This window comes from Vulpes lagopus, chromosome 5 (genome assembly GCF_018345385.1).
Source record: "Vulpes lagopus strain Blue_001 chromosome 5, ASM1834538v1, whole genome shotgun sequence".
NCBI lineage: Eukaryota > Metazoa > Chordata > Mammalia > Carnivora > Canidae > Vulpes > Vulpes lagopus.
In genome coordinates, this window is record NC_054828.1 from 74998079 (window position 1) to 75121790 (window position 123712).

The following is a 123712-nucleotide window of genomic DNA, read 5'->3' on the forward strand; positions in this document are numbered from 1 at the left end:
AGAAATTAACGTTCCAGGACGTATATTCCTTTATTTAGAAGCGTTTGGTCTACAGGTCCTAATTGGCCATTGATGGATTGAGAGAAGGGAACCGCATTCCAAGGCGAAAAAGCTCAAGAAAAGCGGAAGGCTGTACTTTGCAAGTTGGTGCTAATCAGTTCCTTCAACTACATATTTTGTTGAATCACCGTCATACTGTAATGCAACTAACGCGCTTAGCAGTGTCAGGCGCCGAAGAAATGTTAGCTACGGGCTTGGAGTTACAGTAACTATTAACTGGAAATACAGGCTGAAACCTAGTTCATGGGTAGGCTTTTATTTCGAAGGAATCTGTTATATTTTAAATCCCAAGCTTGCAAAAACACTTAAAAATTGCGCTTACCAAAATGACACCAACTGAAAGGAAAAGTCTAAAAAGAAAAACAGCTGGGATCGCTAAGATTACAGAAAAGTACGGAAAGGTGACTATAGGGAAAAGATTAGCATAACAATCTACCCGAATAAATAGGATTGAATCCTGGCCAATGAGATCGCAACCTGGAGGTTCCTAACCCTCCCGGCCCAATCAAGACAGGGCTATATCTATAAATAAGACTGCCGAGCGCCCCTTGAATAACGCGAGTAAGGCGCCATGGCTCGCACGAAACAGACCGCCCGCAAGTCGACCGGCGGCAAGGCCCCGCGCAAGCAGCTGGCCACCAAGGCGGCCCGCAAGAGCGCGCCGGCCACGGGCGGCGTCAAGAAGCCGCACCGCTACCGGCCGGGCACGGTGGCCCTGCGCGAGATCCGGCGCTACCAGAAGTCCACCGAGCTGCTGATCCGGAAGCTGCCTTTCCAGCGGCTGGTGCGCGAGATCGCGCAGGACTTCAAGACGGATCTGCGCTTCCAGAGCTCTGCCGTCATGGCGCTGCAGGAGGCGAGCGAGGCCTACCTGGTGGGGCTCTTCGAGGACACCAACCTCTGCGCCATCCACGCCAAGCGCGTCACCATCATGCCTAAGGACATCCAGCTGGCGCGCCGCATCCGCGGGGAGCGGGCCTAGAGCCTCGTTTTGTCGGGAGGCCAACTAAAGGCTCTTTTCAGAGCCACCCATGGTTTCACGAGGAGTAGCTGTACCGGCTTCCCGCCTGGCGCGGGTCGTGCCCTGGTGTAGGGGATCGAGGGATCTGGGGAAACTCGCACGTGTTAGGGAGTGGGATCCTGGAATCCGGCCTGACTTTCGGACTGGCGCGTTAAGGGAACAGCTGAACGGCTTATGTTCTACGTCGTTCTTGCCAAACCTGCCCTTGACATGCCGCGTTGAAGTCTAAAGCAACAGCCTTATTTCTGTGAGGAAACTTGCCGGAGGGAGGACCGTCCTCTACCGGTCGTTTGTAACGTTACAAGCTGCTGCCACGGAATACATAGTACGAATCCAGATGCAGAAATGAAGTGAGGCCCTCAACGTGTTTTAGCGTTAATTAAAACACTGAGATGGGAATCTGGGTTTATCTGCTAGTTCTAAGAACTAGGTCCCTGTCTACATGTTTAAGTCTTGTCCTGGAATGACCTAGTACCGAATACCTTCCTCATTGCCTAATGTAAGTGGCGCAAACAGGAATAGGAATTTGAGGGAGCTACCTGATTTTCTTAGGAGTCTAGGTATTCTAAAAACCAAAAGCAAAACGAGCTTCCACAATGCGTAGGGGAGTCAAACGGTGCAAAAAAAGAAAAAGTTGTCTTTGGCTGTCTCTTCAGATCTCTTACGTACGCAAGTCTACGACTAAAAGGTGAAAACCATCCCCAAAGATCTCAAACAGGTGATACTGTACTTTTGCATAATTTATTGGCTGAGTCTGGGATGGCACACTTTGATTGGCTAGGACGGCATTTACTCTGCTAGCCACTAGGGAAGTGCGAGCCGAAGCTATTATTTACGTGGACTCCACCCCTCTGTGACGATAATGTTGGAAATTAACCAATAAAAGTGCAGTCCTGTGCGAGCCTTCATTTGCATACAGGCTCTATAAGTAGCACGTAAGCAAGCCCTTTGGAAGTAGTCCGGATCGTCTTTGGTGTGTAACCGCTGCTATTTGCGAAAATGCCTGATCCAGCAAAATCGGCTCCCGCTCCCAAGAAGGGTTCCAAAAAGGCTGTCACGAAAGTGCAAAAGAAGGACGGCAAGAAGCGCAAGCGCAGCCGCAAGGAGAGCTACTCCGTCTACGTGTACAAGGTGCTGAAGCAGGTGCACCCCGACACCGGCATCTCGTCCAAGGCCATGGGCATCATGAACTCGTTCGTCAACGACATCTTCGAGCGCATCGCCGGCGAGGCCTCCCGCCTGGCGCATTACAACAAGCGCTCCACCATCACCTCCCGGGAGATCCAGACGGCCGTGCGCCTGCTGCTGCCCGGCGAGCTGGCCAAGCACGCCGTGTCCGAGGGCACCAAGGCCGTCACCAAGTACACCAGCTCCAAGTAAGGGCGCGCAAAGGACGCAGTAGAGAGGCTACTTCACCCCAACGGCTCTTTTCAGAGCCACTTAATTTGTCACAGAAAGGGGCTGTAAGCACTCGCTGAAAGACTTGAGCTTTTGGGTAGGTGGGGTGGGCCTGTGATCTCGGAAGCGTTTGGGTATGGCGCTAGGTTAGGACCATGGTTGTCAGAATCTGGAATCTCCGGGAGTGCGATGGTGCCACCTAGTGGCACGGCTCTTGCTAATAAACTAGTTCTCGAAGTGACTTTTTAAAAGATTTTTATTCATGAGGGACATAAAGGCAGAGACCAGGAAAAGCAGGACCCCTGTGGGAAGCCGGATATAGGATTTGATCCCAGGACTCTGGGATCATGATCTGAGCCAAAGGTAGACGCTTAATCAACTGGGTCACCCACCCAGGCGCCCCTCGAAGTGACCTTTTACTTAGATCTACTTAGATCTACAGAGTCCGCAATGGGAGGTTAGGTACCAGTAACCGAGCAAACAGGTTTAATGAAGTTTAGTAAAGTTTTTATTTGGGGGAGGGGCTACTGTTCGACTTGGTTTCTTTACCCATAAACTGTGAGCAGGTTTCCTTAAGTGAGCTGAACTTGTTTTCAGCTTGCGGATGGAAATCTCCCTTCCCCACTCTCCACCGCCTTAATATCCTGCTTATTAAAAATTTCTGGGTATCTCAAAACCCAATGATGGCCCTATGCTTTAGTCCTTTGGTCTACCCGTAAGTCCTGACCCTAGCAATCCTTGCCTAACTTTCTCAGCCTAATGTCTTAGCCAGATAGAGATTTTTTTTTTTTTTTTTCTTCCCATCCCTTGGGACACTTTAATTGGACGCTAACTGGTATTTAGTGGTTAAAGGCCAGGGATGCTGCTTAACATACCCTAATGCATAGGGCAGCCCCGCAGCCAAGAATTCCTCTAACATCAGTCCTCCAGCAGCGGTTGGCCGACCCAGCACCCTGGCTTCCTTTCTGTCAGGATTTAATTTTCATTTGAGACAAACATCACCACCTAGCCAACATTACTGCTCTTGGTGAGAGCTGAGCAGAACCCATTTACTGTGATTGCTTACACTCCACAGGAGATGCTCTCTCTTCTCCAGGGCAAAGAACTTGTTTCCTCTATTTCCTGGTTCTAAGAGCCACCTTGGTGCTTGGTAAACATTCCCAGGTGCTTCTGAAGTTTCCTGATAGGTTGGAAATGGGGGTTGGGAGGTGGTTTTTAGTGTTCCCAGGCGTATTTTAAAAATGTTTGGGGTGCATGATGTGCAAATGGCCACAGTTAAAAGGAGATGAATTTCTAAAGACCCCTTAGTTCAAAACTTGCATAACTCAAGACCTTTTGGCAGGCTGGTGAATGTTTTACCAAGTAAAACACCCTTAAAGTAAAAGGACTTAGTTTCCAGTTCATTTGTCAAGCTTTGAAACTAGGCTATTCTTGATAAATTTTAAGGAATTTGCTTGACAAGTTTGCTTTAAATGAATTTTATTTATAATGGAAGAATTCAAACAGATCCAATTAAAGCTACAAAAAAAAGGCTGAAGATGATTTTTTTTTTCCATTGGAAAAAAGATTTTCCGAGTCATTTTCCCTGGCGAGGGGAATGATTCACTGAGAATTTTAACTTCACAGTGAAAGAAATCTTGTACAGCACACTTTATAGTAGGGAAAACTAATAAGGGAAAAGGCGAGGGTGGTCTATTTTCTCAAACCATTGGAGACACCGTCTGGTCTCCTAGGATCCTGAAGGATCTCTTTTCCCTGAGGACTAGTGACCATGTTTCTCTTTCTCTTGGCCTTTGGAAGTTGTTAAAGCATCGTCAATTGGCTCACCTAATCAAAAGCTATCAATTACTCATGACGAAAGGATAAGAAAGGATAAACTCCAACACCTCATCCTGAAACCACAGCCTTTTGCCATCTGGCCAAAATTTCCCTTCAGTTGTTTGTCCTCCTCAGATCTATGGCATAGCCAAAATGCAGTACACACTGTCCTATAATGCCTCTGAAGTTCCTCTTCCTTTGTGCTTTTGTTGGGTGGTCCTCCTTTAAACCGTAGTACTGTCTTGCTCTCAACTACTCGAAGCCTGTCGACCTACCAGTTCTTCAAAGTGTTGCTCAAATCTCCTTCAAGTCTTCCCACCCCATTCTAGGTCACAGGAAGTCTTTCTCCTTTGAACTCTTAAGGCTTTATTTCTTATGCAATGAATTTGCAATTAACTGTAGCTTTGCGAACAATATAGCCTTCCTCAATTCCTTTTTTGTTCTTATATTTTCTTGTGTTGTCTTCCGTTAGACAGGGTTTACTTAAGAAAGAAAACAAAAAACAAAACTTCTTGGGAACTTTCACAAAGTTCCAGTGTCCATTATAAAATAGCATCTCGGGGCCCCTGGGTGCAAGGGACTCTTGGCTTTGGCTCAGGCCATGGGCTCAGTGTCCTGAGCCCCCAGTGGGGCTCTGCACTCAAGCAGCTGAGTCTGCTTGATATTCACTCTCCTCCTTTCCCTTCTGCTCCTCCCCCCAACTTGAGCTCTCTGTCAAATAAAATCTTTCAAAAACAGAATCTTGGTGAATGTTTGTTGACTGATTGCCCAGACCACAGAATGCTTGGAAACTGGTCTGAAGCTGGTAAGTTCACATACTCCAATAAGCTTTTTTTTCTCCACTTTTTCCTAAATTTTCTTGGTCCTTTAATCTGAAACACTTATAATAATTACTGACCCACTTAAAAGAACTATTGGAGATTAAAAACTCCTAAAAGGGACAGATAGAGTACTGTACTTGAGAGTTTCCCTTCATCCAATGTATCTAGGTGGCCAAAACAATGAGATTCCACTGGAGCTTTTTCGACCTAATTAAGATGCTGCTTTTTTTGGTGTTGCAAACAAGGGTGAGGAGGGAGAGGCATTCCAGAAGACAAAAAAAAAAGGTAGTATGAAGATAAGGAGCTTTAAACATCAGATCGAGTGAGCATTGCAAATGGGCTTGGTCTGGGTCAGGTCAAATGTTATTAAAATTGGGTAGTCATTATTTCAAGGACTGGTGAAAGGATTGTGGTATCTATGTAAACTTACAAACAGGACCGTTTAATCTCATAATTTTTAGATACCTCATTTTAAAACGGTTCATTTCCTACAAGTGATCTAAGAGTCAAAGCATTTACAAAGCATTTAATTCAAGCACAGGACAACAGGTGGGAAATACATTATATGATCTCTTTGGGGGCATAAAGGAGGAGGTACGGAAGAATGTCAATCTTTAATAAGAAAGGAACAAGACGGTTTTAGAGAATTACTAAGTAGTGAAGATTTTTTTTCTACATTTTGTAACGAGCTGAACCATCATAGGACTTGGCAAAAATTGAAAACAATGAAAAGTTTTTAGATCCCATACTGTCAACATGAACAAACTTTTGAAATATAAACGCAGGGCATGTTTTCTTTTAATGTGTGATCAAATTAATATATCAAACATATAATATTAGCAAAGCAATGAGATGGATACAAAGATGTAAATACATCTAATAGATGAGATTACACCAGTACAAAAATAAATACAATTCAAGGCAAAATGTGTTATTCCCAAAAGAGAGTTAAGGAAATGTTAGGAGTTAAGGAGAATGATAGGTTGCATCTGGCCAGAGGGTTCAGGAACACTCCATGAGAACTTACATGTGCCAAGCCCTATAAGGGTGATAGGGATATATAGGTGTCTTCCTCCCCAAGTCTATGAGGTTCACCTGGAATATTATTTGTAACCAATATATCAAGCGTCCCCTGGGAATTTTTTTAAATTAGTTTTAGCCAATTTTCTGGATAACCTCTTTCAATTTTTTAATCATCTGATTTGGGTAGATGAAATTCTCCATCATTCTATATTCTTTGACTAGAGGCCATTAATTCTATACACCTACACAGGTTGTAGCATTTTCCTTTGTAATATATCTCTTCTAAAAAAAAATTTTTTTTTAAGATTTTATTTATTTATGAGAAACCCAGAGAGGCAGAGACATAGACAGAGGGAGAAGCAAGCTCCCTGTGGGGAGCCAATCGGGACTCGATCCCAGGACCCCGGGATCACGCCCTGAGCCAAAGGCAGATGCTCAACCACTGAGCCACCCAGGTGCCCCTAAAAATTCACAGACGATTCTATGTCCTTAAATTGAAAAGCTCTGGCTTCCCTTCCTGTCTACAAAACAATTCAAGTCATGTTGTTCTTGGCTCACAGCATCTCAAACCTGCTGGAGCTTCATTTACCATCATTCTAGCTTGAGAGGAATTTGATTTTTCTCGTTCCCTGTGAGATTCGTTTTCTTTTTGGGGAGGTGACTATAATAGGATGAGTGAATAATAAGCCTTTTCTTAGTTACTCATGATTTATCAGAAAATATTGTTGACTCAAAATATGTCAAGTCTCCAACCATACCTTGACACCTCCACTGCTGCCCCCGCTGCCTTAAACCATCACCACATCCCAGGATATTTGCAACAGCCTCCTGACTGGTCTTACTTCTGCCATTTACCCTCTCTGTTTTCCAGAAAATAGCTGGAGTAAACTTCAAACATGAGTCAGATCCTGTTACTCCCACAGTCTTCTCCCCAACTGAACACCACCCTGCACCCCCACCACCTGCACCAACCGTGGCTACAGAGTAAAGGCTGCATCCTTATGATGGCCCATGTATACCTCCTGTCTTCTCATTCTCCTTTTTGTGTGGTCCACTTCATCACACTTGTTTCCCTGTTCTTCCTGAATATGCCAAGGCCTTTCTACTTGCCATTTCCTCTTCTGGAAAGGCTGTTCCCCAGACACTTGCATGACTGGCTTCCTCGTGTCTTTTAGGTTTCTGCTCAAAGGATGCCTTTACCATCTTATTGGTGAGGGCTTCCCTAAGCTGCTTCTATGACAGAACAAATCCATCTTCTCCTCCCCAGACTTCATGATACTTTTTAATCCCCTACTTTTCTTCCCCTCCATGTACCATCTGAAATGAATGTATTTATTACTGAATCAGAGCCTGCTACTCATAAAAAAACTATTTTTAAAAAATATTCTATTTATTTATTCATGAGAGACACAGAGAGGCAGAGATACAGGCAGAGGGAGGAGAAGCAGGCTCCATGCGGGGAAGCCTGACATGGGACTCAATCCCAGGAATCCAGGATCACACCCTGAACCAAAGGCAGACGCTCAACTGCTGAGCCACCCAGGCATCCCCATGAAAAACTATTCTTACCTGGTTATTGCAACCCCATGTGGTTTCTCTACCAAAGGCTAATTTACCAACTTCTCTTGTATCTAGGTTTGTCCATAACACAAAGTTCTGGGCCAACAAGATGTGAATGGAAGTGATATATATTATTTCAGGTTTGTGCCCTAAGAAGGAAAAGGTATATGCTCCCCTTGCCTTCCCCCCTACTCCCCACCTTTCCTCTGGCTAGGTTGTAGAGACAATGGCAGGAACTGTGGCAACCACCTGGGATCCAGAAACAGAAATCTTGTGATAAGGATGGCTGAGCTGCTCTCCTGGCCCTGGACCATGACATGAGAGAGAAACAGACTTCTAGCTCCTTTAAGCCACTATTTTTTAAAGATTTGTTCAAATAAATTAGGCTGTACTCTGACCCATTGTCTGATTCTCTTCTTACCTTCTCAGAGTAAGTTCTATAAAAGCAGATACTTTTTGTTTATTTTTCTATCCCCATCAACTAGAACTATACCTGGAATATAGTGGGTGCTCACTAGATATTTACAGCCTGAATGGGTTGATGAAGGACAACTAGTTGAAAGGGATGGTGGAGCTTGAAGACTTGGATTTAACAAAAAATGATTGAGTTTGAAATCTTTTGCTCTCTGAATAGGGAACAGCACAATATAGAGTTGAAGGTCTAGGTGAGGTGGCAACAACCACAGCCCACAAATCAGTTTAGAAGCTTCATGGGGTAAATCGTTGGGTGTTTATACTAACCTACACTAATTCAGAAGCAATCAGAGGGTAAAAGAAAACTTTTGTCTCCTCTACTACTTTCAATACTCTGGATGAAACCACCAAATCTGTGGGTTTTCCACACCAAGCAATTCTGACACTAACTACCTGGATTTGGCACATATACCCATAAGGTATTAAGGCTCAGCCCCGTAAGACCTGCCCTTCTTCAGACACTGATACAATAGTGGGTCTCCAGGTTACCCACTCTTCTGACAGTCTTGGCTGCAGATCAGGGGCTCCCATCATCCCCTCTTCAGGTTTGATAATTTGTTATAATGGCTCACAGATTCTGGGAAACATGTTTACCAGTTTATGATAAAGAATAAAGGCAAGGATACAGATGATCAGCCAGGTGAAGAGGTAGGACAAGGTCCAGAAGGGTCCCAAGTGCAGGAGCTTCTGTCCCTGTGGAGTTGTGGTGTCCACCCTCCTGAAATGTGTATGTGTTCACCAACGCAGCAGCTTTCTGAACCCCATAGTTTAGGAATTTTTTATGGAGGCCTTATTAAGTAGACATGATGGATTATTGTCTCAATCTCCACTCCTTCTCCTCTCTGGAGGATGGAGGTGGAGGAAGAGGCTAAAAGTTCCAACCTTCTAATGATAGTTTGGCCTTTCTGGTGACCAACCTCCATCCTGAAGTTACCTAGGAGCCCACCATTAGAACAAAAGACACTTCCCATTACCCAGGAAATTCCAAGAGATTTAGAAGCTCTGTTTCAGGAACCGGGGGCAGAGACCAAATATATATTTCTTACTATGTCACAGCTCAGGTCTTGATCTTGGGGTTACAGGTTCAGGCCCCTGCTGCATTTGGCTCCGTGCTGGGTGTGGAACTTACTTTAAAAAAAAAAAAAAGAAAGAAAGAAAAAGATACTGGCTGAAAAGGCAGGGTACTGTACTGGTGATGAACATTAGTGTTGAGTCCCAGTCTCCCCCACCTAAGAGCAATATGACCTTGGGAAAGTTTCTTTACTCCTCTGAGTCTCAGTTTCTTCCTCTGGAAAATGAGAAAAATAACAGAACATACCTTATGGGTTTGTTATGAAGATCAAATGAGATCATGTATTTTATGCACTTAGTAGAGTAGCTGGAACATGGTAAATATTTGATCAGTGTTTCATTATTATTATTATTATTATTATTATGGTTAGGAAGGCATTTCCTGCAGAATAGCATCTCCAGAGTGCATTCCATTCCCAACAAGTATTGCTTTAAGACATCTCTAGTGATTTAAGAGTCACCTCCCTAGGTATCTTGCATTGGAGCAATAAGACCTTCTTTTTCTAAAACATCACCTAAGAAGGAAATTCCACAATTTACTTGCCAGGCGTTTGATTATGTAAAACCTTCAAGTATCTGCTATGTATCCTGATAGGAACAAAATGAATTAGAAAACAAAAGGCCTTATTTATAGTGTTTGTTACTAGTGCTCTGTAAAGACCTATATTTTATGGAAAATACCTTTTAAAAAAAAATCCGATGATGTTTGCAATACTTCCCATCAATCTTCTCAGGAAAAATGAAATACTCATTAAATACTTCTTTCCTATTTCTGATTTCTGAGTTGAAATATCCGAATTTTTAGGATTTAACACAGAAGCAAGCCACATGAATAAAAATGAGGGCACACTTCAGTAGCACAGAGAGGTAAGTACACACCTTATAACCAAAGAGGTATAAGTACACACCTTATAACCAAAAGGAGAATATGCAAATATTTGGGAAATGTTTAAGTTAAAATTTTAAAATGGCAGACACCTTTGACTCAGGTTGTGATCTCAGGGTTCTAGGATCAAGTCCTGCATCAGGCTCCCCACAGGGAGCCCCCCTCTGCCTATGTCTCTGCCTTTCTCTCTCTCTATCTCTCATGAATAAATAAAATCTTTACAAAAAAAAAAAGAAATTTTAAAATGGGCTTGATGGAGCCAAGTTGATGATTTATGGGTCAATCATTTCTTCTTGTTTAAAGTATTTCATGTGTTTCCTCTCAGCATTTTCAAGATGAAGCTCTTGTTTTTGCCACTATTCAGGAAGCAAAGTTTCCCCAACAATATAAAGAAGACTTTCTTATTTAAACTACAGTCCAAGGAGTAGCAAACAAGGCAGATGATAGTTCTGAGACCTCAAGATTTCTTTTATTTGGCCAAGAACACATTCTGTACTACGCCAGAAAGAGTAAAGCAGGGAACTAATAAAGCTTAAGCAGTTCTCCAGTATTTGACCTTTGAAGACCAAACATGGATGCTGGCCTACTGTCTCAAGGTAGTAAAGAAGTAATGGCTTGGGAATGGTTAAGTATTTTGAGAGAGAGATTGAGATTTTCATTGATCTTGGGACTTGAACAGCACCAGGCACGCAGAAGAAGGAATCTTGTGGCAAAAAATGGAAAACACAGGGATCCCTGGGTGGCGCAGCGGTTTGGCGCCTGCCTTTGGCCCAGGGCACGATCCTGGAGACCCAGGATTGAATCCCACATCGGGCTCCCGGTGCATGGAGCCTGCTTCTCCCTCTGACTGTGTCTCTGCCTCTCTCTCTCTCTCTGTGTGACTATCATAAATAAATAAATAAAAATAAAAATAAAATAAAAAAAAAAAGCTTCTTAAAAAATGGAAAACACAGATTAGTGAAATGAAATAAGGACTAAATTATCTCAGTTGCTTCACATGATCAAGAGCAGTGATTATAGGGATCCCTGGGTGGCGCAGCAGTTTGGCACCTGCCTTTGGCCCAGGGCGTGATCCTGCAGACCCGGGATCGAATCCGACGTCAGGCTCCCGGTGCATGGAGCCTGCTTCTCCCTCTGCCTATGTCTCTGACTCTCTCTCTCTCTCTCTCTCTCTCTGTGACTATCATAAATAAATAAAAATTAAAAAAAAAAAAAGAGCAGTGATTATAAATTTACCAGAAAGTAGGAGGAAATTCATATCACTCTTTTAATATCATACCTTTTTAAGATTCAAGAGAATAGAATATTCCTAAAGACATCAGCTTTATTTTGTTTGAGCCTTGTGTAAGTTTTAGTTTCTACTTGGTAGGATTCTAATTTTCTTTATTTTCTTTATTTTTTTTAAAGATTTTATTTATTTATTCACAAAAGACACAGAGAGAGGGGGTGGGGGGCAGAGACACAGGCAGAGGGAGAAGCGGGCTCCATGCAAGGAGCCTGATGTGGGACTCGATTCCGGGACTCCAGGATCACACCCTGGGCAGAAGGCAGGCGCTAAACCACTGAGCCACCCAGGGATTCCCGGATTCTAATTTTCTTTGTTTTTTGTTTTAAGATTTTATTTGTTTATTCATGAGAGACACAGAGAGAGAGAGAGACAGAGACATAGGCAGAGGGAGAAGCAGGCTCCTCAAGGGGAGCCTGATGTGGGACTCAAAGCCAGGACCCCAGGATCACCACCTGAGCCAAAGGCAGACGGTCAACCACCGAGCCACCCAAGCGTCCCATGATTCTAATTTTCAAATGCATTGGAGGAAAACTCTTTAGGCCAAGAGGGAGTGTGAAACCGAGTTCAGATATAACCCTGGGTAAAAGTTACTCAGTGTTCTTTTTTTTTTTTTTTTTTTTTTTTCTCAGTGTTCTTAATATAATTCCCAATCCTAGGGTTGGGACTTAAACTACTTGAATTTCTTTTTTTTTAAATTTATTTATTTTTTAATTTTTATTTATTTATGATAGTCACACAGAGAGAGAACGAGAGAGAGGCAGAGACACAGGCAGAGGGAGGCAGGCTCCATGCAGCGGGAGCCCGACGTGGGATTCGATCCTGGGTCTCCAGGATCGCGCCCTGGGCCAAAGGCAGGTGCCAAACCGCTGCGCCACCCAGGGATCCCACTACTTGAATTTCTTTCTGGAGATGTGTTTCATCTGGTTTGACATGTCTAGACTCAAGATCCATATTATAATGCATAGAATAATGAGCAGGAGAAAGGCACATTGGTCAACCTGTATATATACCAACCAGAGGGATACTTTCAGCAAATGAATATACCCTTGTTTCCTCAGGCTCCTTTATTCCTCTGCCTGCTGCACTATGAAAAGTGAAGAAAAATTATTTTGCTTATTGAGGTGTCTTTGTAGGGGATTTTTCCCCTGATGTCTTTTTAAGTGTTTGAATTGTTGAATTTTTCACAGTTTCTTTCACATTACTGTTAAGGGACTGGGCAATAGAAATTATTCTTAAGTGAGTATTTTGTTTCTTTCAGAAACAGCAAGTATGTGTAGAGAACACAATTTTAGGATTAGCAGGAGAGTTAACCAAGGTAAAATTTGAATTTCAATCCTTGGCCTAGAGAAAAAAGGTAAGAAACTTTTTCATTTTCTAAAGGTGTATTTCATGGTATTATGATTGTGGGATGTGTTTAGATGGGAAAGGGCATAATCAATCTTTCTGGATTCGAATATGCATATCATTTATAGTGGAAGAAAGCAGAGTCTCAGGAATTGGCAGACAAGTCAACTAAAACTTGTTAAGGATTTAGAGGATTTGAAGAACATGCTTAACAAAATTAGTCATAACTACTCTTTTTTTTTTTTTTTTTTTTTTTTTTTTTTTTAGTCATAACTACTCTTATACCCACACCACCTTGTATCCAAAATAGAAAACGTATATTTCGAATTTACATAAATACTGATGAAAATCAGCCATGTGTAAGATGACAAACGAAAGCTCAACAAGTATTGAAAAAGTTGAAACCATAGAAGCACATTCACTAATCATAGTGCAAGGACATAACTAAAAATATTTCTCCTTGATCTATATACTGTTAGAAAAAAGCACATGGACTAAAGAGGACATATAAATAAAAGCTATATACTTTTCAGTAAACAATAATAATAACAAAGAGAGCATTATAAAAACTTATATGAAGAGGTCAGAGGAAAATTCATAGCTCTATAATACATTTATGAGAAAATGAGAACTATTCAAAATAATGAAGTAAGCTTTTAACTTAAAAGTTAATAAAGGGACAGCAAAACAGGAGGGAAGTAGAGGAATAGATTAGGATAAAAGCAGAAATGAATAGATCATACTTCCCCACTTCCCCCAAATAGAATTAATCAATAAACCCAAAATCTCGTTCTTTGAAAGAAAATTAAAGGATTATTCCTTTGGTAATTTCATATTGAAAGAGAAAAAGTACAGCACTATACCAGCAATGTTAAATGTAGAAGATATTTTAAGTGTCATGTGTATTTTGATACATATATTTGCAAATGTAGACAAAATATTTAATTTTTAATACAAGTGATCAAAGTTGCCCTAAGAAAGGTAGAATAACTGAATAAAAATAGCTGAGGGAGAAACTGAAAAGATAGGCAAAGACCTACCCTTAAAAACAGCACCAGGTCCAGAGAGTTTCACCAGACATTAAGGGAAGAGACAATATTTATATGAAAAAATGATCAAGATAATGAAGAAAGGATTAAAAGCCACATACTAACAAGGAAAATACAGCATCAGATACTATTAAGATTAAGTGAAATAAGGGCACCTGGGTGCCGTGGTTGGTTAAGCATTCAAATCTTGGTTTTGGTTCAGGTCATGATGTCAGGGTGGTGAGATCGAGCTCCCCATTGGGTTCTGTCTTCTGCATGGAATCTGCTTATGACTTTCCCTCTGGCCCTACTTCCTGCTCTCTCTCTCTCTAAAATAAATAATCTCAAAAAAAAAAAAAGATTAAGTGAAATAACCCCTCCAAAGCAAATAAAAGAGTGTTCAGTAAATAAAACTAATCCATAGAAGTTAGATATTATGGGCCACAATATAGATTTCAAAATGGAATAAAAGGTAATTGGGATAAGAAACTGCAAATCAAAGAGCCATTAAGTGCAGGGTTAAGATTTGAACTCTAGTTAGTTGTACCCAAAGCCTGTGAAATTTTGAGATGTGATTGAATTCAAGTTAGGAAATGACGATTTTTTAAAACAAATATGGCACTTACAATCCCATTGCAAATGCCTATTTCTTCTTTTCTTAGGCCTTTTTCTGTCTTTTCAGAAGAAATGGTCTTCAAAGTCACAGCCAGACTCCAGAGCTGATTCACTGGAAATCAAGCCACTCTTCCTCAAAATTATCTTCTCAGAGAGGACCATGTTTGGGGAATTTATTTCTCCAGAATGTGTAAACCAATTATTTCTAGTCTTTCTTAGAGATTTTCTACCTTATCAAACTTATCATCTTTAGGAAACTTTCCCTTGAACACATGCTCCCTCTTCACAATTTATTCTTAAGAGGAGGAGGTAAGGAGTATTATGTGCTTAGTGTGAGATGGAGATGAAATGGGGAAGGCAGAAAGTTGAGCTTCTAACCCTTTAGGGGTTTGGACTCCACAATCAGAAACAAACCAAGAAATAAGAAATAAAGTAAGGACAACAAACAATTTTATTGGCTCCCATTTTACTGGCAGTGCATTAACAAGGAAGTCTATACCCAAAAGACCTTATGGAGGCCCAGATTTTTAACTTAATATAATTTTTTTTTCATCCTGCTTTCCATTGCCTAGCCTAATATACAGTTCTCTTAGGGTCTTTCGGTTTTTACACTATCATAGCTATGAGATTGGTCACTTTCAACATCTACATATTTAATGCAATCCTACTCCAATTCCAATAATCTTCTCAAAAGAATTTGACCTAGTTTACCACTGTTTCTTTCTTGAGACACTTTCTTCTCTGCTTTTCTATTTCATTGGCTATTTCTTGTCAACATCCTTTGCTACCAACTCTTCTACACATAAGATTTGGTACATCCCAGAGTTCAGCCTTAGACCCTTTTCTGTTTTCTATCTGTGCTTTCTGCTTACATTGTCTTTTCTAATCCCATGGCTCTAAATGCCACATATATATGATGACTCTCAAATTTTTATCTCTACTCCAGCATTGTTCTCTGAGCACCACCCATATTCCATTGCTTTTTCAACAATTACACTTAACTATCAAATAGTAATCTTAATATGTCCAATATCAAACTTTTGCTTCTCATTTATTACTCCTCTCTCCCATTACATGAACTTGTTCTTTCCCAGTTCCTGGTCCCAATCAATGGAATCAATTTATTGCTCAGGCTCAAGTCCAGAAGTTGTTCTGATTCCTCTTTTCCCCACATTCCCTACATCTAATCAATCAGCAAGCTTTTTTGGCACTCCGTACAAAACATATTCCAGATGTGACACTTCTTAACACCTTCACTGCTCCCTAAGTCCAAACTACCATTATTTCTCAAGTGGATTCCTAATTGCTTTTCTTGCTTCCAACTGGCCTGGTGGCAGTGAGGACCGTAGAGCCCCTTCCTGCCAATTCCCAGCTACGCCTCCATCCTATCTGGTTTTCGGGCAGGTTTGGCTATCTTTGGCTTCTGGGGTGGCTGTTGGGGGGCAATTCCTAAATCCAGAAGGCTCTAGGGTTTCTCCCAACTGTGTGGTAGCCAGGAAACATCTGGAATGGACCCAACTCTTCCCGTTTTACCCCAAACCAGTCGATCGGCTCTGGGGCTTCCTTCTCAGGCTAAGAACAGTCTATTCTGAAATGAGCCTGAACTCCTGTATGAGCTTAGGGCTTTCCCTATGAAGCCTGGAAGATGAGAAACTGACCCACTCTTCTCACAACCAGTTGCTTGTTGCGCTGTCTCCTCTGGGATGTTGTACTCAGTTCTGTAAGCCCTGGATTTTATAGAATGTGCCCAAGAGCCCCTCCGGTAAGGCGGCAGGCTTTGAGGGTACTTTCCTGCTGAGCTTCAAAGCGATGAGGGAACTCCCGCCCTCCCTCGCCCAATACCCACCAGCCCCCAACCCCCACCCCCCGCCACTTGCAATAATCCCCCGGGGCCTTGTTCTCAGTCCCGGAAGCTCTCTCCATCCAGGATAGGGCAGGCCCTTGGCTGAAGCTGCGACTCCGAGTGCATTTATGCGCGGCCCTGGAAGAGCCTGGGGGCCCCTGCCTACCGCCCAGCTGCGGGCCCGGGTCCCTCCCGGCTCTGACGGTGGTGGAACCTGCAGGAAGGCCATCTGTGCTTGACTGAACGGCCGTCCTTCCTTCGCCCACCCGCCCCTGCCCCGCTGCCGCCGCCTCCAGCCGCCTTTTCGGGCGTCTCCCGGCCCTGGTCCTCCTCTCCGCGGGGTGGCGCCACCGTCGGGTCTGCGAGCAGGCGGCTGGGCCCCGGCCCCCGCCCGGAGAGGAGTGGTTCAGCTGCGCGCTTCCGGAAGTCGCCCGCGAAGCCGCGCTGTTTAGTTTCCCGTCGTCCTTCCCGCCGCGAACCGGGCCCAGTAGGAAACAAGGTACTCACACTTGCAGCCCCGAGCAAACAAGGACTTCGGGGTTTGGGAGACAGCCCACGAGTTGGGTGCTCTTCTGGATACCAGGACAAGTCGGACATGCACGACCCCTTGCTCTTCTCTGCCTGGCCGCCGCCCCCGCCTAAAGCCCTTTACTTGCCGCTCGGGCTCTGGGGAAGCAAAGATCTCTCACCGGGTTTTGGGGAAGGTTGCGGAGAGCGGGGAGGCGAGCTGAAGTAACAGTGTGCACGGGTGGCCGCGCGGTGGCGCCCGCGCCCGCTACGGGACGCATTCGGAGCACCAAGCCTCCGCGGTGCCGCAACCACTGCCTTGGTCTGTTCATCCAGAAACCGGCTTTAGCCGCGAATTCAATGTAGAGTTTCAAAAAGTGTATTCGTGACCGTTACGTCGCGCTTTACAGTATAATCTACTAACATGTGCCAGTTAGGAACAGAGAAAGGATCGATGAATGACAGCAAGCAGATTTGCAACCAAGTAAAAATGTGAACACGGATTTACACTATCCACTATTTTTTTTGGTAAAAATTAGCGAAAAATATTTCTAATTGTTCAAGAGAGTATAAGACACCAACTTACTTTCTATCCGTTCCTTTTACTTGGAGATGTAGTGTTCATCTGTTAAAGGTAAAAAGTTTCATCACTTTTTTGAAATCAGAGTACGCAACTGAGAAACAGTGAATCCTAGGTGAATGCGGTATCAACACTTTCCCTTTACTTAGAATACTGCAAATGTAGGGAGATTGCTCTTTGAAGCCGGTTGGTAATTCCTTTTTTTTTTTTCAGTTGATAATTCCTAGCATGCTTTTAATATATCTTAAATACTCTGCAGTAGCCTTTGAGATGCTTTCACAATATTTCCAGCTTCTTGCTTTATGCTTCCTGTAGAATTTTACATCATCTTTGTGGTTGAATGGAGCTAGATAACTAGTTCTGACAAAGTGAGGTGGAAGTGTTGTGTGTCACTTCTCGGCAGGAGGATTTACTTCCTGTTTTGGGTTGCTCCATACCCTCTTCAACTCTGGCACAACTGCTGGCAATGTTCCGGAAGTACCACCTTTATCAGCCTTCACATTTGATTCTGGTGTAACATGAATGAAGGATAAACCTCCGTTGGCTTAAGGTGCTGAGATTCAGGAGTTGTTACCTTAACATACCCTAGCCTATTCTTAACACAGCCTACTTCACAGATGAATAGATCAGACGTAGAGCTGTGCATAAGAACTTTGTTGCCTAGATAAGATGCAGTTATTTAATCAGTATTTCTTACACTCTTTGCCTTGTTCTCAGGACTCTTCCTCAAGAGGCAAGCTGGTTTTTTGTTGTGTTGTTGTTTTAATAATAATAAAGAAGAGGCAAGGTCTTTACCTGAAAATTGTGTTAAATTCTGCGTTGCCTCTTTTATAATATACCAGGATTCAGAATATCTCAACATGGGCCAGCATATTTATTTCTAATACCTAGTTTGGCCCTTAATACCCATAAATATAAGACACAAAAATTTACCTGTGGTGTGTAGTGCCTTTGTCTCTGGTACACAGAGAGTTTTTTTTTTTATCCTCAGGGCAATGAATCATGATTTGGAATGAGAGACAGCCTTTCTTTTGCAAACTGGGTGAAGGGTGATTGGGAAAGAATGGATAGAAAAGCAGGACTAGCTACGGACATTTATAGTGGACATATTCTTAGGCATGGAAGCCTGTGCATGGAAGTTGACAAATGGGGGCCTGATTTATTGCCAGTGTACCTGCAAGAACATCGTCATGAATCCCTGTGGGTTCACACACTCAAGGAAGACACAGGTCAGTGAGTAAAGCAATCCATATGTATGACACTAGGTAGGGGGTAGTGGTGACTCTAGAGTTTTAAAGTGCTGTATGTTTCTTGTTTCAATTCACCATTATTGAGTAAAATTCTGTTGATCCACTTCTTGATTTCTGCAAGTAAAATTAGCAGGCTTGTGTTTTGCTTCTAATGCTAACTAGTGAAATTCCAAACTCTGACCTTAAAATGCAAGTCTTCATTATTCATAAAAGTACAATCTGAATATATGCAGATGTTCAGATAGGAGAGAGACCATTTTGCAATCATAAACCAGCTCAATTTGATAAGGTGTTGAATGAAGGACAGTCACAGGAATATCAAGCTTATTCTATGCAAAATGGAGCTATGGTGCATACTTTTTACTTACCAACTTGTTTTGTTGTCTGTTAAAAATATGTATGTCCCTAAAAGTATTATTGGAACAGATGGGTCTTATAAGACTCCAAAGACTTTATAAATGTTGCAGTGGCATACAAAACACTCAGAGTGGACTCTAGGAGCAGATGCTGGACAGAGTTGGGGGTGCAAGATGTTTATTAAAGATGAACCCCTGTGAAAGGAAGAGTGAAGAGGAAGGACTGAGCAGTGGAAGAAATCAGACTGCAACAAAAGCTCGATAAAGCCTTGGCCAACCCTGCTGAGGAGCTCAAGCAAATATTTCTCATAAGCATGTCCTGCTTTGGATTGAAATGTCCTGTTCTGTTCAGGGAACAGATGCTTGATGCTCCAGGAATGATGTGACTTTGGGAGAGCTGTGGTGGGGTCTCAGCAGGATACAGTTTGCCTTCTGCTGGGTTTTGCATTTCTTTCCCTTCTCTCCCTTTGGGCCTCTCCCCCCACTTGGATCCAGTCATTTCTGTGTGTGTTTCCAGTACTAGATGAAATAAAAATAAAGAGTTGAGCCCTTAGATAGATAGGGACAAATGTCAGGGACAGGGCATCCAAATGCCATAGGGAAATTGGAGGGCTGACCACCCACCTGGAGAAAGTGTGAGGTGGTACCAGGCCTTGACCTGACCCAGCACTAAGGCTTGGGGAATCGTCAGGTAGGCATCAGTGTGGAGGACCCCAAGAACCTATTCCTGTCACAGTGATAGGCCAGAAATAAGGGTAGACTGAAGTGTAAATTGTTCAAATGTTAGGGTAGGCAGTCAAGTTCTAACAGAATGGCCAGCAATTGGGAGTGTCAGAGGCTGTCCCCACAGCACTCCTGAAGAAGCTGGACTGAACCAGAGAGGCCCTAGATGGCAGGGGCCATGACAGGAAACCCCTGGCCAAATAAGGAAGAAAAAAAAAAAAAAAAAACTAAGAAAACATACATGCTTCCAGTCCTGCCCCAAGTAATGAGTATTACACCCTTGTTAACAACTGTGGATAAAAACAGAAACCTGAACCCTGGGGCACAGTTTCTCTCTCTCTCTCTCTCTCTCTCTCTCTCTCTCTCTCTCTCTCTCTCCCACTCATGTATCAAAAGTGTACTTTCACCTTAATAAACTTTCCTGTTGGGATCCCTGGGTGGCACAGTGGTTTGGCACCTGCCTTTGGCCCAGGGCGCAATCCTGGAGACCCGGGATCGAATCCCACGTCGGGCTCCCTGCATGGAGCCTGCTTCTCCCTCTGCCTGTGTCTCTGCCTCTCTCTCTCTCTCTCTGTGTGTGTGACTATCATGAATAAATAAATAAAATCTTTAAAAAAAAAACTTTCCTGTTAGTGTCCCTCTGCTCATTTCCGTGTTCTATCTGTCCCTGAATTATTTCTCATGACAGACAACCTTTGGTGGTATCTTTGGGAGACAATGGGTCAAAGCCTCAGGATCGGGGGTCCACCCAGCAATACAATTAAGAAATTGCTTTAATCACAAAAGAGGGGGAAAATTGAGTTAATCAAATCAGTAATTTAAGCGATAAAGTACATGTGAGAAAAAACTGTGACAAAGATAGAAGCATGGAAAAATCTGGAGAGGAAGCACAAAAGAGGAGAGTGGGGAAGGAGGAAGCACTTCATGTTGCTTTAGTAATGACTTCTCCATTCTAGCTCCAGCCCAGGCGTCATCTTCTCTTAGCCCTTTCCCTGAAATTCTATCCACCCTGTGGAATCAGCAGAGAGCTCTCTCTTCTGAGTGTCCATGTCACTTCCTCCTTCAGTTCCCAATTCCTCAGGTTCCACAGAGGATCTTTGGGCCTCTTTCCTATGGGATTCATTCCCTGCAATTCTCATGTCCATTTTCTCAGTCAATAAGATAAAAAATTATGTGTAATCAAAGAAACTCCTACTATTCTATATGACCATTTCTTTTAATACAAATGTTGAAGTTGTAACTGGAGCACCTGGGTGGCTCAGTTAGTTAAGCATCCAACTGTTGGTTTTGTGCTCAGGTCTTGTGAGTCTTAAGCTACACCTTGCATCTGGCTCTGTGCTCTTGCCTGGAAGTCTGCTAGAAGAGTCTCTCCCTTTGCCTCTCCCCCATCTCAGGCTCATGTGCTCTCTTCTTTCAAGTAGATCTTTTAAAAAAAAAATGTTGGAGTTGTACTTCTAGTGAGATGATAATTGCTGTACTTTATTCTCAAAGAGAGAATGTTGTCATTGTCCACAGACTAGGGAAGCAGTGGACTAGAGTGCTCTTCCATCTACTTCACAGTGCTGAGTTGCTTAAGAGTGCTTCTAGGTGGTGGATGTTAAAGGTGATCCCTCCCACATGGAGCCAGGAATAGGCTAGTCAGGAATGCATAATGCATCCTTCTATGGCAGTTAAGCTACGTTTGTTTTTTTTTTTTAAAGCCAAATCTAAAATATGTTGCTAGGTTTTTTATACTCCTTTTGGTTTTTTTCTATGCTTTAATAAAGTCTTTTCACATGTTTCAGTTTTATTTCAGCTGTGTTAAAGAGGAGCAGAAAAATATTTTGCCTCCAAGTTGAGAGCCTATGTGGGAGAGTATAGCATTATCTTGAAACTAGTTAGTAATCATCCAGATAATCAGAAGGGGAGAGTACATCTCTAGAGGTAAGAGCTGGGGCTTTATGTCACTGCATCTCCCCAGTTGAAGCTCCTTCCTGCAGTACCCTGCTGGGAGTTCTAGGTTTAATTTATTAAGGAAAGCCACAGTTACATTCTGTCTTCCTGTGGAGTGAGGGAGTGGGGTAGGCAAACAGGATTCCTGGTGTCTCTGGACACAGAGAAGTTATGAGAAAGCCTCCAATGAAAGGGCAAAAATCATGCCCCCATTTGTCCTGGTGAGGAACTGCCATGTATCTCTATAAGCTGTGTGGATGCATTCCCTGCTAGTGTGCTGAAGAGAGAAGCCATCAGATAACCTTGCTAACTCCAGGGAGGTGTAAGCACTCCACCCATAGTCTCTCAGGAGCCATTTGTTAATTACATTTCCTTATTTGGGTCTCTGCTCTTTTGTCTCCCTGATATCCTTTCTCTTTTTCTGCCTCCTCCTCATTCTCTTTCTCATCTTAATCTCTTGTACATATGCACCCACTTACCTTTTCACCCTGTCCCTAGAAATACATTATTGCTCAAACTACATAGTAAGATAATAGACTGGACTTACAAGTTTTTAAGGATCTCTTTCAAGTAGGTCTCACTTCAAATCATCCCTGATTACCCAGTTTCCAAGTTTATCTCCACTTGAAGTCAACTCATTTGTTTGCTTTATTTCAGAGTTAATCAGATGACATGGGACTCAGAGTTCTAACGTCTTCAAACTTTTGGGTGTTTGCACCCCAATGCACGCACCAAAAAGAAGTGGGAGGCACCATCTCAATCCATGGGCACCCCCTGGGCTCTACTGCTGCTCTCCCTCTGGGGGCATCTGGGGTGTCTTTTCTTGCAGCTGTTCGAGTTCCTGATATTTTGGCTCTTCTAAATCTCTCTCTTTTTGAAGGTAGGAATTTACTCTTTTCTCAAGACCAGAGTACAACGAGATTTCTAAATTCCACTTTTTCTTTCTTTGCAGTTCCTTATGTATAATCATACAGAAAATGGTATCCACCAAAAATATCATTCCCATTGCCACATAGAAAAGGACGTGAAACCAAACAGGAGTTAGTGTCTGGGGGCCTGAAAAAGAAAATGACAAGAAGAAATGCTAGTTAGAACGCAGAGGGATCTGGATGAGTTATGTTTGGGAGGGAATACTGGCTGACACCTGGTATGCCTGTCCCCAGTGGAGACAATGATAATTTCAGGGGGCAGATAGGTGCTCCACCTGAGTTATATGGTGTACAGACCAGGGGCAGGCTCCTCATAAGAGCTTAACTGCCAGGGCCTACTAAGTGGACTTCCTAGTTTCAGACAAAAATGCTACGTCTATGCCATTTAATGCCTGAAATGGATTTGGGTTGAAGATAAACTTTTTTCCCAAAGAGTCTTTGTCTTGGAGCTCACAGTCTCTCTACCTCAGCCAGATATAGACACTTGGGCAGGTATGTATGTGCAATCCACAAAATCCCTACCTTACTAATCTACCATGTGAGCTCCTTAAAGTAAGAGCTGTACCCCACTGTCTTCGTATCCCCACATTTATGACAATAGATGGAAGGAACTCAATATATTGATTAGATTTTTAGGGTGGGGGGAGGAACAAGAGGAAAAAAGAAAATGAAGAAGAAAGGAAGGACAAAAGGAAGGCAATAAATGGAGTTAAGAAAGGAAACTTAATGGAGCTCATGAGAATAGTGAAGTTACGAATCAAGAGTGGAAATGCCCCTTCATGGGTTTTTCCTGGGTGGGCCATGAAATCCCCTTAAACAAACCTCAGCCCCAAAGGAGAAAAGGGAGCATCTTCTTGTGCCTGTCAGTTCCCCTCATGCTCACCAAGCACTTGAAGCTCCAACTCAGGGCTGCGCTTGACAACATTGCCATCTTCTGTGGTAGCCTCGCACCAGTATAACCCTGAATCTTCTTTCTTAGCAGTTAGTATCTGGTATTCAGAGGATGTATTCCTGCTCAGCAGGGTCTTACTGCCCATGTAGAAGGAGAAGTAAAGTTGCAAACCAGGTCTCTGTAGGAGGAGCTTTGTTTCACAGCTCAGATTGACCACATGCCCCTCCAGGATGGGTGATGACAAGGATGCTTTTAGCACTGGGGCTGGAAATAGCTCTAAAGAAAAGTTGATGGGGACAGGGTTGCCTGCTTCAGTGTCAAGGTTCTTTTTACAGAAAATATACCTGGTTCCTCCTTGGGAAACCTGCCCCTAGAGAATGCATCTGTAAGACAAATTTTCCCACTTTCAGCAGAGAGGCATTCTTGGGGTTTCCTCATAGATACTCTTATAGTTGCCAACTTCCTCATTTCCTACTGGGGAGAATACCTCCAGGGATCCCTGGGTGGCTCAGTGGTTTAGCGCCTGCCTTCGGCCCAGGGTATAATCGGGATTGAGTCCCACGCCACACTGGACTCCCTTGCATGGAGCCTGCTTCTCCCTCTGCCTGTGTCTCTGCCCGCCCCCCTCTGTATCTCTCATGAATAAAAAAATAAAATCTTTAAAAAAAAATACCTCCACACAGTCCATGCTTCCCTGAATAGTCATATTACTGATTATGTGACCATGCCTTTTGGTAATGGTCCACCAGGAGTGGACACTGACACACACTACTCGCCAGGTCAGTGACTTATTACTTGTGTTACTTCCCCCAAAGATAATCTGGGACAATCCTCTTTTTTCCCATAGGAATGAATTCTTTTTCAGACAGAAACTATAACTATATGAGTACTAAGATGAAAGAACCACAATGAGGCCCTCATGTAAGCTGGAACAGAGAAAGCTGCTTAGTTAGCACATGTTCAGAGAGAAGTAGAATCAGAGTCCATATTGCCCCTGAGAGATAGATAAAATGTAAAACCGAGTCCTAATGTCTTCATGGCTTCTGATTCTATGGAGCTTTTTATGAGACTCCATTGAGTTATTTTTTAATAACCCTCCTACATACCTCAAGTAAATCTCTATTCCTTGCAACTAAAATGATGAAATAGATCCTCACTATGCCCTGCCCTTCATGTTAGCTCCTGGGATTACTGATGGGCATTGCGATTTACTGGAAAGAGCAATAGACCGGAGGCCCAGAAGATTTCAGTTCCAGTCCTGGCCCAGCCACTGGTCACTGCATGGCCTTCAGTGAGACAGCTACTTCTCTGGAACTTAAGTCTCTTCTCTTGCAAACTGAAGTGATGATTTATAATGGTCCTTAAAACTAGAGCTCTGTGACTATTCAGATACATACCTTTTATAGTGATAGATACTCCTGCTGATTCGTAGCGATGCTTTCCCATGCCTGAGCAGTGATAGATGCCATTGTGATGTAGGCTGGTTTTCAGAATGGTAAATTCAGGATTCTGAGGAGAAAACTTCAAGACTGTGCCATTTTGGTAGAAAAGCACATTGTACACCAGCTTATTATTCCATCCATGACACCTCAAAGTCAGAGGTTCCCCTTCCGTGAAGACTCTGCCAGAGACCTGGAGTATTAGCCAATCTGGAAAATATATACCCAAAATGTATGTATACAGTAGCAGAGGCACAAGGAGGCTGAAGCTGGGCCCTGGTGGATTTCTTATCTTTTTTTCTTTCAACATTTCAACCTCAGAGCTCTGCCAAATTTGAGGCCTATTGCCCATCCCCCAATTATCTTTAGCTTTTTTGGGAAGAAAAGTAGTCTTTACAAGCAGCCATGCACACAGGCCCTTCTTACTTCCCTTGCCAGATTTCAGAAGTTGGTTGGGATAAAAACATTTTACTGTATGTGGTAGGCAATATTCTAAGATGACTCCAGTGTGTCACACCCTTGTGTAATCCCCTTGGGTGTGTGTGTAACCTGAGACTTGCTTAATGAACAGGATATGAAAAAGGTTACAGGATGTCTCTGTCACGATGAGGTTACGTTATATGACTCTGTCTTAGCTGACTGGACTGAGAGTCTCCCACCGGCCCTGAAGAAGTAAGCCACTATGTTGGGAGAGGGCCATCTGGCAGAGGCCTGCCTCTAGGAGCTGAGATTACTTCCAACTGACAGCCAGCAAAAAGGTGGGGACCTCAGGCCTATAACATAAGGAACTGAATTCTAAATTCTGGCAACGACCATGTGAGCTTGGAAGATCTGCAGGAAGGAACACAACTCAGTCAATACCCTAACTGCAGCCCCTGCAGAGCACCCAGCTAAGCTGTGCTGAGACTCCTGACCCATGGAAAGATAATAAATATACATTGTTTTAAACTGCTGTGTTTGTAGTAATTTGTTACACACCAATAAAAAAAACTAAAACACTCCAACTCCTGACTACTATGTTAATGGTATCCCACATACTTGTTTGTCCCAAGACAAGCACACAGAATAGCAAACATTTCCAGATGTATATGTGCCCCTAAATTGACAGAATATACACACATGCGCAGATCAGTGATCTAGCTGGTAAAAACAAGCTCCATGTCCAAGGGGCCCGCCCTCTTTTGATGTACACCTCTACACATAACCAAAAAAAATGCTTCCTTTTTCTTTCCCTGGAGCAGTTGATTTGGCTAAATGGGGAGGAGGTTCTTAAAGGACAAAAGACGAAAAGGGACAGTAGTGTTTTTCCCCCTCCAGAACTTACCTAAGAACAGAAGGCAGAGGTATTCCAGTGGTATATGTAGCATGACTTTTATAGTTTTGGATGCTGTCACAGTGTTTCTAAATATAATGCTCTTCTCTCCCTTATTCCCATTCCCAACCAAGAGGTGCTCAAAGATTACAGTACCCCAACACACAAACACCTTAGCTTTATACATCCACAAACATGATGGGATCAGACACTGTCAAAAATACTAGTGATGATATAACATATCTGAATGACACAATGAATAGAGTTGATTTTTGTGGATTTATATAGAAGCTATAGCTTAAAGAAAATTCACATACTTTCCAAACACACATGCAACAGTTAAAAATACCGAGTATGGACTAAGCCACAAGCAATTTTCAACAAATACTAAAGAACTGATACCATATTTAACATAAAATTAGAAATCAGTAACAAAAAGCCACCTTCCTAAATCACTTCTAAATAATTCACGAGGAAAGAAAAAGAAAGAAGAATTATATACATACTAATGAAAATTAAAAAGATTTAGTCTTAAATGATTGTTGGGAGTATTATCAAAAATTGCAGGATACAGCTTTTTAGCAGACATTATTAATTTCCTCCTCAAAAGCCATTCTTTCCATCTTCATCACCTTAAAGCAGGATTGGGATGCTCATAGATCCTCAAACCAGCTGTATTTTGGTGGTCTCAGCACATACAGATTTAACTGAAGTGACAGAGTTAGTGTACCTACAGGTGAACTCTCCTCTGCTGGTTAGCTGTGGCAAAACATTTTTAAATAAGGGCATAGAGAGCACCAACTCAAAAACCTGATGTATTTATACTGTACTACAGTAAATGTAAGCACTTTTTTTCACTGAAAAAACAGCATAGATAGTGAAAAGACAAGCCACAGTGTGAAAGATATTTGCAACACTTGAAAAAGGACTTATGTCCAAACTACAGAGATCCTACAAGTCGATAAGGAAAGACAACAATAAAGAAAAATTGACAAAAAAACCTAGACAGGTATTTTACAAAAGAGGATATCCAAATAAGTAATAAATGTAGAAAATGCTTGATGTCATGAGTCTTCAGGAAAATGCAAATTAAAGCTATGTGATGACTACCGCACATGCACCAGAATGACTAAACTGAAAGATATAAAAACCTCTGTGTGTTAAAAAGAAAAAGAAGAACGAAAGAAAGAAAAGAAAGAGAGAGAGAGAAAAAAGAAAGAGAGAATGAAAGAAAGAATAAAGAAAGAAAAAGAAAGAAAGAAAGAAAGAAAGAAAGAAAGAAAGAAAGAAAGAGAAAGAAAGAAGAAAAGAAAGAAAGCACCGAGTGTTGATGAGGATGAAAAGGAACCAGAACTCTTACATTCCACTGTAGAAGTGTAATATGGTATAACCACTTTGGAAAACTAAAGCTGAACAAATGATGTACATTTTGTGACCGAGCAATTCCACTCCTAGGCATATCAACAGATATGTATACATAAGTGCACCAAAAAACAGGTATCAAAATGTCCACAGTGGGGGCACCTGGCTGGCTCAGCTGATACAGTGTGCAACTCTTGATCTGGGGATTATGAGTTCCAGCCCCATGTTAGATGTAGAGATTCCTTAAAAAAATAACATCTTAAAAGAAAAATGTTCATAGCAGTACTACCGGTAAGAGGCCCGAAATAGTGGGGCCCCTGAGTGGCTCAGTTGGTTAAACATCCAATCCTTGATTTTGGTTCAGGTCATGATCTCACTGTCCTGAGACAGACTCTGAACTCAGCGTGGAGTCTGCTTGAGATTCTCTCTCCCTCTCTCTCTGCCACTCACACTCATCATGCTCGCTCGCTCGCTCTCTCTTGCTCGCTCTCTCAAATAAATAAATAAAGCTTTTTAAAAAAACGGAAAATATATTGTTCTCAGTAAGTCATTAATGCTGGGGCTTCTACAGTCTGTACAGAGGCAAAGAAAGTGGACTCTTCCTAGCCCTGTTTCACTTTTTTTGTCACTTGAACTATAAAACACTTCTTCTACTTCAACTATATAAAATATCTTGTAAAAACAGTTCTGTCCAAGGGACAGTCAGTTAAGCCTCTGACTTCAGCTCAGGTCATAATCCCCAAGTCCTGTGCCCCCTGGCTCCCTGCTTGGTAGGGAGACTCCTCCTAACTCTCTTTCTGCCCCTCCCCTTACTTCTCCCCCAACACATTTGAATGATTTATCCTGAATAATGAAACATTCAGTTTCCATTTCTTGACAAATGGAAATCTTTTACAAATTTAAGTGGATATGTGGGGGGGGGGGGTCCCTTCCATTCATCAACATTTAAAATGCTTAGTCTCAAAGTAATTTCATGTCCAGAATATTATCTTACAGATATATTATGAAATGTGCTCCAGTCTATAAGTATAGAGATGTCTATTGCAGGACTGTAAAAACAAAAAACTGGAAATATACTACAAGTTTACTAATAGGTAAATGATTAAATCAGTTACAGCACAGCCATATGGCAGACATTTGAAAGTTCGTGGTAGATCTCTATTGATTTAAATAGACCTCCAAGGTATTTTAAGTGATAAAAGCAAGGTGTAGAACAGTATATAGAGTATTCAACCAACCATTTAAAAAAAATTTCATTTCTTTGAGAGAGAAAGCAAGAGAGCACAAGCAGAGGGAACAGCAGAGGGGGAAGGAGAAGCAGACTCCCCGTTCTCCCGTTGAGTAGGAGGCACAATATGGGGCTCAACCCCAGGGCCCTGGGATCATTACCTGAGCTGAAGGTAGACACTTAACTGACTGAGCCCCCAGGTGCCTCATCAACCACTGTTTTTTACGGTTCATAAATATTAACAGTTTTATTTCTATAGAAGGTGACCATGGGACTAGGAGTTTGAGGTGGAAGAGAGATTTCATTGTTCATCATTGTACATTTTTCTGAATTCTAATTTACTGTGTGCAGATTTTCAACAAAATTAGTTCATTTTAAATAATAAAATCTTAGGGTCTGAGTTTTACACTAGATACCCTGCTCACAGCTGTCCCAGAGGGGTGCTAATGGGGCACAGTTTAAGGACCCTCGCGTGATATTCTAAGTATTTGGACTTAATTTCACCTAGTAGGCACACAGAGCTGAAATTTACACTCCAATAAATGAAAACACACATATCTGGCATTGATAAAGGGGAAAACATAAAGGGAGACCTTGTGATTTCCAGCTCTCCTGTTCCATGCCCTACTTACCTCTGTGGATTTCCAGCTGTATCGGGTCACTTAGGACTGAGAGACCTGTCTGGCACCTGTATTCACCATTGTCATTGACACTGGCAGCAGCGATTCTGTATCTGGGGGTCAAGGTCTGAGTGGCTGTGCCATTGAGAAACCACTGTGTAGAGCTGTCCCCAGGCAAATGGGGTCCCTCGCACCATAAGGTTACACTTTCCTCTTGGAATACACTGACCCATGGAGGCTGCAAGGTGATCACTGCCTTTACGGGGTCTGCTTGGGGATTAAAAAAAGAAAAAAGAAAGAAAGAAAACGAAAAAGAAAAAGAAGGGGAAAAAAAGACCAAGTGGAATAAAAGGAAGATCTGAGTAATTAGTAAGGTTTTGTGGAAGGCACAAGGTAAAAAATATATAGTTAGATGAGACTGAAAAATAAGCAAGTGGGAACCTGTAAAAGCTAGCTACTGAGAGCATCCACACCCCATGCACAGAGCTCCGTTCATGTTATTAAATCTACATCTAGATGTTGGAGATTTGGGGTTCCTAAGAAACAAATGACTAAAAAAAAAAATGAAGAAGAAACAAATGACTAATTTAGTTTTCATTGTTGGTAAAGCAGAAGAGTTTTAAACCCAGGCAAGTTGACTGGAGCTGCTTCTCTTATCCTCTGTGTTATACTGTCCCTGAGGGTTAAACTCAGGACTTAATTAGCATCTGCATTGGAAATAGAGGCTCAAACTCCTCACTTAGAAAGAAGCCTACAGTACTTGCTTGGTTCTCTCTAAAAAGAAAGTACTCAGCTTTCTTCTAAAGGGGACAGGTTTGAGGAATGTTGGAAGAGCTACGTCTATGGTTTTGCAATTCTGGAATTGGCAATTTGCAATTCTGGAATGTTGGCAGAGCTACATCTATAGTTTTGCAATTCTGGCCTTTTATACACATAGGCATTTAGTCCAAAGCTCAGGGCTTTTTCAGGAAATCTTAGAAACTTTAAAAACCAGGATTTTATTGAAATCATACTCCGAATATAGGAGATTTTACATAATTTATAAATCTTTCTTGTTTCTATCCTCTCCCTATACTCTCTTCTTTAGGAAAACAAAACTCACCCTTCAGAAGCAGGAATGTGGCAGAGGAAGAGAAATAAAGTTAAAGATTACTCACCCGTTTGTGCACCAGCTGGGACTGTAAGAGACCAAAGAAGAGAGACATAAGTTGGTCAGTGGGAGATGACAAGGAAAGGAGAATCAAGGAGACAAAACTAATATAGACTCTAAGGGGCCAGCTTAGGTGTCTTGAGTCTCTCTCTACCCCCTTTCTCAAAATCAGGGGCTAGTGGTACTGAACAACTTATGGATGGTTATTGATGAGGCTTTATTTTGATATGATGCTTCCAGGCTAAATGTTATCACTAAGTCTCTCTTCCCAGGCTTTTGGTATAATGAGCATAAATAAATCATGGAAGCACAGATATAGTTGTCCCCACATTCATGAGTTCTAGTCTAGGATACCAAAGGAAGACAGAGCCACTACCCTTCTAGCTATCCCTCTATACCCAACTTACCCCAAAGGAGTAGAACTGTCAAGAGCCACATGTTATCTCCAAGCTGATGGCAACAGTGAAGTCTGTAACATGCAAGACATTGAAGAGTTTCTGCTGGAGGCTCTGGAGCTGAAATTAGAAAAGAGGAAGGAAACTGCCTCTTCTGACCACTACCATCATGCTCCTTTTTGGGGAAATATGTCCTTAATTCTTGCAGCATTCTCTTCCCATTCTCAAACTACTTAGCCTGTCTTCTCCAGTTTGAAACTCTGGATTTGGGGTTATGAAACTCTCAAATTCAAGGGAAAGACTAAAGTTTTTATTAGTATTCTATTGTTTTTTTCTTTTAAGATTTTATTTATTCATGAGAGACAGAGAGAGAGAGAGAGAGAGAGAGAGAGAGAGAGGCAGAGACACAGGCAGAGGGAGAAGCAGGCTCCATGCAGGGAGCCCGACGTGGAACTCCATCCTGGGCTGAAGGCGGCGCTAAACCACTGAGCCACCGGGGCTGCCCATTGATATTCTATTCTAATTGTATTCTCTCTTTACTAATTCTGTTTTGGGGGGCTAAAATGTAGCAAATCCTCATTTCTAAAGCTGGTTCAAAGCCTGGCCATTGTCTCTACAACTTTATCATCTGAATCCAGATTATTCTGTATCAACCTCTACATGACATGTGAGGAATAACTCATTTTAAGAGCTCCCTACTACAATGAAGTCTCTATTCCTCTGAGAATACATACAGGATCAATATCCCATTTTGGTTTGTTTTTTTAAAAGCCACCTCCCTGAAAAACATTATGAATTTGGAGTGTTTATCTTGGCTATAGCTAAGGAAATTAACTGTTTAATGTAAATGCTATAGAGAAGAAAAATGACTCGTATATATGAGTAGAAATATCTCTAAGAAGGGATGTCTCTTCATGGACATGCAAGATATTTCTAATGTTTTACTGTTACTACCAGCACTGCAATGAATAGTTTTACACCTATCTTTAAGAACTCAACTTACTATCTCCATAGGATACTTTCTTAGAACCAACATCACTCAGTCCAGGAAAATATACATTTTTTTCTTTAGATACATGTTGTCAGATTGTCTGTTATCATTATCATCATCATTGCATATATTTGTAGAGTGCTTATGATATACCAGGCAAATATGCTTGATATGTCTTTTTTCATTTAACCCTCAAAATAAAGTATGAGTAGACTCTCTGGTTGTCTCTGTTTTGTAAATGAGAAAACTAGACAAAGAGGAATTTGGTAACTTGCCCAAGGTTATAAAAAGTAGAAACCAGGTTTAGAGCCAGGCACTTTGATTTCCTCCACAGTCTCTCCAAGAGAGTATAAGGGGGGCAGCCCGGGTGGCTTAGCGGTTTAGCGCCGCCTTCAGCCTGGGGCATGATCCTGGGGCCTGGATCCAGTCCCACATCAGGCTCCCTGCATGGAGCCCGCTTCTCCCTCCGCCTGTGTCTCTGCCTCTCTGTGTCTCTCATAAATAAAGTCTTAATAAAAAAAAAAAAAGAGAGAGAGAGAGAGTATAATGGTACCCACTCTACCCCTCACAATTCCTTTGTAGTACAATAGTTGCTTCTTTGAAAAATGAGTGAATGACCAGAAAAACATGGGGAAATGAGTATTGTGGAAGAGAACTGAAAGAGAACTGTGAAGGATGAAATACTTTTTTTCTAATGAGCATCTGCAGTTTCCAAATGTAAAAACAACTAGGATAACAGAGCAAACACTAATCAAGGCAGGTAGACGAATCTCCAGTATGTAATGACCAGTGAAAATTATGATACTCAGACGAGCCACTAGAAGTTACATCTATCTTTGACATTTATATTTCCATAGACTGATGATAGTTTACAAGACCATCATAGGCTTCATACAATACGCTTTTCTCAAAGGGACATGCAAAGTCTTATTCACCTATTTTAATTAAAAATTTTCTCTTATTTACTACAGAAAATAATTTGTGAACAATTATTTGATATAGTTTTTAAGGTAATATCATGTAAATTTTATACAGAATTGACCAAGAATTTATCTTATTTTTACACTCTGCCAGTAAAAAGCAGTCAGTAATACTTTATTTTCTACTCAATTCCTTCTTTAACAACCATATATTTTAGGAACTATTCAAACCTATCCAGAAAGTTTTAAGTAAATAATTGCATATAATGTCTACACCACAATTTTGCTTAATATGTTTTGTATGTATGTTGTATATCTTTTGAATAGCTGTAATATACTACCTTGATATATTTGCTAATGCTGGAAGTGTTTTTCAAGAGATTTGATAAACTTTACCTGATGTTTTTCTCCAACGGCTGTTCATTATAAAAAGTTCCTGATTGGTTCAATTTCAAGTTTCCATTAGAAATTCAATGATTTTTTCATCCTTAGTTATTCCTACTACTTGATCTATTAAATCTTTCTCTGCTTCATGTATCCTCAAAGTTCATCAACTTAGAAAATCAATCTTTATCCATGATTTTATATTTGTATCATCTAGCCTTTATGGTTAATTTCTAGTGGTATTTTTTAAAAGATTTTATTTATTTATTCATGAGACACAGAGAGAGAGATTGGCAGAGACACAAGGCAGAGGGAGAAGCAGGCTCCATGCAGAGAGCCTGATGCGGAACTCAATTCCGGGATCCGGCAGAAGGCAGACGCTCAACCGCTGAGCCACCCAGGCGTCCCAATTTCTAGTGGTATTATAGTTTGTCTTTTATAGGTTGTCTCAGTCTGGGATTACTTTATCCATTTCCTCTTTCTCTAAACCCACTTTTTTTTTTTTTTGTCATCATGAATATATCCATTAAGCCTTTTGTCTAATTTTCCTGTGTGCTCTTGAGATGCTTTCCCAAGCTTTTCAGTGATCAAATCAGTGGCTTTACCAAAAGCTCATTGTTGTGGAATTCTAATGTATAGAATGTTCTCTATAGAAGCACTATTTTATCGCTATTTCCTTAAAACTATTTCAACTTACAGCAAATCTAATATGCTATCTGCATACTATCAATCCTTTTAACATTCCTTTTTTTTTTTTTTAATTTTATTTATTCATGAGAGACAGAGAGAGGCAGAGACACAGGCAGAGAAAGAAGCAGGCTTCATGCAGGGAGCCTGACATGGGACTCGATCCCAGGTCTCCATGATCAGGCCCTGGGCTGAAGGCGGCGCTAAACCGCTGAGCCAGCCGGGCTGCCCTCCTTTTAACATTCCATGCAAAAGTAATGAGCCCCTTTATGACAATATAATCCAGAATTTCTAAGAACTCTACTATTGGCGACATAGTTCTGACCCTCAATATTCTGAGGAATTAATGATGAAAATAGTAGTAATATTTTCTTTGTAATAACCTATGAGGAGGGCAGACCGGAGTAGTGGTAAGGAACTTCACTACAAGTGAAATTGGCAATTTGAAGAGCATTTTATAATGCAATATTACTTCAGCTAGAAGCTTCTACTCTAATGACTTAGCTAATGCTCCTGCCTATAGTTCCTCCAGCACAGAGTCCAGATAATAAGTAACGTTCACTTTGCAATCAAGGTTCGTGGGATTCAGACCAGTTTTTTTGAACTTTGAAAAGCTCTCAGCTCACAGAACTACTAGGAGTGGGTAAGTGTGAATTGAAGCACTCTGCAAGATTTTGTGATATGAGAGTTATTTGAATGAAAATCTTGTATATTTAGAGCTCAGAAGAAGCATATACAGTGGTCTTAATCCTTGAAAATTTCTGTACGATAACTTGTTTCTTAGGGTTTTATCCTATTTGGGTGAGATTGACCTTAATCACAGTCTAAACTTGTTTCTTGCCACCACAACTTAGTTTCTCTTCCTCTAATAGCTTCTAGGCTGATTCTTAGCAGAAAGTAAAAATAACACTTACTGGAAAGACAGAGTAATAAAATAGATTCATCCATTTAAACAAGGCTGAACAGTCCAGCATTTTACTTGGATGAAAATATCTTGCTATTATCTATCTCAATTTTGTGCATGAGAAAAAAAGCTAAAAAAGGTCAAGCAACTTGCTTATGGTCAGAAAGTTAATAAATGGTTCAGTGAGACACAAACTAGCTCCAAGTCTGGTTTTGTGCAGTAGTGATATAATCATAAAATTCAGTAGAAACAGAATTATTCTTCACTGACCCCAAGTATGCTTACCTCTATACTGTAACTCAGAAATCTTTTGAGGTAATTAGCAGCTTTATTACGTGGAAAGAAGTCAAAGCCAGATGCCCTTGGGGGAAAATTAATCCTTTGCAGTAAAAGTGTGGTGACAATCTACAGATAAAGCATTTACATCTCATGACACCTCAGCACTCCGTAGGGGTAGTAAATGTATAACCTTTTCAAACCTTAAAAAGGCTTGAAAACCTATAACCCTGATCACCATCTTTCCAAATCGTTCCAACTTTTCAAAGGGTGACCACAGGCCTCTTCTAGTCAAAAGGGACAAAAGGAAACATTTCTTTTTACAACTATAATCTGAGCTGGTTAGTGTAAATAATGGTTTGGTCTCCAGCACTGGTTGCTGCAGATTGTGGGTCGGAATTCTATTTTTATATATGATCTGGCCATTGTCCCATTTGTATATTCAGTCTCTCATCTAGAATCCACTACAATCAAACCTTTATTCTCATCACTCTCCTGAAACTTCTCTTGTCAAGGCTGCCAAAAACTTTGCTAAACTCAATACAGTTCTTATTTACCCTCATTTAATCTAATCTATCAATGTTTTACAGTTAATCCTTTCATCTTCCTGGAAACATTTTCTTCCCTTAGTGAGGGAAAAAATAAATTCTGAAATGAAATAAAAATAGCTAAAAGTAAGAACTCAACGAAAGAGTTTAACAGAAGTCACAGCTGAAGAGAAAACAGTAAAGTAAAATATGGGAAAAAGAAAAAAATCAAAATATAGGACAAGGAGAAAAAAATGTAATATTAAAACACACAAACAAAAAATAGTAAATGGAGTGAGAAGGTGTATCTTATATTTTGGTTAGAGTCTTGGAAGTAGAAGAGAGAGAGAAAACAAGGCAAAGGCGATATTTGAAGAAGAAATGTTTGAGAGTTTTCCAGGCAATGTGAAAGACCCAAATCAACAGATTCCAGAAGGCCAACCAGTCTTATACAAGGTAAATAAAGGGGTATCAGTACTAGAGAGATCAGAGTAAAACTGCAGAAAATAAAAGACAGACAAAAAAAAATATTCAGAGAAAAAAGAGATTACATTCAAATCAGCAGCAGACCACTGACCGACTTTTGAAAAGCAAAAATTGAATGCAGATATTTTCAATGTTCTGAGAGTAACTGCCTCCTAGACTTACATACTTAATAAAAGTCTTCAATAATTAAAGTAAAATAAAGGCACTTTCAGAGAAAAAAAGCTGAAACAGTTCTTCCCAAACAGACTAACACAAAAGAAACTTCTAAATGATGTTTCTCAGGCAGAAGAAAAATGATTCCATATGGAAAGACAGACAAAGAAAAAAATAAAAATAAAGATAGCCATAAATACATCTAACATTGATCATATAAAAATGTATAAATGGTCTTTTGGGGCCTAATACTCAGAATGAGTATAATATGTGATACTGACTATATAATAGAATAATAATAAACTGATAACTGCATATGTATAGATGACATTAGATATTAAATGATAACTGCAGGGGCAGCCCCGGTGGCTCAGCAGTTTAAGCGCTGCCTTTAGTCCAGGGCTTGATCCTGCGAACCCAGGATTGAGTCCCACATCGGGCTCTCAGCATGGAGCCTGCTTCTCCCTGTGCCTGTGTCTCTGCCTCTCTGTGTCTCTCATGAATAAATAAATGAAATCTTAAAATAAATAAATAAAAGTAAATGATAACTGCATATATATATATAGATGACATTAGATGGAATAAAAGTATTCCAAGGTCTCTATACTGTCCAGGATGAGGGCAAGTGTAATAATTAATTACTATGCTTGATAAATCAAAGGTTAAAATTAACTAAAAAAAGAAAATAAAGACTAATCTTTAATCACTGACAGAAAAGAAGCAAAGTGAAATTCAATGAAAAACATAGAAGGAAAAATGGATGTAAAGTATATAAAACAATAAAAAAGCTATAATAGTTCAAAAGATAACAATCCAAAAAGAGAGAAAGAAGTAAAAAACAGGGCCTTGCTCCTGAAGCCGCTATCTCTGCCGGAGGCCGGAGGCCGCAGTGAGACTGCGCCAGAAGCAAGTTTCGCAACCAGTATGACAATGACATCACTGTTTGGAGCCCTCAGGGCAGGATTCATCAAATTGAATATGCAATGGAAGCTGTCAAACAAGGTTCAGCCTCAGTTGGTCTGAAATCAAAAACCCACGCAGTGTTGGTTGCATTGAAGAGAGCACAGTCAGAGCTTGCAGCTCATCAGAAGAAAATTCATGTTGATAACCATTTGGTATCTCAATTGCGGGACTTACTGCTGATGCTAGACTGTTATGTAATTTTATGCGCCAGGAGTGTTTGGATTCCAGATTTGTATTTGACAGACCTCTTCCTGTGTCTCGTCTTGTATCTCTAATTGGAAGCTAGACCCAGATACCAACACAACGGTATGGCCGGAGACCATATGGTGTTGGACTGCTTATTGCTGGTTATGATGATATGGGCCCTCACATTTTCCAAACCTGTCCATCTGCCAACTATTTTGATTGTAGAGCCATGTCCATTGGAGCCCGTTCTCAATCAGCTCGTACTTACTTGGAGAGACATATGTCTGGGTTTATGGAGTGCAATTTGAATGAACTGGTTAAACATGGTCTGCGTGCCTTACGAGAGACACTTCCTGCAGAACAGGACCTAACTACAAAGAATGTTTCCATTGGAATTGTTGGTAAAGACTTGGAGTTTACGATTTATGATGATGATGATGTATCTCTGTTCCTGGAAGGTCTTGAAGAAAGACCACAGAGAAAGGCACAGCCTGCTCAACCTGCTGATGAACCTGCAGAAAAGGCTGATGAACCAATGGAGCATTAAGTCACAAACCAGTCTATATGTGTATTATCAAATATGTAAGAATGCAGGAGCCCTTACTGATGATAGTAATCTATACTTTGAACCAAAAGATGCAGCGTGGTCTTCTGGTATGTTTTAGGAATCGGCCCAGATGTGTTTTTCCCAAGTAACTTGTCTGAACTATATAATGGTGTGCATTTTTCTTTGAGAAGGTCTATATAATCATTTTCTAGAAAGTATAGTTATCTGTACTAATGTTTTTATATGAAGAACATAGTGTCTTTGTGGTTTTAAAGACAACTGTGAAATAAAAATGTTTCACCTGAAAAAAAAAAAGTAAAAAAAAAGAGATCAAGGAAGACAAATAGAAAAGAATAGGGATCCCTGGGTGGCGTGGCGGTTTAGCGCCTGCCTTTGGCCCAGGGCACGATCCTGGAGACCCTGGATCGAATCCCACATCGGGCTCCCGGTGCATGGAGCCTGCTTCTCTCTCTGCCTCTCTCTCTGTGTGACTATCATAAATAAATAAAAATTAAAGAAAGATAGTAGATTTAAAATTAATTATATCAACAATTATATTAAAGGTAAGTAGGCTCAATTATTCAGTAAAAAATAAATATTGCTAGACTGAATTTAAAAATCAATTATATGCTGTATCCAAGAGACCTACCAAAACCATGAAGTGATAAAATGGTTGAAAACAAAAAGAGAGAAAAGGAGCATTATTGAAAACATTAACCAAGGGAGGCCTGGGTGGCTCAGCGGTTGAGCAGCTATCTTTGGCTCAGGGCATGATCCTGGGCTCGGGATTGAGTCCCCATAGGGCTCCCCGCATGGAGTCTGTGTCTCTGCCTCTCTCTGTGTGTCTATCATGAATAAATAAATAAAATCTTAAAAAAAAGAAAACATTAACCAAAAGATAGCTACATTAATAGACTTTAAGACATGACTTCAGTATATGTCTCTACTGGAATATAACCATCCATTTTTATTTTTTATTTTTTTTAAGATTTTATTCATGAGAGAGAGAGACAGAGACAGAGACAGAGACATAGGCAGAGGGAGAAGCAGGCTTCATGCAGGAAGCCTGATGTGGGACTTGATCCCAGAGTCCTGCGATTATGCCTTGAGCCAAAGGCAGACGCTCAACCACTGAGCCACCCAAGCGTCCCAACCATCCATTTTTAACTGTCCTCTATGCTAGTTGGTTATCATGGGTAATGATATGTAAATTAATCTTCAAGAGCCATTTTGTTAGACAAAGAGCTTTGATATTTTCTTCTTCACCTTCAACTGTAAAGGTATAATAGACTAATCTTTAAAGATACCTTATTTTTAAATGTGTGTATGATTACTGTCATATCATAGTTTAGGATGATTTCCCAGCCACAGCCTGCAACTGAAGTCAGAACTTCTTCCCTAGATGAATCCTAGGTTATTAATTGGCAGGTATCAAGGGAGACTGCAAAAAAAGAATCCAGGATGACTCTGCCCATGGCATGGGGATGGATAGATGGTAGTGCCAAATCCCTTGCCTTCCTTGCCCAGTTTTCTGCTGCATTTTTGTCTCTGTCTCCCATGGTGTATTGAATGCTCATTGATGTGGCTCCTCTCATGACAATTGCTTCCCTTATAACAGGACCAACAGCAAGAAGTATTTGGTCCAGAATAATTTTCCACCACTCCACAGAACTTCCAACATTGTCTCCCAATTCCCACCCTCTTAATTTTGTCTCTTTAGAACACCAAAACTACTAATGGCCCTTTCTCTGTCCTACTTGTTTGAGTATCCCCTAAATTACTGTGTTTCCTATGTATGTAACAAAAAAGCAGCCTTCTAGAGTTGGCATTTTGGACAGAGTAGAGATAAGGTGGATATGCTTCTGCTTTGGCAGTTATCACATTACCCACATTATCACTTGATGTAGTATCATTTGTGAAGAGTGGCCACATGATGTCAGGAAGTTAAACTGTTAATTAAGTGGTTGGCAATTAAAGTTGATTGGCTTTTGATTGGCTTTAGAACTTCCTAGCACTTCTCCCATACTTCAGTTTCTCTCTCATTCTGAATAGGTTTTATTTGCATTTGCTGTGCCCATCTAGGTCAGAAAGTCTGAATACTTCTCTATTTGTAAAGTATTTGTGGCTGTCTGATAGGCCTTTTCTGATAGAAAAGGTAAATAATTAGCATTCAAAAGGAACAACTGACTTCTCCTTTACTAGGTTCCTAAAGTTAACTTAATATATGACCTTGACCATTCATTTTATAGTGACCTGTACAGTGACCTAGAGAGAAATTCTCTATTGGCCACATTTCTCAACTTTCTGGTCCAATGTAATACACAGGAGATTCAAGAAAAGTTAATGAAATGGCAACCTAAAGAAGAGGATGAGAGATTCTTTGTTCCTCAAGTCTACTTCTAGGGATATATTTACATGTATCATGACAACAGAAAACCAAAAGAATATAGGCATGCATGACAAAGAAGGAAAATCTTTGGCCTTTTTCCAAAAGCAATTTCCAAAGAAAGAAACACACACTGAAGTTATTCTTCATATTCTAGGACATTTATTTTCATAATATCAGGAGTTATGCACATGAGTGTGGCAAGAATATTAGTTCCAAATGTTACATGTCCCCAGCAACATACGAGAACTTGCTTTGCCCCCCAGAGGAACAGCTGTGCACATCACGCCAAGCATTAATCCTTCCATGATCATAGTCCTGTCCCAGTATTCCCAGTATTCCCCAAATACTGCCCATTTTATTCTTTCTCTTCCTTTCCTCACCTGACTGCAGTGCTGCCCATGCCTGTTGGATCTTTGCATCAACTAGACTTACCCTTATAATAAAGACTCAAGAGGTAGTAAATGAAGTTTCTGTGATGGAGAAAAAAGAATAACAGTCATATGCACTGGCCCGCAACCAAACCTGGGACACTCAGGTAGGAGGTGAAATGCTTGCTATTAAAGCACCAATATTCTTAGGTTAAGGTGTCCTTTAGCTTGTTGTCCTTTAGCTTGTAACATATCCAAATACTTCGTGAGGTTGCTTCTCTCACAACCCACAGCAGTCCCTAAGACTTCATCTACTGGGCTTCACAGAAATGGAGCTACCTGTCCATACATGGACTCAAAGACCACACAGGTCCCAACTACACTAAATAGCCTACTCTGAAGCCTGATTTGGGATGAAAGTGAACCTTAGGTGGGACCTGCTCCTTCCAAAGGGTACAAGTTCTCAGCTGAAGAATGTGCTCCTAGGACACTTCTTAAGATCGACTACTAAGAATTCCCATAAGACCAAACTTCAGAATGTTTTCTCCAGGGAACTTCATACAGAGGCCTTTTGGTGGCCTTTATCCCAGCTGTCAGGAAACTGACTTGGTGAAATTGAAAAGGTAAAAAGTCAGATTTACCTACCACAGTGACTCATTTTGTTCTTCCTTATTACCAATCCCTGTCAAAGACTTGTGCTTCTCCAATATGTACATGTGCTTCAAAGCCAATACAAGTCTACAACCCATTAGCTCCGGGGATTATCCACTAAGGTTCTTTCCCAACACTTCCTATGGTCTCCAGGGCTCCAATGACCAAGGAAGGGAGGATTGCTGTTGGTTAGCTACTGTGGCGGTTGACGTAGACTTAGGCTATAGGTATGTATGTCCAGCTTTATACCATGGAATAATCAGTCAAAATGCAATGTGGCAAATGGGTTGAAGTAGACTAGCCTGGCTGTGGGAGGGTCCATTTTTTTGTCTATTTTATATTAATGGAGGTAATAGGTGATAGATAGAAGAGTTTAGTAATGAAGTGGCAATGAGTCTGTAGAAAGTCCAATAAATTTAAGCACTATTTATTAATTATACTGGAAATAAGTTTCTGTGTTGAGAGAATGAGAAAATTTATCCAAAAAGAATAGGAAGATCTGGTTTGGGCAACAGGATGGTTGGTAGTGAGGGTAAACCAGGCAGGGCTAGGGACAGATTTGGGTGTTGTTTTAGTGATCAGTTGAAACCAAGACAGTGCAGTATGATTTTTTGGGAGATGCTATGTCCAGGTCTGATCTGAGAGTGTTGAGGTACAGAGCGTGGCAGTGTGTGATGCTGACTGGGAACTCACTGTTATATTGAGCGTTAGCACTTGTGAATTCAAGACACAAATGAGGCATTCACTTGTGAATTTGGAGTTGTGAGTTGGAAGTGCAGGTTTGTAGTTTCAAAAGAGATGTGGGAATAAATGTACATATGGTTGATGTAGGTGGTAATCGGAAGCATGTTGGCCAGAGCCGGTGTGTACCTTGGATGTTGGACAGAGGGCAGACGAGCTAACGCTCTTCAAGGTCAAGGTGAAGGTCATTTTCCTTGTTGAGCTCAAGTTTATGACTCAGCCTCCACCTAGCTTGCCTTCTAGCAAGACAGGCATCCTTGCACCTCTGTGGCTTCTATCCTTCAAAAAGTTATAATGATTCCTAGTCCCAACATGTGAGGAAGTTCTCCAGGCTCCTTTCTTCAGTTTAATTTCCCAGGGAAAACTGAAGAAAGAAATCTCTCAGTTATTTGAACTTCAACAACAGACTTCTTTGTTAATATTTCAACTTTAAGGTATTTCTTTAAAATATCTATTTGCCATACAGCTAGTAAATCAAAACCTATTAATTTGTGAAATTGAATTCTTCTAAACATTGACTGCAAACTTAATATTTTCATATCACATACCCATTCAAATGTTTTATATACCTTAAAAAAGACACATTATAATAAAAAGGAAAAAACTTTAAACGCTACAAAAAACTAACTCCATGGACCAGAGTATTAATATACTGGTCATATATCTGGTCATGATAATGATATATTATCATTCTATAATTATAGAATATCATTATATTTTATCTTGTTTCTATCTTTTCCCCTCTTTTACGTCTGATACTAATTCTGGTTCTGATTCTTATTTCTTTCCTGGATTAGAATTTTACTTACCTAACCTACAAGTTAAGTTACCTTTCCGGAACCACTAAAACAACAAGTTGAGGTCAACAACTGAAGATTTAGGAACAGAAACAAGGAACCTAGATGAATTTCTTATGTTTTTCTATATGCAGTTAGAAAGAGCCTTTTTCTGGGTTGAGTTTGATCAAATCATATTTTGATATTTATAGTTTTGTCTAGTATAGGTTTCCAAAAAAAAAAAACTTTGGTTTGGGTGCCTTTATTAGCTATCAGCCAGCACTGTAAAAAGCCTGTTTTGGAACTGTTAAGTCTTTCCGGATAACCCCCTTAAATTCTACCTATAAGAGGGCATAAGTAAAGGCATTGGTGGTTCAGTGGTAGAATTCTTGCCTCCCACACAGGAGACCCAGGTTCGATTCCTGGCCAATGCATGAGGGTTTTGCTTTCATTTCCCTGGGGATTTTTGTCCTATAAAATTATACTTCATGGGTGAAAACCATCATTTAGGAGTTTGGGTTGCTACTGCTGCAGTACCTGCATTTAACAACCACTTAGTCTTTGAAAAGGGGAGAATTTCCGGGGTAGTTTGCGGTTTAGACCATAAGGACCTAAGATCACAGTTACTTCCAGCCTTTCCCCTGGAGGACCCACGGAACCTAAAGAGCCACCGGGTCACTAATGCACGTGCTGGGCCTGGGGTCGCCTGTTGGTCAACGGCTCACCACCACCGAGCGAGGATGGAGACAGGAAGGTCCCCGGAGGAGAGCTGCCGCGGGGTCCCGCAGACACCCCCCGGGGGGAAGGGGGGAGGTCGGCAGCGCCGGCCGCCCGAGGAAGGCGGAGGCAGGCGGAGAGGGACCCGCGTGGACGCGAGGGGAGCTGCGCCCGGAGACCCCGGGTCGCGCCGCCACCCCCACACCTGCCGCCCAGCTGGTAGCCGTCCGCGGCCGCCGCGGCCTGAGCTACTCCTGCGGGCGCGTCGCGGTTTCCCGGGAGGAGGCCGCCGGCCCGGCGATGCGCCCCAACAGGTGTCAGCCCGGAAAGTCTATTTTTAAAAAGGGAGAAGGAACTAAAGATTCTGGGGACTGTTGACCGGATTTGTTTTCTGGCTCTCGGACGCTCCTCGGAAAGGACTGCGATTCGAGGGCACCACTGCATTAGACTCCTCGGGTGATTAATTTTCATCTAAGAATAGTTTAAATTTAAGTTTTTTAAACCTATTTTCAAGCCAATGACATTTCACTTTTTAATAATTTTTTCATGTTTAAGGGTTTTCTTATTCTGACATTATGTCTTTCTGTAAACTAAATGTTTACATTCTGTTGTAAACATGGTGATTTTTTTAAGTCCTTACTTGGCAAGACTGTTGAAATCATCAGGTTAGTTTTACTATTTTAACTTATTTGGGAATCTCTGTATTGAACACTGTAATGTGATACATAATTTCTTGTTTTTTAAGATTTTTCTCTAAATAGGTATCCGGCTTTAGAGAGAACAATCTAGCAGTCTTGATTTTATTATAAAAAGGAAAATGATACATTACTTAGGTGATGAAGCACACTGAAAGGACTCATATAAGTATCAGAGATTGACCCTGGATGATCAACTTCAAAACAATATCATAGTAAACCTGTTAGACTTTAAAGGTAAAGAAAACATTCAGGTTCTCCAGATAAAACTGTGAAATGTTACAAAAGCAACAGAATTAGATGACTAACACAGAAAGCAAGGCAACAGTGAAGCAGCATTTTCAAGAAACTTATGTAAATAAAGTGCAAATCACAGATATATCCAGCCGATCTCCTTTTAAATGTCCAAGGTATTTGAATGGCTCTGCTATGACACTCTGATGACCTTGTACTTTTCCACATGAGCCACATAGGCAAGGTTTAACTGTTCTTTGATCCAATTCTTGGCTGAATAGCCTCTTGGAATATGGAAAGATAGGCAGTCTTATGAGGTGCTATTATATGGAAATTCTTGCAGTAGATTGCCTGTCCTGGGGAAGGCTACAAGTAAGCAGTTTCTCACTTGTCTCCCTGGTTCTGGTGAGACCTGCAAATTTCCACCTTGCCTCTACCCCCCTATGATGCCACTACAAGCTATAAAACTCCTTGGCAGCAATATGGAATAGGCTCCTTCACGATAGCAAGACACCACTTGTGTTTTCTTGTCATCTGATCCCTCCAGTGTGGTGTCATACTGTGGGATTATGGATGTGGAGAGCTGACAACATGCTACATTTGCTTATGCTGTGTGTCTAAGTAACAACTACCTCAGTTCATTTGAGATTGTTGTCTCCTTACTGGTCAATTCTACAAAAGTGTGACAAGCACACCTAGCAGCTGCCACTATACTATTGCCTAGGGACTGCTTGATAAATTTGGTATTTAATGTGTGGGGCCAGTAAGGTTATAGTGCTTTCTCAGAGAAAAGACAGAAGGGAGTGCATGGGCCAGGTTAGGGGATATGAGAAGGCTTCCCAGGATGATGTCCCCAAGTGGTGGTTATGAGCCAGAGGGGTAAAGGCCTTTTGACTGTCTATATGTTCATGGACAACTGGAGGCTGAGCAGTGAAAAGGAAGGATTGAAAGCAGCCACCTAAATGGTGCTTTAGCTGTTCCTTTTAGCTGTTCCTAAAATGGTGCTTTAGCTGTTTGTTCAGACTGAGTGGATGACTTCTTAAAACCAAAAGGAAGAACATGGCTATGCTTATTGTAGTGGTACTACTTCCTCCATGGCCCCCACTGCATCCCTTTCTTCCCCTTATCCTGACCTCAGGTAATAAGAAGACCCCCCACTGCTCCAATGGGCTTCAGAGACTAGTTACACCTCCTTGCTCTCCCCGAGCTCTTTGTCAAGGAGATAAAAATGGTCTCCTGGATGCTGTGTAACCTGTCACGTGCAAGTGTTCAACTCCTTGGTCTGTGTTCCCGTAAGAGAGTGTAAATTCAGCTGACAGAGTTTGGGTAACTCTTGTGGTAAAGAGAAAAAGAAGTTAAAGTTACAGGAAAGCCCTCTGCCCCAAATCAATGTATAGTTGTGAAAATGTATAATTGCAATCAGTGAGTTGCATGCTTATGCTATGAATGCTCTTAAAGTGTAAGAGGAGATTCTTCTGTTTAAGGCACTGTCATGTGTAAAGTGCTAAAAGGACAAACTCCCCTGACATTTACAACCAATGGATGGCTCAGAATTTAGCATGAGTGCGTAAACCCTCTGATGTCCAAAGTCTGACTGTATAAATAATGTCCTACTGATTGGCAAGTCAAAAATTTTAATTTCAACAGCTCTGACCTCTGTGGTAATGGATTTCTGGCAGCAAGAATGACTGATAAACCCCACCAATTTTCAGTAGCTTGCTTGCCAAGTAAAGTTTCTTGGGACTATGTAGATAAATCCTTCTGGCAATGCTCAATCCCTCTGGCAGCCAAAAAGAAAAAAGAAAACAAAACAAACCTGTTTTTTCTCACAAAGAACTCTGTATTTCTGATACAGAAGCAACCACTGCATGCTAAACTCACACGTCCTGCCAAAATCTGACCTGTTTGTTTTACAGTAAAAATTGTCCTTCCACTGTCTTCTGGCCTCCATACTTTTTGATTAGAAATCCACATTACGGTTAAAATTTGAAAAGTACAGAAATAACATCAAAGTAATAGTCTCCACTGCCTCCAAACTGACTCTCCAAACAGTATTTAAAATATGGTGAGTACAATTTTCAAAAATAGTGGAATAAGAGCACTAAATTGGTGGTGTTCAGCCAGAGAACCAAAGAATTCCCAAATCTCATTCTGCCAATAACCTAGGTTCCCAAGTGGCTATAAGGGTTCCTGAAGGAGAAATATACACAAAGTGGCAACATGTATATAATCATAATTTGTTATTGGTAGGTCTTGTGCCACAGTAGAGGAAATCCTAATAAATTGTTGGTCAATTCAAGGTCTTTGAGAATTTTCCTTCTGTCTAAGCACAAAACAATCTTAACCAAACTTCCCCAAGAGGAGAGTGCCAGGAAAAAAAAAAAAAAAAAAATCAGGGATGCCTGGGTGGTTCAGTGGTTGAGCCTCTGCCTTCCGCTCAGGTCATTATCTTGTGGTCCCCGATCCTGGAGTGCTGGGATCCAGTCCCCACGGGGAGCCTGCTTCTCCCTCTGCCTATGTCTCTGCCCCTTTCTCTCTCTGTACCTCTCATGAAAAAATAAATAAAATCCTTAAAAAAAAAAAATGCAGACAGTTGCAGGGTTGGAAGCTCCCCTTGTCACCAGCCAGGCTGACAGTTTTGATTCTCAGGTAGAAAAGGGGTAGTATTAGCTACACCCCTTTGTATGTTTTATTACACAGTGTCCTCAACCATTAGAAAAGGAACCTCAATATCTGTCCAGGTATGTGAAGAATGAGAAGAGTGTTTGCTCCTCCATTAAGTATTTTGGGAAAGAGCGAAAGCAAAGAATTTCCTCTTTCTACATGAATATTTCCCTTTGCTTTTCTGATGTTATTCCAAGGAACAATAAGAGATATTTTTAAAATATTTTAAAAAGAGAGAGAGATTAAGTAAGTCCTTCAAATGGCCATCTTCCCCCCCCCGCCCCCATGGTCACTCCTGTACATCATGCTGGACCAGGAAATGGACAACAGCTGGCCAAGGTAGGCCATTTTACTATTATTGTGTAGTCCTCTTAAGCATGTGAGAACATGGCATAAATTCAGTTAACGTCAGGACTACACTAAGAGATTACAACACCTTCCCATTATACTTCATTTTTTAAAATTATAAATAGCTGCATAATGTATGTATGACTACATAATTTAACATAATTCATCAGGTAGTGTTATACAGTGTGCAACACATGACAACATAAGCCAACTATATCAATGTGAATAAGATATGAAACTTTATTACTAAATCTTATTATTTTTATTATAATTTATTATGTTATTAACCTTTTATTACCACTAAATTTCCTTTAGAAAAATAAAAATATAACTACAGATCCAATAAAGCAAATTTCCTTCACTAATGTTCTCATCAAAATAAAGTGTGGCCCCTGGTTGGCTTAGCCAGAAGAGTAAGCAACTCCTGATCTCAGGGTCCTCAGTTTGAGCCTCATATTGTGTGTCAAAATTACTATTAAAAAAAAAAAAAAAGCAGAAATAATGAATACTTAACATTTTCATCAACATGGATGGAACTGCAGGGTATTATGCTAAGTGAAGTAAGTCAGAGAAAGATGGTTTCACTCATGTAAATATAAGAAACAGCACACAGGATCATAGGGGAAGGGAGGGAAAACTGAATGCGAAGTAATCAGAGAGGGAGACTAAACATGAGAGACTCTTAACTATAGGACACAAACAGGTGTGCTGGAGGGAGGTGAGTGGGGGTGGGGTAACTGGGAGATGGGCATTAAAGAGGAGATGTGATGAGTACTGGTTGTTACAAGCAATTGATGAACTTATTGAACACTACATCTGAAACTAATGACGTACTATAGGTTGGCTAATTGAATTTAAATTAAAAATAAACTTAAAAAATAATAAAATATCTCTCCTCCTCTTCCTTCCCCCAGCCCCTCTCCCTCTTTCTTCTTCCTCCTTTTCTTCCTCCTCCTCCTCTTCCTTCTTTTTAGAGGGAAAGCTCAAGCAGGGAGTTGGAAGTGGAGGGGCAGAGGGAGTTGGAGAGAGAATCTTAAGCAGGCTCCAGGCCCAGCCTGGAGCTCTAAGCAGGGCTGGATCCCATCACCCTGATATCATGACTTGAGTAGAAATCAAGAGTGGGACTCAACCAATTAAGTCACCCAGCTGCCCCTAACCCTTATCTTCCTTAAAAAAATAAATAAATAAAAAGATAAAGTGCCCATCAAAATGAAAATTAAATTACTGCAACAATTTCTCTCTGGTTTTTAAGAATTTGCTCTGCTTCCAACCACTGTTAGGTCTTCAGAAGCGGTCACCTTCATTCCTGGTGCCCATTTATTTCTGCCAACACTTCGAAAGATGGATTTAGGGATCCTCCTGTGCACCACCTTCCTGAAGTTCCTAAAGGTGAAGTATGCCCATGAAAATTTTCAAGCAACTGCACCATATCCACAAAGTTTAGAATTGCCAAGACCCCTGCAAGCAAAAATGCCAGGTGTATATTTTTAGTGCAACTAATCTGACCTGGAAGAAAAAGGTAAACCCCAGAACAGAACCAGAGTCTTCAGTTCAAGATCGCTGAGGTACCAGGCAATTCTTCCAGTTTGTCTCTTGTGGACTTAATGTCTATGGAAAATTGACTATGAAGAGGTTGGCTGGTGGTAAATAAAGTTTGAGATTATATTTAAAAGAATTCTAATTTCTAGTGTTAGATTTAAAATGTGGGGAGAAAACAAAGTCTCATACAGGTTGGGGCATAAAATTGGTGCTTATACGTTGATGGGAGAATTTGAAATTCACACTCCATTTCACCTTAGCAGTTCTACTTTTGGAAGGTATCCTTAAGAAATAGTTAACTCAGTGTCCCTTCAGTCTTGGGGAAAACAAACCACAGCAAAGTATGCTGACCACAGCGACCTTATTCCCTGACCGGGAATCGAACCCGGGCCGCGGCGGTGAAAGCGCTGAATCCTAGCCACTAGACCACCAGGGAGCTTACAGGTAAGTACCTATTTAAATACTTTCTGACAAAAGCTAGCCGGCGGCTGATCCCTAGAAGATCTCCCTGGGCCTGCCTTTCCCGCGCCGCCAGCCCTTTGAAACTATGTGCTCTAAAGCCATTCCCTCCTTTTATAAAAATATAAAAATTAAAAATTTTAAAAAATAAAAAGAAACAAAACAAAACAAAACAAAAAAAGGAAAAAATCCCACAGGAAAGGTCCAGAGCGCGGCGGGACCGCAGCCGTGCCCGCAGCCCCGCCGGGTCCACACGTCCAGCCGCACCTCGGGGCTGCCCCGGAGACGCGCCTTTGCGGACACGAGGAGCCGCCAGGGCGCGGGAGGGAGGCGCCGGCGTGAGACCCCGGGGCCCCGCATCGCCCGGAGGACCCCGAGCGACGCGGCCACCGAGCCCCGCGGACGGAGACCGCCTCAAGGAAGGCTGGGCGGCCGGAGCTGGACCCCGGGTCTCCGCCACAACCTGCGGCCCCGCACTGTCAACCCACCTCCGCTGATGCTCCGCACGCTCGGGCCACCCCGCGCGCTCTCTGACGCCGGCCTTCCTCCCCGCCACACACCCGTTGTGTCGGAAAACCGCGCGGCTTCTCTCGTCAGCCCCGGCCCCGGAGCCACGCTGTCTTCCTGCGGTCGGTCTCTGGCAAACGGCTGTCCCGACACGGGCGGAGAGAAGGACTCCACTCGCGACCGCCGCTCCGCAAAGACTGCAGGGTTTGCGACCTTTAACCTGGGGACCGCCGGCTGGGCCGCCGCGGAGCCGAGTCCTGGGCGCTGCGCGTCACACGAGCCTCTCCCGGGCCCGCCTCGAGGGGCAGGACAGGGCCGGGCCCCCTCAGCGCCGCCGCTCCCGCCAGGTCGAGCCCCGCACCCCTGCGTGCGGCCGGCGGTCCCGCTCCGGGCGGCGTCGATTCAAGGTGTCGCAGCCGGCGACGCGCAAATGCGCGGGGCGCGCGGACGCACCTCACCGCCCTCGCGACCCGCGCCGGCCCCCCGCCCCCTGCCGCCCTCGCGGCCCCGCGTCCTCCCCCGCGGGCGGTAACGTCCCCGCCGGCCGGAGCCGCCCAGACGCCCAGGCCGGAGGGCCCGGGAGGAGAGGGGCCGCCTCCCCGAGGTGCCGTCCAATATTAGGCTCCCGAAACGCTCTGGGAGAAACGGAAAGGGAGAGGTGGAGAGAGAGCCGAGGGGAAGGAACAACTGCAGGCGGTTTTCCTTCTCTAAACGCGGCGGAAGATGAAACCGGGGTCCCGTGGCTGCTGAAGGTGAGTGTCGTTCCCGTCTTGGGGGGAGCCTCGGCCTGGCGGTCAGTGAGGAACCCGCCCCTGTTCCATCTCTCCCTGGGCTTTCTGTGGATTCCAGGAATGCAACTGGGAAGTGTATCTTTAATGCCCTTACTTGACGGAAGAGTACTTTAAAATATTCTAGCAAAGGAAATGGCTCCTGATGGGCTTTGAATGCAGACTTCCAGGTGTGGGGGAAACCCGAGAAGCAGCTGCTATAGTTGAGAATCGCACACACCCAGGAACTGCACTTCAGTCAGGTCGATTTGTCTCTTAGGCTGGGCCCATTTTATTTTAAGTGCACTGTTGGCTGAGTTTAAGATGAATTTAGGACATTCGTGATAATATTTTAATAGCTTTTAAATACACATTTTAAAAGTCACATAGCAAGCACATGAAGCCTGCCATTTTTACAAAAATGGGAAAGATGATGTATAAATAAGAAAGCATCATAAAATGGCCTTTAAATATTGGTTGTTTCCACTTTTTTTTCCTTCAATAGATAACATCTAACTCCTCTTTCTACAAAATCTGACAATCACTGAGAGACCCAGAATTCGACTGTTTCCAAGCTACTCTTTACTAAACTTTTTCTTGGCATCTCCTCCTCATTTTTTCTAATACAGGAAAAGTCAATTCTTACTCAGCCTTCAACTTCAACCACACAATCAACTATCAATCCAGTAAGTTAGAGGCCCTCCCCGGGGCTTTTTCTCCCTACAAAGAACAGAAAATTCCAAGCCAAACGTTGTAATCCTAGTCATAAGTAACAGAAAATTTTGCTCTAGCCAAAGACATGACAAATGAACTTTTTTTCCAAGAAAAATCTAGATTCATGGTTGAGTGTTGCAGACACTTTGTCTCTCCATCAGATGAAATAAGAGAAGTTAAGTGACAGAAGATCTTGACTTGTGTGGTAGCTACTTTGGTATGTACACATTTCAAAATTTATTAGGCTGGAAGACTTGAAGACTTACTATTAAGCTGTTTATTACTATAAACAAGACAGTGTGGCAGGAGGAGATATGTATATATAAATAGAACTGAAATGAGACACCTACACCTAAAATAGACCCACCTTCTCTGGTCAGATTATTTTCTAAAAAGAGACACTAAAGCAGTTCAACGGAGAAAGGAATATCATTTCAATAAATAGTATTGGAGCAACTAAATATCAACATTGTGACAATCCCTACTTCACAATATACATGAAAGCTAATCTGAGTTGGATCATAGACCAAATCATACACCCCTCAACTATAAAGTTTTAAAGAAAATACATGAGAATATCTTTATGAACTGTGGTAAGCAAAGTAAATATTACACAAATAAGTAAAAAGAAAAATGATGTTAGACTTTAAAAATATTAAAGTAACATTGGTCTGTTAGACTTTGACATATTTATACTTAAAATGATAAATATTAAAATTATAAAATAATTAAAATATTGAAAATGTCTTATCATTAAAAGATACCATTCAGTAAAAAGGCAAATCACAAACTGGGGAAAATTTTTCACAAAACATAGCTGACAAAGACCTTATCTCCAAAATTTTTATCTCCTATCAATATTAAAAACTGAAATGCCCATTTTTAAAAATAAGCAAAAGCTTAAACAGACACTTCAGAGAGAAAGATATACCAATGGCCAGTAAGCACATAAAAAAGTGCTCAATGTCATTAGTTGTTAGGGAAATATATATTAAAACTGCATTTAGATACCACTGTACCCAATAGCATGGCTGAAATTGTAGTCTGAAAACACCAAATCTTGGTGAAGATGTAGAACAACCAGAATTCTCACACATTTTCAGTGGGATTGTGTTGTAACCTTTTTGGGTTATACTTGGTTTTACAGTTTCTTACACTGTTAAACATAAATTTATATAAACATCCCTTTATTCCCATCAATTCTTCACCTAGATATTCTTCCAAGATAACTGAAAACATATGTCTATACCAAAAATATTGTAACAATAATGTCAGTGTTTTTATTCATCATGGCCCAAACTAGAAACAACTCAAGTGTCCATGATCAGGACACTGCTAAACAAATTGTGGTATATCCATATAATGGAATTACTATTCAGCAATAGAAAGGCATGAACTTTTTATATACTCCACAATATGAATAAAACTCAGAGATATTATGCAAAATATAACCCTACACGTACTCCATTTACAAGAATTTCTAGGAGAAGCAAAACTAAGGCACAAAATACCGACATAATTTTAAAAAATAATGCAGAGGGTAATGACAATGAGGATGATGATTCTATTGACTGTGATATTATTGAGTAGCTACTAAATTCAGGCACAGCCAACAATGACAGAATGAAGTAGTTACTCTTATTAGCCCCTTTTTACAGAAGAAAGAATTGAGGCACATAAAGTTTAAGCTACTTCTCCAAGGCCACACAAGGGCAGAATCAGACTTACAAACCAGAACCTGTGCTCTTGAGCACAGACTGATCAGATCTTTCTTCTCAGTTTTAGGTATTTCTGGTGTTCTCAGATGTAGGGGTGAGAAGAGGAGAGAGAAGGAAAGAGAGCAAAAGAAGGAGTGAGGGGGGGCGGATCGTGAGGGGGGGATCCCTGGGTGGCACAGTGGTTTGGTGCCTGCCCTTGGCCCAGGGCGCGATCCTGGAGACCTGGGATCGAGTCCCACATCGGGCTCCCGGTGCATGGAGCCTGTTTCTCCCTCTGCCTGTGTGTCTCTGCCTCTCTCTCTCTCTCTCTCTCTCTCTCTCTCTCTCTGTGACTATCATAAATAAATTAGTTAAAAAAAAAGGAGTGACGGATAGAAACACCACAAAAATCCTTAGTCAACAAAGAGCAGAGCAGGAAACTATTATGAATGTTTTTGCATCAAAGATTATAAAAATTTCTAGGAAGTTGGTGATCTGCAAGCAAGTCAAAGATTCTTAAGCCAAAGTGGTTAAGTATTGTGATGAGGTCAGGAAATGCATTATAAATTTTAAAGCTGACAACTAAAACATTGAAGCTTCTAGAAGAAAATGTAGAAAAGTATATTCACAATCTTGAGTAGGAGAGATATCTTAGAGTAAGATACCTGAACAAGAACAGAAAAAATAAAGAAATTAGATTTCATCAAAATTCAAAACTTCTGTTCATCAAAAATCACCATAAGTAAGAAGGCAATTCATAAAGTAGGAAAAGATATTTGCAATATTCTTATCTGAACATGACTCAAGAATTGAATGTATAGAGAACTTTTAGAAATCAATAATAAAAGCCAAAAATATTAAAAATTAGCAAATACCAGAATAGGCTTTCTTCACAAAAGATAATTTCTAAATGGGCAAAAGACATAAGAAAAGATGCTTATATCATTATTTATTAGGGAAGCACATATTAAAACTACAGTGAGATGCCTTTATCACTCACAAGAATCAAACTTTTAAAGAGGAAGAACACCAACTGCTGACAAGAATATAGAGGATATCTTGTTGCTGTTGACAAGGTAAAATTACACAGTCATTCTGGAAAAGTAGCAGTTTCTAATAAAGTTAAATATACACCTATCCCATGACCCAGCACAAAGTATATACTCAAAAAATGAATGCACATATATAAGGGCTTTATTCACAATAGCCAAAACTAGAAATTATCCAAGTATCCATCAACAGCAGTATGGTCACACACAGAAATAACACTCATCAAGAACACCATAATAATACATTCAATAGCATGGATGCATCTCAAAAACATTGTTACATGAAAAAGAAAAGCCCGACACACAAAAAAAGTATATTTACTTCTGTGAATTTCAAAATAGTCACCACTAACCTATGGAGATAGAAATCAGAACTGTTTATATTTAGTTATGTTTTTGTTGAACCATTTTAAAGTAAGTTATGATCATTGAACCTCGGCATGCAAATGACTTCATTGACTCCAATATTCCTTAATTCAGTTCAGTCTTTCAACCTACTATAGACTGGAGTCAGCAAACCTTTTTTGTAAAGTGCCTGATTGTAAATATTTTAGGCTTTGTAGGCCATTTGGTCTGTTGAAACTGCTCAATTCTACCGTTGTAACACAAAAGCATGTGCCAAATGTCAAGAAAGATGCCAAGTGCTGCAGTGACTCGGATTCGAACCGAGGTTGTTGCTGCCACAACGCAGAGTATTAACCACTATACGATCACGGCGCACCATAAACCTGCTGGCATTTGGTGTGCCTCCTTTAATATTTTTGATGTGAAAATATCCACATTTAGATAAAGCTATACAAGATTTCCATCAGCCCAGAAACGTTAGTACAGCCTTTTGTACTTTTGTACCCTCACCACCATTTGTGGCCCAACATCAGGGTCTGCGGTGGCTCCCTAGTACTCTGCAATCAAGAGAAAAGGAGGAAACCCGACCGTGCACCAAACTGGGGTCAGATATTGGGTCTTCCAGAACCCTGGCCCGTGTTGAGCATGCGCAGAACTACCCCAGAAGTTAAAGTACCGTCTGTGCTTCCATTTATGTAATGGTGTAGACATAACCGTTTTTCTTGTTGAGATATTTCAAATGTTAATGGGATCTTCTTAGACACTATGACAGCGAGCATTTTATAAGTTTGCATTCAACTGTTGTGGCCAAGATTGTGAATCCAAGGGATCCCTGGGTGGCGCAGCGGTTTGGCGCCTGCCTTTGGCCCAGGGAGCAATCCTGGAGACCCTGGATCAAATCCCACGTCGGGCTCCCGGTGCATGGAGCCTGCTTCTCCCTCTGCCTATGTCTCTGCCTCTCTGTGTGTGTGTGTGTGTGTGTGTGTGTGTGTGTGACTATCATAAAAAAAAAAAAAATTGCGAATCCGACACTGATGCAAGTACATGAGGGTTTGTTAACCAACTCAAGCTTGGGTCCAAGTATACCCGACATAGTGGAGCAGGGACTTGGACCCTGAGGTGGGTTACAGCTGGGTTTTTATGGGCTGGTCTAGGGGTAAGGTGGGGTTTTGCAGTAAGGGGGGGGGTGTGAGAATCTCCAGTAAAGAGGTCTCACAAGCTCTTGCTTCCTTATTCTGATAAGGGCGTGCTTTGTGATTTTGCCTGTAGCCGGGGTAAGGTAGAGTTCAGTACCTGGTCACAGTGGCCTGAGATGGCTACCGAAGCTACAATGGCTGTACTTGTGCCAATGTTAAACTTGAATGGCCCTAATTTTCTCGGCCTCCACACAACAGGGTATTTTACAGTAAAATCTAACAAAACTTAAATTAGATGCCATTTTCTGGCTCTCCCACGCAATCTTTATACTAAGAGCACATATTGAAATCTAATTCACACTGAATACAACGCACAATCTTAAGCTTACAGCCCAATGAGTTTTTGGCCAATGCCAAATAACTGCTGTGATTTAAACCGCGGTCGTTTCTTCCACAAGACAGAATACTAACCACTGTACCACTAAAGCACATGGTGACTTCACTGATAATTGGTGTGTGTCCTTTGATATTTTTGATGGAAAAACAATCACAATATTTTCTTGCTCTCTTGAACAACTGCAGGTTCTTGCACTTTTCCGTTTTTCAGGTCCTATCTGTCCCTACGCATTCTAATACAAAATTAAAAAAAAAAATCTCATTTCTCAGGATCTGGCCAGTGCCTCTCCATAAACCTCTTGGGAGGTCTCCTTGTCCTCAGCCTGCGTCCTGAAGGTTCCCTTTTGGCCCCGACTCTTTTTCTGCTCCCTCATACTGGCCCCATCCACCCTACTGAAGATGGATGGCAGTTGAATTCCGTGCTTAGAGCTTAAACCACACAGATGGTATACCATAAGCCCCTCTGTTGCCCAGCCCATGGAATAGTGCAGGCTTTGAAATCAATTGACCAAAATAAGACCTTTTGAAAAGAATGTCCCCTTTAAAAATATATATATATATATATATATATATATATATATATATATATATATATTCTAGCTGTTGTCTGTATGTTCAGACTCTCAAACGCATTAATTCAGCAAGTCACTCATTGAGTGCCCTGGGCATTCAGCTTTTCTTGGGCCCCCTCCACTCAGGCTAGGGATTAGAGGAGTGGTGGGGTAGCAGCCCAGAGTGTCTGCGGAGGTTCTGGCTTCAGAGGTTGGTGAGGGGCAAGGCCAGCCGAGGCCATTTGGCTGCCCCAATTTCGGAATGACCCAATGTACTGGTTTCAAACGTGAGAAACAGCTTGATTTGTCACTCTAAGCTCTCAGGTTTTCCAAGGCTTTGGAGCCTGCCCAGACACACAGCAGCGATTGGTAGCCGGTTGCGTTTAGTGAGGGAGCACTCTCTATTACCACGAAGAGAAAACACGCATTGTCTTGTCTCTGTGGTGCAATCGGTTAGCGCGTTTGGCTGTTAACTGGAAGGTTGGTGGTTCATACCCACGCAGAGACGGAAGAAAGTGGGCCTTTTTACCTCGATTTGGTTATCGCGAATTTTCGCTGGCAGAGATCGCGAATTCACGCTGGCAGAGAGCAAGATACCTTGCTTGCCTCCCTTCAAGTGATTCAATAGCCCGGCCCTTCTCAGGTTCCTATGACCTCCCAGACCTGCCAGGACACGGAAGTTCCTAGAAACAAGGGACAAAAGAGGCTTGAGGTAACCTGTTTCCAAGAGCGTTTGTCCTGGGAGGAAGGCTTGTTTCTTTGGGTTAGTAATAAACTTTATGTACCTCAATTTTTCAACTGTTGTAATAGCATCTTGCAGGGTGTGTCTGGATTTAGTAATCGCTCAATCAATAATGCTATCAGAATCATGAGCATTATCATCTTCTGCATTATTTTTGAAGAAGGCATTTCCTTGTACCATTACTTAACCTTTTACATGTTATTTTTAAAAATAAGTTGATCTTAATGATAATCAGATAATCCTACAGTCATCATCCTTGTACCCATATTTTTTGCCCCTTATATAAGAATTTCTATAGGGTAGAGTCCTGTTAATGCAATTGCTCTGTCATTGGTTACGATATGTTTTTTAATGTTAATAATAAATCCTGATCCTGGAGATCCAGATCAAGTCCCACATTGGGCTCCCACCTCTATGCCAATTATATTACAATTTAACTTGTATTTAAAATTTTTTCATGTTATTTTACTAGAACAACACTGTTCTGTTTCCTTTCTCTTTATTTTCCTTTCTCTGTTTCCTTTCTCTTTTATTTTTTCAATTACATCCTGCTTAAGACAGTTTATTCATTCCATTCATTTCAGTTATGGTAGTGACAAAATTAAAAAAATCTTTCATAAATAAAAAGTGAATCAAGGTAAGAAAACATTAAGTTATCAATGGTAAAGGAACATAGATATGGCCAAATATGAAAGTGCTATTTCATGATGTTTGAAAAACATGATTTGGGCTTATTTTTACAGGACATCCTTCCTCCCCTTAGTCACTCTAGGAGCACACCCTCTTGCCCTAAGTCAAAAAGGGAGGTGCTCAGCTGTCCCTTCTACACTTTGAACACAAAAGGCACTGTCACTTTTCCTGTGTGCCCCTCTAGGGAATTCCCTTGTTCAGACCAATAGGAAAAATCAAGGTGCCTAAACACTTCTGGTTGGCAGATATGATCACATCATCCCCAGAGCCATAGAGCCTGTTTCTGGGGAAGATTAAATTGTTTTTGTTTGCTCTTTCTCCTCTTCTTTTTTATTGCATTAATTCAGTGTTTTGTAGGCCTTACTTTTAATCTTCTTTTTCTCTTCAAAATCATGGAACTTGAGCAAGGAGGGAATGCAAATCTTGGTGAAATAATAATCAGTACAAACAAACTAAAACAGAAATAAATATCCAAATTTCAACACTGGCATGATGGACAAGCCCGAGGGCTCTGCAGGCAAACTGCCTGGCTCTGAGTGTTGACTCTCACCATCCCAGGGCTGGGGCCCTTGCAAAGTCAGCTCAGCCTTTCAGTGTGCAGGTGTTCTCATTTATTTCAGGGTTGTTATGTGGACTAGATAAATTATATACTATACAGCACTGGGGGACTTTGTGCTAGTCACACAGTGAGGCACTGAGAAAGCTGTTAGTAGCATTATAATTAAGACTTTTGTTTCCATTTCTAACTGCACTACTGCTGGCTTTGAGCATTCCCCAGAATAAATGAGGAGTGTTAAATGGTTTGGTTGGCCTCTTCTCTTCCATATTAGTGACAAGCACCAGGAAAACTGGTTACTTGATAATTTTAATGATGATTTAACTTACAGTGCAGATAGTATAGCAGGGAACTGGATCCAACTTCATGAAATCCTTGGATCTAGGACAGGCATGACAATTGTTCAGCTCATGGTAGACACTCTTTTACACATATTTCTAGGAAGAGCCTTTAATATCTAGTCAGACTTAACCCAAATACTGTAAGAAAAGTCCAAGTATGTACCAGTAATCTATTTTGTTGTTTTTAAGACATCAAAGTAGAAATATTTAATTTACCTAGAATTTGTAGATTTCCTCTTTCAGTGATGATAGAGTATCTGTAGCAAACCAACACATACACTGAAAAAAAGTAGATAAAAATCTGGTTTAAAGGAATTGTTTGAAGACTTTGGAAGGCTACCAGTGTAGCTAGGACAGAGCCAGAGAGAGGTTCATTGGAATGAAACTAATTTTCTGCCTTTTCCCCTCAGGGCATCAGCCTGGACAGGAACCAGAGACTGAGAAGTTGAGGAGAAGGCAGCTAGCTACTAAGAATCAGAAAAAATAGCAACACTTTAAATAATTCAAGGGGGGAAGTGTAGATGGGGGGCTGGGAAGACTTGAGGAGCCAAGGTCCTATAGTGCACTGTGATATGAGCTGGATGATTGTGGTAAAGGTTTTGCCTTCATTAACTCTAAAAATAAAACTGCCAGTTATTTCACCAACAAATGATGAAGATTGAGAATAGCAGAAAATTGCACTCTACAAGCAAGCTATAACAAAACCATTGACACCACCACTACCACCCACTCCCTCCACCCCACCCCACCCCCACCCCCCACAACAAAGGAGCAGAAGAGTCTTTTATGAAGTAAAAGGGGAAAGAAATTGGGTGGCAGAAGGAAGCCTATCTTCCTCCAGTTGGGATAGTAAAGTAATATATACTCTTGTGAGATCTTTCCCTTCCTGTTGGGTCTGCAGTGTAGTTGGGTGTGACATCTCCCCCTGAAGAATCTCTCCACTCTGGGAGGTTGAAACTTGAAACTTCCAGTTTCTAATTTTCACACCCTTGGAGCATTTGCAAATTCAGCTGTATGCAGGGAAGAAGCTAGGAAGACAAGCAGAGTACGGCTGAAAGAGCAGTTTCAGTGGTACCCTGGTGCAGAGGAGATAGAAATAGAGATAGAAGTTCAGGACCCTCCAAAGAGAGGGTACCTCTCAGACAGCAGCCCTAAAGATCTACCGCCTAGGAATGTAGGCAAAACCAGATATAGACTGACACTTACAATCAATACAAACAAACCAAAACAGCTTAATCGTGAGATGGATTGAGGTGATCTGCTCCTATATAATCTCTCCCAAGAGATAACATTATCAAAACCCTCCATAGTTTTTCACACATCAGGCCTGTCATTCAGTCACATTTTCCAGGAGTATAAAGAAATAAGAGCAAGAGAAGGAAACAAACAAACAAAAAAAGGCAAACAATATAAACTGACTTATAACATGATTGAAGTATTGGACTTATCACATAGGAACACTAAAATATTTGTTTTAGGTGTTCAAGGACATAGACGACAAGATGAAAACTTACACTGGAGATTAGGAATCTATTGAAAACTCAAATGGAAATCCTAGAACAGAAATAAGTGATAACTAACTTTAAAAAGTAACATAGAGTTTTTTAACAGCAGTTTAGACCTAGTTGAAAAGGAATTAGTAATTTAAATATAAGAAGTATAAAAAAATATAAGAAGTATAAAATATCTAGTTAAAGTTGTATGAAGAGCTTTATAAAAGGAAGGGAACTTCAGGGAGAAGAGTTTTTAAAAAGTATATATCATGTGTTTTGGTTTTTAGTTTTAGTTTTCTTTTACATTTTTTAAAATTTAAATTCAATTTGCCAACATATAGTATAACATCTAGGGCTTATCCCATCAATATGTCATGTTTTAAAATTTTTTTTAATTAATTATTTATTTATGATAGTCACAGAGAGAGAGGCAGAGACCCAGGCAGAGGGAGAAGCAGTCCCATGTCTCCGATGTGGGACTCGATCCTGGACTCGAGCCGGGTCTCCAGGATGGCACCCTGGGCCAAAGGCAGGCGCCAAACCGCTGCGCCACCCAGGGATCCCCAATATATCATGTTTTTAAAGGGCCAATGTACCTGTATTTCCATTAGGAGATGGAAATTGGGTTAAAATCAATCCTGAGCCTCGATGGCTCAGTTAAGTGTCTGCCTTCAGCTTAGATCATGGTCCCAGGGTACTGGGAGCGAGCCCCATGGCCCCCCTTCTGCTTCTCCCTCTCCTCCTCGCTTGTGCCCTCTCTCGCTATCTCTCTCAAATAAATACATAAAATCTTTAAAAAAATAAAATAAGTTTTGTAAAATGTGATGGTCAATTAAAAAATAACTGATAAGCTATCAAGCCAAATGTACAAGAAATGCTATCAATTTCAAACAAGATTAAAAACAACAGAGCTGCATCCAAGCACATTTAAAACTGCTGAAAATCAAAGGCAAACAGAAAAGTCCTAGGCACATCTGGAAAACAGCAACTCATGTTATATTCATTATTAAAGGGCTAAAATATATAACTTTCAATCTACATTTTTAAAAAATTTTTACTTATTTACTCATGAGAAACAGAGGCAGAGACAGAGGCAGAGGGAGAAGCAGGCTCCATGCAGGGAGCCCAATGTGGGACACTATCCCAGGATCAAGGGATCACACCCTGAGCCAAAGGCAAGACACTCAACCACTGAGCCACCCAGGCGTCCCTCAATCTACATTTAATTCCTGATAAAATATCTTTCAAAGTGAAGATGAAATAAAGGCTCTTCATAGATAAGCAGAATATATTTAGAAAAGGAAATACAAAAGGTAGTTCTTCAGGCAGAAGTGATCCCAAGGGAAACATGGAAATAGAAGGAGGAATGAAGAGCAATGGATATGTTAACTACGTGAGCAAATCAAATAAACATTACTGTCGGAAGCAAAAACAATGATGTCTGTGTGATTTAAAAATATTTTGAAGTAAAACGAATGACAAAAAAACTCAAAAGGCAGGACGGTAAATGGAACGATTATCAGTAAAGTCCTAGTGTTGCCAAGTGAACTGGGGAGACCCCGGGGCCCATCCCAAAGGTGTCGCTGAAGGTTCTTGGTCTTGGCTCAGAAAGCATTCAAGGATAGACGTGCAACACAGCAGATGAGTAACACAAGCAGGAAAGTTTATTAAAGTGAAAAATACACTCTCCAGATAAAGCAGGTAAGCTGGAGAGACAGGAAGGAGAAAGAGGGAGAGGGTACCGCCTATGCCCCCTGGGGGTTGGGTTTCTATCTTTTATTGACAGTAGTTTACTAATGGATGGAATATGCATTACTTGAGGCGGGGATTTGATTTCTTAGAAGCAGGATTTCTCACCTTTTTGTCCTTATTTGGTCAGGGATTTCCTGTCATGGCACCCACCATCTTGGACCTGTCTGGTTTGATCCAGCTTCTGTGGCTTGCTACCAGGACTGGCCTCTGACTTTCCTGATAGCTGCCCATCACTTATTCTTTGCTAGCTTCCCAGTATCCTGTTAGAACCAAACTAACTAGCTACTCTAACACTAACATAGTCTAGAAAGTATGAAAGTTCTAGTTTATACTGGAGTCTTTTGTTTGGATTTTACAGAATACATTAAAGTAAAAAAAAAATGTATCAGGAGGAAACTAAAAGCTGAACAATTATTTTTGTGTAATTTCAACAGTTTAAAAAATATAGTCTTGTTTTTATGCTAACATTATGTTATTGTGATATAATTTACAAACAATGCACCTATATAAAGTGTACAATTTGATTAATCTCAACAAATGTATACACCCTTGTGACCATTAGCCAGACCAAAGTTCATAGAATATCAACTCAGGAAGTTCCCTGAGTTGTAAGTTACTCATGTAAGTTCCCAAAATACCTCAAAGACGCTACCACTTTTCCGATTTCTGTGGCTACAACTTAGTTCTGCCTGCTCTGACTTTATGTAACTGGAATCATTAGGCAGCAATAAAAACTTTCAAAATTAGATTTTCCAGACTACCGTTCTTCATCTTCTTCCAAATCTTTTGAAGGATGTGTGGAGATGGCCATGGTCACACCAACACGTTTTACTACTGGTCTATCCAAGCCTGACAGCAGAGCCACGGAAACAGTTAACCAGGGCATTCCACCCAAGTCTTAGGCTCTTAAACCCTAGATGAAAATCTGTCAGTAAGTAGTATGCTGCAGCCAACTAGCACTAGCTCTCAAAGTTGGCAGTTCAAATTCACAGGAATTGGTCATTATTACAAATTAAAGTATTTCAACTTATAATTAAATAAATTATATCAAAAGCAAAATAACAAATACCCAAAATACATCACTTCCTAGTTATTTTACATTTTACTGCTATCTATGCTCCTGAAATTACTTATGTGTACTATATTTTTTAAAATTGTGTTTAAATATGCCACAGTTAGTTGGTTACAAAAATAATGTTGCTATGAACATGGGTATACAAATATCTCTGAGCTCCTCCTTTCAATTATTTCGAGTATATACCCAGAAATAGAATTGCTGGATTATACAGTAATTCTATTTTTAATTTTTTGAGGAACTACTATACAGTTTTCCATATGGGCCGCACCATTTTACATTCCCAACAGTGCACATTTATTCCAGTTTCTCCACACTCCTAATAACACTTGTTATTTTGTCATTTTGGTTTTTTAAATAGTTACCATCCTAATGGACATAAGGTGATACCTCTATTATATTTATATGGTGGAAATACTATATCATATATGTATAAATACTTTATCATATCCCAACTCGATTCAGTGATGTCTCATTGGTGACAGTATTTACTTCACAGAGATAAGCAAATGCTACAAATCAGAATTTTATCCCCGAGAGTACTTGTTGTTAAACACTTACCAGCACACCAGTGAAATAGAGGCTTAGGAAGTGGGAAACAAGGGTTTTATGTTTGTGATTCTCTTCACACTCTCAGCTGCTGTAACCAAATTGCTGCTTGTACTTGCCATCCATCCCTTCCATCAGCTGGATTTTACTGGACTCTGTCACAGGCCATTTTCAATAGCTTTTTGGCAACTGTTGAGACCTGAGTGAAAGAATAAAGAAATCTATTAGATTTATAAATCAGCACCACATTGAGTATCCATATTCAAAGAAATAAAGTATTTTAAGGACTTTGATAAAGTGGAAGGTAATTTGGAGAGCCAGAATGTAACGCAAAACAGACCTTAGAGTATAATGTTGATAGAATTTTTTTTTTTTTTTTGAGGAATACAAAAACATCTACAAGTTGGGTGAAGTAGGGTGTCAAGAATCACTAGAGGCTTTGAGGTACCCGGGTGGCTAAATTGGTTAAGTGACCGACTCTTGATTCCGGCAATAGTGATCTCAGGGTCACAATCTCAGGGTCATGATTTTGCATCCCACATCAGGCTCTATAGAGCCTGCTTAAGATTCTCTCTCTCTCTCTCTCTCTCTCTCTCTCTCTCTCTCTCTCTCTCTCTCCCCCTGCCTCTCCCCTACCCCCCTAAAAAAAGAATCACTAAAGCCTTTAAAAATTCATGAAGGAAAAGTCAGAAAAATTGTTTTTATTGCAACTACCTTCAAGAAAATGAAAGTGTTGAGAAAATATTATTTTGATATTTTCTGTACAAAAGCAAGATTGAACAAGGAGAATATGTTTAGATTTTTCTTTAGAAATTGACAGGCTTACTCAGTTGGTAGAGTGTGTGACTCTTGATCTCATGGTTATGTTTGAGTCCCACACTCAGTGTAGAGACTGCTTTAAAAAAATTGATTGGTAGTTATCAATAAAAGAGTACTCAGGTATTAAAACTGACTGGTAAGAGAGGTGGTCTCCATTGATAGAGACAACCAGGCAGAAACAGGCAGCCTTGCATTGCATGAGGCAGGCCCTCAGAAGGCAGGACTTTCTCAGATGCTGTAGCTACCAACATTCTAATCCTGTGATCACAACTTGATACATGGAACCCTGAGTCCTTCCCGTAGCACTATTGTTGATGTCCCAGTGACTTCGGATTTGAGCTCTGGCATCTCAAACTTTGTTTATGCCTTCATGACTACTTGTGGATGCTAAAAAGGCTTTCTTATTTCTGAGGGGACACTCCCAGGAAACTTTATCTCAACTATAATAATCAAACAGACTCAACCCTCGGGGCACCTGGGTGGCTCAGTCAATTAAGCAACTGACTTGAATTCAGCTCAGGTCATGAGCTCAAGGTCATTAGACTGAGGCCCATGTTGGGCTCTGTGCTCTGCATGGAGTCTGTTTGAGATTCTCTCTTGCCCCCACCCCATCCCTCTGCCCTCTCTCCCTCTCCCTCTGTCTGTCCCCCTGCTCATGCTCTCTCTTAAAAAAAAGTACTCAACTCTTACTCCACTTTAAAGCCTATTTGAGGGATCCCTGGGTGGCGCAGTGGTTTGGCGCCTGCCTTTGGCCCAGGGCGCGATCCTGGAGACCCGGCATCGAATCCCACATCGGGCTCCCGGTGCATGGAGCCTGCTTCTCCCTCTGCCTGTGTCTCTGCCTCTCTCTCTCTGTGACTATCATAAATAAATAAAAATTAAAAAAAAATGTTTAAGAAAAAAAAAGCCTATTTGATTTCATTTGTTTATTTCATTGTTTGCTTGTTTGTTTTTCCTAAAATACCTCTGGATTCTCCTCAAAGCACCATCTCCCCCTATTTGCTATATCCTTCCTCCAACCCTATGGGTCATCAGAGTCCTCATGGCTCAGGAGGAACTCTTCAAGGGGCACATTATAGGTTTCATCCTTTACCTCCTGGTAGGTCCTCCCTCCCCCTTCCTTTTTGCTCCTATGAGATCCTCTTTAGTAATCCAACTCTATAAACATAATTTTGTTTTGATTCCTGTAGGTAGCTTTGGAAGAAAACTTGGCCATTGTGGAGACCCAGACACATTTCTCTTCCACCTTTCCTTTTAAAGGAGGCAGTAAGAGGGTTCTTCATGAGAAAATGCTCCAACTAAAAGCTGGGATGCAGCAGCCGCTAGAGAAGGGACCTGCTGAGAGGAGAGTGGATGAGCAGCAGACTCAGCCTGAAGAGGCAGGATCCTCCTCTGTGTCCCACAGTGGGTAAGAGACTCTCTGTTTAGACTTCCATTGTCAGAATTAAATCATTGCTCACACAGCAGCTTTCAGAGTTTTCATCCAGGCTCTGTAGTTAAATTACAGAGCTTTCTCATAAGACCTTCCTGGAAATTCTTTAGAGGAAAGCCTATAGTGTTTTTGTTATCTGTTACTTTATATTATTCAGAGAAATTTTGTTTTATTCTGAATAACAATGCATATATCATCAAATATATCATTTTGTTGCATGTTTGGGATTTCATGGAAATCTTCCAGTCATGACCATAATGTCTCTTTTCTGTATTGATGGAAGCACCTAAGAATCTCCTGTTACCCCAGGAGATTTCAGGCAGTCAGATTGTCCCTGGTTTCTGGAATGGCAATTTTGATAAGCTCAGTTCTTAAAATAAGCTTACAAAATTGCCACATAATAACCTGTTGGTTAGATTTGTCAGTGTTTTTAATGGCTATTTGTTTACAACTTTTTGAAGGTATTACAATAATATGGAGTTAATCCAGTGTATATTTGCCTGTGAATGCCAGTTACTGACATACTAAATCATAACTAACATGCTTAGGGGTTGAAACACAGCTCTGAAGGTGATAAAAGTTCTGCTCATGCTCCATTGGGTTCACTGTCAAGAAGTACCACTTAAATTTCACTGACCCAGAGAAGAATGTTAGAGCTAAAATAATCTTAGAGTCAGTTCATCTTATTTCCTCATTTCAGACCAGAGAACATTCAGTCCCAAAGATATGGTCCCTTGATCAAAGGCAGCCTTTGGCAAAAGTGATATTAGAATCTTGAACTCTTAATTCACAAAGCCTATACCCACTTTGTCAAATACATGTTAAAAATCTATAATCACATGATTACTCTCAAAAAACAAAAGACTTTATTTTTAGAGCAGTTTTAAAATCAGAGCAAAATTGAGTGGAAACTACAAAGAGTTTCCATAAATCCCCTGTCCCAGCACATTCATAGCCTCTGCCTCCACTGTCAACATGCTGTACCAGAGTGATATATTTGTTACAATCAATTGAATGGACATCAACATCATTATCGCTCAAAGCTCATAGTTTACATTAGGATTCATTCTTAGTGGTGTACATTCTTTTGTACTTCTGACAAAAATATATGATATATATGACATATGATATATAATAGGTATTCACCATTATAGTAACATATGGAATGGCTCTTCATTGCCCTAAAAAATGCTCTGGGGCACCTGGGTGACTCAGCTGGTTGAGCGACTGCCTTCAGCTCAAGTCATGATCTCAGAATCCTGGGATCGAGTCCCGAGTTGGGAATCCCTGTTCAGTGGGGAGTCTGCTTCTCCCTCTCCCTCTGCTCCTCCACTTGCTCTCTTTCTCTCTCAAATAAATAAATAAAATCTTAAAAAAATTGCTCTGTGCTCTTCCTACTCATGTCTCCTTTCCTTCTAATCCCTGGCAATCACTGATCTTTTTACTATCTGCATAACTTTGCCTTATATAGTTGCAATAGTCAGGGTACACTATGTAGCTTTTTCAGATTAGTTTCTCTCATTTAGTAATATACATTTAAGGTTCCTTCATGTCTTCTCAGTTTGATTGCTCCTTTCTCTTTAGTATTCAATAATACTACATTTTCTGGATGTACCAGTTTATTTATAAATTCACCTACTGAAGGACATCTTCGTTGCTGCCAAGTTTTGGCAATTTTGAATAAAGCTGCTATAAGCATTGTATGCAGATTTTTATGCAGACATAAATTTTCAGCTCATTTGAGTAAATAGTGAGGAGCACAATTGCTGGATCGTATGGTAAGAGTATATTTAGTATGGTAGGAAATGGCAAAATTATGTTCCAAAGTGGCTGTAACATTCTGCATTCCCACCAATGAATGAGAGGATCTGTTGCTCCACATCCTCAGTAGTATTTGGTGTTATCAATGTTCTAGATTTTTATCATTCTAATATGTAGTGGTATCTCATTGTTGTTTTAATTTGCAATTCCATAATGAACTATGATTCTGAGCATCTTTTCATACACTTATTTGCCATTTGTGTATCTTATTTGATATCTGCTTAAGTCTTTTGCCCATTATTTGATTGATTGTTCATTTTCTTTTTTTTAAGATTTTATTTATTTACTTGAGAGAGAGAGAGAGAACAGGTTGGGGGAGGAGCCGAAGGAGGAGAAGCAGACTCCCTGCTGCGCCGGGAGCCTAAGACAGGGCTCGATCCCAGGGCCCTGAGATGATGACCTAGCTGAAGGCAGAATCTTAACCTACTGAGCCACCCAGGCACCCCGTTAATTTTCTAATTGTTGAGTTTGTGGAGTTCTTTGTATATTTTTTATAATGGTCCTTTATCAGATATGTGTTTTGCAAATATTTTCTCCATGTCTGTGATTTGTCTTTTGTTCTCTTGACTATGTCTTTTGCAGAGTAAAAGTTTTTAATTATAATCAAGTCCAGATTATTATTTCTTTTATTGGTTGTGCTTTTGGTATTTGTATCTAAAGAGTTGTCACCAAACTCAGGATCATTTAGACTTTCGGCTTTGTTGTCTTCTAGGAGGTTTATATTACATATTTTACATTTAGGTCTATGATGTATTTTGAGCTAAGTTTTGTCTAGGTTTTTTGTTTTTTGGTGGGTTTTTTTTTTTTTTTTTTTTTGCATGTGGATGTTCGGTTGCCAGCATCATTTGTTGAAAGACGGTTTTTTCCTCCATTGTGTTGCCTTTGCTCCTTTGTCAAAGATCAGTCAACTATATTTTTATGAGTCTGTTTCATGTTTTAATGGGCTGTCTATTCTGTTCCATTGGTTTTGTTCAATTCTTTCACCAATATCACACTTTCTGGATTACTGATAGCTTTGTAGTAAGTCTTGAAGTCAGTAGTGTCAGTCCTTCGACTTTGTTCTTCTTTTGGGTTATTCTGCTTCTTTTGCCTCTCCATATAAACCTTAGAATTGGTTTGTCAGTATCCATAAAAATAACTTGCTGGGATTTTGATTGGAATTGTTTTGAATCTTTGGATGAAGTTGGGAAGACCTGCCATCTTGATAATATTGAATCTTCCCATCCATCAACATGAAATATTTATTTATTTAATTCCGTTTGATTTCCTTTCATCATAGTTTTGTTTTCTTTATATAGATCTTGTACATATTTTGCTAGATTTTTACATAAGTATGCCATTTGGGAGATATTAATGTAAATGATATTGTTTTCAATTTTAAATTCCATTGCTGGTATGTAGAAAAGCAACTGATTTTTGTACATTAACCATGTATTCTGCAACCTGACTTTAATCACTTTCTAGTTGCAAGAGTTTTTTGTCAATCCTTTCAGATTTTCTATGTAGACAGTTGTGTCATTTGCAAACGAAGATGGTTTTATTTTTTCCTTTCCAATCTATAAACCTTATATAGTTCCTTTGTGTGTGTGTGTGTGTGTGTCTTATTGCATTATCTGGGACTTCCAATACAAGGTTTAAAAGGAGTAGTGAGAGGGGACACTCTTACCTTGTTTCTGATTTGGGTGGAAAACTTCTAGTTCCTTACCACTAATTATGATACTAGCTGTATGTTTTTTGTAAATATTCTTTATCAAGTTGAGGAAATTTTCCCCTGTATTTCTAGTTTGCCAAAGGTTTTTTTTTTTTGTTTGTTTGTTTGTTTTTGTTTTGTTTTGTTTTAGTGATCATGTGATCATGTGATTTTTTTTCTTCAGTAGCCTGTTGATGTGCTCAATTACATTAGTTAATTTTCAAATACTGAAATCAGCTCTGTATATCTGGAAAAAAATCTCACTTGGTGTGTTGTATAATTCATCTTATACATTGTTGGATTCAATTTACTAATGTTTTACTGAAGATTTTTGTATCTGTGCTCATGAGAGATATTGTTCTGTAAGGTTTTCTTTTTCTTTGTCTGGTTTTGATATTAGGATAATGTTAACCTCAGAATAAGTTGGAAAGTATCTCCTCTGCTTCTATCTTCTGTAGAAAGACTGTAGAGAATTATTTTCTTAAAGGTTTGGTAGAATTTACTGTGAGCTCATTTGGGCCTGGTGCTGTTTTGGAAGGTTCTTAATTATTTTCTTAAATATTTATTTATTTATTTATTTATTTATTTATTTATTTATTTAAATAGGCTCCATACCCAGCATGGAGCCCAATGCAAGGCTTGAACTCACAACACTGAGATCAAGACCTGAGCTGAAATCAAGAGTTGGATGCCTGAGCCCTGGAGGCACCCAGGGAAGGTTATTAATTATTGATTCAGTGTTTCTAATAGGCGTAGGTCTATTCAGATTGTTTATTTCTTCTTGCGTGTACCTTGGCAGATTGTGTTTTTCAAGTAACTGGACCATTTTATCTAGGCTATCAAATTTGTGGGTATAGAGTTGTTCATAGCATTTCTTTATCATCCTTTTATTGTCCATCAGCTCTATGTGATCCCCACTTTTATTTCTGGTATTAGTAATCTGTGTCTTCTCTCTCTTTTTCTTAGTCTGGCTAGAAGCTTATTGATTTTATTGATCTTTTCAAATAACCACATTTTAAAAATATAATTACCTTAAAAAAATTTTTAGAGAGAAAAGAGAGCATGTATGAGTAGGGGATGAGGAGAAGGGCAGACGGAAAGAGAGAGAAAATCTGAAGCAGATTCCACACTCAGCATGGAGTCCAATGCAGGGCTCAATATCATGACTCTGAGATCATGATCTGAGCCAAAATCAAGAGTCAGATACTTAATTGACTGAGCCACCCGGGCACCCCTACCTAAATACATTTTAACTGTCATTGTGATAAATATTATCTATTATTGGGAAACTGGCTGAGGATAAATAATAGACCTTATAGAATCCAGAATGATAAATGTATTCCAGTAAAAGGCCTTGTTTTAAAAGTAAAATAGCCTTGTTTATCTCAGAGACCCCTGAAACTCAGAGCAAGAGGATACTAATGGTACTGATAAAGAATATTAGAATGAGAGCTTGGAGCCAACATTTTTTTTTTAAGATTTTATTTATTTATTCACGATAGTCACACGCAGAGAGAGAGGCAGAGACATAGGCAGAAGCAGGCTCCATGCAGGGAGCCCGATGTGGGATTCGATCCCAGGTCTCCAGGATCGTACCCTGGGCCAAAGACAGGCACTAAACTGCTGCGCCACCCAAGGATCCCTAGAGCCAACATTTTTAATAATGGTTCTTCCACCAACTAATGATGGGAGCTCAGGTGTATTTCTCCCTATTCCAGGTTTATTGAGATATTATTGATGTATCTCAGATGTATTTCTTGCTCTCTGTGGGTCTCAATGTCTTCATCTATAAAATAGGATGAGGCCTCTTCCTGCACTAGTATTTTCTACATCTTCTTGGACTGGGACATTAAAAGGTCTATTAACTTAGTAATTGCAGCCAGGACTAAGCCCTGTCCCCTAGTGTATGTCTATGGTCCTGTGTGCATGTATGCATGTATGTGTATTTTGCAAGGAACACTGTGCCAGCATTATATCCTGAGATCTCAGATCTGAAGGAGCAGATGGAGGGGAGCATCTTTTTGGCTCGGAAAAGAGAGTGAGAAAAAGGGGAGAGGTGCTGGGGGTGTTGGGTAGCCAAAGTTGGGGTGTGAATGAGAAAGTTAGAGGTAATTGAGTGTCAGAAAATCTAGAAATAGCAAGATTGAAACCATTATATCACTAAAATATTAATTAGAGTTTATTGTACACATAAAAATAGTTTACACCTGGGAGCTCTCAAACTGACAGTGAAATGAGGCTCAAAGGTATATTGTTATAAGATAGCTTATATAGTGAGAATGCAGAGGTTGTTTATTATTTTCAGTGATTGATTATATCATTTGAGTTTTCCTAATGATTGAGGATTGGTTTAAAGGCCTTGGTTTATTTGGGGGAACATGCCAATTTGGGGGGACAATCTGAATTTCATCTATGATTTTCAGAGGCATATGCAAGAAGTGGCCCAAGATAATATTTACTTTTTTGGAAGAATAAGCTAAGTTAAGTTTAGATTCAGTGATTTTCCTAATAGCATAACCAAAAGTATCATTTTCATTATCTATTTTAAAATCTGTGTTGTTATATACAGAAACCCAGTCTCCATCATCTGAGTCAAACCAAAGTGTGTGATTATAGAGTGAGTCTAAAACATGCCCTAAATTAGGTCCAGTATCATTGAAGGTTTTCTATGCAAAGGGACAGATTCCCAGCAATGACATATGCAGTGGTTATGGGCCATCCTATAGCTTCCAAGCTTCCTCCCAGTGCCAGATTAATTGGCCATAAGTGTTAGTTAACATAGTCAACAAATAGATACCAAATATTTTTGTAAAGCCATTTTCCTGTCATCTAAGCATGTATAGAAGCTAGTTCTAATATTAACTGAGAGTCTTCCTGAACATGTAAGTGGGTACATAATCAACAATCATTTTGATTAGTAGAGTATGCCTTGAGTGGTAGGCCTTAGTGGGTAGAGAAAATCCCTAACAGAATAAGGAACATGATTGTGAATGTTTTGTGTTAGCTTGTAAAGCAGTAATATTACAATAATTGTTATAAAAATAAGTCCTGGAAAAAGGGATCCAGCAGAATCTTTTTCTGTGATCTTAGGTATAAACTATCTACTTTGCCTTGTTGTGTGCCTCAAGGGAAGTTTTGTTTGTTTGTTTTTCCTTGAAATCCTTAATTTTAAGTTAGCCATAGGGTAACAAGTCCAAAAATTGAGAACCAGGAGGCATGGTTCCAAAGTTCAATCAATACCCTATAGTTTAACTGCTGTGTGAAAAAAACAGAACCTGGTAGAGCCCTTTTCATCAAGGTATAAGTGTTATTTTTCATTGATATCTCTTTCAGAACACTCTGTTTCCAGGTTCCAGTGTATGAAGTATAAACTTTTCATCAGGCAGAGGGCTCCTAAAAGCTTCCTTGACATGTTGAATATGTTTTTGAATACAGCATCCATACTTTAAAGTACTGGGTCATGGAGCGCCCGGCTGGTTCAGTCGGTTAAGTGTCTGCCTTTGGCTAGGATCATGATCCCAGGGTCCTGGGATTGAGCCCCCACGTTTGGTCCTCTGCTCAGTAGGGAGCTTGCTTCTATCTCTCTCTCTGCCCGCAGCTCCCTCTGCTTGTGCTCTCTTACATGCTTGAGCTCTTTCAAATAAATAAGTAAAATCTTTTAAAAATAAAAAAAAATTTAAATTAAGTATTGGGTCATATTAGAATTTACAAGGGCAGAATATGCATGGGGTTCTATCATCAAAGGTATGGGTTGCCTAGTGATAAATTCATAAGGTATTAATTTATGTTTTTTTTTTTTAATTTTTTTTTAATTTATGTTTCCCAAAAGGTGTTGACTTCATTGTCATAAGGGCTAAGGGTAACACTTTAGGCCAAGGTACTCCTGTGGTTTCAGTCAATTTTTCCAGTTTTAATCTTAGAATATCATGGGTACATTCAACCTCCCCTAAAGACTGAGGATGATGGAGACAATGATAGTGCCATAATGTTTGAATAACCTTGTTTAGTTGTTTAATAACCTGTCCAGGGAAAATAAGTCATTTATCATTTGAAATTTCATTTGAGATTCTCCTGAATAGAAAAACATTTTCTAATAATTTCTCTGCTACTGTAGTGTCATCAGCTTGCCCACATAGGAATGCTTCTATCCATCTAGAAAAAAAGATATACTACTACAAGTACATATTGGTAGCCCATAGAAGGAGACAATTGAAAAAGTATAATTGTTCAAATTATTGAAAATGTTCAAATGGTCCAGGTAGTAGGAGAGCAGCCCCTGGGGTTAGTTTAATGGTTTTACCCAGGTTAAATATTGATTTAAATTTGTCATGCTGGTTTAGAACAATTACTCATGATATTTTTTCATAATTCAAGACATTTAGCCAATTCCATGGTGGGTAGTCACTTGAAGCATTCGCAAGAGTGGCAATTGAAGGATTTGGGAAGCACCAGCCGGTCATATGTGCCCTTCAGAGTTCTCTTTTTATGATAAATTTGTATCCTTCCTGGTGCATTCAGTATTTTGTCTATTACACAAATCGTCTTAAGTAATCTGATTGGATCTACAGTAGACCATCGGTTATGGAAATTCAGGAAAATGGCTTTACCAAAAGGTTTAGTATCTATCCCTTGGCCATCTTACGGAGTTATTTTAAGTTTTGGTACATTGGGAATCTCTTGAGTAGGAGCCTTAGCATGGAATTTAGCCATTGCATTTCCCTGGCATTCAGGGTCTGATAGGAGGGTATGAGCCTCAATTTCTATGACAGCAACTTATGAGGGTGATAATAATGTAGAGAGGAGGTCAGCAACCAGAGTTCTTATTTTATAGGTGTACCACTTGATGCTGAAAATCTTTCTTTCCAGGGGCACCTGGCCGGCTCGGTGTTAGGGCATATGACTCTTGATCTCAGGGTTGTGGGTTTGAGCCCCACGGTAGGTGTAGAGATTACTTGGAAGGAAAAAAGATTGTTTCCAGAGCATACCAAAGTCATGAACTACTCAGAAGGCATACCTGCTATTGGTGTAAATAGTTGCGGTTTTTTCTTTTGTCAATTTACAGGCTCCAGTGAGAGCCACCAACTCTGCAGGTTGGGTTGAATTAAGTAAAGAAAAGTCTCCTCTTCCTAATAACTCATGTTATGTAGTGACAGCATGTTTAGCTTGATATTTTCCTTCAGAATTTTTGGAATAGGAGACAACAATGCAGAGTACTAAATCCGGATTGACTAATAGGGTTTCTCGTAAATCTAATCTAGGAATTTGATTTGAGGAGACCAAGTCAACAGTTATGAGTCTCTCCTTTGTTGGCTAAGGATAGGAGGGTAGCAGCATTTAAAGAGTTGCAGGAATCAGGCTCCCTGCTCATTGGGGAGCTTGCTTCTCCTTCTCCCTCTGCCACTCCCTGTGCTCATTCTCTAAAATAAATATTTAAATTTTAAAAAGAGAGAGAGTTGCAAGGAAGAACACTGAGGAGACAAGAGTAGAATCTCACAAAATGTTGTCTACTAGCTGAGAAATGCTGTGTATACTCAGTGTTTGGCAAACTTTCTACAGCATGAGGGACCTATAAATTTAATTTATTTCCCTGAACAGTTTTAAGGAGAAGTCTGTCATTTTAACAGCTGCAGCTATACCTTTAAACAGTTTGGGTATGTCCTGGTCTTTGAACGCAATTGTAAGCCATAAAAGGCCGTAGGACTTATTTTTTCTTCATCTTCTTGAGTAAGGGCTCCCAATACTTGATTATTACATTCCTGACCAAACAATGTAATGTAGGAAGTCCAAATGCAAGAGGATTCTGTAAAGCCCATTTAATTTCAGTAAAGGTTTCCTCATATTTGTTTTCCAAGGAAGAGGTTCTTGAGTGTTGTGCTTAGAGTGGAGAAGCTACCTAGGAAATGTTAGGGACTCAGGATTGACAATATCCTGCAAGTCTGAGGAAGTCCCATTTCATAGAACTCCCCAAGAGAGTACAGAATCTTTCTTAGGGGCAAGGGTTTTCTGCATCAGTGGAAAATGCATAGTATCCCTGACATTTAGGGACAGGAACATTTGGGACATTTAGGACAGGAACAGAGTGAAGGATGAGTAGAGGTTTGAAAGGACTTCTGTTTCCCATAGTTGGAAAAAAGTGTTTACTGAGAGCCTCCTTTGTGTTTGGCTGTGTACATAGGACAACTAAAACACTCCTGGCTCTGAAAGAGCTCTTAGTCTAGGAAGCAGCTGCCTGATGATATGAGAAATGTTGGTCAGAAATGTGAATAAAGTATAGCATGGTTTAAAAAGTCCAAGTAGGGTTTGATGCTGCCTTGAGGATGACCTGTCCTGATCCCCATACTGGCTCTTCTGATGCCTGGATTACCTGTTCTAGACCAGTGACTCTGGGCCTCAGGCAAATTTCAGCTTCTCGGGAAACAACTAGCACCTGTGCTGGCACAATACGGACAACACTGGCAAAGTCTCCAAGAGAAACTGGTGAAATCAGAGGATGTCAAGTTGGTCTGATAAATTCACCATTGTTGAAGTAATGAGTGATAATCATCTGTTTTCTTTTTGATAAGATAAATACTTTACTGGCATTGCTGTACTCATCCCAACATTTAAAATAAAGTTCAATCCTGACCATATTTCTAAAAGGGAAAAGTAGTTATTTTACCCTCACTTAGCAGATGAAGAAACTGAGGCGCAAAGTAGTAAAGTGACTTCCTGGGTTTGCAGTGGGAGGGTAAAGCGCATTGGGGTTACAGTCCAGGCCTGCTGCTTCCTGCTTCATCCATTCAGCTGCATTCCATCTCTCAGAAACAAGATGAACCAAAACCTTCCCTTCTACTCTCCTCCATAACAAATAGTAGTCATGTTCGCCAGGATATTATGGGATACTAAATTAGTTCACATCATTTTTTTGGAGATCATTTTTTGGGTCATTCTTTTGAGCTCTATGAGTGAAACACTGTTGGTTCGTTACCCTGGAGCATACAGAAGCAGCAGAATACAGTGGTTAAATTGAACTGGAAGATGCCCTGCCAAGGGAGCCTTGGCTATCTATAAGAAAAAGGTCCATCCTGGTGAGAGAAAAATCCTGCTGCCTACAACAAGTGATCTCTTTTCTCATATGTTTTCCTTTCAACTTTCCAATTAACGCCTGGCTTTGTTTACTGTATTGAGATGGTTTATAAACTAAAGAGAGTGACTGGGAGCAGATTTTCTTTTTAAAGATTTTATTTGTTTATTCATGAGAGACACAGAGAGAGGGGCAGAGACACATGCAAAGGGAGAAGCAGGCTCCACACAAGGAACAAGGAGCCCAATGTGGGACTCGAATCTGGGACTTCGGGATCACACCCTGAGCCGAAGGCAGACGCTCAACTGCTGAGCCACCCAGGCAACGGGGAGCAGATTTTATTTTATTTTATTTTTTAAAGATTTTATTTATTTATTCATGAGAGACACAGAGAGAGGCAGAGACATAGGCAGAGGGAGAAGCAGGCCTCTTGCAGGGAGCCCCATGTGCAACTCGATCCCAGGACCTTGGGATTACACCCTGAGCCAAAGGCAGATGCTCAACCACTGAGCCACCCAGGCATCCCATGAGAGCAGATTTTAAAACAGAACTAGAGAAGAAAGGCTGGTTCCATTTTCAGAAGTATGGGGCTGGGGAAAGACACTTGTAGAAGGGATTTTTCAAACAGAAGAAAACTTTGTTTTCCTTCAATCCGTTTACCACATTCAGGTCACTAAACATGTACTATATAATTCAGTGTAGGGGTTTTTGGGGTGAAATTCTCTAAGTGCCTTCTGCTGAATCAGCCCCTCTTTCCCCTCCTTACTGTTTCTTTCCCACTTTAGGAAATACCACTCCTTGATCCAGGATCAGGCTCGGGAGTTGACCCACCTGAGGCAAAAGATGAGGATGGGGAGAGCTTTCTCATCCCTTCTCATCCAGCATGTCAGGAATACCATGAAAACCTTTGAGGAACTCCTTAGCAGCAATAAAGTTGACCACTACATGGAGCAGCACTTCCGTGAGCACCTGACCAAGGGGACCCAGCTGGCAGAGAGCCTTGCCAGCAAATTCGGCACAGGTAAGCTGGCCCCAGGGCTCAGGAGGACCTTCAGTCCCTCACAAGGACCAAGGTTCAGACAAGCCCACATCTACAAGTGACTTTTCAATCTGATGTTCCACTTCGTAGACACCATCCTGGAACCAGTCAGGACTGGCTGGTGAGGAACAATGAGGAGAAGCATGCAGGAATGGGGATGCCAGGATGATGACCAGCTCCTTTATCTCTCATGGAATATGGCCACTAGGACAAAAGGCAACTCTGGGCGGTGATAGCATTAATCTGAAACTAACTGGCAGAAAGATAGGTAGAGGGGAGGTAGCTAGTTGCTGTGAATAGAGCCCTGAATTAGGATCTAAAGACCCCGGCTTTAGCCTGTATGTGTTCATTTATTAGTTCTGGACACGTTCATACTTCTCTTGATTTCTGTTTCCTCGCCTAAAAATTTAGGTCGAATGATACCAGCATGATTGTTCTAAGGTTCAAATCAGCAGCATTCATTGGCTCATTGAAAAAAAAAAAAAAAGATAAAAGAATCATGCTGATTTGGGCATGGTTCAGACACCGTATATACTATTCCTGGTGGTGGAACGTTAGTTATTTCACGTGCCTTTTTAATAGAATATTCCCTAGAGCGCCTGAGGGCACGTAGTAAGGGCAGGCTGGAGGCCACTGTGTGGGCATCTGATGGCAGATGCAGAGGTAGGTCAGGAATGTCTGTCACCTCCACAGAGACAGGAGTAGGTTCTGCATGAAAGCTGTGACAGGGCATACAGATGTAGTACTGGGAACCACCTTTGTGGCAGGACTTGGAGGCTCTGGTTGGAGTGGCCCAGAGGCCTCTGGACAAGTGTCTCCTGGCCTGTAGGAAAAGAGACATTTTTAGCTTTTGACTTTGACCCAGGACAGAGCAAGTAAAGATGATGACCTTTGTGGTGGGCTCAGGAAAGCCTGCTGGGCAAGTTCTCCAAAGTCTCAACCCAATTTCCTCTCCTGAGGAAATTCAGAGTATCCTGGACTGGAAAATCAAGTAGTCACATCTGATCCCAGAGAAAATTCAGTGTTTGCTTGTAATCTGAGAAATGAGACCTGCTTAAATTATGACTAGTCCTTTTTGAATCTGGCTTTTAGATGCCTGTACACATGAGAAGAATGAAGCAGGACAGATGCTGAGGACCCTCAGGTAACTCCCAATTTTCAGGGGCTGTGAAACATATAATCTGGTGAAGGATTTAGAAGCAAGGGCCAGAAGCTCAAAGAAGAGGGAGATCTCACCCAATAAAAGCAAATGGCTGATTATAACATCCAATTATTATGTATCCCTAGTGATGAAGTGATCTCGTTTCCTATTTTTAAAAATTTATTATTATTTTGGTCCCATTCTCATATTAGTTCACCGATTTAGCAACACAAAGCTGCTCTAACCTAACTATCCACTCTTAAGAGTCTCCTGTACCACCAGGGACCCCCTCTGATTTCCCTTACATCTTTAAAGACTGAGATTATATCTAGTTTCTTCAATGGTGACCCAAGAGGTGCTGGCAGATGTTAAATAGTTACAAATTGTCCTTGCAAAAAAAGAAAAAAAATTATACTGTATGACAATACTTACAGAAGGAGGTCTAGAAACTACAAGATGCCTGGGAGGCCATATCACCTCGGGAAACAGTTTTAAGTGGGCCACTGCAAATACTACTGAACGCATCATGTTCACAGAGTGTGTTGAACTCTTATGGACCTCTGGTTGTCTTGTGAAGGAGCCAGGAGTATTATTTAAAGGGCCGAGTGGGTCTTCTCCCTTCCTCCGGATTATGTGGCCAAGGCACTGGGCAACTCTTGTTCTCCCCTGTCCCTCACTCTCCACCCCCAAACAGAAATAAGCTGTTTGGCTTCTCCTCCAAAGGAACAGTCTCTTTGACTTCCAGGGCTCATCCTGTGAGCTTCCAGATCACTACAGCTGTATCAAGTGACCTTTATTTTTCCATTGTCTTTCTTTCTTTTTTTTTTTTAAGATTTATTTATTTTTATTTATGATAGACACAGAGAGAGAGAGAAAGAGGCAGAGACACAGGAGGAGGGAGAACCAGGCTCCATGCCGGGAGCCCGACGCGGGACTCGATCCCGGGACTCCAGGATCGCGCCCTGGGCCAAAGGCAGGCACCAAACCACTGAGCCACCCAGGGATCCCCTCCATTGTCTTTCTTACCCCTCCAGTATCCTAAGGGAGATGCAAAAGAAGGGTAAAGTGACAGAAGTCCTAAAGACCAGGCAGGAGGCCCAGCCCCAGACTTTGCCCCAGATCCACTCCAGAGACCAGGCCCAGTCTGCTGCCCATTTCTCCTCCAGCAGTACTTCTCTGCTTCATGAAGAGCAAGAAGTACACCCTTCAGTGGATGTGGCCAGTGAGTACCCAGACAGGGTCCAGGTGCAAGGTATTTGCTCCTTGGTCTACACAGCATGAGATGTCTATGCACCCAGGCCCTGCAGATCCACTGTGAGGTCCCTGGTAGAGCACAGGTCTGGGACTCAGTGCCAAGCATAGCCTCCGAGGGTGTCAGCTCTCTTTCCTAGTCCTACAGAGCATCAGCCACCAGCCCCCCTCTGGCACATACATGGTGTTGGACTTGAGAGGAGGAGTCATGAGTTGGGAAGGGGAAGGGGCAAACACTCCCTCATCACTGTAACCTGATCACATCATCTTTCAGATCACTGGCATGAACATGAACATGAACATCACTGAGATTGGGCCTCTGATCTTGGAATCCTTGGGTAAACAGTCACGTTTCCTATTTTCTGTTTACCACAAAATATCCGTAATCATTTGTGGATTTACAGATCTCATCCGTCATTCTAGTAATTCAGCTATAATGTCCTCTAAACCCACATTAACTGGGATGTGTCTTGGGTTCAGGCTGAATCCCCGAGAAGCCGCCAAGAAGGGCCCTTGGGTAGCTTTGGTGAGAGTTGGAGGAGGAGAGTACATTTAAAATCAAACCTTAATTTTCTCCTGCTCAGTTTTCTCTTTAATTTGCCTCCCAAGAAAAGTGTTTCTATCTTTAGAGAACTATATCAATCTCAAATTCTGGCAAAACTGAGAAACCATCCTTAGTGTCTGGCTATATCTGGTATTTTTTTTCCCAAATTGGCTGTTTTAGGCAATGAATGAGCCATAATGGGTTTGACCTGGTACTATTCCTGTTTCTCATTTCACCCTGAGGATCAGAGCAGCATAATGTTTCCCCTAGGATTATAGCAACCAAAGAAAAAGGAAATTCACATTTATTGAGCATCTACTATGTTCACAGTATTGACTACGTATTGACTACGTATCTTGCTTCATTTAATCAACAACCATCCTCTCAAGTAGGTGGTGGTGTCCCAATCTTACAACACAGCTAAGGACCACTGAGGCTCAATGAAGTCAGGGAACTTACTGAAGAGCACCCACGCCAGGGTGACATTCGCTCACCCCACTGACTGGAAAGCTCAGACTGTCCACTGCACTGTGGCCCAAGCAATTAGGGACTAAGCAGGGTGGGAGTCATCTCTTCCTACACCTCTTTTGTTGGTTTTCTGGAGCTGGTGTTTTCCTCACTCCACTCTTTGTGACAAAGGTCTAGCCTCTGCACATGAGACAAGACCCTATACACACTGCAATTTTATCCAAGAATTCATATATAAGTGCAGTGCCCTTGATATTTACATGACCTCTTCTGAGGGGCCAATGGGGGTTTTACATATATCTTTGAACTCAGGTGCCCAAAGTCTTGATTCCACCTCATTGCTACCCCAGAGACTGCAGAAGGGAAAACACACCTTCCCCTCACCTGCAATTCCTGCCATGACTTGTAGGAACGGTCACACGAGATGTGGCCTCTGGGGTGGCATCAGCCTTATTTTCTGCCACTTCTCTCTTTTCTGAGGGAGACTGAAACTCTTCTTTTTTCCATCTAAAGTCATTATCTTCTCAGAGGGACAATGGCTTATCACTGCTCCTCCTTTGTTTTCTGAACTTCTAGAGTAGTTAACAAAAATGTGACTAGTGTGGCAGCTGCCCTGCAAGGCAGAATTATTCTTGCCAGAGGCTGTTCTCTGTTGCTTTTTCTGTGTACAGTCTAGGGCATGTTTTCTGTGCTGTGTGGCCAGGGGAGACCGGGACATGAAAATGCTGATCATTGTTACTGATTGGACTTGGGACTTCCTATGGCCTTGGTTGAGAGTAAGCTGATGTTCTGGAGAGGGGATAAAGGAGGTTTGGAAGGGGTTGGGAATCCCCTTTTGATTGAGTTCCTACATTGTTGGGCATTGTGCTGAAGGATTCATGTAGTTTACCTTACTCCTCATTTCACATCGATACTAATTCCATCTGGTATTCTGTAATATCATCCATAATGAAAGGAGAAGACCTACTGGATATTGATTGAAGTGCACAGCTCCTTAGAGGAACTTGAACTTGGTTGAAGGGAAATAAGGACTTCACTCCCACCTGCTCAGAGGAGAAACTTGCCTACTCTGCCGTCCTTGTTAATAATCTTTGAAAAAGGGATCCCTGGGTGGCGCAGCGGTTTGGCGCCTGCCTTTGGCCCAGGGCGCGATCCTGGAGACCCGGGATCGAATCCCACATCGGGCTCCCGGTGCATGGAGCCTGCTTCTTCCTCTGCCTGTGTCTCTGCCTCTCTCTCTCTGTGACTATCATAAATAAATTTAAAAAAAAAAATAATCTTTGAAAAAGAGCTGACTCACACTTTTAGCTGAATTGTGGCCCTCCTACCCAGGTGGGTTTTTCTTGCAAAGGGAGACAGCAAAGGGTATGGCCAGGTTCTCACAGCATCATTGATGCCATTTTTTAAAAAGATTTTATTTATTTATTCATGACAGAGAGAGAGAGAGAGGGAGGCAGACTCACAGGCAGAGGGAGAAGCAGGCTCCATGCAGGGAGCCCGACCTGGGACTCGATCCTGGGTCTCCAGGATCACACCCTGGGCTGAAGGCAGGCACTAAACTGCTGAGCCACCGGGGCTGCCGATGCCATATATTTTTGGTTCTACAATCCCCCATGCAGAAATAACCCAGTCATTCTTTGGACAGGAGCCAGACAAGCTAAACTATATTTAAGAATTATTTTTACAGTCTCATGAGCCATGCTGGGTGGGATCCAAATCACCACTTGCCTTCCTTAGAGATCCCTCAGCCTCAGCAGGCATCCAGAGTAGGAGGCAGGGGGAGTGGGAGGCACCAGGAATGTCAGCCTAAGTTCTCCACACATTGGCTATTAATGGAGGCTATCTTCCTTTTTTTTTTTTCCTCCTCCAACTCCCAATGTAGAACAGTCTCATGAAGGATTAGTCACTGTGTTGCTGGCAAGGGCATAGACTGGTGAGTGAGTGTATTACCTGTTCACAACCCACAAAATGCTTCATTTCCTTAATCTCACTATTTCTAAGATTGGCAGTGAGTTCTGCTACTGGAGAAGACATTTCTGCAAGTACTTCCTTGGGATTGTTCCAGCATTGGGAATCATAGAGGGAGCCAGGAGAGGGGCCCTTGCCCTTCTGGATGTGCACTGTGACCCTCAGATACTACATGCAACCACTACTTTTTTGTTTTTCCTTTTTTAAAAAACTGCAAGTATAGTTAGCATACAGGGTTATGTTAGTTTCAGGTGTACGATCAGTGATTCAACAATTCCGTGGGGCGACTGGGTAGCTCAGTTGGTTGAGTGTCTGACTTTTGGTTTCAGCTCAGGTCATGATCTCAGGTTTGTTAGATTTAGCCCCACATCAGGCTCCACACTTGGCATGAAGCGTGCTTAATATTCTCTCTCTCTCCCCCTCCCTCTGCTGCTCCCTCATGCTCTCACACTCTCTAAAAAAAAAACAAAAACAAAAGCAATTCTATACATTTCTCAGTGCTCATCATTGTAAGTGTGCTCTTAATCTCCTTCACCTATTTCACCCATTCCCCCACTCACCTCCCCTCTGGAAACCACCAGTTTGTTTTCTATCTTTGAGTCTGATTTTTTTATCTACCTCTTCTTTTCTTTGTTCGTTTGTTTCTTAAATTCCACATATGAGTGGAATCATGTAGTATTTGTCTTTCTCTGACTTATTTCACTTAGCATTATATCCTGTAACTCCATCCATGTTGTCACAAATGGCAAGATTTTGTTCTTTTTTATATGGCTGAGTAATGTTTCATTGTATATAAATACGACATCTTCTTTATCCATTCATCTATGGGTGCACACGTGGGCTGCTTCCATGTCTTGGCTATTGTAAACAATACTTCAGTAAACATACAGATGTATGTATCTTTTCAAATTTGTGTTTTTGTTTTCTTTTGGTAAATACCCAGAAGTAGAATTACTAGATCATATTAGTTCTATTTTTAACTTTTTAAGGAACCTCTGTACTGTTTTCCACAGTGGCTACACCAGCTTGCATTCCTACCAACAGTACACGAGGATTCCTTTTTCTCCACATTCCCACTTGCCAACACTTATTTCTAGTGTTTTTTATTCTAGATATTCTTAAAGGTGTGAGGAGGTATCTCACAGTGGTTTTGATTTGCATTTCCCTGATGATGAGTGATGTCAAGCATCTTTTCAAGTGTCTGTTGGCCATCTGCATGTCTTCTTTGAAAAAGCATCTATTCATGTCCCCTGCCCGTTTTTTAATTGGATTATTTGGAGCTTTTTAGTGTTGAGTTATGTAAGTTTTTAAACATATTTTAATATTAACCCCTTATTGGATACATTATTTGCAAAATATTCTCATTCAGTATGTTGTCTTTTTGTTTTGTTGAAGGTTTCCTTTGCTACACAGAAGCTTTTTATTTTGATGTAGTCCTGAAAGTTTATTTTGATTTTGTTTCCCTTGTCAGAAGAGACTTATCTTGAAAGATGTCACTGTGGCTCATGTCAGAGAAATCACTGCCTGTGCTTGAGGTCTCTGACATCTGCTCTAGTCTTCATTCCATGGATTACTTTGGTTTTTTTAAGGCTGCTGTAACAAAATGTCACAGACTGTGTGTTTTAAAACCACAGACATTTGTCTGTCCAAGTTCTGGAGGCTAGAAGTCTGAAATCAAGGTATCAGCAGGGCCATGCTCCATTTTCCTTGCCTCTTCCTAGTTTCTGGTGGTCGCTGAGAGCCTTCCTTGGTTTGTAGATGTATCACTCCAGCGTCTGCCTCCTGACTCCCTTGTAATGTGGTCTTCTCCCCCATGTGTCTTTTTATCTGTGTCTCCTTTCCCAGTCTTATATAAGGACATCAATCATATTGGATGAAGGTCCACCCTAATCCAGTACCATCTCATCTTAACACATTACATCTGCAAAGACCCCATTTTCAAATAAGGTTACATTCTAAGGTTCCAGGTAGACATGACTTTTTGGAAGACACTTTTCAACCCAATATAATTATCTTTAAAACACTTCATTTCTAAAAAAAAAAAAAAAAAAACAAACAAAAACAAGCCACTTTATTTCTGACTTCCCATTGGTTTCTCCCTCATGTTCTTTTTTGGACAGATGTCAGCCCAGCCACTCCTGCTGATTCAGCTTCACTGCTCAGCAACCATTCAGATGCCAGATCTACCCAACCCTTCTATCCTCTGAGTGGCACCACACAACTAAGTGGGACACCAGGCCCAGGGCACCATGGCAGCAGTGGCCTATGGGACAAGATGAGGCCTCAGAAAATGAATGCATCTGGGCACCTGTCCTCCTTCTCCTCTTCATACCAGCCCAACTCCAAGCCCTCTGGTAAACACAAAGGAGCAGTTAGTAAAATAGAGCCCATTGAGGGGAGTGAACACATTCTTTGTGTTCACACAAAGAAATGTGTTCAATGTGTCTGGAACACATTCTTTCTGGCCCAAGGATTTTTTATTCCCCTGTTAGATCCTGGCTCACAGAAATGGGTAAGATGAAGGGGGTGGTATCCTGTAGCTCAGCCAGAGAATGAGATTCCAGCCCAGGGCTGGTCCTTTCTAAGTGCCTCTCCCAGCAATTCACTCTGAGCAGAAGAATAAAGGAAGTCAGGGGTGTTCTGAGGTACTCTGCAGAGAGGATGAGTTGCTTCACATTTATGTGCTCCCTTTTCTCTGTGCTACAATCTTCTTAGGCCTAGTTTGAGACTGTTCTTAGAATTCCCAGTTCAGGTTTCCATAGAAGAGGTCTTCCTTAGGTCAAGAGCTATTTATTGCAGGATGGGAGAGTATTTCTCAGGTACACACACACCCTTTGTGTGCAACCATAAGTCAGTCTGACCTCTCAAGCTTTGCTGTTGAGTTTAGAGCCAGGCATCCTGGCACCCAGGGACTAGAGGTGCAGCCAACAAGACGAATGTCTTGAGCAGCTCAGTTTCTAGGACCAGACAGTGTAACAATAAGACATATTAAATTCTGAGAGAAAACCTGGCCCTAAGCAAGATGTCCTGGTGGATGAAGCCTATTCTTGTCTCTTTCCCCTTCCCTTTGCATATCCTTTCCTCAGAGGGGTTCCCTCATCTCCTGTTCCTTCTTCAGGTCCTGATACCTTCCCAGGCCCTTTCTTGTCACTCTTCACCAAAAGCAGTTAAAGGAAAACACAGTATCACCCACTATTCACTGCCTGATTTAATTTCATATGCATTACCTTAGCCTCTCTATTAGTGGGTGGATGTTAAAGGTTTTTAAGCCATGGATCATCAGGTAGCCTAGGTATGAGGTAGGGAAGGAGGCCCTCTGGATTGCTACCAAAAGGAGGTGGGACCAGCTTTTTCATGGGTAGGCCAGTCCTACCTATAGGCTTGTAGCAGTTTCTCATCCTTGTTTTCCAGCCAGTGTCCATCCCCGTCAGATGGACTCAGCCTCTATCTGGGAAGAGGCCCTGTGAGCTTTCCTTACAGAGGGCCATCTTGTGTTTGAAAGCCCAAGCACTCTTTAAACAAGTTTCCTGGTGCTTACTAGTGCCCAGGTGAGATGGACAGGGATCTCGAAGAGAAGTCCTGGGCAGGCTCCATAGCTACCCACAAGTGACTGGCCTTCCTCACCTCTTACTTCTCCCATGTCTTGGTGGGATGCAACAGGGGCTGACCTACTGGAAAAGAATCTTGTCGAGATCCAGAACCTGCGCCAGCGCCTGGAGGAGTCCATCTGCATCAATGATCGCCTGCAGAAGAGGCTGGAACATGTGCTCAGCAACACCGAACAAGGAAAAAGTAGGAAGGGTGGAAACTTCTGTCCACATCTAGAGCCTCAAAGAGCATTTAGGTTCACAGTTAAAAGGCACTCAATGTGCATGCAATAGCCTAGTCTTCCTTACAATTTTCCCAGAGAGGGAAACAGGACAGGCAATATTGTTCCCACTTTATAAATGAAAACACTAAGCATCTCGCCCCAGGGTGGGCTAGGGCTCATGCTCAGGGCTATCTGACATGATTAATGCCCACTCTTGTAACTCCCTACACTACCTGGTGCAGTGCCTAGTTTGTGGCCTAACTACAAGTGGTAGAACCAGGACTTCCATGATGCCCACATCAGCAGAGGGAAGATCACATCCACTTTCCTGCCACTACCACGTGCCCTGGATGCCACCTACCATTTCCCAGATGTGAGTGGCCCTTGGTTCCATACTTTCCATGTGATGCTGTCACTGGGATACCCCCTATGACATCACAGTAATAGCTAATTCATGAGAAAGACTATCCCAGAACTTCAGCCACTGCCCGTGAGTGTGTGGCCCATTATAGTGTCACTCAGCTACATCACACCATTGTGCTAGTGCATGAAGCCCCCAGGTTTTTGCTGGTTGCAGGAAAGCATATCTTTTTTTTTTTTAAGATTTTATTTATTTATTCATGAGAGACAGAGATACAGAGAGAAAGGCAGAGACACAGGCAGAGGGAGAAGCAGGCTCCATGCAGGGAGCCCAACATGGGACTCGATTTTGGGTCTCCAGGATCACACCCTGGGCCAAAGCCAGCGCTAAACCGCTGAGCCACCCAGGCTGCCCAGGAAAGCAGATCTTTGAGAGCATCTGTCTCCAGAATGTATGACTTGCTGGGTTTTTAAATTCCCTATGACAGTATCCACATCTGGTTTCCATGGGTAGAACCTGGAGTTGGTACCTCAGCTCTACAACAGGAAGGGGCTTTTGGGAAAGCAAAGTGGAATTTTCAGACTAACAGAGGGCAAAACCCCAACTTAGTCACTTCCATGTTCCTCCTTTCCACAGCAGTAGCCAGTTGCAGAAGCAAAAAGAAGAAGGTGGAAAGTGCAAAAACTGCCCAGACCCACCATGGCCAAAATTGTAATAGTTATTCCCAATTTCGAAAAGGCTGCTGCTGCTTATAAGGTCCCATCTACAGATCCCTAGGGGTGTAGGAGCAAATTATTCTGGGAAATTCACATTTCCTGTATTAGTCCATTGCTCCATCTTTGCAGATAATCAGGGAGTCACTGGCTGTGAACTGGATACTAGCTTGGGCTCTCTCCCTCCCCTGAATATGAATGAGGAAGGAAGGGAACATCAGTTTCTGCTTGGAGCAGTCAGTGAAGAGTCTCATGGTCTCTGTCTCTCCCTCCTCAGGCACCAGACAGTCCGTTTCAGGTGTCTCCCTTGCAACCCCTCATTCATATGCTCAGAGTCACCCTTCCCGCTCTGCTCAAGACGTCTTGTGACATGATGTCTGGATATCTAGAAGAATGGTCTCCAGAACTTTCCAGCCCTATCGAACAGCATTCTTGGGTGTGAACTTGGAGGTATCTTTAAATGAATGAATCAAATTAATAAATTCTTATTTAAAAATTGTTTACATGTATTGAATGCCTATAAAGAGGAAAATTTGTGAGGAAAGAATAAAACTCATAATGGCCAGAAATTCATAGAAAAGTTTAAAAGAAAAATGAATTTTCTCTATTAGCTATTTCTTTTTTTTTTTGCAGAACATTTCTTTAATACAAATATAAATTTAAATATTTATGATCACAGATCATAAATACATTATTATGACTGCCTGTGTTATTCAGTTCGCTCAAGTTTGGGGGAATAGCTTATATGTAATTCTTGAAATGCACTCACTTCTTCATAAAAATATGAGCTTGAAATGCATGTACACATTTTTAAGAGTATATAAATTTTCACTCTCCTGACTGTATTCCCAATCTTGGCATCTTCACATATCCTTGGTGAGTTACCCAAACTCAGGGCCTTTTGTTACTAAGAGAGCCATCAAGATTGTTTGCCAGTGGCAACATACTTAAAAATTAATGAATAATAACTGCTGGTCCCCAAGCTTTTTGACCTAATTACTTCTTCCTCTAGGGCAAATGAGCTTTCACTTGGGCATTCTATCCAACTCCTATAGACTGAATACCCTTCAAACACCTCCTTAAAACACTTTATTAAATAGCCATTTCCATTTTAATAGTAGAGTGAGAAAAAAAATAGTAGAGTGAGGATTGTACCCCTCAATCTGAAAGTCTTCGGCCTTGAAGTCATCAATTGTCCCAACTTTTAGAAGCATTTTGAGCATTTTCAGCAGCTCAACGTGATTTAGGTAAATATGTGCATCTCCCAAAGTACCTACAAAGTTACCTGGCTTCAGGCCTGTGATGTGTGCAGTCATGTAGGCGAGCAAGGCCTGTGTAGCTGGTAATGTTGAGGGGCACACCCAGGCCTATGTCTTGTGACCTGTGGTACAATTGGCAGGACAGCTCATCATTCATAGAACTGGCAAAGGCCATGGCAGGGACATAGGGCCTTAAGAGGAAGAGCCTTTGGGGATCCCTGGGTGGTGCAGCGGTTTGGCGCCTGCCTTTGGCCCAGGGCGCAATCCTGGAGACCTGGGATCGAATCCCACGTTGGGCTCCCGGAGCATGGAGCCTGCTTCTCCCTCTGCCTATGTCTCTGTCTCTCCCACCCCCCGCCCTGCCCCATGTGTGACTATCATAAATAAAAAATAATTAAAAAAGAGGAAGATCCTTTGGATTCCAACCACACAGGATGGCTCTTCTGTTATCAGGGTTGGTCTTTTTTTTTTTTTTTTAAAGATTTTATTTATTTATTCTTGAGAGATAGAAGGAGAGACAGAGCCAGAGACACAGGCAGAGGGAGAAGCAGGCTCCATGCACCAGGAGCCCAACGTGGGATTTGATCCTGGGTCTCCAGGATCGCGCCCTGGGCCAAAGGCAGGCGCTTTCAAACCGCTGCGCCACCCAGGGATCCCTCAGGGTTGGTCTTGATGGTGTCAGTCACCTTTTGCAGTTGGTCTCCTCCTTGACCTGAATAATCTGAAGCTGCATAGGAAAAAAAGGCGGGAGAAGCCCCGGCAGCATCTAGGCTGCTTCTTTGAATTTGCAATTCAATATGAATAATTCACCACAGACTTGACAAAAAGAGGACTTAAACCCCTATCTTTAGATTTACAGTCTAATGCTTTTATCAGCCATTTTACCTATGTTCATTAACCGATGATTATTTTCCACTAACCACAAAGACATTGGTACTTTATATTTACTGTTTGGAGCATGAACCGATATAGTAGGCACTGCCTTAAGCCTCCTAATTCGAGCCGAACTAGGTCAACCCGGTACCCTATTAGGAGATGACCAGATTTATAATGTAGTCGTAACTGCCCATGCTTTTGTAATAATTTTCTTTATGGTTATACCCATTATAATTGGGGGATTCGGAAATTGACTAGCTCCGCTAATAATTGGCACCCCAGACATGGCATTCCCCCGAATAAATAACATAAGTTTCTGACTGCTCCCTCCATCTTTTCTCCTATTGCTAGCATCCTCTATGGTAGAAGCAGGTGCAGGAACAGGATGAACTGTATACCCCCCACTAGCCAGCAACCTAGCCCACGCAGGAGCATCAGTAGATCTAACAATTTTCTCCTTACATCTAGCCAGAGTTTCCTCTATTCTAGGGGCAATCAACTTTATTACTACTATTATTAATATAAAACCCCCAGCTATGTCTCAATATCAAACCCCTTTATTTGTATGATCTGCGTTAATCACAGCAGTCCTATTGCTGTTGTCATTACCTGTACTAGCTGCCGGAATTACAATACTTCTAACGGACCGAAACCTAAATACAACATTTTTCGATCCTGCTGGAGGGGAAGACCCCATTCTATACCAACACTTATTTTGATTTTTTGGGCACCCTGAAGTCTATATTTTAATTTTGCCTGGGTTTGGAATAATTTCTCATATTGTTACATATTATTCAGGGAAAAAGAGCCCTTCGGCTACATAGGAATGGTTTGAGCAATGATATCTATTGGGTTCCTAGGCTTTATTGTATGGGCTCACCATATATTTACTGTAGGGATGGGTGTAGACACACTAGCATATTTTACATCCGCTACTATAATTATTGCTATCCCAACAGGAGTTAAAGTATTTAGCTGATTAGCAACACTTCATGGAGGAAATATCAAATGATCTCCAGCTATACTTTGGGCTCTAGGGTTTATCTTCCTGTTCACAGTAGGTGGATTAACAGGCATTGTTTTAGCTAACTCATCCCTAGACATTGTTCTTCACGATACATATTATGTTGTAGCCCACTTCCACTATGTACTCTCAATAGGAGCAGTATTTGCTATTATAGGTGGATTTGCTCACTGATTCCCCTTATTTTCAGGTTATACTCTCAACGACACTTGAGCAAAAATTCACTTTACAATTATATTTGTAGGAGTCAATATAACCTTTTTTCCCCAACACTTCCTTGGACTATCTGGAATACCTCATCGTTACTCCGATTATCCAGATGCTTATACTACTTGAAACACTGTCTCCTCTATAGGCTCATTCATCTCACTCACAGCAGTAATGCTCATAATCTTTATGATTTGGGAGGCCTTTGCATCTAAACGAGAAGTTGCAATAGTAGAACTCCCCACAACTAACGTCGAGTGATTATATGGATGTCCCCCTCCGTATCATACATTTGAAGAACCTACATATGTTATCCAAAAATAATAAAGGAAGGAATCAAACCCCCTAAAACTGGTTTCAAGCTAATGTCATAACCATTATGTCTTTCTCAATTAGGAGATATTACTAAAACATTACATGACTTTGTCAAAGTCAAATTATAGGTGAAACCCCTGTATATCTCTATGGCGTACCCTTTTCAACTCGGACTTCAGGGTGCAACCTCCCCATTATAGAGGAGTTACTTCATTTCCACGACCATACATTAATAATTGTATTTCTAATCAGCTCTTTAGTTCTCTACATTATTTCACTAATGCTCACTACTAAATTAACTCACACAAGCACAATAGACACACAAGAAGTAGAAACAGTATGAACCATTCTACCAGCCATTATCTTAATCCTAATCGCATTACCCTCTCTACAAATTCTTAATATAATAGAAGAAATTAATAATCCATCCTTAACTGTAAAAACAATAGGTCACCAGTGATACTGAAGCTATGAATATACCGACTATGAAGACTTAAACTTTGACTCTTACATGATCCCTACACACGAACTAAAGCCAGGAGAGATACAACTATTAGAAGTCGATAACCAAGTCGTTCTCCCTATAGAAATGACTATCCAAATACTTATCTCTTCAGAAGACATACTACACTCATGAGCCGTGCCATCACTAGGCCTAAACACTGATGCTATCCCAGGACGACTGAACCAAACTACCCTAATAGCCATACAACCAGGGCTATATTACAGCCAATGCTCCGAAATCTGCGGATCTAACCACAGCTTTATGCCTATTGTTCTTGAAATAGTCCCCCTATCATACTTCGAAACCTGATCTGCCCTAATAGTATAATATAAACTAGTCTAACTCATTAAGAGCTATAAAGCATTAACCTTTTAAGTTAAAGACTGAGAGTTTAAACCTCTCCTTAATGAAATGCCACAACTAGACACATCTACTTGATTTATCATAATTCTCTCCATAGTTTTAACTCTATTTATCTTATTCCAATTGAAGGTTTCAAAACACTACTACCCGGAAAACCCAGGACCAAAATCAATAAAGCCAATTAACCAACGCACTCCTTGAGAAAATAAATGAACGAAAATCATTCGCCTCTTTCGCTGCCCCTCAATAGGGGCAATACAATAGGACTCCCCATTGTAATACTGATTGTTATGTTCCCATCTATCTTATTTCCTTCCCTTTTTTTCTTTCTTCTCTGTATTCTGCCCCAAAACAACCTCCTGAAAATCTGACCTGGAGTTAGTTTCCTCCTTAGTGTCAAGTTTATGAAGCTGTGCTGTCACTGGTCTTCCATGTGTTCAGCAGCTGCATCTCATGGCCTCATTGAAAGCTGTTTTCAGGATCCCTGGGTGGCTCAGCAGTTTAGTGCCTGCCTTTGGCCCAGGGTGTGATCCTGGAGTCCCGGGATCGAGTCCCACATCAGGCTCCCAGCATGGAGCCTGCTTCTCCCTCCTCCTGTGTCTCTGCCTCTCTCTCTCTCTCTATGTCTATCATAAATAAATAAATCTTTAAAAAAAAAAAAAGGAAGAAAGCTGTTTTCACCTGGAGGACTTTAGAAGATGCACTGGAGGGAAGTCAGTCCAGAAATAGATGCAAAGGGCAGGGTTTCAAGACCTAGAGCATCAGATGCTTTAGGTCCCCTTACTTCTGAGAGTCTGTTGCTCTTTCCCAGGGATAGCCAACAGAAACTTTAACTGGGCTTCAGGAGAAAGTATACATACAGGAGAGTTCCCTTGAAGGATAATGGACAACTGAAGACCAGCACCCAAGAGGAGATCCTCAAGAGGTTAACTCTCAACCAACATGAGTGCCAAGAAAATGGAAAGGTGAAGAGATGGGCTTCCAGCACTCTGGGCTGCCACAGGTTCAGTGACTTTTGAGGTCAGAGGGTACGATGACAGGGAGAAAACCACCTCAGGTGTACCTAAACTGCCTGTTAAATGGGTAACTGTGGATTCAGGGAAAGGAAAGCAATGGAGGCAACAAGAAACAGAAGAATGAATTAATGAGAGAGGATTGCTTTGGGAAACACATCCCATGTCAAATTTGGAACCAGATCACAATACTGCTTAGTCATACTATTACAATGACCAGGTCCCATGCTATTTTGAAGAAGTCAAGGATGAGACCAGTCCACCAGCCTGAATCAGAGTCTGCCCCACCCCCCACCACATATCCAGGGGACCATAAACTATTTATTGCTTTGCAACCTGCTTCTTTAGCTCATCATAACACTCTTGAAATTCATCCTTGTTGTTATATGTATCAGTCATTAGTCTCTTTTTGAGGCTAAGTACTGTTTATTATACAAATATCCCACAATTGGCCCATACTCCTGTTTGTGTCCTCCCACTTTCTATCTCCACCCTCAACAGGCCCCTCACTTGTCTTGTCACCTTAGGCTCTGTGCACCATCCCATTGTCATTCTTTTTACTTTGCCTTTGTTTTTTTTTAAAGACTCTTTTAAAAAAAAGATTTTATTTTATTTATTCATGAGAGACACACAGAGTCAGAGACACAGGCAGAGGGGGAAGCAGGCTCCTCACATGGAGCCCAATGTGGGACTTGATCCTGGGACCAGGATCACGCCCTGAGCCGAAGGCAGATGCTCAACTGCTGAGCCACCCAGGCGTCCAACTTTGCCTTTGTTTTTTGTTTTGTTTTTTTAAGATTTATTTATTTATTCATGAGAGACACACAGAGAGAGAGAGGCAGAGACACAGGCAGAGGGAGAAGCAGGCTCCCTGCAGGGAGCCCAACGCAGGACTTGATGCTGGGTCTTCAGGATCACGCTCTGGGCCGAAGGCAGATGCCAAACCACGGAGCAAAGTTGGCTGCCCCAACCTTGTCTTTGTTATGTCAAGTTTTCAGTATAGCAAAATGCTGAGCTATTGAGACATCAATACTATCCATGTAATAAGCACTTGCCTGGAATAAAATATAAAACTGAATAAACCTGCACTGAAACCAGAGATGGAGCTGCCAGGCTGCAGCATCTGGGTCACTCTGTTCCAACAGGAGTCCCAGACCTCTCAGGAAGGACCTCCAGCCTGACCCTTGGGGGCCTGACCCTGTTGACACTTGAGGGGCACAGGTCCTCAAGCAGCTTTGGTGCTGGTCAATTTTAAAAGATTTGGGACCTTCCAGCTCTGATGCCAATGTTCAGTCCTAAACAACTGAGAGCTGCAGTTCTGGTCTTAGACTTTTGTAATACTTTCCACTTCCTCAAGCCATTTTTTTTTTCCTCAAGTCATTTTTAAACACACACACAAAGGTATGAAAGGGGAGCTAGCTATGATTTAGCCTTGGATAAAGGGAATCCATGTGCCTGATTTATAAAAATGCACAGAGGGGCACCTGGGTAGTTCAGTCAGTCAAAGGTCTGCCTTTGGCTCAGGTCATGATCCCAGGGTCCTGGGATCACACCACACATGGACCCCCACATCAGGCCCCACACCAGCCTCATCCAGCCCTGCATGAGGCTCCCTGATCAGCAGGAAGTCTGTTTCTCCCACTCCCTCTGCCTAGGCTCTACTTGCTTATGCTCTCTCTCTGTCAAATAAATTAAATCTTTTCAAAAGATGCACAGCAAGAAGGTAAAACAGTAATTACTAAGATAGCCATGGTCCTAAGGGAGAGAATGATCTGTCAGAAGGCAGAGCATTACCTGTGTGCTATAGTAGGAAAAATAGAAGGCACATCCAAGGAAAGGGTGAGATTAAGAAATTTAGGTTCTCAGGGATCCCTGGGTGGCGCAGTGGTTTAGCGCCTGCCTTTGGCCCAGGGCGCGATCCTGGAGACCCGGGATCGAATCCCACATCAGGCTCCCGGTGCATGGAGCCTGCTTCTCCCTCTGCCTGTGTCTCTGCCTCTCTCTCTCTCTCACTGTGTGCCTATCATAAATAAATAAAAATTAAAAAAAAAAATTAAAAAAAAAAAAAAGAAATTTAGGTTCTCAATTTTGGCTGCACCTTACATTCACCTGAAGACCTTTAAAAATGGTTATCAAAACTTATTAGAAATTCAGACTTACTTGATCTGGGATTGAGCGTGTGGCATAGAGAGTTTTAAATTCTGCTCAGATGATTCTAATAAACAGCCAGGATTAAGAACTGCCTAGCATTGCAGATAAACCAACTACAAACTGTCCCAAAGTGTGCATCTCATTCACAGAAAAGGCTGAAAATCAGGCCATTTATGCAATTTGCATTTGCCTCTCAGGAGTGATAGTTATAGAGCCTGGAATAAGGATCAGTGGAAGAGCAACAGAAAAATCATGTCAACTGTGTTTCCCACACAGATATCCTTCTAGAGCCACGTTGCTTAAATTTCCTTCACCACAACCCTTATCACATTGTGACTCAGTTCATACAACATGTAAAATACTTAAAATTTTGCAAAATTATACTTACCCTTACTATACACAGTCATAATTTCCATACTAAATTGATTTCCTGATCCACCCATGAATTGAGAACATAGCTTGAAAAACATAGATTTACAATGTTTTCTTTAAAAAAAAAAAAAAAGATTTTATTTATTTATTCATGAAAGACACAGAAGGAGAGACAGAGACATAGGCAGAGGAAGAAGCAGGCTCCCTGCGGGGAGCCTGATGTGGGACTAGATCCCAGGACCATGGGATCATGACCTGAGCCAAAGGCAGATGCTCAAGCACTGAGCCACCCAAGCATCCTTTAAAATGTTTTCTTGGGGATCCCTGGGTGGCGCAGCGGTTTGGCGCCTGCCTTTGGCCCAGGGCGCGATCCTGGAGACTGGGATCGAATCCCACATCAGGCTCCCGGTGCATGGAGCCTGCTTCTCCCTCCGCCTGTGTCTCTGCCTCTCTCTCTCTCTCTGTGACTATCATAAATAAATTAAAAAAAAAATTTAAAAAAAAATAAAAATAAAATAAAATGTTTTCTTTACTGGCCTCAACAATTCTCTAAATATAAATTGAAATATAAAAACATTCTTATCTATATGCTGTTCTCTATCCTGCCATACGAAACTAAGAAGAAAACCATTCTCTGATGAGTAATTTAGAGGATGAAGGAAGAGAGAAATAGTTTAAAGTACAACAGCTTAGGCTTTTCATGATATTCTTAGAATGTTCCTACAGGGTAATGAGATACAAAGTCCCTTTGGAGAATACTGATCTCCAGGTAAAAATCTGGTAGTCGTGGCTTAGCTAATTCTTTAGCCAATTCTTTTTTGCTTTCTCTGATGGTTCCTTTCTCTCCTGAACCTCTTCAAAAGAACACAAGACTTCTGTGAAGCCTTATTTCTTGTCCCCACAAAGGTGGCCCATCAGCCTCTGATGACTGTTGGCTCCCTCAGGATTGGAGCCTTTCATCTGTCTCCCACCAGATGGTTGTGTGTCCTTAGCTACTCCCTCAGCCTTCTTGAACCACTGTCCCCTATTCCATGAATGATGGAACAGGACTTATTTGATCTCTGAAGGCCCACTAGCTTTTACATTCTTGAGCTCTTCGCTGACCTCTCTCCCTTCTCTTTAAATGGAAAGGCAAATCCAGTTAGGTGTGTTCACTGTAAAATTTGACAGGCTGTTTGTACGTTTGCATATTCAAGGTTAAACACCTCTCTTTCTCCTGAAAAGGGGAGAAGGCCATCATCACTCCCTTTAGAAAAGAAGGATCTGGAGAGTAAACTGGCAACTGAGGAAGAAGTGGTAGGGGTTTGGCCATCCAATTGATAGAAGCCTTGAGCAGGGATATCACCAAATCCTGGTGGTGAGCACTGAGTCCTGCAACAAGGAGGGAGCTTACCCTTTGCTTCAATAGTGTTGCTTTCCCATCCCACCACTTGGCCTGTCTTCTGCAGACTCTCACTATGTTCTTGGTCTTTAGGACTGCATGGCTCCCACTCCAGCCATCGGTAGAATAGACTAAAAGACTCTTGTTTAGGTTTCTTCTATTTTCTGTCTGCAGATCAAACCTCAGTGGATGTTGCCATACACTCTAGTCCTATGAATTCAAACTTCCAGAAACCAGGCAACAAACACAGTCTTGCTCTCTGAAGCATCAAGAAGTATGAGTCTGATAGTCTCTCAACCTTTAGAGCTACCTATCTCATGAGCAGAATCTGTGCCTCCTCATCTCCACAAACCTACAGGGTGACCCAGAAAAAATAATCACTGCTATGGACTGCTGGGGTTGGTGGAAAGTTAGGAAGCAATTTTCCACTTCTGTATTATCATCAGCAAATGTTAAGCAAAATGCATTTAGTCTGCATACATAATTTGTGATCCTGCTCTTTAATGAGATTCAGGTAAACTTGGACTGGCTACAGCACAAGCTTTTTATTTTAACTCCTGTCCTCCAATGATCAACTGAAAGTAAAGAAAACCCTGCCCCCATGAATGAATCAGGTAGTCCCAAATGGGCCTGCTACCTTGATCCCCTCAGGAATTAATATAACAACACTACTGAGTGGTGTTGGCCTGCTGGCTAGATGGTGGGAAAATTGGCATAGGGTCAATGAACACTGCTTTCAGCCTTCACCTGACCCTGGGGTTGTTCAGGTAGATCATTGCCAAGATGGGCTTTGACTAGACATAATCAAGGAAGACTTCAAAGAATGGTGGGGACATATCAAAATACCATAGAAGACAGCTAGAAGGGGCTTCCAATGGAAAATCATACCATCTTCATCAGATGATATTTAGTAGAACAGTCACAGTGGCACAGTGGGTTAAGGTAAAAAATTAGAATCTACAGGGGCACATGGATGGCTCAGCTAAGTATCTACTCTTGATTTAGGCTCAGGTCATGATCTCAGGGTCATGAGATCGAGCCCCATGCTAGGCTCTGTGCTCAATGCAGAGTCTGCTTGAGATTCTCTCCTTTTCCCTCTGCCCCTCCCCACACTCTCTCTAAATTAATTAATTAAAATTGTAAATTAAAATCTACATGAGAGCCCATCAGTAATACAAAGGATAAATTGTGGTATATTCCAATAGTGATACTACAGAGCAATGACAAATGGATGAATCATGCTTGTCATTTGGAGCAGAGTGCTGAAGGTATGTATCTGAATGACTACAACCAAACTTGAAGATGGAGGAGGAGAGGTCAGAGGAGGAGATGAGGAACATCTTAGGCCACTCCACTTGAGGCCTGACTACATCTAAGCTGCTCCAGAGCACATGGACTCTGGAGGAGGAGTGCTAGAGAGAGATTATCAGTCCACCGCAGGCAGAGTCCCAACAGTGAATATGGTAAAGGGGACACGGCTGGCTTAATCTCAGAAACTAGTCCCTTTAGTTTGTTGTTGTAAATCCAAGATGTCAGGGACACTTTGAGCACTCAGTGGTGGGAAATAAAGGAGTCACATATGGGCCCACTTTACAGCAGAGGAAGCTGAGGTTACAAAGACAATGGTGGCAAGGCTGAGAATAAATGAAGGCCTCCTGAACCCAGGGTAGAAGGGTGACAACTCACAGTCTCCAAAAGTCAGCTCCATGGGTGCAGCGAGAAGGCCAGTCCTACAATCAGGCTTCAGGATAGTGAGATTGTGTCAGCAAACCAGGAGCTTCTGTCTTCCCTATTGTCCCTGTAGCCTGGGGGAGCATCTGTGGGGAAAGGAAGAAAGCAAAAGAGATGCTTGTTTAGAAGCTGCCCAGAAACCCCCCTGAAGGGGGTAACTCCTCTGCACTTACTTCCAGAAGCAGCTGCGGGCCAAGACAGAAGATGGCAGAACAGAGCTGAACCATAGTATCCAGCAGGAGGCTGCACACAACAGACATAAGCAAGAAAGTCAGTGCCACACCCAGATCCTGGGCTTCCCAGGTCAGGAAGGAATATTGCTCTTTCAGTTCTGATGGTCTCATGTGGGCCTTGACAGCAGAAAATACCATCTGGATCTGAAAAGAGATGAGATTTTATACAAAAGCTTCCTATCCCCTGCTCCAACTCCCTTCCTCTCTCTCTTTTCTTCCCTGATTCATCTTCTGTTCTCACACTCCTGTTCTTTCTTTGCTCTTTTCTGCCAGCCCTTTACCTTTTTACCCTTTGTAGCTACAATTTTAGGAGAATTTGCATACCAGACCAAAAAATGATAAGTTCTTCTCCTTGTCTCTTAAATGAAACACCAAGAGGAAGATGGAATCCTTGGAATCCTTGATGGGCTGGCTGGGAACTGGTAGTGTCTGGGACCTACCTGGTGAGACGTGCCCATGAAGCAGCCCCAAGGGGACCTGTGTGCCATCACAACAAGGCTATTTCTCCGTGGAAGCTCCTAAGGATGGGGGATGGGCAAGGGTGGGGATGGGAGTTTGACCAACCACTGGCCCCAAAGCTAGGATGTGAGCACTTATAGAGCAGCAGATGAGTGCCAAGAGCAAGCCCTTGTTGAATCTCAGAATTTGACAGCCTCGATGGAAACGGAGCTCTCATCACCAAAGAGGGGCTTCTGGCTTATCTTTCCAGCTTAGGGTTAACGCCCCAGCCCCCAAAGCTCAAATCAAGGACAGCAAGCCTAGTGTACTCACAGGAGCACCGAGACCCAGGGTGACATGCAGGCCTTTCCACCTGTCTAAGGCTGTAGAATAGCCCCTTCTAGACTGACCACACATGTGGCACTATGAATTGTCAAAAATAGAATGTGGATTATTATTGTCTGTTCTCCAACAGAAATAGCTTGTCTGTTTTTTTTTTTTTCCTCCAGTGATAGCTGTCTTGGAAAATGGGGTGGGTGGGGTTTCTTGGGAATGCTTCTTCTCCTCCATAAGAAAGTAAGAGACAGGGCAGCCCCGGGTGGCTCAGCGGTTTAGTGCTGCCTTCAGCCCAGGGTGTGATCCTGGAGACCCCCGGAACGAGTCCCATGCCGGGCTCCCTGCATGGAGCCTGCTTCTCTCCCTCTGCCTGTGTCGCCGCCTCTGTGTGTGTGTGTGTGTCTGTCGTGAATTCTTTAAAAAAAAAAAAAAAAGAAAGAAAGTAAGAGACAGCTAAACAATCCAACAGGAAAACCTCAAGTGATCATTCATCGAGTCACACAGCTTTGGCCCAGGCAAGAACTATTGAGTAGTTAGCTGTCTAGAAAACAGAAACTATACCAGATAATTGAGCATGTGGAATGGATTCAATGGTTATTGGAGGCTCAATGTGCAAACAAAGCTTTCACCTTTGGAGGAGGGGGAGCCCACCTTCAGCAGTGCCTCCAGAGCCTGAACAAGACCTCTCACAGAGCTGAGCTAGAGACCTCAAAGGAGGGACTTTGCCAAACTGGTGCTGGTACCAGTCCCTCAGGCCCTCTAAAGAGGGCACATTTGCCATTGGAACTCAGAGCAGGAGGCATAGGGCTGCTGATGCTAATATCTAGGAAGGGGCACACTAAAAACTGTCCTGGGAATAGGAGAAAAACTAGAATCTGGGGCCACCTATAACTACCAGAAATAGCTGACAAGGTAAAGAACCATTGCTGAAGTGATGTAGGAAAGGAACAGTAGGGATCCCTGGGTGGCGCAGTGGTTTGGCACCTGCCTTTGGCCCAGGGCGCAATCCTGGAGACCAGGGATCGAATCCCACGTCGGGCTCCCTGCTTGGAGCCTGCTTCTCCCTCTGCCTGTGTCTCTGCCTCTCTGCCTCTCTCTGTGTGACTATCATGAATAAATAAATAAAATTTAAAAAAAAAATAAAGGAACAGTAGGGGCACATGGTTGGCTCTACTGGTTAAGCATCTACCTTCTGCTCAGGACGTGATCTCTGGGTCCTGGGAGGAGCCCTGAATTGGGCTCCCTGCTCAGTGGAGTCTGCTTCTCCATCTCCCTCTGCTCCTCCCCACCTGCTCATGTTCTCTCTTCTCTTTCAAGTAAAATAAATTTTAAAAAAAGGAAAAAGAAAAGGAACAGTGAGCAAATAGGAAGTAAAGCAAATCCCCCTTCTCATCTTCCTGCCCTCTAGTGCCCCTGAAAGCACACTCTGATGGGAATGAGCTGGTTTGCAGGTACTCAGGAAATCAATGTTTGGAGCTGACAGACCAACGCATCTCACATCTCCAACACAGACTCTCCTTTCTTTCCAGAGGTCTTTTCTCTTGGGAAGAGCCATAGGTAGTACCTGGTCCTTCCTTAAATTCCTGCGTGAACATCACTTCTCACATTTGAAAAGATTTTTTTTAAGTTCTCCTAACTGAAGTCTGTTGCCTTAAATACTACTTCTGCCTCTGTGAACAGATCTCTCTGTTCCATTTCCTCTGATTTCAGTGACAACCTTGAGTAAGAGAGGGACCTGAAGGATGAGTAGATGCCCATTCTAGGACAGAGGCGTTCGGGTGTGGCCTGGTTACTAATGGCTGTTGTTGCTACTGGACAAGCTTAAGCTTAAGCTACAGGAGTGACTCCAGCTTAAGTGAACAAGAGACAGTGTATCAGGGATCCAAACTCTGAAGACTTTGGTCTAAATACCTTGCTAATGCAAGCACCACTCTTTGGCTCACAGTCTTAGGCAAACTGATTCATAAATATCACTTCATTATGAGGGGGCTCAACCGAGCTAATAGTTGGCAATATTATTTGTAATCAAACATTAAATACAAATGTTAAACTACTCCGCATGACTGCTGATCATCCACTATATTATTTTTATAATCAAGAGAAATATTTATGTATTTGAATTCAGTTAGCCAATATAAAATACATTCTTAGTTTCAGATGTAGTGTTCAATGATTTATCAATTGCTTATAGAAAAGTATTTCTAATATATTATCAAGAACATTATTTCAGAAAAAAAAAATTATTTCAGGAAACTTGGGTGGCTTAGTGGTTGAGCATCTGCCTTCAGCTCACAGCATGGATCCAGGATCGAGTCCCACATCAGGCTACTTTTGAAGAGCCCGCTTCTCCCTCTGCCTGTGTCTCTGCCTGTCTCTCTGCCTCTCCCTCTGTGTCTCTCATGAATAAACTAATTAAAAAACAACAACAACATTATTTGGACGTCTGGGTGGCTCAGTGGTTTAGCATCTGCCTTCAGCTCAGGGCATGATCCTGGGGTCCTGGAATCGAATCCCACATCAGGCTCCCTGCAAGGCTCCCACTTCTCCCTCTGCTTAGGTCTCTGCCTCTCTGTGTCTCTTATGAATAAACCAAAAAAAATCTAAAAAAAAGAATTATGTGCCACTTAAAAAAATTAGACCTATATTCTCTCATTTTGAAAATGGGAGAGTTTGAAAAGATGGAATTGGTGTATTTCCAGTATTCTAGTGGATTAAATAAAAAGAATAGATTAAAAATCTGGATCTACTCTAAGTTGATAGAATTCAATGGCATGTATACAAAGAGTACTTTAAAAATTGGCAGTCATAATTAAATTTAGACATTATCTTCTGGGCAGGAAGATGTTCCTTAGTATTAGAGATAGATAGTCTGGGTGCACTTCCCTGTTGCACCCTCAATACCTAAGCACTTGAACAAATAAATGATTTGGTCTCCCTAATCTTCAGCATCTTTTCTGGTCAACTATGTTTAATAATAACCCTTCCTCTAAAGTTAGGAGATTTGGGGGGTGCCTGGGTGGCTTAGTCGGTTGAGTGCTCAACTCTTGGTTTCAGCTTATGTTATGATCTGAGGGTGCTGAGATCAAGCCCCATGTCAGTCTCTGGGATGGGTGGAGAGTCTGCTTGAGGACTCTCTCTCTCTCCTTCTCCCTCTGCCCCTTCCCTCTGCTCAAGCTCTCTTTCTCTCTCTCTCTCTCAAATAAATAAATAAATAAGTCTTTGTAAAAAAAAGTTAGTGGGAGATATAAATGAGTTAATGTTTGAACTAGGCTTAGCATAGTACCTGGTATACAATTTCTCACTAAATCTGTTACTGTGATTATTCTTATTGTCATTGTTAATAACTCATCACTAAGTGACATCATGTAAGCACGGGGTTTTAACTAGGACTTGATAGTTTTTAAAATAAAGGACTCTATTAGAATGTCTTTTTCCAACATAATGGCAGGTCCCATAGTCACTGGAGAAGAGAGCTCAGAAATGTGTTTGAGACATTTCACAATGCAATAGCACTGTATAACTAGATGTAGAGCAGAGTAGAGTAAGACAACAACTTTCAAGAGTGATTTCCCCTTGTCTTTCTTCCTGCACTTTTTCATAGACATTTTGCTGTACATGTGGAGGTGCCTGGGATCAAACATGTAGTACCAGCAACCTAGCAGCAGAACCATAGAGATAGATACTCCAAGGCATCCTCCTTAGCTTCATGCTTCAACCTCAGTTAGAATGGAGAGACAAGGTGGGTCAGATAAGTCCCTCACCTACCACACTTGAGAATCCCTTGACAGTCTGCCGCAACACCACTAAACGCCACTGCACATGCAGGTTATGGAATACCCACCAAATACCTAAGGGCCGGATTTGACCATGATCTATAGAAAGGTCACATTCATGGGCCATATGGCATTGCATATGCCATATTCATCCACGGCTTTATGTTTATGGCAACCTCTAGCAAACCAGCCCTCTCATGTTCAGTATATTGGTGACCTGAATGAAAGAATAAAGAAAATCATCAGTTGTGCAAATCATCATCAAAATGGGTATCTAGGAGATCCCTGGGTGGCTCAGTGGTTTAGCATCTGCCTTGGGCTCAGGGAGTGATCCTGGAGTCCTGGGATCAAGTCCCGCGTTGGCCTCCCGGCATGGAGCCTGCTTCTCCCTCCTCCTGTGTCTCTGCCTCTCTCTATGTCTATCATGAATAAATAAATAAATCTTTAAAAAAAATAATTCTCTCTCTTTCTGAGACAAGAAAAGGAATTTAGCAGGACAGGCAGAATTAATCTACAAAGAAGAGATATTCTAGTAGAGCAATTGGGAAGAGTAGAGAATAAAATAAGCATAAAGTTTTGCCTGGATGTATGGTAGTAAAGGGTCCTGGATGAGTCTTTAGGGTTGGGAATAAGTGGTAATAGGTGGATATATGGAGAAGGGAGGGGAAGGGTAGAAATGAAATTTCATCTCTGCTCCCTTAAAGTATCATTCCATAGTATCAATCAGTCTCTTTTTTATCCCCTACCCAACCCCAGTTGAAACCATGAGGCATGGGGCGCCTGGATGGCTCAGCAGTTGAGCATCTGCTTTTGGCTCAGGGTGTGATCCTGGAGTCCTAGGATCGAGTCCTACATGGGCTCCCTGCATGGAGCCTGCTTCTCCCTCTGCCTGTGTCTCTACCTTTCTCTCTCTGTCTCTCTGTGTGTCTCTCATGAATAAATAAATAAAATCTTTTTTAAAAATGGGTGTCCACTGCTATATTCAAGGAGGTTAATTGTAAACTTACCTTATGCAGCCGGAATGAAATGAAAAACCAAGTATAAGAATAATATTCATACAAAAATAAAAGCATCCTACAGTCAGAGGAAGTAGTGAGAGTGAGGCATTAGGAGGTCAAAATTGGCCTCAATTTAATCCAACAGCTATAAAGAACTTATTAAACTCAACAGCAAAGAAACAAACAATCCAATCATGAAATGGGCAAGAGACATGAACAGAAATCTCACCAAAGAAGACATACACATGGCCAACAAGCACATGAGAAAATGCTCCGCATCACATGCCATCAGGAAAATACAAATCAAAACCACAATGAGATACCACCTCACACCAGTGAGAATGTTGAAAATTAACAAAACAGGAAACAACAAATGTTTGAGAGGATGTGGAGAAAGGGGAACCCTCTTGCACTGTTGGTGGGAATGTGAACTGGTGCAGCCACTCTGGAAAACTGTGTGGAGGTTCCTCAGAGAGTTAAAAATAGAACTGCCCTACGACCCAGCAATTGCACTGCTGGGGATTTACCCCAAAGATACAGATGCAGTGAGAGATTGGGACACCTGCACCCCAATGTTTTTAGCAGCAATGTCCACAATAGCAAACTGTGGAAGGAGCCTTGGTATCTGTCGAAAGATGAATGGATAAAGAAGATGTGGTCTATACATACAATGGAATTTTAGTCATTAGAAATGACAAATACCCACCATTTGCTTCAATGTGGATGGAACTGGAGGGTATTATGCTGACTGAAGTAAGGCAGTTGGAAAAGGACAAACATTATATGGTCTCATTCATTTGGGGAATATAAAAAATAGCGAAAGGAAATAAAGGGGAAAGGAGAGAAAAACGAGTGGGAAATATCAGTAAGGGTGACAAAACATGAGAGACTCCTAACTCTGGGGCCCGAAAAAGGGGTAGTGGAAAGGGAGGTGGGTGGGGGAATGGGGTAACTGGGTGACGGGCACTGAGGGGGGCACTTGATGGGATGAGCACTGGGTGTTATGCTATATGTTGGCAAATTGAACTCCAATAAAAAAATACACAAAATTAAATTAAATTAAGCAATAAAAAAAAAAAAAAGATTGGCCCTGAACACCCACATACAACTTCTTTGGTCCTCCATCAGTTGCATATGATGCCCTTCATTTCCAGAACAAAAGTGTACCAGGGGAGTCTTTTATTTATTTTTAGATTTATATATATATATTTTTAGATTTAAGTCTTAATATGTACTTTACTTTTTTCTAATTTTTTCTATCTTTATTAAGGAATAATTGAAAAATTATTGAAAAACATAACTGCATATATATTTTTTAAAGATTTATTTATTCATGATAGACATAGAGAGAGAGAGAGGCAGAGACACAGGAGGAGGAATAAGCAGGCCCATGCCGGGAACCTGACGTGGGACTCGATCTCAGGACTCCAGGATCGCGCCCTGGGCCAAAGGCAGACGGGAAACCGCTGAGCCACCCAGGGATCCCCCATAACTGCATATATTTAAAATGTACAATATGATGATGAAATGATTACCAAGACCTAGGTTAATTAACATATCCATCACCTCATAATTAACTCTTTTCGTGTGTGTGTGCTGGGAACACTCAAGATGTACTCTCAGCAACTTTCAAGTATATAATGCTGTATTATTAATTATTGTCACCATGCCATATATTAGATGCTCAGAACTTATATATCTTATAGCTAAAGGTTTATACACTTAACCTACATCTCCCATTTCTTCCTCCTCTCAACCCCTGGCAACCACTATTCTATTCTGTTTCTATGAAATTGGCTTTTTTTTTTTTTTAGATTTCATATAGAAGTGATACCATACATTATTTGTCTTTCTCTGGCTTATTTCACTTAGCATAAATGCCCTCTAGGGTCATCTATGTGGTTGCAAATGGCAGAAATTTATTCTTTTTTATGGCTAAATAATATTCCTGTAGGTGTGTGTGTGTGTGTGTGTGTGTGTGTGTGTGTGTATCACATTTTACTTACTCATTCATCCATTGGAGGGCACTAGATTGTTTCTATGTCTTGGCTATTGTGAATAATGCTGCAATAAATATGGGAATGTAAAGCAAAACAAAACAAAACAAAATTGGCCTCAATTTAAATGAAACATCAATATATTTTACTGTAAGGCAAAGGAAAATGGTATTGGCGTATATTGAGAAGAATATCAAAAGTTGGGGGGAACCCTCCCACTGAATTAATTAGTCATACCTCAGTAGCATTTATGTTTTAGTTACTTTTTTTTTTTTAAGAATGAACATTTGAAAATTGGAAAGGGTGCAAGGAAGAAGAAATATCTAAAATTCTTTTATGTTTTTATATGAGAAAGAGCCATAAAGCCTATTTTCATTAAAAAGGAATGAGGAATGACTTTATGATGGTCCTTGATAAAGGTGTGTTTGCAGCAGGAGGGGGGAGAATATGTATTCCTTGATATTGTGCTTGTATATAGAGGACTGAACAAGCAGCAGTAGTTTAGGTTTTTAGTTTAAAAACCTAAGGTTTTTAGGTTGGTTGGCAGTTTTTGGCAGAAAGGTATCAAAAGTCTGCAAATGGCTGCTAAAATAGACAATGCGGGATGCCTGGGTGGCTCAGTGGTTTAGCGCCGCCTTCAGCCCAGGGCTTGATCCTGGAGATCCGGGGATGGACTCCCACGTTGGGCTTCCTGCATGGAGGCTGCTTCTCCCTCTGCCTGTGTCTCTGCCTCTCTCCCTCTCTCTCTCTCTCTCTCTCTATCATAAATAAATAAAAATTTTAAAAAAAGACTTATATGAAAATAACAGACTCTTGGGACACCTGGGTGGCTCAGCAGTTGAGCATCTGCCTTTGGCTCAGGGCGTGATCTCGGGGTCCAGGATCGAGTCCCACATCAGGCTCCCCACGTGAAGCCTGATTCTCCCTCTGCCTGTGTCTCTGCCTCTCTCTCTCTCTCTGTCTCTCATGAATAAATAAATAAAATTAAAAAAAATAACAGACTCTTAAATAGCTAAAATAATCTTGAAAAAGAAGAAGAAAGTGGGAGAAGTCATAATTAGGTTATTATATAGGATTATTATAGAGTTATAGTAAGCAATACATTGTGGTATTGGTGAAGGGATAGATAGATGAATGAAACAGAATAGAGAACCCACAAATATCCACACAAGTATGTCCGACTGTTTTTTTTATAAAGGTGCAAGAGCAATTCAATGGAGGAAGGATAGCCTTTTTCAACAAATGATGCTGGAGTAATGGGGCATCTATAGGCAAAAAAAAAAAAAAAAGAGTCTTCAGCTTAAACCTCACAACTTAACAAAAGCAATTCAAGATGGATCATATGCTTAAATGTAAAATATAAAATTATAAACTTTTATAGAAAAAGTAGAAGAAAATGTTCAGGGTTTAAGACTAGGCAAAGAGTTATTAATCTTCGCACCAAAAGCATGATCCATAAAAGGAAAGATTGATCAATTGGACTATATCAAGATTAAAAACTGCTCTACAAAAGACTTCATTAAGAGAATGAAAAAACAAAGAGAAAATATTTTCAAACCATATATCCAGAAAAGACTAGTACCTAGAAAATAAAAATAATTTTAGAAATCAATAGTAAAATAACAAACAAACTGATTAGAAAATTGACAAAGAGATGAACAGATATTTTACCTGAAAGGATATAATCAAATAAGTACATGAAAAGCTATTCAGGCGGACTCAGTTGCGTGAGGGGATTTCGTGTTCCGCCGTGCCGTGGAGCAGAGCTTGTTCCTCTCCCGCTCAGCCGCGCAGGTTGAATTGACCAAAGCAATGGTTATGGAGAAGCCTAGTCCCCTGCTGGTCGGGCGGGAATTTGTGAGACAGTATTATACGCTCCTGAACCAGGCCCCAGACATGCTACACAGATTTTATGGAAAGAACTCTTCTTATGTCCATGGGGGATTGGATTCAAATAGAAAGCCAGCAGATGCAGTCTATGGACAGAAAGAGATCCATAGGAAAGTGATGTCACAAAACTTTACCAATTGCCACACTAAGATTCGCCATGTTGATGCTCATGCCATTCTGAATGATGGTGTGGTGGTCCAGGTGATGGGGTTGCTCTCTAATAACAACCAGGCTTTGAGGAGATTCATGCAGACATTTGTCCTTGCTCCTGAGGGCTCTGTTGTGAATAAGTTCTACGTTCACAATGATATCTTCAGATACCAAGATGAGGTCTTTGGTGGCTTTGTCACTGAGCCTCAGGAGGAATCTGAGGAAGAGGTAGAGGAACCTGAAGAAAGACAGCAGACACCTGAGGTGGTACCTGATGATTCTGGAACTTTCTATGATCAGAGTGTCAGCAATGACTTGGAAGAACATTTAGAGGAACCTGTTGCTGAACCAGAACCTGATCCTGAACCAGAACCAGAGCAAGAACCTGTGTCTGAGATCCAAGAGGAAAAGTCTGAGCCAGTATTGGAAGAAACTGCTCCTGAGGATACTCAGAAGAGTTCTTCTCCAGCACCTACGGACATAGCTCAGACAGTACAGGAAGACTTGAGGACATTTTCTTGGGCATCTGTGACCAGTAAGAACCTTCCACCCAGTGGAGCTGTTCCAGTTACTTGGATACCACCTCATGTTGTTAAAGTACCAGCTTCACAGCCTCGCCCGGAATCTAAACCTGAATCTCAGATTCCACCGCAGAGGCCTCAGAGGGATCAAAGAGTGCGAGAACAGCGGATAAATATTCCTCCCCAGAGGGGACCCAGACCAATCTGTGAGGCTGGTGAGCAAGGTGACGTTGAGCCCCGAAGAATTGTGAGACACCCTGATAGTCACCAACTTTTTATTGGCAACCTACCACATGAAGTGGACAAATAGGAGCTTAAAGATTTTTTTCAAAGTTATGGGAATGTGGTGGAGCTACGCATTAACAGTGGCGGGAAATTACCCAATTTTGGTTTTGTTGTGTTTGATGATTCTGAGCCTGTTCAAAAGGTCCTTAGCAACAGGCCCATCATGTTCAGAGGTGAGGTCCGCCTGAATGTGGAAGAGAAGAAGACTCGAGCTGCCCCTAAGGGGACCTTCGAGATAACCACCTGCGGGGACCAGGAGGCCCTCGAGGTGGGCTGGGTGGTGGAATGCGAGGCCCTCCCTGGAGGCATGGTGCAGAAACCTGGATTTGGAGTGGGAAGGGGAATCGCTCCAAGGCAGTGAATTGCTCTTCATTGATCTTCACACAGCTCCTGCAGAATGGTGAATTTCTTACACCAGCGTTTGGTATCCTGGAGTTTGACCCTAGTCTATGATAAACTGCTTAAGTTTGTACAATTTTACTTTTTGTGTTAATGATGTGTGCTCCCTCTCCCGCCCTTCCCTCTCCTCACCTTCTAGTCCTTCACTTCCAATTTTGTGGAATGATATTTTAGGAAAAACAGATTTTTAAAGAAGAGAAAAAGACTGAATTTCCTTGCTTTACTTTTGCATATACAGAATGGATTTTTTTTTTTTTTAACAGCCGTTTCCCCAAAGGAATGTGTCTCGCTTATTACTGACATTTGGTATGTTTCATTCATTGGAATATTTCTTATTTTCTATGTGTTGCAAAAGCCTGTGAGAAACACAGGATTTGATAAACATTTGAAGGCAGGAAAAATCCAAATTGTTTGTTCTTTGAGAGTCATGACTACCTTCTGGTGTGTAGAAATTGCCATTGGAAAAATTGACAGTTCTGATTCTTGCTGGTATGGTTAAAAACTGAATAAAAGGTATTAGTAGAAAAAAAAAAAAGAAAAGCTATTCAACATAGTGATATAGCCACTAGCCAAATGCAAATTAAAACCACAATGAGATATCACTCCAAGGACGCCTGGGTGGCTCAGCAGTTGAGTGTCTGCCTTCAGCTCAGGGTGTGATCCCGGGATCCAGATGGAGTCCTACATCTGTCTCCTTGCAGGGAGTCTGCTTCTCCCTCTATCTTGTGTCTCTGCCTCTCTCCCTGTGTGTCTCTCATGAATAAATAAATAGAATATTTAAAAAAAAAAAAAGAAAGAGAGGGATATCTCTCCACATCTATCTGGAATAGCTAACGTTAAAAATACCAAATGTTGCTGTAAATAATTTCATTGTATGCTCCTACAAAATTGTTAAATGCTGTTTAAATATTTAGTTACTTACTCTATTTTGGCTTCCTACTAAAAGTAGATCTCAAGACAGTCAAACAGATGTTCAAACTCTAAACTTGCCTCATTCTGATTTGACTAATAATATCCCTAATGATAATCCTTATATAATATTTTTTGGCAATTAAGCATAACCAATAATAGTTAAGGTAAAGTAATATTGATTACAGTACAATTGCTAAATAGTCCTTTTTTAAAAAAAATTTTATTTATTTATTTGAGAGAGTGTAGAGCAAAAGAGATTGAGCATGGGGGGAGGAGCAGAGGGAGTGGGTGAAGCAGGCTCCCTGCTGAGCAGAAAGCCTGATGTGGGGCTCCATCGTGGGACTTGATCTTGGGACTCAATAGATCCAGGATCGTGACCTGAGCTGAAAGCAGACACTTAACCGACTGAGCCACCCAAGTACTCAACTGTCAAATAGTCTGTTATAAAGTTATTTTTTACTAATAGAGCATTCTACTCAGAGGACTCTGGCATGAATATGCTATTGGGCTAAAAGTCTAAGAGTATTAATTTTTAGCTATATAACTAGCATCTATCTTTCCTTGAGGGGAATCTATCTTTCCTTCATTCAAAGGGCTCTATGATTATGAATTTGTTGAGGATCTGTGGCTATTGTGATTCAAGTCAGACTTAGATTCACTAGATGTTTTTGCTTTTACAGATCGAATAAAACTTTAATAGGCTACCCATCAATTTTAGATTTAGGGACATTGATGAGTTAATGACGAAGTGTGCTGAGCTATTCTGATTAGTGCTTCAGGTTTGCTATCCATTGTATTAACTGTGACCACCTTTCTTTGGAGATTAATCATTGCCATGTGACGTTCTCAACTCCATCTTCCTATTATCCCCATTAATTTTACAGATAACAGTTCAGTGGCAGCAGTTCCCACTGTCCTTCTCAAAACAGCCATCACAGAGTCCTTTGAGGATCCGGAGATATAGGCTTTTTTAATATATCTCCCACAGCCTTGTTGAAAGTAGTGTTCTCCTTGACTTTCTAGAGAATATAGATGGGGTGAATGAGCTTGTCTTACATGGTAAATCCACTCTTTTTTTTTTTTTTTTTTTTTTTGGTAAATCCACTGATCCTTGCAGGGAGTCTGCTTCTCCCTCTATCTTGTGTCTCTGCCTCTCTCCCTGTGTGTCTCTCATGAATAAATAAATAGAATATTTAAAAAAAAAAAAAGAAAGAGAGGGATATCTCTCCACATCTATCTGGAATAGCTAACGTTAAAAATACCAAATGTTGCTGTAAATAATTTCATATTTCAAAAGCATATGCAAAAGCAACAAATAGATTAAAATGTCTAGGGGCATCTGGGTGGCTCAGTTGTTTTAAGCGGCTGCCTGCAGCTCAGGTCATGATCCTGGGGTCCTGAGATTGAGCCCCATGTCTGGCTCCCTGCTTAGCGGAGTGTCTGCTTCTCCCTCTGCTCCTCCCCTTGCTCCTGCTCTCTCTCTTCTCTCTCTTTCAAACAAAAAGCCAGAAAGTGAGGAGCCCTTCCAAGGAGAGACAGGATCCACAGCTGCTGCCGTCCATGGTGCACAGCAGGAGAGAAGCAATCTGTGCTCCACCACTCTGTGCCCCCTCGCCTTCTTTGGAACTCAGGAAAAGGGAGCATCCTGATCTCCCTAAGCCTTTGGATACTTTCCTCTGTAATATATACCAAAGAAGCCCTGGCACTTAAACTGCATTCACAATAAGCCACTTTTTGGTGCAAGTTTTTGGTCAACGCAGCAAGTGAACAGTGAGAGCCTCTTGAATAAATGTTTGGCTACTGCATGCCATGAACTTATTAGGAGTTATCTGGACAGTGAGGTAGTCAGGGACAGGGTTCCCAACAAGAAAATATCGAGTCAGGACAGTTAACATAAAACAGCACTAACATCCTCTTTTACAGCTCAGACAGGACCACACTAGCATTCTGCTTTGCAATCTTTGCAGAAATGACTTCTGCAAAACATCCTAAAATAAGACAGTTAACCACAAAGCATCTGTCACTACCATGGGCAAGGGGCAGTTAAGACATAAGACCTTAGATGTCAGCAAAAAAGATGATCAGGACAGAGACGATAACCTAATCAGTAGACAGATACATGACCAGAGCCCTGATTGGCACGGCTCAGCACACCCCAATTGCTTAAGAAAGTTTCACAAAAGAGCTCATAAAGCCCCCTAAACTTGGAAACTCCAAGGGTAACCCTCTCAGGCCCCCTCCCTCTTTGGGAGCTTTGTACTCTTGCTCAATAAACTTTGCTTTGCTGCCCACTGTTCTTTGTCTAGTTTACCTCATCATTCTTGGAAGCGGTGTGACCAGGAACTGCAGACACTAAACGCAGAGAAATCCTGCAACAAACTGACAGTGTGCCCTCACATCAGGATCCTTAATACCTTCAAATCTAATGATGTCTAAGACCCAATTCCAGATAATCCAGAACAAATTCTGAGAACCCATTCCTAAATTTACGTTCTTCTGGGATCCCTTCACTTACTATAACTGAGTTCTAACCACAGATGTCACTACAACAACGTTAAACAGAACAGAACAATGGCACCTCACAAACAACACTGGGAACTTCAGCAAATTGGATCTCTGCTACCATGTTACTTTCTTGTGTCCCGTCTCCCCTCCACACACACCTTAATCCCTCCGGTCCATATACTGGATCAGGCATTTGCACTGACCAGTTTTTCAAGAATTTAAAAATAGAGCTACCCTACGACCTAGCAATTCCACTACTAGGTATTTACCCAAAGGATACAAATGTTGTGATCTGAAGGGGCACCTGCACCCCAGTGTTCATAGCAGCAATGTCCACAATAGTCAAACTATGGAAAGAGCCCAGACATCTGCCAACAGATGAATGGATAAAGAAAAGGTGGTATATATACAATGGAATATTACTCAGCCATTAAAAGGATGAAATCTTACCATTTAAATTGACATGGTTGGAACTAGAGGGTATTATGCTGAGTAAAATAAGTCAATCACAGAAAGCAATTATCATATGGTTTCACTCATATGTGGAATTTAAGAAACAAAACAGAGGAGGGCATGTGGGTGGCTCAGTGGTTGAGCATCTGCCTTTGGCTCAGGTCATGATCCCAGAGTTCTGGGATCCCCACAGGGAGCCTGCTTTTCCCTCTGCCTATGTCTCTGCCTCTCTCTGTGTGTCTCTCATGAATAAATAAATAAAATCTTGGAAAAAACAAAACAAAACAGGAGCATAGGAGAAGGAAGGGAAAAATAAAATAAGATGAAATCAGAGAGGGAGACAAATCCTAAGAGACTCTTAACCATAGGAAACAAACTGAGGGTTGGTGGAGGGGAATGGGATGGGGTAACTGGATGTGGGCATCAAGGAGGGCACGTGATGTAATGAGCGCTGGGAGTTATATCCAACTGCTGAATTACTGAACTCTACATCTGAAACTTATGATATGCTATATGTTAACTAAGTGAATTTAAATAAAATAAGTTAAAAATCTTTCAAAAATTAATTAGATAACAAAAAGCCCTAGGGGTGTGTGGATGGTGAAGTTGTTGGGCTGCTGAGTCTTGGTTTCTGCTCAGGTCTTGATCTGGGGGTCAGGGAATCCAGCCCTAACTCAGGCTTCAGGTTCAGAGTAAAGTATTTTCTCTCCCTCTCCCTCTGCCCCATCCCCACACCTCACATCCCCCTTCCCTGTGGGCTGGCGCTCTCTCTCTCTCAAATAAATAAATAAATAAATAAATAAATAAATAAATAAAGTCCTAACAAGTGGAGTAATTGTGGACATAACTGAAATATTTACATCTGGAGCTCTAGAAATAAAACTTGTTGGGCAGCTCTGGTGGATCAGCAGTTTGGCGTAGCCTTCGGCCCAGGGCATGAAACTGGAGACCCAGGATGGAGTCCCATGTCAGGCATCCTGCATGGAGACTGCTTCTTCCTCTGCCTGTGTCTCTGCCTCTCTCTCTGTGTGTGTCTCTCATGAATAAATAAAATCTTTAAAAAAAAAGAAATAAAACTTGTCTACAAAGTAGTTTTCTTGTATTGCCAGAATTTGGCTCTTTGTAACTGTGTATCCTTCCTTGGAAGGTGTGCTCAAAACTTGTTTTCAACAAGAGCTTAAACCTATTTACAGGGTGCCTTTGGAGTCTTCCAAGGATGCAAATAATGTCTTTTACATTTCTTGCATTTTCAGGCAAGACTCTTCAGAAAATAGTACTTTAAACTCTTTCAAAAAAAACTAATTCTATCCAGTTTCTAAAAGGACATTTTTTCTTCTTTTTTCTCTTTTTTCATTCAAATATAACTAACATACAGTGTTATATTACTTTCATTTTTCACATGTGAGGCAACTTCTCCATTGTAGCATCTCCATCTCTTCCTGAATACAGAGCTTTCTGCTGTGTCCAAATTTAGGGCATGTGATATGCAAAATTCAACCAGGAACAATATCTTCAGAAAGAACTAAGGCCAAATGAGAGCTCAGCACTGCAGAGGCCCCTGCTTAGAGGGTATATTGCCATCCCCTGAAAGCAAGGGCTCAGGATTTTCACATCCTCAATTCAGAATCCCACATCTCAGTCAGGACTCCTGATTTAGAACAAAACACAAATTGAAAGTTTATATCCCTTGGATCTTAGAGCTTCTGGAAGCTTCAGAAACTTGGAGACTTGCACACTCTGAGGCATGGGACAGCTCCTTGCAAGCCAAGAGCAGTGAGACTCCTTCCCTCCCCACCTTTTCCCTTCCCTTTCATTACATTGCTCTGCCAGGCCATTCCTCTCAAGCTGCAATGACTGTGCCTTGCCTTTCTTTCAGAAATAGAGGATCCCTTTGGCTTCTGTCACTTTCTTCTTTTCTATTTTTTTTTCCTAGAGATTTGACTTATCCATTTGAGGGAGAGAGAGAGCACAAGCAGAGGAGGGGCAGAGGGAGAGGAAGAAGCATACTCCAACTGAGCAGCGTGTGCACACTGGGCTGGACTCCAGGACCCCGGGATCACAAACTGAGCCAAAGGCAGATGCCCAACCAACTGAGCCACCAAGGTGCCCCTCTTTTTTTCTATTTGATCAAATTTTAAGTCAAACACTTTAATCAGACTTCATGTATTAAACAGCTCCATAGCCAAGTCCGAAGGTGTTGGGGCATTTGGATATTGTAAAATGGTGAACATTCCACCCAAGTCAGTCCTTGAGTACATGCTTGAATTGGACAGAAGACCAGCCAAGTATTCCAAGTGTTAATTACTCATATCCTAGGCCACCACCAAGTGCAGGACCACTGCCCACCAGAAGGAGCCCAGAGGGCAGGCAGTGCTGGGGGCATGGCCACCTAATCCTGTTCTGACAAGCACAGGGCACGCCTGGCCTGCACTATCCCGCAAGAGGCAAATAACACTCCACCTGCCTGAAGCTTCTCTGCAGCCTGGAGGCAAGAGATGTCTGGTTCCTGAAGGGACAAGCGGGGTCTCCTCCAGAGGGACAAAGCCCTCCCCTGGGCTCCGAAGAAAGGTCATGCCAAGCGAGGCTGGTTTGGAGGGACATTGCCCAAGGGAGGGAGCAAGAACAGCCCAACCCATTGTCTTGAGATGTCTGCCAGGTGCCTTCAAATGATGTCCAGTCTGTAAATATGAGGATGGAGGGAGAAAGTAAATGTGGGGAAATGTTAACTGGTGCACTTAGGGGAGGGATAACAGGATGTTACTATTCTTGCAACATTTTGTATATTTCACTTTACTGGTTCGTTTTTTGTTTTTTTGTTTTTTTGTTTTTTTTAACAGAGTGATTGGAAGCTCCAAGTTCTCATTAGATGGAAATTCTAGAAGTGAGACCTAGATTTCTAACTAAGGTGAGTGGAATAAGAGGAATCTCTGCCCAGGGTCATCGCAGCTTGGGAGTTGTCTCTGACGCTGGGGCCCGACCTCCCGGCATTTAGGAACTCAGTACAGAGGTTCTTTATGGGGCCCTCGGTGCACACCACACTTCTGGAGAGGAAAATACAGATTCATTACAGAAACATCCCCGCTGACCAGAAATCGAAACCCTGCCGCGGCGGTGACCTAATCCTAGCGACAAGACTACCAAGGAGGGGACAACTAGCTGTTTTTAAGAGATACAAGTAGCCTCTGCAATAAGCTGTCTGTCTGGTCTTCTGAATGACGTACAGCCCTCCCTGGAATTGTCTCCTAAGGCCGTTCCCTCTCTGCTTTCTCTGTTAAAGGAGCCCCACAAGAAAGACCTTACCCTGTGCGGGGGCCTTATCCGTCCGGAGCCCCGCCGGGTCCACACGTCCAGCCGCACCTCGGGGCTGCCCCGGAGACGCGCCTTTGCGGACACGAGGAGCCGCCAGGGCGCGGGAGGGAGGCGCCGGCGTGAGACCCCGGGGCCCCGCATCGCCCGGAGGACCCCGAGCGACGCGGCCACCGAGCCCCGCGGACGGAGACCGCCTCAAGGAAGGCTGGGCGGCCGGAGCTGGACCCCGGGTCTCCGCCACAACCTGCGGCCCCGCACTGTCAACCCACCTCCGCTGATGCTCCGCACGCTCGGGCCACCCCGCGCGCTCTCTGACGCCGGCCTTCCTCCCCGCCACACACCCGTTGTGTCGGAAAACCGCGCGGCTTCTCTCGTCAGCCCCGGCCCCGGAGCCACGCTGTCTTCCTGCGGTCGGTCTCTGGCAAACGGCTGTCCCGACACGGGCGCGGAGGTCATTTTAACGCAGGCACGTGGGCTCCCTCACCCTTGCGTCTCCGGATCGTGGGGGTGAGCGCCCTCGCGCTGCTTCTCGGGCGGGAAAGGGGAGCTCTGCCCCTCTCCCAGCCCCATCCTCGGGGGCCAGGGGTCAGGGCAGGGCCCCTCAGCGCGGCTTCGGTCGCGGGGCAGGAATCCCACCGCCTCCCCTGGGGCCTGCAGAGAGGCTCGGAGGAGAGCTCCGTCGGGTTTGCAGGAACCCAGCGTGATGCGAGTGTTGGTCTGTGGTTCTCGAGTGCGGACTACACTTCCTACTGAAGGGGAAGGGACAGCTACTCCTCCTGTCCCCGTGGAACCTCAAGGGGTCCCGACGCGACAGGAAGACCGTGAATCTCCTCCACCGGCTGGGCAGGGGAGGAGAAAAATAGCATCTGGAGGGAAGGAAAAGGGAAGAACACTAATGAAATTTCATGATGAAATGCTATTTTGAGGGCCCGATCTTTTGGAACCAAGCCCTTGGGTCGCTAGTGGAGATGCTGCAGTCCAGTTGCGTCCTCAACTGCATTCTGAGCCAAAGCAGAACAAGGCAGAGCACCGACCCGACCGTGGTGTCCAGTGAGTACGCTGCCGGCACTTCTTCAGGGTGGCAGCCCTGGAACTTCGTGTGAAGGAAACTCGGTAACTATTGCACTAAGAGGAGCAACCGCTGGAGATTTCTTCCCCAAACTTTCTAAACAGAGGAAAGCAAGAGAGAGAGAGACAGAGAGACTGAGAGAGAGCACATTAAAATCTTTCTCAGTATTTCTGCTTTCTGCCTATTGGTACTTGGTTCTGAGGTAAACGTGAAAACCCCACCAGACACTGACCCGTTCTGTGAAAACAATCTTTATCTCTCTGTCCTTCCTAAGTTAGGAATTGCACTCCGCAGCCTGTTGAACAGGAAAACTATAAAAGGCAAATAAAAGGGGCACCTGGGTGGCTCAGTGGTTGGGTGTCTGCCTTTAGCTCGGGTCAAGATCCCAGGGTCTTGGGATTAGGTCCGCATCCGGCTCCCTGCAGGTAGCCTGCTTCTTCCTCTACCCATGTCTCTGCTTTTCTCTCTGTGTCTCTCATGAATGAATAAATAAAGCCTTAAAATATATTTTTTAAGGCAAATAAAAGAAGTTTCAGGTATTGTAAAAGGTAAAACAACACTGTTCTTCAACAAATAGTGTTGGGAAAACTGAACAGCCACATGCAGAAGAATAACACTGGACCACTTTCTTACACCATACACAAAAATTGATTCAAAATGGATAAAAGACCTAAATGTGAGACAGGAAACCATAAAAATCCTACAGGAGAACACAGGTAGAAACCTCTTGGACCTCAGCAGTAGTAACTTGTTACTAGACACATTGCCGGAGGGAAAGGAAACAAAAGCGAAAATGAACTATTGGGACTTCATCAAAATAAAAAGCTTCTGCACAGTGAAAGAAACAATCAACAAAACTAAAAGGCAGCCTACAGACTGGAAGAAGATATTTGCAAATGACACATCTGATAAAGGGTTAGTATCCAAAGTATATAAAGAATTTATCAAACTCAGCACCCCCAAAAAACAAATCCAGTTAAGAAATGGCAGAAGACATGAATAGACAATTCACCAAAAAAAAAATATCTAGATGGCTAACAGACACATGAAAAGATGCTCAACATCACTGATCATCGGGGAAATATAAATCAAAACCAATGTGACCTACCACCTCACACCTGTCAAAATAGCTAAAATTAACAACACAAGAAACAACAGGTGTTGGTGAGGATACAGAGAATGGGGAGCCCCCTTGCAACTGTTGGTGGGAATGCAAACTGGTGCGACCACTCTGGAGAACAGTCTGGTGGTCTTTCAAAGAGTTAAAAATAGAACTACCCTATGATCCAACAATTGCTCTACTAGGTGACCCAAAAGTCACAAAAATACAGATTCAAAGGGGTACATCAGGGATCCCTGGGTGGTGCAGCGGTTTGGCGCCTGCCTTTGGCCCAGGGCGCGATCCTGGAGACCCGGGATCGAATCCCACATCGGGCTCCCGGTGCATGGAGCCTGCTTCTCCCTCCGCCTGTGTCTCTGCCTCTCTCTCTCTCTCTGTGACTATCATAAAATAAATAAAAAATTAAAAAAAAATTAAAAAAAAAAAAAACAAAGGGGTACATCAGCCCCAATGTTTATAGCAGCATTATCAACAATAGACAAACTATGAAGAGAGCCCAAATGTCCATGGACCGATGAATGGATAAAGAAGATATGCTGTATATATACAATGGAATATTACTCAGCCATCCAAAAATGAAATCTTGCCATGTGCAACTATGTGTATTATAGTAAGTGAAATAAGTCAGTCAGAGACAGATAAGTGCCATATACTCTCACTCATATGTGAAATTTAAGAAAGAAAACAGATGAACATATGTGAAGGGGGGAAAAAAGAAAAGAAGAAACAAACCATAAGACTCCTAAGGATAGAGAACAAACAGGGTCAATGCGCGGGTGGGGGATGGGCTAGATGGGTGATCAGTCTTAAAGAGGACACTTGTGATGAGCACTGGGTGTTCTTTGTAAGCGATGAATCACTGAATTCTACTCCAGAAACCAATATTGCACTATATATTAACTAAAATTTAAATTTAAAAAAACTGCTCCTCAAAATGCATCTCAAGACCAATGAGAGAGAAATCCAACAATCCTGATATTTGTGTGTATCGACTAGATTTATACTTTATCTGGTCTTGGAACGAATTCAGCATCGGCCAGGAATCGTGGATTGGCCTGTATGGTGTTGGATATTTTAAAACAGTCAAATGTCCTAACACGTAGCTTTTGCTATGGTACTGACTAAAACTATACAGGCATGATTACAATATTGGACTTACATTAGTCCAGTAGAAAAAGTGTCAGCGGCAGGAATGGGAAGGACCGCCTGGGCCGAGGGGACCGCGGAGGAGCCACAGCGAAGGGCTGGGAACGGAGGCGCTCAGGTCCGCGGCCGCGGGGCCCACGGGGGCGGGGGGAGCCGGTCCCCGGGTTCCTGGGAGGATTCCCAGCCCCGAGCGCTGACCGCCCCGCGGGGACCGCCCCGGCGACCGCCCCGGAGGGCGGGTGACCCCAAGGGGGCGGCGGGGGCGCCTGGGGCTCGGACGCAACTGACCCGCCCCCCTTCTCCCGGAAGGGGGTCCCAGCACTGGGGTCCCTCCAATCGGATCTGGAAACCCTGCGTTGGATGCGGATCCCGAAGCCGGACTGCCGAGGCCCCCAGAGTCTTGGCCGGCCGCCCGGGGTGGTGGGGACGCGGAAGCCCAGCCGGGCCGCTCGGGGCTGCGGTCCCCCGGCCTGCAGGCTCGCGGGTGCTCCCAGGGGCCTTTGCACTTGGAAAAGAAACTGGTGGGCAGGACAGTAGTGGCAGGACCAGGCTTTTCAGGGTCCTGGCAGAGAGCGCCGCCGGCGGCCTGGTTTCCGTAGTGTAGTGGTTATCACGTTCGCCTCACACGCGAAAGGTCCCCGGTTCGAAACCGGGCGGAAACAGCTCTCTTTCTCTTACCCCAGGTTCTATTCTTGCTTCAAACACACAGAGGACCATGGTCTCGGCCAATGGGGCCTCGGCTTGCGCAGCTCCCTTTGCCATTCAGAAATAAACAAAATAAAACAAACCTCACCCCTGAGGCTGGATGGGGTTCTGCTGCTGCCTGAAAGACTCAGACTCGCCAGCACTTAACAACCTGACTGGCCTCCTTGGTCTGCTCCCCCTCACGCTGGAGATCAGGCCAAGAAGAGCACACAGGGCAACGTGGACTTCAGGTTGCTTTTACATCCAGATCTTTTACATCCCTGATCTGCTCCTCTGGCCCTAAGTCTCCTCTACAGGCTGACAGGTGCTATGGCTCTGAAAACCAACACGTTCTTCCCTGGGCAGCAACCTTGGGCAGCAACCTTGGCTTCCCCCCCACCCCCCACAACACACCCCCCACCATTACAGAAAGGTAGATTTGCCTGTCAGAACAAAAGAAAACCAACTGCACCTGGGACTCAAGCCAAAGATGCGTAGATTAAGAGTGTTGGGCTCCACCTGATGAGCCCACGGGGACGCCAAAGGAGCCTTTCAGGTACCGTCCTCAGGAGGGCCCTTGGACTAGTTCGAGGTCATGAAGTAGAGGGACTCTGCTCCTTGCCTGCTGAGAGCCAAGGCCGCCCCTTACTCCTAAGGAACCGGAGGCTCAGAAAGAGAGCATGGCCCTGGCTCTGCCACACACAGGGCTAAGCTAGACCAGAATGCAGCCCAGGCCAGTGCCCTCGTGGTCAGGCCTCAGAGCCCCAGGTGTGGAGGTGTGGCTGAGGCTGGGAGAGGTGAGGAGCAGGGGGTAGGGCTGGGAGCCTTGGGTGGCTGCTCAGACCGCCGGGCCGCTGGAACCGCCCTCACTTTTGCTTTGTCCCTCTAGTAAATATAACTTTTACTGCAAAGGCCAAAGCAGAGATCTTGCATGGTCTACTGATAATCTAGTGGCTAGGATTCCCCTCTTTCACAGCTACTACTCAAGTCAAGGAAAATCTTTTCCCAGCTTCTTAGTGTGAAGAAGCCTCTTCTTAATCTGGAGTGGTAGGTATGTCCCAAGGTCCAGGTGCAGAGAGCCTCTGCACCAAATCCCTAAAGAGATCCAAAGCATCTCCCAGAGGCAGGGAGAGTGAGATGTTATGTCTTGTCCTGGTCTTGACCTGGTCCTGGCTGCAGTCTGAGTTGGTGTTGTGTTTAATTGTGCCCCTCCCTGGGATCCCTGGGTGGCGCAGTGGTTTGGCGCTTGCCTTTGGCCCAGGGCGCGATCCTGGAGACCGGGGAGCGGGTCCCGCGTCGGGCTCCCGGTGCATGGAGCCTGCTTCTCCCTCTGCCTGTGTCTCTGCCTCTCTCTCTCTCTCTGTGTGACTATCATAAATGAATAGAAAAAAAGAAAAAAAATTAAAAAAAAAAAATTGTGCCCCTCCCTGAAGTGGAGTAGTGACTGAGCTTTCATTTTCAAGATCCCAATGGGGGTCTAAGGATGCTGTTGATGAGGTTTTATTCTGGCACTTGCTTTCTTGCTGAATCTGTAACTCAGAAGGGGAAAAAAAAGTTCAGCTGTGGATAAATTAGTAGTTTCAGTGCTAGGTACAAGGGAAAAAATTCAAGATGATAGTAAGGATGAACCTCAAATACTTTTAACAAACTAAATAATTTTCATAATTGAAGCGTGCCTGGGTAGTTCAGTTGGTTAAGTGACTAATTCTTGATTTTAGCTCAAGTCAAGATCTCAGAGTCATGATCCCAGGGTCATGATTTCAGGGGCTTCACTGTTCAGTGGGGAGTCTGCTTGAGATACTCTCTCCATCTTCCCCTTCCCCCACTCCTCATTTCAAATAAATAAATCTTTAAAACATTTTAGTAATTGACCTATAATGGCATAGAAAATGTTTATGTCATATCATATTTCTAATGAGGACTCCTTGTATGCATTAGACTAGTTTAATAATATTGGTCTAAAAACTGCTTTGTCTTCTCGGTTTTCTAACAATTTAGAAAATACTGGTAGTATGGTTTTCTATTTTGTAGAAGTCTTGGATTTATGTCTCTTCAAAATCTTACAAACACTAAACATCCTAAATTACCTATCCTAGTTTTACTGGTCATTGACAAACTTTAATTCCAATAACTAAGTTTATAAAATTTAAAATTATGTGTTCCAGTAAATAAAATACACTAGAACCATGTGGTTCCAGTATACCATATACCTAACATATTCTATATAATATCTTTTAAATGAAGATTAAGTTTTTAAAATTCTAGAAATCATCGTGATTTAATTAT

The 123712-nt window shown here is 42.0% G+C and overlaps 6 protein-coding genes, 3 non-coding genes and 1 pseudogene across 12 annotated transcripts; 8 read left to right on the top strand and 2 right to left on the bottom strand.

The window, feature by feature from the left end:
- Positions 1 to 631: 631 nt before the first annotated feature.
- LOC121491078 (histone H3) lies at positions 632 to 1044 on the top strand. Its single transcript, XM_041755491.1, has one exon. The coding sequence runs from the start codon at positions 632 to 634 to the stop codon at positions 1040 to 1042; it is 411 nt and encodes a 136-aa protein (XP_041611425.1). The 3' UTR covers positions 1043 to 1044.
- A 1027-nt stretch (positions 1045 to 2071) lies between these two features.
- Positions 2072 to 19902, top strand: LOC121491079 (histone H2B type 2-F). Of its 3 annotated transcripts, none has more exons than XM_041755492.1 (3): positions 2072 to 2457; positions 12679 to 12774; positions 14455 to 19902. In XM_041755492.1, the coding sequence occupies exons 1-2, from the start codon at positions 2081 to 2083 to the stop codon at positions 12695 to 12697; spliced, it is 396 nt and encodes a 131-aa protein (XP_041611426.1). In that variant the 5' UTR covers positions 2072 to 2080; the 3' UTR covers positions 12698 to 12774; positions 14455 to 19902. The 3 variants fall into 3 exon arrangements, with proteins under 3 accessions (XP_041611426.1, XP_041611427.1, XP_041611428.1); XM_041755493.1 differs by having other exon boundaries at positions 14475 to 19902; XM_041755494.1 differs by lacking the exons at positions 12679 to 12774; positions 14455 to 19902 and adding an exon at positions 7916 to 7937.
- Positions 19903 to 19995: 93 nt separating this feature from the next.
- Positions 19996 to 50118, bottom strand: FCGR1A (Fc fragment of IgG receptor Ia). Of its 2 annotated transcripts, XM_041755487.1 has the most exons (7): positions 50019 to 50118; positions 30938 to 31045; positions 30538 to 30558; positions 29393 to 29647; positions 24817 to 25068; positions 23411 to 23695; positions 19996 to 22654 (listed from the first exon to the last, which is right to left on the bottom strand). In XM_041755487.1, exons 2-7 carry the CDS (start codon positions 30966 to 30968, stop codon positions 22380 to 22382), a joined length of 1119 nt encoding a protein of 372 aa, XP_041611421.1. In that variant the 5' UTR covers positions 30969 to 31045; positions 50019 to 50118; the 3' UTR covers positions 19996 to 22379. The 2 variants fall into 2 exon arrangements, with proteins under 2 accessions (XP_041611421.1, XP_041611422.1); XM_041755488.1 differs by lacking the exon at positions 29393 to 29647.
- On the top strand, positions 37010 to 38004 carry LOC121491821 (annotated as a pseudogene).
- TRNAG-CCC lies at positions 43238 to 43308 on the top strand. Its single transcript has one exon. It is a non-coding gene; the product is annotated as a tRNA-Gly (tRNA).
- Positions 48874 to 85352, top strand: LOC121491822 (serine/arginine repetitive matrix protein 1-like). Its single transcript, XM_041756971.1, has 7 exons — positions 48874 to 49009; positions 49728 to 50163; positions 50234 to 50789; positions 65900 to 66117; positions 77501 to 77736; positions 78847 to 78898; positions 85247 to 85352. The coding sequence occupies exons 1-7, from the start codon at positions 48874 to 48876 to the stop codon at positions 85269 to 85271; spliced, it is 1659 nt and encodes a 552-aa protein (XP_041612905.1). The 3' UTR covers positions 85272 to 85352.
- Positions 49436 to 49507, bottom strand: TRNAE-UUC. The gene has a single exon. It is a non-coding gene; the product is annotated as a tRNA-Glu (tRNA).
- A 14-nt stretch (positions 85353 to 85366) lies between the features above and the next one.
- Positions 85367 to 88540, top strand: LOC121491085 (myomegalin-like). The gene is made up of 3 exons (XM_041755501.1): positions 85367 to 85480; positions 86787 to 86918; positions 88289 to 88540. Exons 1-3 carry the CDS (start codon positions 85402 to 85404, stop codon positions 88378 to 88380), a joined length of 303 nt encoding a protein of 100 aa, XP_041611435.1. The 5' UTR covers positions 85367 to 85401; the 3' UTR covers positions 88381 to 88540.
- A 20150-nt stretch (positions 88541 to 108690) lies between these two features.
- On the top strand, positions 108691 to 110629 carry LOC121491075 (ras GTPase-activating protein-binding protein 1-like). The gene is given in 2 exon segments (XM_041755486.1): positions 108691 to 110050; positions 110053 to 110629. Coding segments are annotated over 2 exon segments (1485 nt in total). The 5' UTR covers positions 108691 to 108795; the 3' UTR covers positions 110283 to 110629.
- A 10702-nt stretch (positions 110630 to 121331) lies between these two features.
- Positions 121332 to 121404, top strand: TRNAV-CAC. The gene has a single exon. It is a non-coding gene; the product is annotated as a tRNA-Val (tRNA).
- The last annotated feature ends 2308 nt before the right edge of the window (positions 121405 to 123712 follow it).

Bases quoted from the DNA above. Each gene is read 5' to 3' on its own strand.
- LOC121491078 (XM_041755491.1), top strand. From the start codon at position 632: ATGGCTCGCACGAAACAGACCGCCCGCAAGTCGACCGGCGGCAAGGCC.
- FCGR1A (XM_041755487.1), bottom strand. From the start codon at position 30,968: ATGTGGCTCTTGACAGTTCTACTCCTTTGGG. The intron at 25,069-29,392 runs GTAAGTAGGGCA...TATATTTTCCAG, and splicing joins ACAGCTGGAAATCCACAGAG to ATTGGCTAATACTCCAGGTC. The intron at 23,696-24,816 runs GTATGTATCTGA...ACTTTTCTTTAG, and splicing joins AGTATCTATCACTATAAAAG to AGCTATTTCCAGCCCCAGTG.
- LOC121491822 (XM_041756971.1), top strand. From the start codon at position 48,874: ATGGATTTAGGGATCCTCCTGTGCACCACCTTCCTGAAGTTCCTAAAG. The intron at 49,010-49,727 runs GTGTATATTTTT...AAAATCCCACAG, and splicing joins CCTGCAAGCAAAAATGCCAG to GAAAGGTCCAGAGCGCGGCG. The intron at 50,164-50,233 runs GTCTCTGGCAAA...CGCTCCGCAAAG, and splicing joins ACGCTGTCTTCCTGCGGTCG to ACTGCAGGGTTTGCGACCTT.
- LOC121491085 (XM_041755501.1), top strand. From the start codon at position 85,402: ATGAGGCCTCAGAAAATGAATGCATCTGGGCACCTGTCCTCCTTCTCC. The intron at 85,481-86,786 runs GTAAACACAAAG...GGGATGCAACAG, and splicing joins GCCCAACTCCAAGCCCTCTG to GGGCTGACCTACTGGAAAAG. The intron at 86,919-88,288 runs GTAGGAAGGGTG...CTCCCTCCTCAG, and splicing joins CAACACCGAACAAGGAAAAA to GCACCAGACAGTCCGTTTCA.
- LOC121491079 (XM_041755492.1), top strand. From the start codon at position 2,081: ATGCCTGATCCAGCAAAATCGGCTCCCGCTCCCAAGAAGGGTTCCAAA.